General features: G+C 38.4%; 2 protein-coding genes across 2 annotated transcripts in view; both read left to right on the top strand.

Moving 5' to 3' along the window:
• Positions 1-44,114, top strand: part of POLR3B (RNA polymerase III subunit B) — a 66,471-nt gene extending 22,357 nt beyond the window's left edge. Inside the window, exons 16-28 of the mRNA XM_083366411.1 lie at positions 1,253-1,406; positions 3,904-3,978; positions 5,681-5,779; positions 6,246-6,373; positions 9,980-10,189; positions 12,583-12,741; positions 13,126-13,243; positions 14,275-14,417; positions 26,580-26,683; positions 27,515-27,681; positions 29,211-29,324; positions 32,709-32,882; positions 43,502-44,114. Of these exons, the coding sequence (XP_083222537.1) occupies positions 1,253-1,406; positions 3,904-3,978; positions 5,681-5,779; positions 6,246-6,373; positions 9,980-10,189; positions 12,583-12,741; positions 13,126-13,243; positions 14,275-14,417; positions 26,580-26,683; positions 27,515-27,681; positions 29,211-29,324; positions 32,709-32,882; positions 43,502-43,631 (1,775 nt within the window). The 3' untranslated portion in view covers positions 43,632-44,114. The remainder of the gene's footprint in view (positions 1-1,252; positions 1,407-3,903; positions 3,979-5,680; positions 5,780-6,245; positions 6,374-9,979; positions 10,190-12,582; positions 12,742-13,125; positions 13,244-14,274; positions 14,418-26,579; positions 26,684-27,514; positions 27,682-29,210; positions 29,325-32,708; positions 32,883-43,501) is intronic.
• Positions 44,115-52,308: 8,194 nt separating this feature from the next.
• On the top strand, positions 52,309-140,469 carry RFX4 (regulatory factor X4; the record flags this gene model as incomplete). Its single annotated transcript, XM_083365628.1, has 18 exons — positions 52,309-52,351; positions 84,671-84,757; positions 93,371-93,431; positions 100,133-100,256; positions 102,960-103,021; positions 105,194-105,407; positions 106,222-106,299; positions 108,586-108,749; positions 110,323-110,423; positions 114,913-114,971; positions 116,347-116,491; positions 121,818-121,916; positions 124,087-124,200; positions 127,235-127,354; positions 128,992-129,153; positions 132,782-132,944; positions 133,320-133,458; positions 140,197-140,469. 18 exons carry the CDS (start codon positions 52,309-52,311, stop codon positions 140,467-140,469), a joined length of 2,208 nt encoding a protein of 735 aa, XP_083221754.1.
• Positions 140,470-144,179: the final 3,710 nt, after the last annotated feature.

Here is a 144,179-nt window from a genome sequence, read left to right as displayed (position 1 = left end):
GAAACAGGATACTAGAAGATTAAACATTAGTATAAATGATGTGTCTTTCTCTAATAATCAAGGCTTTTTCAGAAAATGAGATTTTTAATGTGTGATTGTGTATGTTAACAGTGCAATTAAAGATTCCTAAACTGTGTCATTTCAGTTAGAATTCCAGTAATTTTTTCACAGCCCTGCTAAGCCAAAACTGAACTATTTCAAGATGGTAATTCTTGTGGTGTCTGACCAATGTTGAATATCATTGTTTCCCTTGAAAATGTAAAATATCCCATGGTACCTTTGTGAGTACACTGTGCGTTGTACAAAGTTTGGGAACTGCAGGGAATGTATGTAACAAGTAAAATGCTTCCTGCATTCCTTTTTTTGATGGTTCATCCCATGGCATAAATGCAACATTTAAAGTTACATATAAATGTTGATTGGGGAAGCCAATTGTTATAAATCTATAATATATTACAGAGATATGATTTTCATACAGTGGGCATTATTCTAAACCTTTTGTGTTAGTTATGACATGAGGCAAAGCTTTAGAAAACCCACTTCCACGTTTAAAACATACCTAAATGCAGTTTTGGCAAGAAATAGCCCCTCAACACTGTTGACAAATCAGGAGCTAGATGTGAGATAGTAAAAGGTGCATTTAATACAGTGTGAAATTATTTTAACAAAAATACATACATGATTGGGGATGTTGATAATTACTGTTGTTCACATCTGGAAAATACCATTTGGGGGGAAATGGTGTAGAAATAGTAGAAAGGTAAAATAAAGCTTTTTCTCTCCATCTGCTATAACTATGAAAGTTCCAACCCAGCAAGTTTTTACCAGGAAACATAATTTTTAATTTTTAAGAAAGACCATATCGAAGTTCTTAGAAGTAATAGTACAACAAAAGGATAATAAAATTGTTTTTGTTGGAATATGAAAATTGTTCTCCGTTTTAGGTTTGCATCACTGTATTTCAGTGCTTTAAATGTTGCTACTATTTCATTTCTAGGGATGACTGATCCTAATCCGGATTATAGCAGAAATCTAGTTGAATTACCTATTATAATTTCTTTAAAAATGCATTGCCTTTGCTATTAATTGTTGCATGTTTATGTCCCAGGAAAGAAAAGAAATTGATCAAACATTTTATAACTATGCTGATAACAACTTGGATTGTTATTCCACAGAAAGCCAACATTTGCCCAATCTATCCATTGAAAGGATGGTAACATTTACAGAATCATTTAATTGTTTGCTTGAACAGGTAACATCCTTGGTGTCATTCGAGATCATCAGAAACTGGTCTACACATTCCGGCTGATGCGTAGAGCAGGCTATATAAATGAATTTGTTTCAATCTCCACAAATCTTGCAGACAGATGTGTCTATATTTCTAGTGATGGTGGAAGGCTATGTAGGTAAGAATTTTGAATATGCTTTTCCTGGGCACCAGAATATTCTATTCCAAGTATATTATCAAGATGTTCAGTTCATTCACAAAAATCAGTTTTAGACACATGTGTACTCCACAGGTTGATTGGCAAGCAGTTTGCATTTACCATCAAGCCAGTCATATAAATTGGAACTCAAGAACTGCACATATCAGCAGTTAAAAAGTATTCATCATTGGAACTTACGTTGTATGATTAGTGCTACTTAATTTTTCAATTTTGCTGTGGTTTTCTTCTTTTGCCTATTATAGCTCAGATCCATTTCACCCTTGAAATCAGGAATTAGCTCTTAAACTGGTTATTTGAACTGGAATATTGTAATTATTCACTTCACACTGGAAATTATGTGCAAGTAGCAACAATCCTTGATGTCCAACAGAGCATGCCATTCTTGTAACTTTGCTTATATAATGTTTATAGCAAAAACCTAGGTTGCTGACTGAGAGCATGCATTCAATTTTTTCCCCCATCAGGAGTGATGTAGGGTCCCATCAATCATCTTGACAGAATAATGCAATAATTTAGTGAAATATTACTTGTCATTTTTTCCAAAGCTACCTTTTTAGCTTTGAAAACTGCAGAATTTATTTTGGTTCTCTGGAATGATAGATGTAATATTGTTACCTTGTAAGCAATTGGTATGAATTAACTGAACGTACCAATCAATTAACATTTTAATGAATAGCTTAGCAAAATCAAATCAAGTTGTAATCTCAAATTAAAAATTGCTCCCTGTTTAAAAAAAAGTCCAAACATTTGGACCTGAATTCATGAGGGGCTTATCAATAGATCAGGTAAATCATAAATGAGAGTTCAGTTCTGGGTTTTCTGGAACCAATTTTGAATAAGTGATTTTTTCTTTCACATTTGTTTGGAATCAGTATATAATACAGAGTGTCTTACCCAAAGACAAACCAATAGCTTTGCTAAGACAGGATTTATTAATACTTAAATATGTAGCTGCGCAAGTTTAAAGCAGGCTCTTTCGGAGTATTATATGGAACTGGTGGGGATACAAAATGATTGATTTCCATGTGCTCTGTTCTGAACTATGTCCCGTAAAGTGCTCTATATTATATTACCCTTTTTTAAAAAAACACTGCTCTTTCCTTCAAGAGACATTCACTCACATTTAATTTAATTTTTATTTTTAAAGTTTATAAAGTTAGATAATTTATTAAATATTAAATATAGAAATAAATGATAATTATTCAATAAATGAGTTATAGCTATTGACATAGCCCTCTTTAAAATATATATTTTTTCTACTTAATGTTAAAAATTGTTGCAGTCATTGATAAAGAAGGCTAAATGGAGACCTGTAATGCATTCCCTACAGCTGTTATGCTAGCCCAGAGGTAGGCAAATGTGGCTCTTTTATGACTCGTGGACTTCAACTCCTAGAATTCCTGAGCCAGCCATGCTGAGGGGACAGGGAGTTTCCAAGCTGAGCCATGCTGGCTCAGGAATTCTGGGAGTTGAAGTCCACAAGTCATAAAAGAGGCAAGGTTGCCTACCCCTGTGCTAGCCGTATATATTAGAAAATAAACGCAAAGCACTGTCAGAATGGTATACAGTATATAGTCCACCTGCTGTTAAATTGTCAGCAGAGCAGAGTGATACAGATGTTACATTATGTCATGCCCTCGTGACTTACACACACCAGAGGGTGAGAAAGGACAAGCTTGTTCTCCAAGCTTGTTTCGTTTCTGAATGTTTCATCACCAGGCTAGGTAACAACAGAAAACTGAAACAAGACACTTCAACCAAAGTTCCACTGATGATGTTACCTAGTCTGGTGATGAAACATTCAGAAACTAAACAGCAAGCTCACCACCATCTACCAGCCAAGATAAAAATATTTTCTAGTGTTTTTCCTATATTATGTTTTTAGTTATGCTTATCACCAGATGCCTCCTGGTGATCGCTGTAACTGAAAATAAATGCCAGTAACTGAGTTGCAGGTACATTCTTCTAAGTTCATCTGTCTTTAAAACTTTATAGCCTAATATGAACCACTGTATGGATAAATACAATTCCTGCCTGAGATTTCCTGTTTTATCTTGGGAATATCTTTAAAAGTGCAATAGAAACAACAGAGCTGTTCCCACCCTACAATGAAAGCTGTGGTGTATATGCCAGCTGGAAGCCCTTTATTCCTTCAATATGTCATTTTCCTGTATATTATAAGTCTTTCTTCTTTTCTCTCCTGATCTTATAATTTGCACATTGTATTTACAAGAGCAGTATATCTTTTTTTAAAGGCATAGTGTATACAGTCGGCTAAGACTGAGTATATGGGCTCTAAGTCTTTAGGATCCATTCTGCTTCAGTCCACTCTAATTATAATTCCCTATTATATTGCTCATGATGATAACTTCTGCTGTTAACAAGATCTTCATTTCATCTCTGAAATGAATACAATACAATACATAATGTGTTAACTCTCTTTCTTACGATCTAGACCCTATATTATTGTGAAGAAGCAAAAAACTGCTGTAACAGAAAAACATATGGAGGAACTTGCACAAGGTTATAGGTAAACAACTCAACAAATTATCCTGGCTTTTCCAGGATCCATCTGTTCATAAAAATAAGAATAAACAGCATTTTCTATGTTTGCAATACAGTATTTAAACATAGATACTTCTACACTCTTCAACAACAAGCTGCCACTCAGTTTCTGGGCCTCCAGATTAAAACATGAAATGATGTTAGTTGGAGCCACTAAATTTTCCTCCCCATGAAATTATTTTAATATATATCATTAATTAAAAATAAATAAACGAGAAGCAGGGTTGATGTAAAAGTTTGTAATGCATTCAGCTGCAGTGGATCTCTGCACAGAGCTAATGATCTGAGAATGAGAAAACAAAGAGGTGCCTGACTACTTTGTCCCTCCCCTGAGCACATGCTTTGTGTTTGCCTTAGTTTGGGGGGGACTGGAGTGGCAGGTCCCCCCATAAGCTAACAGCATTTCATGTTAGCCAATATATAGACTGAGCCAGTAGGGTTTTCAATCAAGCCATATATGTACTGGTTAATGCAGCTCCATGTTAGCCAACAGGTAGATTAGACTCAAGGGATTTTCAGCAGGGGTTGGTCCACACATTGGCTAATCATGCTCTTAGCAAAAATGTTGGTCTGATTGACAAGATTTTTGTGTATGCTATTTGCTCATTAGCTAGTGCAGCTGTGTGTGCTAGCTAATAGGTTGGTGGTGCCCAAAATTTTATTTTATGCAGAGGGACTGTTTCCTGTAATGAACACTTTTCTCTTTCTTCTCCTGCATCTCCTTGCTGTAAGAAATAGTATGGTGGGTGGTTGCAGTCCAATACATTGTTTGCCATTCAGTATATGGGTCCCTTATGATTACCATACTCAGTACTCCATTACCGTGTGTTCCCGAAAATAAGACCCACCCCCAAAATAAGTCCTAGACTGATTTTTTGGGGTGGGCCTGATATAAGCCCTATCCCAGAAATAATCCCAGGAGGTGGGAGTGGCCAGCACAAGCAGCGGCAAGTGCGCGAGGACCAACGGTATCCAGCAGCAGCCACAACCCACTGGTCCCTTGGTGCAGAGCAGGCAAGTCCATGTGCAGAAGCACCCAAACACTTTCTCCCTGAACAGAGTTCTGACGGAGACTGGGAGCTTTGTCTGCTTGCGAATGGGCCGCTTTGAAACAGAGCAATTAGCTCCATCTCCAAGTGCCCCATTCATAAGCAGACGAAGCTTCTGATCTCCATCACATCCCTATTCAGGGGGAAAGTTTGGGTGCCTATGGGGTGTTTGGGGCAGCACCTCTCTCTCCCACACTTGCCTCACCTCATGGTGTTGGCATGGCATGGCAGGCCACATGACCTGCCGTGAGCGGCCACAAGCGGCCGCAGAAGTGAGCCAACAGCCATGCAGCCTTCTGCTGGACAGGGCTGTCGGTGCCATTGTCATGAGGTGAGGCAAGTGTCAGGGAAAAAGTAAGACATCACCCGAAAATAAGACCTATTGCCTCTTTTGGAGGCCAAAAAAATAAAAGATCGGGTCTACTCAGAGTCTTTAGTTAAATGGGTCAGTTACTCTGGACTCTTAAGATAGAAATCTGTGTAAGGAAATTCATTTATATAAAAATCCTGCTTTCACTTGGCTTTCATATTAGTTCTGTTGTTTATCTTTTATACATATTTGATGTGGAATTATGTGAGAATATACATTGTTTTGAAAAATAAATATTTTATATTCAGGAATTTTGAAGACTTTTTACATGAAAGCCTTGTTGAATATTTGGATGTGAATGAAGAAAACGATTGCAACATTGCACTCTATGAACATACAATCAATAAGTAAGTATTCTGGCATCATTAGAACCTAATTTTTGTATTGTAACATTGGAATTGGGACAATGTCGGGAACGTATTCTAAGAAAGAAAAAAGATGAAATTTTGCATGCATATATATATGTGTGTGTGTGTGTGTGTGTGTGTGTGTGATATAAAAAGTTTCTTTTCAGTTATTAAAATTGTCTTCAAGAACATTTGTGTTACTCAGTAACATAATTAAAATAGTGAAATCCAAAATCAGATTTCTTCATTTGATACTACAATTAACAAACTCATTGTTTGTTTGGTTTGGTACCATTGGATCTAACTAATCTCCAAAGATCTTTCAGAACAGTTGGGTTTTCACCTACTTCCAAAAAGCCATGAGAGTGGGGGCCATTCTTACTTCACCAGTCCAGCTTTTCAGTATATAACCATGTGGTTTTAACTTTAAGAAATCTAGCTATATATATTTTTTCCCCTTTATTAGAGAGACAACACACTTGGAGATTGAACCTTTTACTCTTCTTGGAGTCTGTGCTGGTCTCATTCCATATCCCCACCATAACCAGTCTCCAAGAAACACTTACCAGTGTGCTATGGGAAAGCAAGCTATGGGTAAGACTTTTGTGTTTTCAGATCAGAATAGTTGTTTCATTCACTCCGGATTCAATTTCCCTCACCTTTTTAAATATTTCTGATAACCTGCCTTGAAAACATTTGCCTTCTCTCTATATCCCTAATTTTAGCACAATTTTCTATATGCTTTCCTATTTAAAAACAAAATTAGAAACATACTCGGAGGCTAAGATAAAAAAAATTGATGAGCGGTATTTTATGATACATGGTTTTCATTTATCAGCATTTAAATTATCAAGATTACTTTTAGGGTAATGTAGTTATAACTCCCTTTTCAGAAAACAGGAAATCTCTAATTCATCAACTATTATTTCTTAACAGAGATTATTAAGTCTTATTATTATGGCTGGATTCCAGAATTCATGAATAAGAAATAAATTTGCATCAACAGCTCTGTTGTACTCCCTGCAAATAAATAAATAAATAAATACACACACACACACACACACATACACACACACACACACTATAATTTGTGTAGTGGTTCATCCTTTTCCTAATATGTACTTATTAATCTAGATTAATAGATTGGACTCATAATTTGCATAATAGGGAAAACTGTGTGTATTATGTGTAAAATGTATAAGTGAACACACAAATAACGTTGTATATTGTGATGATTTTGATTGTTTTGCTTGATTTTGTTTCACTTCAGCAATATTTCCCTGCTCTTTGCTACTTTTAAATAAGAATAGAGAGGATCACTTGTATAAATATATCTATACAGCTGGACCCTATGGCCCACATACATTGCAACTAATATGTAGTCTCTGTTAATACACTTGCTAATTTACATTAAGACTGTGTAAAGCATTTGAATAGGTGCTTTGTAAACTATGAGATGTGTTTGAATATTAGCTCAGGTTGGTAGTTGGGCTGTTGGTTTGAGCTGTTGGTTTGTAAACTATTTTGCCAAAAACAAAGCATCTCCCTTTGAAGTTTTGAGGACACCACCCCCATCTCCCGGAATGATCATGCAGGGCTTCGAAGTCTTTTCCCATGAATCTTTTGTCTCTACGCACATGTGGGCATATAACTGCTTCACATTCCCAGCAGAAACATTGGCTGGACATGGGACTGCACAGGGCTTTTGGGGAATGTAGCAGTCTCAGAATCAGATGATGAGTGCTTTATTTGTTTGAGTTTGTGTGGCTCAAATGATTTGCACAACATTTATTTATACATCGCACATGTGTGTAACACGTGTATTTCCAGTTCTTTACCAAGGCAAGCAAATTGTCACATACAATCTATTATTTGCAAATTACATGTTGCTGTGTAGCTTTAACCTGGCTTGTTTTCCATCTCCCTAAATAAGTGTCCCTTTATGAAGACATTTCACTGATCCTTAAATAACACCTGCAGGATGTTTCTCTGCAGCAACTGCAACCAATGGTAGAGAACCTTCTCACCACCATCCATTCATTTCAATGAGGCTTTTCTCAGTGAACCTAAGTTGGCATTACTCTTTGCTTAAGATGTTAACTGTGAAATTTAGTGAGGGTGTCATTCCTGGTGGTCACATAAATTCAGTAAGTATATTATATAGCCAAATCATGCTGCTTCTCAGTTGATGGGGGGAGGGGGAATAAAAATATGTAATCTTTGTTACATAGGCAAAACCCCAGTGTAATAAATTTTCATTCCCCTTCAGCACATTATGAACATTTAAAAATATTTTACACACCATCCCTTTCTTTTAATTGCATCCTGTTTCTTTGTTATGCTTTCTTTTTCCAGGAGAATCTATTTTAGGACTATTAGCCTCAGAAGGTTTGGTTACTTACCACACACAGTTAAGCAGGATCAGTGTGTACAGAAAGCCAATTCAGTATCTGTAGAGTTCTTTTGTACTTTTCTGTGTGAAGGTCTTTTTTTCTCATTTTGTTTTCAGTGTCATTTGCAATTCATTGTCTGTGTTTTCTGAGGTTGGTGTATTCAGCTGCTTTGACCCGGGGTCTTGCACATTTAGCTCCTTGGATACAATCCTCTGACGTTGCTGCTGACGATGGGAATACAAAAGCTGCTGAATATCTTTAGTAATTATTGTTAAAGGCTTTGTTTCTGTGTGCTACTGCAAGCACCTGAGGAATGAGCAAGGAGATAAAAGTACAATTCTAAAGCTGAGATGTAATAGACTATTTTTTTTAAAAAAACATACAAACATTAAAACATCTAAGTTGCGTGCTGAATATTTGCTAATAGCGGCTAGACTATTTTTCCCTTCTGAACATCTTCCCTTCTGTGTCCTGTAGATGTGTGGGACTGCAGTTCCTACAATCACCAGCTGGCTATGGTAAAAGAAGTTATAATCCAAGACACCAGATTAGAAAAAAATACAGACATAGACATAGTGCCTGTAAGAAGCTCAATTGGTATAATCCTAGATTTGCTACAAATTAACTTCAGGCACATCTGCACAGTTTCCATTTGGTCTGTAACTTATGAGTTGGCTATTTTGAATCTGTCTGGACAGTGATTCATCACATCAAAATACCTTTGTTCTTTAAAAGTGTCAGCCCTCCCTTATGGTTGTCTCTGCCTGTCCCTTCCCACCCGCTGCCACTAACAGTCTTTGTATTGTCCTCTGGGAGATACATGTTCAAGTCCATTTAGTCACTTCCTGGGCTGTCAAGAATTTGGGATTATTGAGATAGTCTTTTGGTTCCCTGCTGAGAAGAAAGGACTTGTTACTCAGCATTGCCCGTTTCTGATTATTTGAATACTTCCATTGCCTGAGAAATGCCTTCCTTGAGGCTTAGCAAAAATTAGGTGGATCGGTGGATCTTAAATAACACAGAGAGTACCAGCTGAACTGAACTTCTGGTGATATATGTTGGAAGGTATACAATGGGTATAAATAGAACTAAAATCATATTTGTAGATGGTATTTTGAGAGGTTGGAAGATCACTTAAGTATTTTTTTATTAGATTACATTTTTCTTTCAACAAGTCTATGGGTAAGCTTATCTGAGTAATCAGTTAGTACTAATGAGGCTGAGATATTACTAGTCATATCCAGATACACAGGAATTATTGCCTGTTTAGTACTTCTTGTTTATCAATTTATGGAGCCTCAAGAATTACCCTCTGCTCAAGGCTATAAGAAGGAATCTTAACCTTGTGGTCATTATATTTTGTATCTTGACTGGTACACTGAAACAATGGTTGTATTTATAACTAGATTACTTCAGATCTACTCCTCAAAAGTATCTAATAAAAAACCTATGATGGCTGCTGCAATCTAACTATAGAATAATTCAAAGACGAATTGATTTTTGAAATAAAACTTGTAGAGGCTTAAAACTGCTCGAAGCCTAAGAGATACAGCCACACTGACAACTTTCTGCTATAATTTATACTTGATGTAAAAGTGGGTGGGAAAGGTTGGGCATTGCACATTTTCACTTAATTAGCTATCAGCTAAAATGAACACTAAGTAAATAGATGGCATAAAATACTTGCTGCTTTTTCTGTCGATTTCTGTTGATTCCTCCACGTGTTGTAGTGTTGTAAATAGCATTAGAACAATAGAATCAAGCATCCACCAAGTTTGCTTAAGAAGATTTTTTTTTTAACTTGCAGGTACCATTGGCTACAATCAGAGGAACAGGATTGATACCCTTATGTATCTATTAGCATATCCACAAAGACCAATGGTTAAGACAAAAACAATAGAACTGATTGAATTTGAAAAACTGCCGGCTGGACAGAATGCCACTGTTGCTGTGATGAGTTACAGTGGTTATGACATCGAGGATGCGCTGGTTTTAAACAAGTCTTCTTTAGACAGAGGTAGGAAGTCTCTACTTAATAGGATAGTTATGTTTCTTGCTTCAGCTCAATATAAACAGTTTATATCTATGAATAAAGAAAAAGAATCACAATTTTAATGTTTAAATTGACAAAACATGATTTATTTTCAGATGTATTTGCATACTACAGTATGTAAAGAACTATGATTTGGTGTGATATCTACATTGATAAATTACACTTGTGATATTTGAAATTATAGATCACATTTGCTGGCATACCGCATCACAAAAAAAGAACACTGAACTGATGGTAAAGCAGGTAGCTCAAAATCTTCAAGCCTTGTACTTTTGTGGGCTCACTTTATGAAAGAATTTGAAAAAAAAAATTAAACATAATAATGAATTATAATTACATCTCAACTGAACTCTTGGACAACAACTTTTCAAGAAATAGAGTGAATGAGAAATTACTGCTGAAAATGCATCTTAAGGGGAGCTCCATATTTATTATTGTAACTGAAATAAACTAATCATCTGACTTTTAAACATTTACATTTGGCTTAATTGTGCCTTACAAAATACTGCTTTTTCATTAATAATGACATCCAGTAACATTTGAACTCTAGACATGTTAGTAGAGATGAATATGGGTAGTTCTCGACTTACAACCACAATTGAGCCCAAAATTTCTGTTGCTAAGTGAGTTTTGCCCCATTTTCTTGCCACAGTTAAGTGTATCATTGCAGTTAAGTTAGAAGTGAATCTGGCTTCCCCACTGACTGCTTGTTAGGAGGTCACAAAATCACAAATATGAGTCAGTCGCCAAGCATCTGAATTTTGATCATGTGACCACGAGGATGCCACAACAGTCATCAGTGCGAAAAATGGTCGTAAGTCAACTTTTTTCAGTGCCTTTGTAACTTTGAACGGTCCCTAAATGAACTGTTGTAAGTCAAGGACTACCTGTATTCCTTGAATACCATCAGGAATTACTATGATACATGGAGAAAAAAATAATAACAAACAAAAGTTGGAAACCCACCCCACCCCCCAAATTTTTTTTATTAGTGTTAAATTGCCTAGCAAATAAATGTGGTTAATAGTAAATTTGTTTCCTGTTTTTAAGAAAGCAAAAATCTTTGTGTTTATCATTAGGCTGCAACGGCAATCACGCACCTTCTCCAAAAGGCATATTAAATCTTTTCCAGGAAAGGCATATTCAGTGCTTTTCAAAGAGTATTCCTTGCTTTCACTTCAAATAAACCTGTCTGGATGTTACGCTTTTTAGTGTTGCCTCATCAATCATATTTAAAACACAGTTCCTCTGCTTGAGGCTTAATATCATGGGTGCCTGAGTTTACTTTGTGTGGTCAGACTGCTTGCGTACTGCAGTACATTCTACTACATTCGCCCATCCTTAAGAGCCCTTTTGCCAGTTGCCAGGCAGCACTAGTAGTATTGCTGGACATGTATCTTTGGCATTAATGTCTGCACACTTAATTTATTCTTTTTTGCCTAAAACAATAGCAGACATGATTTAAAGCAAAATGTTTTCTTTCTGGTAGACTAGTAACATTAGGGGGGAAAATCAACTACTCTCCAGAATTACGTCGTTACAGCCAAATGATACAGATATACTATGCATAACTTCAACTGAAGAGCACTTTTAAAAAGTAAAGTTTATGAAGAAGCATTCTTCCAAATTTAGGAATTATTAAGCCAATGAGGGCCAGTGAAAGAACTGCAGGATTTTTCTATGTTTTTGGAATCTTGTAGCCCAAAATTATTAAGGGTAATTAATGTTTTGGTTTAATATTTTTACAAAATAGTTTAGATCATTGTTTAGTTAAATTATGGTCTTTTTAAACAAATCTAGGAATTAGATATCAGCTACATTTTATTCTTTAAACATGTAAAATTACATAAGTGGTTTGTTCTGAAAGGCAGGTGTTTTATTCTAAAAATGCAGTGTTCTTTCAGAAATATAAATGTTATTTAATTCTCCAACTATAACAAATTCTTGTTTTTAGCTCTCTTGAAATGTAGCTGTAATGACGTTTTGACCCCTTTAAAGTTACAGTTCTAATGAAAGATTATAAATGTCTTGTGACACTTTAAAGTTGCTATTATGACATAATATTTCATTGTCATAAGCCACTGCATTTCTAACAGAATGCATTTTGGTTCATGCCCTATTAAAATTATTATGAAATTATAATTTAATAGCTTGAAAAGGGTCCATTGGACTGCAGCCATAGTCTCTGAATTGCCCTCAAATTCGGCATATTAAGGGCATTGTTTCATAAATAACTATCCAAGCAACTGTTTTCTCTACTATGGATTTGTACAGTATATTTAAAACATAATCATGAATGTCTGATTATTATTTTAGATAACCCTTATAGTAGTTTTGATATGTTTATTTTCTTTGAGGCTTCGGAAGGTGCCTTGTGTACAAAAATGCTAAGTCTACTCTGAAACGTTACACAAACCAAACATTTGACAAAGTAATGGGGCCCATGCTGGATGCAGGAACACGCAAACCAATTTGGCGGCATGAAATTTTAGATGCTGATGGTATTTGCTCTCCAGGTATACAGACATTGTTTTCTTTTCTTATAAGAATTATTAGCTCGAACTCTTATTTTTGTTTGTGTGCTGTTGTCAGACTGAACTCCAAATCTGCAGCCTTTGTGTTATAACATAGGGAGAACTAGTGACCTGATTCAATCGAAGGCTTTTTTGTTGTTGTTGTTTAATTATGAACATGCATGGATTATACTGGATGGTTTAGCAACCTCTCAAAAGTCAGACCCCCGTTTTTCAGTGTTTTGCTGCCAAAGTTTGGTGATACGATCTTGGTTTACCCCAAGGAGCATAAATAAGGCTATAGCACAGCCTCCGCTTTTACCATTTAAGGACAATGAAAATAATTCAAACAGGTAGCAAATATGTTATTTCCTCATATACTTACAGGTGAAAAAGTAGAAAACAAGCAAGTACTTGTGAATAAGTCGATGCCCACGGTGACCCAAACCCCTCTGGAAGGGAGCAGCGCATCTCAGCAATCACAGTATAAAGATGTGCCAGTAATGTATGACATGCTACCTTATTTTATTTTTAAAAAGCAACAGAAAAGAAGGAGGTGGTAGAAAAGGCTTAGTTCTGAAAAAGAAAATAGAAATTGGCCATGTCGGACATTGTTGTTGTTGTTAGCTGCGAAGTCGTGTCCGACCCATCGCGACCCTATGGACAACGTTCCTCCAGGCCTTCCTGTCCTCTACCATCTTCTGGAGTCCATTTAAGCTCACGCCTACTGCTTCAGTGACTCCATCCAGCCACCTCATTCTCTGTCATTCCCTTCTAATCTTGCCCTCAACCTTTCCAAGCATTAGGCTCTTCTCCAGTGAGTCCTTCCTTCTCATTAGGTGGCCAAAGTATTTGAGTTTTAGCTTCAGGATCTGGCCTTCTAAAGAGCAGTCAGGGTTGATCTCCCTCTAGGACTGACCGGTTTGATCGCCTTGCAGTCCAATGTTGGACATAGCGGTAACTAAAAGGGTTCAAGTGTCTAGTTTTCTTGGTAATGTCACAAGCCGTGGTGGCACAGCAGTTAGAATGGAGTTTTGCCACCTGCCAGCAGTTCGATTCTCACTTGTTCAAGGTTGGCTCAGCCTTCCATCCTTCCGAAGTTGATAAAATGAGGAGCCAGATTGTTGGGGGCAATATGCTGACTCAGTAAACCGCTTAGACAGGGCTGTAAAGCACTATGAAACAGTAAATAAGTGAGAGCATGCGTATAAGTGAGATTGCTATTGCTATATATATTATAAACAAACTGGATTTCAACTTGTTTCAGTCTTTTGTAATATCCAAATTCCTAATGGGTTCTTTTTGTTCTTTTTTAAGCTAGATGGGTAAAGATACTTTTCTTCATCTGCCATTTTGAGTTACTGAGTTCCTATAACTCTTTTGCAGCTGCTTTCAGTATTGAAACTTTGCATGAGGAAGTAAAATTGTCGCTTGAAATTAAAATTTGTAAACTGTTGCTTTGCAGATATCTAGTATTAATTAAACTCAGCTGGGTTTTTTTCTTGAATTAAACTATGTACGTTTTCTGTTCATCAGTTACAAAGGTGCAACTGATTCGTACATTGAAAAGGTCATGATATCTTCCAATGCAGAAGATGCTTTTTTAATCAAAATATTGCTAAGGCAAACTAGGCGCCCAGAAATTGGAGACAAGTTTAGCAGTCGTCATGGACAAAAAGGTACATTTTACTACATTTTAATGGTTTCAATATAATCAAAATATATTTCCAGTTGTTCTTGGTATAACAGCAGAGCAGGTAAGTAAAATAATATAATTGTTATTAGTTCCTGGATTGGATTTAACTAGAATTTTAACCTCCTGCCTCTGGAAAGAGACATAAATGTTGTTCTGTTGCTTTAGTATAATAATAATAATGATAACAAGAACAACAACAACCATCAGTGCCAGTCAATTTGAATGTTCAGTTAACTGAGGTTCATGTTTAATGAATAAAAGATGATGATGATGATGATGATAGTTGGAAGGGACCTTGGAGGTCATCTAGCCCAACCCCCTGCTTAGGCAGGAAACCCTATGCCATTTCAGACAAAAGGCTGTCCAGTCTCTTCTTAAAACTTACAGTATTGGAACATTCACAGCTTCTGGAGGCATGTTGTTTAAAACTGAATGGCTATTGCTGTCATGAAAAAAAAATGTAATACAATGAAAGTTGTTATATTTTGAAATTCATGGGTAATACTGTGAATAAATTAACATGCAGTCATTAAAAATACTTGTGTCTTTTTCCTCTTCAGTAATACATGATGTTAATTAGATGTATTTGAAAAAAATGTGAAAAATGATCCAATTTTTAATTACCTGAAATTTCTTTTTAAAAATTCATTGCAGCTTCTTTGAGCTGTCTTGTCTGTCTGTCTGTCTGTCTATCTATCTATCTATCTATCTATCTATCTATCTATCTATCTATCTATTCCTGTTCTTTGCAAGTAGGAAAATTCTAAAGTAGAAAGAACTCACTATCCATACACATCTGGCCAGAATTATACTGTTAAGTTTTTATGGTTGATGCATACTCAGTTGAGATGGATAGTGTTGTTTGATTACTTTAACTAGATAGTCATCCTTGTCCCCAGATATTTTGGGCAATAGTTTCCACAATATAATTCTGCTATTATCAACTCATAACAATTGACAGCACCGTATTGCTAACCCTGCCTTAAAGAGTTATTGGAGTTATTAACTCAACTTAATGCTTCCCTGTACTTCAATACTTCCACTGAAAGGTAAGCAGCAAATGTTATGAACTCAGTAACTTTATTCAGGATCAGTCATCTCTCAGTCTAGCTTAATGTAATAAAATAATAATAATAAAATCAGAATAGGGGCATAGATAGTGAAAGATAGGCAGATGGAGAAATTTGACAGGCTTCCAAGTGCATGAATTTTGATCATGTGACCACGGGGTGTGATGCAATAACCATAATTTCAGGCAGAAGTTGTAAGTTATTTTTTCCAGCACCATCCTAATTTCAACTGGTCAGAAATAAATTGTCATAAGTGAAGAACTTCCTATAAAGACCACTACTGAACAAGGATTGGATTTTTTAAATTTTTCCCGTTGCTTGTAGATATCGGGCAGATAGGTGCAAATAGTTGAAGGCAGATTGAGCAGTGATCCTCAACGTGCCTTATGAACTTCCATTTGTGCATAAACATATTCATGTACAATGAAACTTCCATATACAATGAAACGTGCAGCCAGAAGTGGAGAAGTCTTCAGTGCTTTTCATAAAGGGATCTGGGGTTTGAAATGGTTTCCAGGTACTTTCAGGGTCCTCAGTGTGCACATATTATGTTCAGTGCAATTGAAATTGTATACATGGATAGAGTGGTGGGATTCAAATATGTGAACAACTGGTTCTCTGTATGGATGTTGCTTCCGGAGGTCCATTCTGGGCCTGGGCAACAAAAAATTAGCTACCAGTTCTCACAAACTGGTGCGAACTGGCTAAATCCCACCACTGCTTGGATATCTTAAACATAGAACCATGGAAATAACATTAATAAGATATATCACTAGGTTTATGACTCATAGCTCTTGAGCAATACATTTCCACAGCTCATCCCTTCAGTTTTCTCTTTTGGGTTCTTCTAACTTGGATATATCAAAGTTGTTGACAAAGAATGTGGCAAGGTAAAGACTGCTTCCTATTTACTTAGGCTTAGGCTTCAACTGGTGCAGAATGCGGCCGCGCGAGTTGTAATGGGGGTTTCCCGATACTCCCATGTAACACCTTTACTCCGCGAGCTGCATTGGCTTCCGGTTGCCCTCCGGGTGAAATTCAAGGTGCTGGTTATTACCTATAAAGCCCTACATGGCCTGGGTCCGGGGTATTTGAGGGAACACCTGCTGCCGGCATCAAACGCCCTTCGCCCAGTGCGCTCCCACAGGGAGGGTCTGCTCAGGGTTCCGCCGGTAAGAGATTGCCGGCGGGTGACACCCAGGGATAGGGCCTTCTCGGAGCGCCTGCCCTCTGGAACCAGCTGCCGGTGGAGTTGAGGACTGCCCCCGACCTCCGATCATTCCGCCGGGGCCTGAAGACCTGGCTCTTTGAGCTCTCGGGCCCAGGCTGAGGAGAAAATTATTTTAATTGGGGTTTTTAATAATACAGGGTTGATTTAATATTTTTTAAATTGGTTTTTAACTTTTGTATACTTGATTTTTAACTCCCTGTAAACTCCCTGTCCTCAGGGAAAGGGCGGTATATAAATGCAATAAAATAAATAAATAAATAAATTGTATAACAAGCCTGACCTCACAATTAAGGAAGGTGAACTAAATTTGTTAAACATTTATTGAAATTTGCTACCACTAAAGTTGCAGTTGACTATGCTAAAGCCTTTGATTGTGTGGATCATAACAAACTGTGGCAAGTTCTTAAAGAGATGGGCATACCAGACCATCTTATTTGTCTTTTGAGAAACCTATATGTGGCACAAGAAGCAGCAGTGAGAACTGGACACGGAAGCACTGATTGGTTCAAAATTGGGAAAGGAATCCGGCAAGGCTGTATACTGTCACCCTGCCTATTTAACTTATATGCAGAGCACATCATGAGAAAGGCAGGGCTAGATGAATCAAAAGTTGGAATTAAGATTGCCGGAAGAAATATCAACAACCTAAGATATGCAGATGATACCACTCTAATGGCAAAAAGTGAAGAAGAACTAAAGATCCTCTTGTTGCGGGTGAAGAAGGAGAGTGCAAAACGTGGGTTGAAACTTAACATTAAGAAAACCAAGATCATGACATCCGGCCCTCTCAATTCCTGGCAAATAGATGGGGAAGAAATGGAGGTAGTGACAGATTTTATTTTCCTGGACTCCAAGATCACTGCAGATGGGGACTGTAGCCAAAAAATTAAAAGATGGTTGCTCTTGGGGAGGAAAGCCATGGCAAATCTAGACAACACACTAAAAAGCAGAGACATCACCCTGCCAAGAAAAGTGTGTATAGTCAAGGCTATGGTCTTCCCAGTTGCAATGTATGGCTGTGAAAGTTGGACCATAAGAAAGGCTGAGCGCCAAAGAATTGAGGCCTTTGAACTATGGTGCTGGAGAAGACTCCTGCGAGTCCCTTGGACTGCAAGGCGATCAAACAGGTCAGTCCTAGAGGAGATCAACCCTGACTGCTCTTTAGAAGGCCAGATCCTGAAATTGAAACTCAAATACTTTGGCCACCTAATGAGAAGGAAGGACTCACTGGAGAAGAGCCTAATGCTGGGAAAGATTGAGGGCAATAGAAGAAGGGGACGACAGAGAATGAGGTGGCTGGATGGAGTCACTGAAGCAGTAGGCGTGAGCTTAAATGGACTCCAGCAGATGGTAGAGGACAGGAAGGCCTGGAGGAATGTTGTCCATAGGGTCGAGATGGGTTGGACAAGACCTCGCAGCTAACAACAACAACAAAGTTGCAGAATGATCTGCACTGCTTGTCTGTTTTTAATTTAATAAAATTTAAAATGTTGGTACTGGCCTATAAAGCCTTAAATACAGTAGCTTAGCATTTAACTCTCTAAGGGACAACATCTCCCATTAAAACTGACAGTATCTGGTTGCTTTTGAAAATGCCTCTGTTTTCAGAAGATCCCCTTTCTGACACATAGGAGAGGGTCTTCTCCCGTGTTGCTCCCAAACTGTGGAACATGCCTCAGGCTTCCATTTTGTCCTCCACTCTTTGGGTAAATGTCTATGGTAAATGTTTCACTCCTCATCCAAGAAGTTTCTTCAGTTCTCCAGTTCTTGGATGAGAAGCGAAACGTTTTCAAAGGGGGAAAAAACCCCAAGAAAGTCCAGTTGCCTTTTGAAAAGCACTTTTGGGTAACCATGACCTGAATGATTGACAATCTCCAAGGACATCTGAGACACAGACACTTCTGAGAACAAATCAGTTGTCCTCAGAAAATAACTAATCTTTTTTTCCCCTATTAGGACTTAAAGGTTCTTTTAAATTCTTCCTTCCTGTGCTTTTTAAGCTGAATTTTTGTTTTTGTGTATTGATAACAATCCCCACAATTTAGGAAGTGCTATACGTGAACTGGACACATGTTGAAATGTACCTCTAAATGGAAACAGCAACTAAATTTCTGAGTACAATTGATAGTGTGCTTTGGGAAATGTGTTCCCTAGAGTTAGAAAGTTGGAGCAATTTTACACTTGATAAGTCAAAATGTGTAAATTCGAAACTTTGGAATTTAAGACTTAACGCAATCTTTGACATTTCACAAAGTCACCCTATTAGTGTAATAAGTATTTTTAGTGACTATTAATGTTCAGATTTATAAGTGGCTTGATTGACTTAAATTTTCATTAGTGTTACCCAGATAATTCAGTGAGAGCAGAAAGTAGCCTTTCCCAAGCTGTCACCTTTCAGATCTGTTGACCATTGTTTCTCAACCTTGGCAATTTTAATATGTGTGGACTTTAGCTTTCAGAATTCCCTAGCCACACACATCTTAAAATTACTAAGATTGAGAAACGCTGTAGATCCCAGATTTGTCAGATGATTTTGGACTGCAACTCCCAGAAATCCCAGACAGCATATCTAAAGGAGTTAACAACCCAACACGTTCTGGAAAAATATTAGCATAGGAGAATAATTTGGTGGACATCGTACTTATTTTTTTTCAGTTCACCCAAATTTCAATCATGCTTAGTTCCAGAGAAGACTGAAAGATAATTTCAGGCTTTCATATTTCTTGCTGTATATTTCCAGACTTTCTTTTCCTTCCTTCCTTCCCAGTGAAAGAAAAGTTAGAGTCCTTTGATGTGAAAAAGCAATCTATCACTTCTCTGAAAGACCGGTCTCAGTCTCTCATGTGAAAAAGGATTAACACTACTGACAAAGGTCGTGCAAATCACAGAACTAAACAGTAGTGCTGAGCAGTATTCTTCAAGTGGAAGAACTGTATTTAAGCAATGAGGATAGGAATGGCAAACAGAAGCTGTTTTAATAGCTAAAGATCCCAGATAAAGGCTTAAACCTTTCTTGAGTATCCACAATAAAAATACTTCTAGAAAACAATGAAATGTTTGTACATTCATTGATATTATATTTATGAAAACATTCTGATGTGTTTCTCTTGGAGCAGAATATACTTTATTTGCAAAACTGATTATCTCTGACTATTAATAAATAATGTAAAAACACAGACATTTTTCTTAAATCTATATAGCTTTTCTTCCTTGAATTGGACACATCTGAATACCTCTAGGTATTTGTCTTGAATGTTTTTTTTATATTCTCCTTTTCAACCAACAGAATCCCAAAACAATTTAAATAAAATAAGCCAATTAACACAATCCTACAAATATCAGAATAAGCTTCATTTATGTTAATGCTTTACTAAGTTTCTCCTAGGTAAATGCAAAAGAATGTGTCCTAAAAAACAAGAAAATTGGACTTCAAATGCCATTAGAAGCATACATCAAGTGATAGACAAAATCAAGCACCAGCTGAATTAGTAAAAATCATACTGGTTAATTAATATCATAATAAATGCAGTTTTCTATACACAGAATCAGAAAGCACAATGGCTGGCATTTAATAGCCAGCCACTGCTATTCTATAACTTCTTGATTTCATCTAATATGGACCCTTTATCCTTGTTTTATGTTTATGTTTTATGTTTTATTTAATTTATATACCGCCCTTCTCCCTGGGGACTCAGGGCGGTTCACAGGGCATATAAATAAAAATACAATACTATACAAAAGTTAAAACAAAGATTAAATCAGTGCCCAATTAAAAAACAACAATACAATCTAAAATGACAATTTAAAACCCAACTCCCCCATCAGGCCAGACCGGCCAATTCAAACAAATGGGTCTTCAGACCACGACGGAAAGTTCGGAGGTCCGATGCCATCCGGAGCTCCACCGGCAGTTGGTTCCACAAAGCCGGGGCACCCACAGAGAAGGCTCTCCCCCTGGGGGCCGCCAGTCGGCATTCCCTGACCGGAGGCACCCTGAGGAGGCCCTCTCTGTGGGAACGCACAGGGCGGAGGGGAGTTGAAGCCGGCAGCAGGTGGTCCCCGAGGTACCCCGGACCCATGCCATGTAGGGACTTAAAGATCATAACTAAGACCTTGAACCTCACCCGGAAGACAACTGGTAACCAATGCAGCTCGCGGAGCAAAGGTGTAACATGGGAGTACCGGGAAACTCCCAAGACAACTCTCACGGCCGCATTCTGTACCAGTTGGAGCCTCCGAGTGGTCTTCAAGGGAAGCCCCATGTAGAGAGCATTACAGTAGTCAAGGCGAGAGGTCACGAGCGCATGAGTGACCGTGCACAGGGCATCCCGGTCCAGATAGGGCCGCAACTGGCGCACCAGGCGAACCTGGGCAAAAGCCCCCCTAGTCACGGCCACTACATGATCTTCTAGGGTAAGCCGTGAATCTAGGAGGACTCCCAAGTTGCGAGCCCTATCCACGGGGGGTAAGAGCTCACCCCCCATAGAAAGAGATGGAACATTTTGAATGTCCCGGGATGCCGGAATGCACAGCCACTCAGTCTTGTCAGGGTTGAGCTGAAGTCTGTTCCTCCCCATCCAGACCCGAACCGCCTCCAGGCAACGGGACAGTGTGTGGGTTTCTTGTTTAAATGATTGAAATCATACTTCATAAATAAAATACTAAAAAGAATAATGTTGGATTAAATCAATCTTTATAAGCTAGTAGCCTGTTTTCAAAATAATTGGGGGGAAGAGAGGCATAAGTATTTACTATACACTATATTACCCATACTGTCTCTGACATTAAAGTTAACATATAATAATAATAATAATAATAAGTTGGAAGGGACATATACTAAACATATACTAAACATAATAAGAAGCCACTGATAGCTTTATCTTCCCTGATTTACTTTATACTGGTAGACATAATTACATCTTTCACAGATAAAATATTTCACTGTTTAACAATGCATGCAAGTAAGGAAATGGTGGACAAATAGTTTTGACTACATTCACAGAAAGATGCAATTCTGTTTTCTCTACCCAACTCATTCCAGGATCTTGAATCAGGTCACATTTCATAAAGACCTCACAAAGTCATACTGAATTAATATGCAACCAAATATTATTCATTCTTTTTAATTTACTCTTTGCCAATTTAAAGCAAGTCCATGTTTTTTTTAAAAAAAGCACCCAAACCTTCAAGCTTTTTGTCATATTTTCTTCAACAAGGTATTTAACTTACTATTCTAACATCAAATGAGCATTTTGACTAAAGAAGCAAACCGGTAACCTTCTGACCCTTTTCAGTAATTTCCTCCCCCCCCACCTTTATTTTTCCCCTTCCTACAATATATTTTAGGATAAAAAGCTCCTAATTTTGCTTAAATTTTGAAACCATTTTTTTGAAGCTCATGATTAAGTTCCCTATATATATTTTTCAAAGTACCTCTGGGTGTTTTACAGTTACTGCTTCTAGGAGCATTGTAAAATTTTAAGTTAACCAGTTCTTTTTGTCCTTCGGACTATGCAAATTTATCACATCAGGCCATTCAGCAGCTCATGGGAAGCCAAACTATAAGCAGCATTGTCTTTTAGCGCCTCCTCCAACTTAGAATGGTTTTAATAAAGAGACTAATCAAGTTGCTTATGTATTATCTATTGGCTAAATTTTGTTTTGTTTTATCTAAAATTTGCCCAATGAGATGACAAAACTGTCAGTTATTTACTATTGGAAAATTAATTGTTCCGTGTTAGGGGAATTTGTCCATATTGGCAAAAAGTTTCCACTAACTGGAAGACCATTGGTTTCTGGGGGGGTTTTCCCACCCAAGTACAGCAATAACTGGATTCCATAAATGCATCTGTACTGTTCTAAATGGATGGAAATAAAAAAGAGAGTAGATATGAAGATTATTATGAACTCTTAATACCAATTGGAATTAATAAATTACTAAGAAATATGTTTTAAAACACATGAAGTATATTTTAAAATATTTTAAAATATATTTCATATGTTTTATAAGAATATATTAAGTTAATAGCATTTCAGGATCTCATGCTGCAGAATTTTAAGAAGAACAGAATAGTGGGACATGCAGTGTTTCATTAGATACATTATTTTATGAAATGAAAGCTCTTCTGTTGAGCATGGTACATAAAGTTTTAAAATTACACTAAATATCCAGAAGATACTGTCGTAATGGCAAGTTCTATTTTTAATCTTTTCAGTAGAAACTGATAATACTACAGCTGTGGCTTCTGATCTTTTAATTGTGGCCTGGCTTACATTCTTATACTGTGGGGCTTAATCGGGGTTTAAATGTCATAGGATTATTTGTCTTTTTGAATTTTAAGTGCTTTACTACTTAGTTCCATGTGGTATCGGTTTGTTCTTGCTGCCTTTTGCATGGTTACAGAATAGTACAGATTTTTATAGTTAAAAAAGACACATTATAAATATTAACTAATTTTGGATTTTGTACATGAGATTTTGCAGAACATCAGAATATTTAGGCTTGAAAACCAGAACTTCACATACACTATCCCAAACCGGACTTTGAATTAACAACTCTGCATGAGTAGTGATGTGCAGCTTTTTGATGCAGAACAGAGAAAATACTTTGGAGAATGGGGTGATTTTTGCTGCACCTTTCTTAAAGAAGATCTACTTTTCCCCAATAACCACATAATTCCAGTAAAGTGTACCTTTGAGATATGGAGGGGCTGTCAGAGTATGACAAGATCATGGCACCTTAGTGCCATCTCTTGAAATTTACACACATATTCCTACATTATAGTGTGGTTACTACGTGAGACCAAGGAAAAGAGATGGTTTCCTTAAGCTACATCACCTTTGAAACATCTCCTCTGCATTGGATCTGAAGAGTAGCACATTTAAATATAGGAGATTGTTTAATGTAGCCATTATCGTAGCCACAGGCATATTCCAACAATGTCAGTTCAGAAGTTCCAAGATTAATGATTGTCCTTGATTTAAGTAACCTTGCCCTATGAGTCAAGGTAATGTTTCATATCTCTGTGAGTTACTATTTAAGTGCATAAAATCATCTATCCTTGTGAGCAATAAAAAGAACAAATGAAGAACCCTCTTCATAAAAAATGTTGTCAAAATATTTTTAATTTAAAATTGTGGGTCAGATTTTGCTTTTTTGTGTTAATAGTCAAATAACCAGTTTTCTTTTTCATCAATTCTCCTGTGTTGAAGTAGTTGGAACGGGGGCAGATATTGATAAGGTTTGTTATACAAAGATTTGTCAAAACCTAGGTCTTAATTCTGTGCTCCTAGAAAAAGGTGGGTACATTCATCAGAAATCATGGACAGGCAAGGTACATAGATTCTAATAATATAGTACCTCTAGTTCATAATGAGCATTATATTGAAATAGAAATCTGGGGTACCTTTATATAAATCTGGATTTCTTTTTAAAATATAATTGACAGTATGCATGTGTGCTCAAAATTACATGCCATTGGTTTTGAAAAGAATTTACTTCCAAAACACCGAAAGGGAGTTTTGCAATCTAAAACCTTTATTTTTTTAAACATAATGGTGGTCCCCTTTAGCTATTTTTGTACATATTCAAAGATCTGTGAATTTGCATATATATATTTAGGTAGTAGAATAATTCTTTAAACATTCATATGCAGAGTAGTTTTTGTGTTTCAGCAACTTTTAATTTTGTTGTATAGTTTGAAAAGGACTTATCATTTTGCTGTATTAGAAAGCCTTTTGTATAAAGTAAAAGGTAAACCCTGTAGTTTAAAATAACATTTTAACTTAATAATGAAGCAAATATATTCTTAGATTGGAAAAAAATGTTAGCATTCTAGAGACAAAAAGCAGAAGTGCTATTGCTCAATTCTTTATAAATGTGTAGGTTTTGTTATGTTTCAGTTGATCAGCTTTTTAGAGTTTGATTAGAATTAAGAATTTCAACTTACTTCTGAAAACAAGAACTTTTAAAGATGTCTTGTAAAAGTAGTGGTTTCTTTTCCCTGCGAGTCTTTCTAAATATTTTGTTTTAACACCTAATCTCATTATGCTTTCTTTGTGTTTAACTTGTATTAAAATCTGTCAGCTATGACTGGTCTCATAAGCACAGTCAGCGGACCAGAATAAGTTAATTATTTACTTGTGTCACTAGTGCTCTTCATCTAATGAAATGCACAGCTGTGTTAGATCTGCAGTTGGACGTCTCGATTCCATTGTTATACAAGTCAGCAAAGGGTAGAAGCTGCTATGATGGAGAGGCCTCTGTTCTTTCTGCTGTTCTGCCTTTCTGTGTCGATTTCATGGATCTTTTATCATTCACTTTCACACAAAACAAACAACACAGTGGCTGTCTGCTATGGGAACCGTCTTGGCATATAAAAGGGTTTCAGTGCCTGAAGTAATTTTAAGTTAGCCCAGATTTAATTTTTCCCTTATAGGTGCCCTTTCAGCGTAATAACACCAAGCAAGGTCCTAGTGAAGGGAAACATGTAAATTTGACCAAAGCTGCCCAATCTGTGTGTAAAAACATAAAATATAGTTGGTATGTGAAGCAGGTGTTGAATACTTGATGTACATAAGAACCAATTATCATGGTAAACATTTCCCTTGTATCTGTATTTATATTTGTGTGTGTGTGTGTGTGTGTGTGTGTGTGTGTAAACATATTTTATTTATATACGTGATACTTGATTTGTTTGCTAGGAAATAGCCAGTTTCCTATCATGGACTATATGCATTTTCCCCATGGCCAGTCATTTTTATACATTAACCATTTATCTATTTGTATTTATTAAATCTCAAGGTAGCTCAGTTGCTCACTTTGAAATGGGGTTTCAACTGTTTTTGACAATTTGATCTTACTGAATGAAAGTGTAAATCATTATTTAATATGAATTAAATTTGATAGACTGCATAGACAGGTTAAGGCAGGGGTGTCAAACTCATTTTCATTGAGGGCTGCATCAGCATTGCGGTTGCCCTCAGGGGGCCGAGTGGGTATGGCCTGGATGGGCGTGGCCTACTGGGTGGGCGTGGCTAGAGTGCATATGGCCTACTGGGTGGGCGTGGCCAGCTCTACATCGTTCGCATCAAGGGTGCCTATGGGGGCCTGGGCAGGAGTGGGACAGATCTGAGGGTCTCTGGCAGAAGGAGGGTCTCTGGGCCAGGGCCAAGGCAGTGGGGGCCGTTCCCTCACTGTTTCCAGGATGGCTTTGCGGGCCGCATGAAACCACTTCGCGGGCCGGATCTGGCCCCCGGGCCTTGTGTTTGACATGTCTGGGTTAAGGTATTAGAGAAGGACTGGATGGCCTTGGTTCCAAGTTCACTCTTAAGCATGGAAGCTCACTTGATTTCCAAGACCAATCTCTGGTCTCAAATCTACCTCCCAAGGTGTCCTGTTGGGAGGTTAAAAATGAAGAGAAATAACCATGTAAACTGCCTTAAGGAAGAAAGACTATCTAATCACTGAATAAAATCTTTAAAAATCTTGTTTCATTATATCTTCCCTACACCCTGTGAGCTTAGTTCCTTGGTTAGTGTTCTGATCAAGCTCAGGATCACTGTACTATCCTTCCTTTCCTTTCAAAAGTAAGGCAATTGGTTGACTAAATTATTTTTATTCAGCTCATTATGACTACTACGTTTTCTCTAGGTTAAGACTTCATGCACGTAGGAATATTTTTGTAGGAAACGTCTTAAAACTATTTTCTAACCTAAAACTTAACATTTGTCTAGTAATCATTCAGGAGAGGAATTGGACTACATTAAAAACATAAAATATGGTATTGATCTGATGTATAGTACGGATTCATTGCTTTTCTTTGAAAGATACACTTTGTTGTAGGAGTCTGTGGACTGATTGTACCTCAGGAAGACATGCCATTTTGTGATTCAGGAATCTGCCCTGATATCATTATGAATCCCCATGGCTTCCCATCACGTATGACGGTATGTAGTGGCATGCATTTATAACTGCATTTCATTTTAATGGACTTTTGTAATGCTAAAATTTTATCTCTTTTTATAGATTTCTCGATTAACAATGTCAATTCCCATATTCTACTTTATTCGTCATAGGGTAGAACAAAGATACAGTCTATTACATGTTTTGAAAGCTTGCGCTTTTCTACATTCTGGAAAAACTGGTTTGCCCAATAATATTTTCCAGGTTTATGCTTATCTGTTGGGGCCCTTATATTCACAAAACAGTAGGCAGATGCTTTAGTGGAAGAATCTGGTAAAAATGAGTCTGTGTCTCTTTTAGTTATTGTCAGCATGAACAAATAGAAATGGACTTGACGCTATATTAAGTAGCCTTTGTTAATTGTCTTCTACCTGATTCAGTTTGTTGCTTATAAAACATTGGTTAAATGTTAGAGGGGACTTGATTGGTCAACCCCGGTTTATAGTTTTGCTTTAGTTCACTGATTCTATGCTTCTTTAAAAAAAATGTTAAAGAGATGTAGCTAATTGTACATCATCATCATAAACTTGAAGAAATACTGTAGCAAGCTCAGTTAGAAAAGAGATTTTCTTGGTTGCATTGCTCAAGGAGAATGGCTAAAGCTGTATGGAAATAGAATAAAAGAATGCAAGATGACTGTTGTTAAATAGGTCAGTTTGGTCTGCCAGTTTGGTCAGACAGAGATTCTGTCTGCATTCACAAAAGGTACACCAAGATCTATTAAGTACAGCACTTCTGTTCTTTGAATAACAAATCTTCCTTTCCATATCACAGATTGCTTGTGGTGAAACACTGTCTCATCTTGTGTTGCACAGGTGGGAAAACTCATTGAACTTCTGGCAGGTAAAGCTGGAGTCTTAGATGGCAGATTTCATTATGGAACAGCATTCGGTGGCAGTAAAGTTAAAGATGTATGCGAAGATCTTGTTCGTTATGGCTATAACTATTTGGGGAAGGATTATGTAACATCTGGCATCACAGGGTAAGAATATCCTAAAAGGGTACTGGGAAATACAGCATCTCCAGTTTTTAATGCAGCTTCATGTGTAGAAGATACATGTAATGATAATGTGTACTAAATTTTATATGAATTATTTCAAAAGAGTTTTTTAACCCATCTCCATATAATCCTGTAAAACAAAACAAAAATCAACTTTTCCTTGTTGGGAAGTCTTATTTGCTAATAATATTTTTCTAATGATGTGTTCAAGGCCCTTGGCAGATGTTTTGTGTGCTCTTAATAGTTTAGTAGCCTTCAATTGTATAAAGTCATATAAAATATAGTATTGGAGGCAGGTGTTAATCAACTGGGGGTTTTTTCCTCTGGAGCTTTTGTCAATTACTGAATCAGTCTGGCAGAGCTGACTGATCTCTGAGATTCCTGCTGTGTTGATTAAACTATCTTCGGAGATGTGGTCTTCAAAGGAATATGAGATGACTTAAGAACAGGACAGAGCCATGTTTATTTATCTTAATTCTGATTTTCAATTTCTTATTCCCTCCTGTTCCAAAACCAAGATACCATTGACGGTAACTTATTCCAGTAACTTATTTAAGATTTTTTTATCTTAAATCAAATTTGGTTTAAAGAAAATAAACTCTTTTTATTTTTTAAAAAGCTGACATGATTTTCCAGATCCAGTGCATCAGGATGTTAAATCTTACTTCAACATACTTAATGAATGTCTGTAATTTGTCTTCATTTGTTAAAAACTGCTTGTTCTCCCTCTTAGCGATTTTCAGTCCCCAGCAACAGGTGGCTTCCTTTTAGTTTAAACAAAATTCTGTTTTAAGGTCTTAAGCTACATTTTTGTGGGATTCCTACCATAGAACTGTGTCACTGATTTGCAGCAATATTGATCAGGAGTTTGAACACTAGATGCTTCCTTCTGAGTTCAGGTTGTCCACCCTGTGTTATACTTCTGTTTACAAATCAGTAAAACAAATCTTTTTTTTTTAAAAAAATAAATTTTATAAGAAAATAGAAGAGTTGATAATCTCAAAAAGGGAAGGATGGAATTTGTACCGCCTCACACAGTCGTGAGGAGAAGGAGGAGGGGCAATTGAATTTGCCCCCATTGCTGCTTCTGCTGTTCCTCTTAGCACTGTTTGCCATTACCCCTGCTATATTTCTCCACTTCTTTTTACTTCTTGTGGCTCCATTTTCAGGGCCTCCACCTTGGTAGGTATGCTAAAAGTCCTTTTCAGGAATTTTCTTCATGTAAAAAAAAAAAAGAACCGAACTAGGGTTTTTTTTCAGATAACAATACAGTATTCACCTTTTACCAGATACTTGCTTTTTCTCTCAATTGAGTGACGGTTATAATTTTGGCTTCTGTGAGGATGGGACTTGGCTAGGATGTAATGAAGGAAAAAAAACAAGTTGCCTGCTATGCAAGATTATTCTGGATGCTGGTTACATGAAAGTTGTGTATTTTTATAAAATTTTGCAATTTTGATATGTATATTTGTACAGTTCATTTCTCTGCTTTTATTTAATCTCCTTCTCAGGGAACCCTTAGAAGCCTATATCTATTTTGGCCCTGTATATTATCAGAAACTGAAGCACATGGTGCTGGATAAGATGCATGCAAGAGCCAGAGGACCCAGAGCAGTTCTTACCAGGTATGAAGGAAACAAGGACACAAATGTACAAAATGAATCACATTTAATGATGGAAAGAAAGCCACTGAATTGAGATTGCTACTATGTTTTAGCTGTTCATACCAGTCCACATTTTTTGCATACGTTCCAAATTGTTTTCAGTGATATTTTACATTGGCGGTGGTTACTATTATTTGTTAGATTCATATCTTCCACTTAAGCTTAATTCCAGTTTTCCCCAGAGAAAAAGAAGGTCTCAGAGTGAGTGTAACTGACCAAGCGCCATCCAGAGAGCTTCAGACTGAGGTTGGACTTGAAGTTGGTTCTCCCCACTTTTAAAAAACTAAACATTACACTGTAGTCTGTTGTTGTTAGTTGCGAAGTCATGTCCGACCCATTGCGACCCCATGGACAATGTTCCTTCAGGCCTTCCTGTGTTCTACCATTTTCTGGAGTCCATTTAAGGCTCACGCCTACTGCTTCAGTGACTCCATCCAGCCACCTCATTCTCTGTCGTCCTCTTCTTCTATTGCCCTCAACCTTTCCCAGCATTAGGCTCTTCTCCAGTGAGTCCTTCCTTCTCATTAGGTGGCCAAAGTATTTGAGTTTCAACTTCAGGATCTGGCCTTCTAAAGAGCAGGGTTGATCTCCTGTAGGACTGACCGGTTTGATCACCTTGCAGTCCAAGGGACTTGCAGGAGTATTCTTCAGCACCATAGTTCAAAGGCTTCAATTCTTTGGCGCTCAGCCTTTCTTATGGTCCAACTTTCACAGCCATACATTGCAACTGGGAAGACCATAGCCTGGCAGGATAATGTCTCTGCTTTTTAGTGTGCTATCTAGATTTGCCATGGTTTTCTTCCCCATGAGCAAGCGTCTTTTCATTTCTTGGCTGCAGTCCCCATCTGTGGTGATCTTGGAGCCCAGGAAAATAAAATCTGTCACTACCTCCATTTCTTCCCCATCTACTTGTCAGGAATTGAGAGGGCCGGATGTCATGATCTTGGTTTTCTTAATGTTTAATTTCAAGCCAACTTTTGCACTCTCCTTCTTCACTCGCAACAAGAGGCTCTTTAGCTCCTCTTCACTTTCTGCCATCAGAGTGGTATCATCTGCATATCTTAGGTTGTTGATATTTCTCCTGGCAATGTAGTCTAGTTCCCTTTAAATAATATATATGCTGAATGAATATTTCCAATAAATAATGCAGAAGAAAGTATTCTGTTTTCCATTATATAGAGGAGATCAGGTGCTGCTTCTATTTCTACTGCTGGATCCTTAGCTAATTGAAGGAAAGACACAATTTATACAGGTAGTCCTCAACTTATGACCACAATTGAGCTCAAAATTTCTCTGGCTAACTGAGGTTTGTTCCATTTTATAATCTCTTTGCCGCTTTTCTTAAGCAAATCACTGCAGTTGTTAAATGAATAATGTGGCCATTAAGCAAATCTGGCTTCCCTTATTGACTTTGCTTGTCAGAAGCCAGCTGAGAGAGAGAGAGAGAGAGACCTTTATTGTCAGTTTTTACTGTGAGCACAATGGCACACATTAAAATTTAGTTGTTCATAGTATACACATACATAACACACATTTAAAACATACTATGTATAGACCTACACCCTTACATATAAGTAACATATAAATATTAATCACTGTCCATATTGAATACATAACAGAAAGAGGAAGCTTTAGACTTCACAAGGTTAATACTGTATGGAATGAAATTGTGACTGAATCTGGATGTTCTGCTTCGGATACCATGGAGCCTCCTTCCAGAAGGTAACAAGAACAGGTCGTGAAGAGGATGAGTAGTGTCCCAGATAATCTTACAGACTTTGCTCAAACAACACTTCTGTGCTATGTCCTGGATGCAAGGGAGGGAACTGCCAATGATCTTTTCAGCCATCCTCACCACTCTCTGCACCGCCTTCCTGTCTGAAGCAGTGATGCTTCTAAACTAGACTATGATGCTGTATGACAGGATGCTCTCGATCGTCCCTCTGTAGAAAGTGGTAAGGATAGAGGAAGGAAAATGTGCTTTTCTCTTGCAACACAGAAAATGCAGGTGCTACTGTGCCCGCTTCACCAGTGTGAAGCCAGCCTACTTGTTAACTGCACACTCAGGAATTTGATGCTGGTAACCATCTCCACAGGTGAATCATTAATGCACAGAGAAGTGTGGCTGTGCCTGCCTTTTCTGAAATTGACAATGATCTCTTTGATTTTTCCAGTATTTAAAACTAGGCTATTTTCCTTACACCAATTCACCAAACCTCAACCTCCTTGCGGTAAGCACCCTCATTGTCCTCATGAATAAGGCCCACTACTGTTGTATCATCTGCGAACTTCACAGTATGGTTGGTGGCAAACCTAGCAAAACAGTCATGGGTCAACAGGGTGAACAGCAGCGGACTTAGGATGCAGCCCTGAAGAGAACCTGTGCTCAAGAAAATGGTGTTAGAAATATTTGTTCCAGCTTGCACATATTGGGGCCTGTTAGTAAGAAAATCAAGAATCCAGTTGCACAAAGGAGTGTTTAAGCCTAAAAGGCCCAGTTTGTCTACTAGGTGCTGGGGAATGATTGTGTTAAATGCCGAACTGAAGTCGACAAACAACAAACGCACATGAGTATTTCTTTCCTCTAAGTGCTTCAAGCTAAGATGGGAGAACAGAAGAAATAACATCCTCCATAGACCGATTTGGTCGGTAAGCAAACTGAAGCGGGTCATATGCTGGCAGGAGACTAGATACAATAATGTCCTTTATCAGCTTCTCCAAGCATTTCATAATGATGGATGTCAGTGCAACCGGACAGTAATCATTGAGGCCTGTAATTGTGGACTTTTTTGGCACTGGCAAGATGATGGCCATCTTAAAACATGATGGGACCACTGCCTGCTGCAGTGAGAGATTGAAAATGTCTGTGAGAACACAAGCCAGTTCATCTGTGCATTGCCTAAGGACATGTCCAGGGATGTTATCTGGGCCTGCTGCTTTCCGAATGTTAACTTTCTGCAGTATTTTCCAGACAGAGGTGACATCAAAGCTAAGCACTTGCTCGTCTATTTGATGCCTCAAATCTTCCAAACAATGTCCTTGCATCCCGATGGAGCCACCTTATAATCCCTAATTGGAAGGTTACAAATTGTGAGCACATGAACCCAGGATAGTGCGTGCGACTGTCATAACTGCATGCCAGTTGCCAAGCACCCGAATTCTGATCACGTGACCATGGGCCATAAGTGTGAAAACCAGTCATAAGTGACTTTTTTCCCACTGCTGTTGTAACTTCAAACGGTCGCTAAAAATGGTTGTAAGTCAAGCATTACCTGCATACGCTATTGCTGATTCATAACTGCATATGCAAGTAGAAATAATAATTACAAACTTCTTAATTTAAAGGCAGCCCACTGAAGGCCGATCCCGTGATGGGGGACTGCGTCTGGGAGAAATGGAAAGAGACTGCTTGATAGGTTATGGAGCCAGCATGCTCTTATTGGAGAGGCTTATGATTTCAAGTGACGCATTTGAAGTAGATGTATGCGGTCAGTGTGGATTACTGGGGTACTCTGGCTGGTAAGTAGAAGTTTGATAGTGTATTTTCTTGTTCCTCATTCATAGCGTGTGGGTGCATGTCTTTAGGATGCACATAACATCATCATAATTTGATATTTGGTTCAGGAAGTAGTTGGGAACTGGAGTTTTCCAAGGCAGGAATGCTGAAAATATAAACAACCACTTACAATGGAAGTCCCAGAAGACCCTGCAGAAGCTGCTATCACAACAGCAATGGCATCAAGCATTAGCCTTTCTGCCTGAAAAATATGAGGACTGTTAAGCATATTTCTAACCTTAGAGACTAAATATTTGTCCCATCGCTGAGCCAGGGTGGGTTTCTTTATAAGCTTTGTGATTAAGGGATAAGCAAATGGATAGTTTAACACACCCAGGCTGATCCTTACTTGGATAACTGCTAAATTCATGGCTCATCAGAAAGTTAATTTGGAGGATGCTGTCTTCCAAGTGACTCCCATGAGATCCATCAGCTCTGGCACGGCAAGCATTCACTGCAGTAATACACTGCAGGGTTCCAAGTACTGGTACAAAGTAAGATTAAGGTTCTGGGTACTGGATGGAATGAGAGTAGTTTAAAGAATGGGTGCAGTGAGTTACGAATTATGTGACCAGAACAGCTGAAGTCTGCCTAGAAACCTAAGGAGTTATGGCCTTAGGCAGATGAAAAGACATCACTATTCACTCCTTACTCCTGGTGGCTGGCTGAACTCCATTCTTTGTACATGAAGCACAATTACACGTTGAGCATTTGCTTACTATGAAGAGTTTGGTATTTAACAGAAGTACTCAGATAAGACAGTCTCCTCCCAAGACCAAAATTGTGGGGCAGTTAGCCAGCAAATGCCCTGACTCCTCCTGAGCAAAATCCATGCCAGGAAATGGTGGTTATTCTCATCAAGAGCTCTCACGGAGAGATGACAAGAAATGAAGCAGAGTGTAACTCACCAATATTTAGGCATTCTGATGGTGCTGAAAATCCAAACTGGTTTCAGAATCCTGATACAGACTGGATATTTCTAAAGTCCAGTCATTGAGTGCATAGAACCAGTGACATTCCCTCCAGGCCAAATGAAACTTGTTTTTGTCAGTAGTCCTAGGTATGGCGTTAGTTTCAAGCTCACAACCCACATATTTATGGGAACATCACAGCGATCACTTTTGTCTCCCTTGGCTATATCCTCTGCCAGACAGCGCAAAACAAAATGCCAGGCAATTACAGGTTTGAAAGGCTTTACTACCATGTTATAAACTTCCTGATAACAGCTGGTAATTGAGTGATTTGCCAGAGGCCAATGTCTTGCCTTCAAATTTGGGTTGTCAGCAGGACAAAGGCAGAGGTTGAAATACAAATGTTGTCTTTTACAGTCCAGGGTATGAACACCAGAGAATTCAACCAGCCAATTGAAATGTCAAGCCAAGGATTTAAATGCACGGCAAGGAACAAGACTAGCAGGAACCCAGGACTGAAGTCAGAAAGTTATTTCAACAGAGGAGCATGACCTGGAGGTGTTGATTAGCTTAATTAGAGGTGTTGCTACTCACCTCAGGTGGTGTGTTGATCTCTGTGTCTCAGCCTTCAGTGCTGCTGCTAGGTTCTTGGACTAGTCTAGTGTCCTGCCAAAATCTAGCTCCTCATTTTGTAAGTTTGATTTCACCTGCTTAGACTCAGTGACTACAGGTGTCTGATTGACTGCTGACACTTCAGGCTGCCACTCTGTCAGGTCTGACTCTTCCACCTCTGATTTAAGGATTCGGTTGGAGATCATAACAGGGGTGGGCAGTTAATTTTCCAAGGGGCTATATGATAAGCCGGGACTGTTGCGGAGGCCTGAAAGAATAGGGCTGTGAAGGCATACATACATAAATGGGGTGGGGGAAATAGCCACCTTCAAAATAAAAACAATGCAGTTGTATTGTGTTCACGACCACACTTATTTATTTTTTATTTCTAATTTCTGATTTACCTCCTTTGGGCCAGACAAGGATAGCCAAAAGGCCAGTTGTGGCCCAAGGGCCTTAAAATGCCCAGGTCTGCCATAGCAGGATGCAAGAGCTATAGAATCACAACTTCATTCTTCATCACTCTTACCTTCATGTCTTTAGAATATCTACTGTAGATGTATTTTGGAAATACATCTGATTCTCTGGACATCTTCCAATACTTAAAGAAAAGGCCTAAACTTGACAGAGATAAAAGAGTCCATTAGTTTAATGTAGGATTTATACTATAAAGTGATTACTGGTATTGCCTGTGCTACAAATAGATTTTTTTTTCCCTGGAAAAGATAGGAGAAGTTAGATCAATGTTCTTTTCTATCTAAAATTTTATTTATTTATTTAAAGATCAGCGTAACTACTCTTCTTGCATATCATAACCCTGAGTAGTTTACAAAACATAAAAAAGCAATAAAAAGCAACAAATCAACATTAAAAACTCCCAGTGTTCTCATATGCAATAGACAACTTTCTTGGCTTCCAGCCACATGCTCTCTCAATTTTTGTGGGAAAAACCGGATCTTCAAGGCTTTTGGGAAGGGTTAGGGTTTCTGCCTGATCTTGAGCAAGAATGTTCCAAACTGCCAGGAAGGCAAGCTGTCTAAGTGTCAAGGTTCCGACAGACAGAGATGAATAAAGCAGAACTCCGAGGCTTCCACTTAAGGCAGACATGTCAAACACAAGGCCCGGAGGCTGGATCCGGCCTGCGAAGTGCTTTCATGTGGCCCATGAAGCCATCCTGGAAACAGGGAACAGCCCCCACTGCCTTGGCCCTGGCCCAGAGACCCTCCTTCTGTCAGAGACCCTAAGATCTGTCCCACTCCTGCCCAGGCCCCATAGGCACCCTTGATGCGAATGATGTAGAGATGGTCACGCCCACCCAGTAGGCCATACGCACTCTAGCCATGCCCATGCAGTAGGCCACGCCTAGCCTGGCCATACCCACCCGGCCCCCTGAGGGCAATTGCAATGCTGATGCGGCCCTCAATAAAATTGAGTTTGACACCCCTGACTTAAGGGAAAATTCAGATTAGATCTCATGAAGAAGGTTGGTTTAATACAAATATATCTTTTGATTGGAGGAGGAGGAAGGTGATGGATGTAAAATGTTGGATGTAGAGGAAAACTTTTTCCCCCCCAAGCAAAGTGTGGAATCAATTCTTCCTTACTGTTTCCATGATTCTCTTTTCACCTGCTTTTTACCAATAGATAGAAAGGGACTTTAAGGACAATCCTTTGCAGCAGGAAAGGACAATGTCTATGAAAAAAAAGTGCTAAGAAGAGAAGCATCTGTAGCAAAATTTTGAAGAATAGAGAATTCCTAGGCTCTTCATCTGAAAAGATATAATAGTTAGCTTGCGGAAAATTAAGAACAGAGATATTATATTCTTTTCATCCAATTCCATCAGGCTTCCTGAAAATAATACAAATAGTATACTTTATTATTTCATGTTGTTTCAAGGGAATTGAATAGAGAAGCACTGAGCCGTTATACAGCCCTCTAAGGCTGAAGCTTCAAGTGATACCATACTTCGGCTCCTCTTGCAGCTATACCCATAAAGATACTGAATTTGGGATAGGAGAATCAGAAGCAGCTCTCTGGCCAGGGAAGCTGACAGGAGCTCTGCTTGTAGGAGAAAAATAAATTCTTCCCTTCTAAACACGTCATTTCTAAACAGATCTTGTCAATTGGATTAAACTTTGGCCTGAGCCACGAAGATGCTCTCTTTCAATTTCTTCACCCTGTTTTTAGGACTGATGCCTGCCTGCTTCTACTGTCCCATTTCCTTAGGCCCTTTTTAAAATTAACTGTGTCCCATCGGTTGGTTCCACTGTCCCTCACTTAGCTATTACAGTGATATCTTGATACTCATCGTTAATTGGTTCAAGGAGGTGCAATGAGTAGCAAAAATGATGAGTACCAAACAAATTTTTCCCATAAGAAATATATTCTGAGTCACAAGGCAGCTGACACCATCGAGTTCCATGAGTATCAAACAAATGAAGAGGACTGGGACAAAATTTTCACATCAAAATGCGTTGAGTACCAAATTCAATGACATCCAAAGCAATTGAGTATCAAGGTACCACTGTATAGTGCCTTGTTCTCAGTTGCAAAAAATGAAGTCGGAGGGAAAGTCTTGTAATGAAATGAATCTCCTACTATAGGCAGTTGCCAAACCAGACTGAGTAATGGATGGCATGGCTGCTGAGAGGCTTATTTTCTGCTTGGTTAGAAACTCATCTATTTATTTTGAGCCTGTTCATAATGGACATAAAATATTCAGGCTTGTGGGAAACTGAAGATGGCAAAGAAACTATTATATAAGCTTTTACATAGTTCTATCCCATTAGTACCAATCTGAACAACCCACATTGTCCTATACAAGCATATTTAAATATTTTAAAAGGACAATCACCTTCAAGTCAAACTTGACTCCTGGTGACTTCTTAGGCATATTAATGCAATTTTCTTGGCAATTGTATAGACGTGGTTTCCCTTTGCTTATTCCATGATATTTTGAAATATTAGTATAGTCTGAAGATCAGGTGGTTTGGGGAAATCTAGATTTAGCTTCTAGCTAGGTTCAAACCTGCTTATCTTTTGGAAATCATGCAACTAAAATAAAAAAAGTTAACTGAACAGATTAAGTGTGCTTATCTTATGTAAAAGAAAACTGATGAATTATTGAAAGAGTTATGAGACATCATCAAATGAAAATTCAAGGGGCAAACATATATTCAGAGCCAGGTATTATCGTGACAAAGAAATACCCAACGTAAAAACCTTGGGCAACAAGAAAGATATGTATTAATGCAGACTGCAAGAAACAAGGAAAAATGATCTCAGTCAAAAATATTAACAAATGGAGGAACATTAGAAAAAAATAAAAATAGGTAATGTTTGAAGAACTTTAGAGAAATCCTAGGAAATTTAATCATATAAGGGGGAGGTATACTCAACAGTAATCTTGTTTGTGAGAGATAATAGAAGCAAACAAGATTAAACAATTGTGGAAATACCAGACAAAAATCAGTCAATTATCCCTGGACCAACTAAATAGGTAGTAGAAACTCATGGGCTTTGGATATGCGACGGAAGAAGATCATGGATTTTTTGAGGGAAGTTTTAGGGAAGGAGGAGGCAACAGATTGGATTGATGGATGAAATCAAAGGAGTTACAGGAAAATGATGCAAAAAAAACTACAGATTAGAGCCAAGTCAAGATGGTGAATGTTCATCCCTGTGATCAATTGGACCTAGTCCTACCTGTTGGCACTAATTAGCTCTTTTATAAAGCCTAAGATCATCAGTTCTGATTCTAGATTTTATTTGTGATTGTGAGAAATAATTACTACAATGAGAAGTTGCATTGAATTAGGGAATAACAGTAAACATTGCATATGATGTGTGTGTGTGTGTGTGTGTGTGTGTGTGTATGTGTAGAGTGTTGTTGTTTTTTTTGATGCACCCTGTCGACCCAAATATGTGATTATGGTGAAAGAGATGAGTAGTAGAACTAAGGTAAAAAGAAGGTAATTGAAAGCCATAAAGGAGATGCTACATACAAATGCAGAAAAACTGCCCACAGCTATGGTAATTTATTGCATGAAAGGATTGCATTTCAAACAGGAAAAACTAAAAAAAAATAATATCTTGGCATTCATTTTGTAGAACATTTAGAAAAGTTGTGAGTTACACTACGTAAATGTGGAAAACATGTTCAAAGGAAGTAATTCTGGTCTTACGCTATTTGATGGCGATCATAACCTATAATTGGGTTTGTTATCTAGTTATTAGGTGATTATGTGCTCTGTCTGTCAATAGTAGAAGCCAAGCAGCTCTTTAATGAGCAACACAATAGAAGCTAGGCAATTATAGCAACTCCAGACCTCTAAAAAGGCCTTTGCCAATAAGTCCAGCTTTAGTGAGGAGTTGCTGTATAAATTAGCATGCCTTGGGAAAACAGTAGGGAAGACAGAAAAGGAAAATATTGGATGGAGGGGTACAGCCTGGAATTAGGAATCAGAAAAGTGTTTCAAGCAAACTTGGTGCTTGGTGCTTCCAGTAGTACTTGGATTGAATGGCCTTCCGATTGAAACTGTTAAACAAATGGCAACACAATATTGAAAATTCAGCAAATGTTAAAATAGCTAGATTTAATTTTATTGCTAAATTATAAAAGAGAAGTTATTTCTAGTGTTGAACTGCTTTTTCAATATATGTTGTTTATTCAGAGAATGCTTCTTTAAAGATACAGCAACCCATAGATAAACTCTTTATGCATGGAGATTCTGAATGCATTAGTTATTTGGAAAATTACAACATAAGAGATTTATTTATTTATTTATTTATTTATTTATTTATTTATTTATTTATTTATTTATTTATTTATTTATTTATTTATTTATTTATTTATTTATTGGGCTTGTATGCCGCCCTATCTCCCGAAGGACTCAGGGCGGCTAACAACAATAAAAACAGCAATACAAAAGTTAAAAGAGATTAAATAAACAGCCCCAAAATAAATTAACTAAACAATTAAAAATTAAAACATTTTAAAAACCCATCATCAATCCAGGTCAGCCTGATGAAAAAGGAAAGTTTTGAGGTCGCGGCGAAAGGACCGGAGATCCTTAAAACTGTATGCTCAGTCTAGAGCAGGGGTAGAGAACCTTGGCTCTTTTATGACTTGTGGACTTCAACTCTCAGAATTCCTGAGCCAGCCATAGGAGTTGAAGTCCACAAGACATAAAAGAGCCAAGGTTCCCCACCCCTAGTCTAGAGCTTATCAGTTGTTTGCATGTATCATGGCAGTAAAAGCAATAGAATTGTAATGTGTTAAGTGGCGTTCCAGTATTTCACTTACAGCGAATCTTTAAACATTACATTACACAAATTGGGGTAGTGTCTTTTCAGATGTTGGGTTCTTGTGTCATTTGAGCTAGGTTGTTTTTCTGTGGACATTTCACTATCATCATTAACAATGGACTAAGAACCCAACAACTCCTGAAATTCCCAGTAAATCAATTCAGTGCTGACTAAAGACTACGTGCTATAGTCCATTCATGCAGAAGAGAGCAGGTTGAGGAAAGTTGTTTTATGGCAACCAAGCTTAATAATGTATGCTAAATAAACATTCTTCCTTTGCTTGTTCCACTATCATTTCCTTCTTTCCTTGGCATATGCAAAACTTATATTTGGAACTCTTTGTGTTTGTGTTAAAGTGTAAAATATAAAAAACATGCATATTTTATAAAACTTCAGAAACACATTTTATACTTTTTTATACTGCTTTACAGTTAAGTATAGAATAAAAATATGATTTTAGATGAACAATAGGTGTCAAGGGAATATCTCAGCCCTTTGTAGTCATCCAATATGCAAAATTTATCAGTAAGAATAATATATAGAAAGATCATCTTAGAATCTGTCCTACCATGAGCAAAAAACACATAGTTTTGGGTCTCTTCATTTTCCAGAAAAGCAACAAAATGAGTGCTTGTGGTAAAGGTGGTTCACATTTTTTTTAAAAAGCTTCAGTTTATATTTGTTCTTGACAAGTATACTGGCAACATGTAAGTTAAGATTAAGCCATCTTATGTTGCAAGGCCTCGTGTGGTCCCCAGCCCTTTGGGAGAAGGATAAACTGCCACTATCTCTTATTGCCAAAGATTAATCACATAATTTCGGTTCATTTTGAAGTAGGAAAAAATTAAAAATTGTGGCTAGGTTATAACATGGGCTTAATGTAGTTTTAAGAAAGGACAAAAGAAAAGAAAAAAATAAGAAAAAAATCCAGAAAATCTGGTTCTGTACATTTTTCATCGCCCCACCTACAAAATATTACACAGGACCTCTGGTTATCAAGAGGGTAGTCATTCCTGTTCTACACAGAGTCGAAGTATTTGTACAACATCTCTTCACCAGCTCTTAATTGTTGGTTAATTTTGGTCTTGATTTTAAATTAAGTGTTTTTTATATTGTGTTTTGTATTTTAGTAATTGTTAGCTGTATTGAAACATAGCTATGTCATACCTCTAGGCAGTGCTCTCTGAGATTATTTTTTAGATTGTCACTTTCAGGCATGCCTTCTTATTTTGTCACCCAAAGAGTAATTTTAATCTCGTTGTACACATTGGTGAATAACATTCAATAAATCTTCCTTCTCCCCTTAAAACTTTGTTTTGAAACTGTCCCTAAAAATGATGAGTGAAACCCTGGTGGCTGAATTAGTGAGCTTTTTAGATAGGCATTATCGGGGGGGGGGGGGGGTATTGTTATTGTTGATGGGCTTCAGAGTATTGTTCTTTCCTCTCTGCTCTAGCAAATACAGTTTGGGCCATTCATTGGTGCACAAATTAAGATTGAAGGGAAATCTCATTCTTCACCCCTAAATTGGAATACTATAATTAACATTTCTGTGCCACTGACTGAGAGTTTCCTTGGTAATGGAGAACTGCAGCTGAGGCTCTCACATCACTTAAAGGACGCCACCAATATGTTAGCACATCCGTGTCCATTAAATGTTACCATAGGTCGATTAACAGTAGTTGTGAAGGGGGAGAAGTGAGTTCAACATTCAAAGTGATCCATCCTAAAAGTTAGAATTGGCTAATTTCAACTAATGTGTATTTAAATGTATAAAAATTGTAGTATCCTAAAAGGAATACCTTCAAAAAGATTTATTGCATCATAGACAGCATGATCTGATCACAAATTCCCAATATACAGGAGAACTACCTCAACTATATACAGTAACATGCAAGAGAACTATTTCAACACCTGAGATTATCAGATTCTTTTTTTCCAAGCCACATAATGTCATAATGTCCATTAGTGCAATATCCCTTTGGTCCATCAAGTCTTAAATCTCTTGCCTAAATTTTCTGAATGTCTTGGAATGTAATAGCATCTCTTCAAATTTTGGCGAAATTTAAAATGGCGGAGTTACTGGAATGCGACCACTATAGTTTATGATGACCTCAGAGTACAAAGGTGCCCACAATCAATCTAAAAGTTAATCAGCCTTGACAGTAAATCAATATCTAGCTTCTATTGTCTACTAATATTGTTTATTTATAGATGAACCTTCCTTTGTTTTTTTAAACTTCTCATGGTTTAAAATAATATAAAAACCTAAGTTTTGAATGAATCTCAGTAATTGCCCCAAGACTGCTTTTTCCAAAAGGCAACTGGGCTTTTTTTTTGGGGGGGGGGGGTTTCTCTGAAAACATTTTGCTTCTCATCCAAGAATCATCTTCAGTTCTTGGATGAGAAGTAAAACATTTTCAAAGCAAAAACCAAGAAAGTCCAGTTGTCTTTTGGAAAAGGCACCTTTAGGACAACCATGACCTGGATGATTAAGAATCTCCATAGATGTTTCACTAATAGCTGATTTTGTGTAATGTATTTATACAGATTGTGCATCATTATATCCAATTCTTACATTAACAGGATGTAGAATTTAATCTCACCTGCTATATATTTCAGCTTAGTTGCTGTGGCATCAGAGAATATCTTAATGTTCCATTTGTTTTTGGGGATGGGGGAAAGTAGCTAGAATGTTTCACTTTGAAGAATGTGGGTGGCAGCATTTGGGGTGGAAAGCTTGAACTTCATATATTAAGTTGAACTAGTCCAATAAATAAGTATCTAGTTAACACAAATTGACATACTCCTTTGTCTCTAATAATGGGTTTTAAGAGTGGAAGACTGCAAGGGCCAGGCAACTTTACTATGGCTAGCAACTGCCACCCTTTTTTCCAGCACTTGAGAACCACTGTAAGATCAAATAATTCATGATAGTATATTTGAGGATTATGACTTTTGATGTGGGATTTTTGAGCAGGGATAAGAATTAATTTCATTTTTTAAGCCTAGAACTTAAAGCATAGGACATTAAAGTAATCCTTTAGGCAGCAGGAAATTATAATATTGAATTGGGGAGATGATTCTGCAGGGACATCTTGGGGAGTTTAGACACCATTTTATCTTTTTTTAGAACCATAGAGTTGGAAGGGACTTTGGAGATTTTCTAGTACAACCCTTACCCAGGGCAGGACTTCTTATTCTGTCTCTGACAAATGGTTGTCCAATCTTTTCTTGAAAACCTCCAGCAATGGAGCACCCACATCTTTGGGAGGCAAACTGTTCCACTGACTAATTGTTCACACAGTTGTAATATTCCATAGATAGTCTGTCCTCTGTGGCATGTAATATACATACAAACTTTAGCTCTGCTACTAAATTGTCTGTCCTGCAAAATATTTACATAATTGTAGTTTTTTTAATGTAAATTCTAAGAGATTCTTATTATTATTTAACAAGAGAGCCAGTTTGGAAAGCCAAGAATGAAAAGAGCTCTTTTATGGAATGGAGCCATAAAACCAAATTTCATTTGTTTAAACTTTTGTGGAAAATTCCTTTACTTGTTGATTTATGGGTACATTTATTAAGGCCATTGTTCCCCATGTAACTTGCCTTTTATTGCTATTGTGCTGGGAATCACGTGACATAAAAAGAAAGTAATTTTAAGGAAATGTCAAATGGCTGTGGTGCTTGTGATGTGTTTGTATGATGTGTGAGGAAAAAAACACCTGATTTTTTTCCTGTCTTTTAGGTGCCATTACTGCAAATCTTCATGCCATGTCTCCTCTCTGCGTATACCATATGCATGTAAGCTTCTCTTCCAAGAGCTTCAATCTATGAACATTATACCCAGATTAAAATTGGCCAAGTACAATGAATAAACAAATGACAAGCAAAGAAAGAAGAAGCAGGCGGAAGTGTAATCCGAACAGGTTTAAGTGGAAGTGCTAAACCACATAGGCCACAAGTTCCCTTTGGTTTTCTTTTCCCTCTTTGGCTGGGAAACAGTCCTCAAGAGAATGTTAGAAGCTGTGTTCATCCTTGACAAACAGCTAGAGGTTTTGTATAGAAGATGGAAAAGGGAATAGATGCAGCATCGTGGTATCCTTTGAACTGTGTGGAAGCACTACAGATCAACCATTTGTAGCAGAACAAGCAACATAAATACAAACGTATATAAATAAACATTTGGAATAGCAATACACTGTTAAAAATGAAGTTTAAAGGACCAACTTTTGATATTTTGGTCACTGAAACATAGTTTGTAATAAGTGGAAGTTATTTTCCCATACCAAGTATAGTGTTTTTTTTAATGTTATTCACTGAGATTGTAAATTAATAAAAACTTAAAAGATATTACCTAATTTTGATTTTGGTGGCCAACTGTCTTATGTGTCTGTGGCATAACAATATTACTAATAATAGTAAACTGGATTGAGGCAGCCACCTGTTGTAAAATAGGTTGCCCTTTCTTGTCTGTGGTCTCTAGAATACATATTCGGAGATTCAGAAATATATAGTTGTAGAATTTTAATCCTAAAGGAATCCTAAGATAGCCTGAATCAGAGGGTGCTTCCAATTGCACTCGCAATTTTGGGAGGCTGGGGATAGAAGAATTCCAAATAAGCATGAGCTATAATGTGTTCAGCCACTGTAACAAACACTTGTCTTGGAAGACAGCATTGAACACACCTACTGGGAAATAGTCCTGGAGAAACATGTTATTTTCTGTTTTCTGATTTAGAGTCAAGAAGATGTGGCTATGCAAAATTAAAACTGCAAATAATGTACACTTCCAGACACTTAAACAGTTCATTCTTTTTTTAAATGGCATCTGTTGTTAGGACTTCTAACTATCCATCTTTAAAATTTCCTTTTTACGAACCTGTAGCTCCTATTTGGGGTAAAGTCAGGATAACTGGATGGAACTGAGCATTTACTGGCTGGATACCCTTCCTGACACCTTCACACAGTTCACAGCAGATTTTTTTTTCTTTGCACCTAGGAGAAAAGCATCTGCTGCTATCTAGGATTGAACTCCCAACCTCTAGTGGGAGGTGTGTGTCTTCACCACTAAGCCACCACATCACTCTATTAATATAATGTTATATTAATTCTAAGGAATACTCTGCTTTCCTGGCACAAAAATGACAATTTGTTGAGAACAAAATACTTTCCCTTTTTGAGATAGTACATTTGCAGTTCTGAGCTCAGTTTGGATTGTGATTCCTTAAAGTAGTGGTATCAGAAATACTTCTCACCTTCTCAGGTTGCTAATAATGTCAGGAGCAAGATGTTACAGTCTTGAGGTGTAGTGCAGCTATGCCAAAAGATGGGGGTTTTTATACTACAGTACAGTGTTTCTCATCCTTGGCAGCTTAAAAATGTGTGGACTGGATGTGGATCTCAGTTCAGTAATTTTATCTTTGATAAAGCTATAATGGTCTGAAGAATACATCATACTGTTGCACCATTCATATAAATGAAGTATGGTATGCAAAAGTGACTACAGGAATTTGTTATTCTCTCTTCAGCTTATCATCTTCCATTGTAAGCAAGAGCATCATCTGATATGCTCTTCAAGTGAAGGCAGTGCTAGTCCAACTGCAATGCTAAATATATTTCATACCTACTCTATTCAAGATTCAATGTGTTGTTAGAAGTGATGCCTACCATCACTTAAAGGGTCATTTAAAATTCAGAAGTATCCTAAAATATCATATCCATTTTATAATGGAAAGAAGTTATATAAAACGTGTCAATGGATTCTATGAGCCTACCTTGTAAGTAATATCAATGTTCTTTGCTAAAAGGAAGGTAGAAAAACAAACTTCTGAATGCCAAGGAAGATGTAGTAATAGAAGTAAAGTTCCTCTAAAAGGAGCAGAATATAGAATCATAGGGCTGGAAGGGATTCTGAAGGTCTGCTCGGGACAGGAGACCTTATACTATCTTGGTCCAATGGTTGTTCGGTCTATTTATAAGAACCTCCAGTGATGGAGCACTCATAACTCAGAGGCAAGCTGTTCCTTTGATTAATAGTTCTCATTATCAGAAAATTTCTTCTGTATTGGATCTCTCTAACAATCTTCCAACCATTACTTCTTGTCCTGCACCCTGGTGCTTTGGAAAATGTATCAATTTCCTTTTCTCTCTCCTCAAGCACTAGAAGACAGTTATCATGTCCCCCTTAATCCTTCTCTTCAATAGGCTAGACATAGCTAGCTCCCTCAACAGTTCGTCATAAAATGCATAAAAAGCAGCATAAAAGCACGTCCAATATTTCAACTGTTCCCAATTCATCATTTGGGCAAAGTCAACTTCTGAAGCTATCAAGCTGGCTGTAGTATTGATTTTAATAAACTTAGAGCAATGTTAAGAAGATGAAAAAGCTAATGAGAAGTGAACCCCTCAGTGGGTGAATTTTCCTAAAAAAAAAAAAGAGGTGATCTTGCAAGTATAAGTGCAAACAATTCTCATGAGGAAAGAATCCAGAAAAGAAGAGGCCAAAGTAACTACTACGTACACTAAGCACTTAGTGACGCTTTGAAAATAAGAGATGGAAAAGGCTTAGGGTTAGGGCAAGACATGAAGAAGGAATCATAAAGAAAACTGGAATGGTAGCAATGATATCAGGACAATTTAAGCTTGGAAAGAGCTGAAGTGGACAATGGATGTTAAGAACGAGTTAGGGATATCATGCAGAGTATGGCTTCTGGAATTCTTCCTGATCCCTTAATAGCTCTGCACTGACCAAGAGCGTAGACCAAGGGGGCCTAAGCTGTCAGTCTTTTGAGCCACTGCTTATTTCTCCCTTACGGATGGCTTTGGGTTGTTTTTTTACTGGATTTATTTCTTCACAACCCCCAGCTGAATCTGGCCCATTTTCAAACTCAGTGCTACTTTTTTGGTAACACCAATTTTGGCTTTGTTATGTTTTCTTCTATGAAGACAGCTAACATGTGAATAAGCAAGGAGGAAAAGAAACTGTTACTCAACTCTACAGTGACTAGAGGAGGACAAATGTCCCTGTCTTTAAAAGAATGAGGATTCTGAAGATTGTACATTTGCCAGTTTGTAGGATTATTCTGGAGAACATCAACAAGACATATAAGTACCTTAAAAACACAATTCAATAATTATAACAATTGAATCAAACAATAATTCAATAATCCAGAATGGATTTGCCAAGCCAAAGTCTTGCAGATTGGACTTTTTTTTTTAAAAAAGTAAATATTCTCCATACAGATCATGGGAATTCTACAGGTGTAACATATATTGATTTCAGCAAAGTATTTGTCATAGTACCTATGACATTTTGATCACCGTGCCAGTTAAGTGTGAGCTACACAGTATGACAAATAAATGAACACATAGTTGCCTTGAAAATCATCTTGGAAGGCTTCATTTCTACTTGGAAACCACTTTTGGACTTTTTGCTTGTAAAAGTTCGGGATTCTAGACTGTGCAACATTTGTGTTTTGTTGCTTGAATGAGGAAGTGGAGGGAATGATTATGAACATTGTAGATGACAGAAAAATGGGTAGAGTACCTAATAATCTGTATATCCTGCCAATCTTGGCAATTTACAGGTGTGTGGACTTTTAATTAAACTTCTTAGCAATACAGTAGTCATGCTAGCTGGAGAATTCCGAGAATTGAAATCCACAAATCCAGAAGTTGCTAGGGCTAGAAATTGCCCTAGAAAATAGAAATGAGAAAAATGGCTAAAAATTACAGAATGAAATTTAATACAGAGAAATGGAGAGTTACGTACTTAGGAAACAAGAATAAAACATGGGTATACCATAGGAGAAACTTGATTTGACAATCTTTATGGGAAAAGATCTTAAAATAGTAGCTGACTATAAAATGAATCAGGAGGATGTAACAATTAAAGTTTGAACTAGGAGTGATGACATTTTCGTTCAAATCTACTCCCAGATCTGGGTGACAGGGCCAGTCACACAATCCTCAGTTCAGCATACCTCATAAAGTTGCTGTGGGTGGGGGGGAAATGGTGTGCTTTGGTTTGAGCAAATGAACAAAAGATGGTACATAGAACCAATAAATAAATAAAGCATACATAGAAAACGTGTGACATGACTGAAAAAAGGGAAATGTAAGTTTAGACTGCCTCAACAGAAGTAGAGTTTCCAAAGAGCCTTGGTGGAGCAGTGGGCTAATGCCTCCTTAAGTAACACCAGCTGCCTGCAATTAGTGCAGGTTCGCATCCCACCAGGCTCAAGGTTGACTCAGCCTTCCATCCTTCCGAGGTAGGTAAAATGAGGACCCAGATTGTTGGGGACAATAAACTGACTTTGTAATAATGCCGCTTGGGGTGTGTGTGAAAGCCCTAATAAGCAGGCATATACATAGAATGAAGGCTATTGCTAAGCACATTGATTTGTGCTTAGATTGTAAGCCGCCCTGAGTCTTCGGAGAAGGGCGGGATGTAAATGGGATTAAAAAAAACTGGAATGTGATTGTACTTTACTGTGCTTTATTCAGAAGCCATTTTGATTGTTGTGTCCAGTTTTAAGAAGGATTCAGAGAAGCTGGAATAGTTTCACAGACGGATAAAGGGGAGGACCAAGGGACTAGGACCTTAATCCTTTGAGGAACCAAGAGTATTTAGCCTTGGGAAAACTGAAGGAGAAGATACCACTCTTCAAAAATGGAGGTGGGAGTGGGGAATGACTCACGGACCATCTTCTTCATTATTCCAGAGTGCAGAAATAGGAATGCTCCTAACAGAAAGAGCAGCGGGATACCAGAATCAATTCCCCAGGGAGATGGCAGCTCCATTTTATTGGGTGTATTCAGGCAGAAGGGAGACCTCCATCTCTTTACAGTGCTTCCAGTTTGGATTCCACACTGAGCAGGGGGTTGAATTCAATGGGTTAAATGATAGCCTATCTGGGAAACCCCCTCCCCATTCTTTTTCTCTTACAGAATTATAATGCTGGAAGGAACCTCACTGAAGTTTAATCCATACCCCTCCCAAAGTGAAGAACTGGCTCCTGAATCGACACAACTGGAGCACTTTTCCAGCCATGAAAACAGTGCTTCTTGGAGCCATATTTTCCACTGCCCAAAGGGATCCCCTCTAAGGTTTTAGCTGCAGCTTCCACAAGCAAAGGAGCTTGTGGAGTAGATTTTTAATATAATATTTTTAAAATAATCTTTTTGAAAGCTGCAGTTCTCTGCCTAATTATTTAACCTGAAGCATCCCTGGACACAAATGAAGTTTCTTTCCAGCAAACATAAATTTGACTGTACTGTATTATATAACTATTTCATTACATTTCTGATTGCTTAAATTTCTTGCCTTCATTATTGGGTGCTCTGTATGAAATAATATTTGGAGGCAGAAGAAGAACAATAAATTACTAAAAATAAAAATAAATTTGAAAAAAGAATAGCATCTAAAAAGATGAGAATAGGAACTACCAAGCAAAACAATATTAAAAAAAGGCTCTAACCCGTTTACTTTGATGTGAAATATCTTCATGATTCAGTTATAATTCTCTTAATATATAGGTTCTATTTCACAGATTTTGAACTAAAGCTCTGATTGCGAGTTTTTATTTAGTATGCCACAGGGGAAAAAATTCCCCACTTTTCCATGTGAGTTTTGTTGCTGTCTGTTCCAAGATTTACTCACTTTGGGTCCTGTTGATCAAGCAGCATCATTTAAGAGACCCAAGAAATGAACCTTCTCCCTGGAGATGTGTATGGATTCAACTTACCAGCCCTTAAGTGAGCATTAACACTAGATAGATTATAGATAGATAGATAGATAGATAGATAGATAGATAGATAGATAGATAGATAGATAGATAGATAGATAGATAGATGATAGATAGATATAGATAGATGATAGATAGATAGATGATAGATTAGATAGATAGATAGATAGATAGATAGATAGATAGATAGATAGATAGATAGATAGATAGATAGATAGATAGATGATAGACAGACAGACAGACAGACAGACAGACAGACAGACAGACAGACAGAGTCCCAAAGCTGTTGCCACCTTCAGCTGTCTATGAGATTTTGGGTTGTTTGAGAAAATTTGAGAAAACCTTTTGCCCTTAATTCCACCTTGATTGGGGTACTGTGTATCTCCTCCCTGCGGTGTGAGTTTCTGAAGGGCAGCTTCATACCCCTCTCCCCCACCGCCTTTAACTGCTAGGTACCTTGGGATTTATTAGTCAGACTTCCCTTCCAACACTTTCTCCTAGCTTCAGCTTTCCAACTTAACTTGGTCCCAGGGCTTTGATCTGCAAATTTTCTTGGGCCCAAATTCATCCCTGCTCTCCACTCCCTTAAGTTGAAAGGAAAAACAAAACGAAACGTTGGGCATACGAAATTACAGAGAAGTTGGATGTTTGGTTAACGTACTGTAAGTTTTCCGCCAACGTTTCTGGCTTCCTCTGAGTATTTTCTTATCTGAAGGCTGGGCGGGGAAGTTGGGGGTGGGGGGAGAACGCTTGCTACTTGTTTGTCTACCTTAAGGGAAACGGGGGGGGGGGACGGGAGGCGGCAGGAGGAGAGAGCCAGCGAGCCAGAGACTGCAGGGAGAGAGGTCTTTTTTTGAAAGCACTTTGGCTCTGTCCATGGTCAAAGTAATTCAGCCGTAATCCCCCTTTCTCTTCCTCTCCTGGAGCTCTATTCATATTCTAATCACAGCTTTTCCTGCTCTAAACCAGCCACTTTATCGGAGCCCCAGCTTTGCTCGGCTCCTCCGTTCCCTGCGTGGCTCTCAGAAGCGCCTTCCAAAGAGACGCCCCACTTTCGCACGGCTCGGCTGGGTTCTTTTTCGCGCGTCCGACCCCCACCCACCCACCCCCCACGAGACCCTCCCGGCGCCCACGGCTTGGCGGTGGGCATCCCTTGGGCGCCCTGTCTCCTCTGCCCACGCCGTCCGCCAGGATCCTTTCTTGAACTACTTGTGGCACACACACACAAACACACACACACACTTATATATACGTGTGTGTGTGTGTGTGTGTGTGTGTGTGTATACATATGTGTATGTGTGTATGCATATGTGTATCTATATATGTGTATCTATACATGTATATGTGTGTATACATATGTGTATCTATATATATATATATGTCTGTGTGTACATATATTGTATAAATATATATACATACATACATACCATACACACACACACACACACATATATATACACACACACACACACACGTATAGTCTGTATACTATATACACACATGCCACACAAATAGGTATGTGTATATGTGTGTGTATGTAAGTGTGTGTGCGTGCATATATGTATGTGTATGTATGTATGTGTGTATATATATATATGTATATGTATATATATACATTTTATATATATATATATATATATATATATATATATATATATATATGTGTGTGTGTGTGTGTGTGTGTGTGTGTGTGTGTGTGTGTGTGTGTATCTATATGTATATGTATATGTATATGTATATGTATATGTATATATTTGCATGTACATATACACACATGTATGTGTGTATGTGTATATATGTGTGCATACACATATATACATACCCAGATACATACATACACCTGTGTATAGACCCATCTCTGCGTCCTGCCTATCTCCAAAGCGCCCAGGACAGGAGGCCACCGCCCAAGCCCGGCTCTATTCACTTTTGGGGGGTGGGGGAGAGAGGTTAGTGAACGTTGGGGCCACCTTTGAATATTCTGCCGGGCGTATTTTCGGCAAGTGCCAAGCCACGTCGGGGGAAGACGGAGAGGGCCCGGCGTAGGAAGCCCCCGGAACACCCAGCGAGAGGCGGGGGGGGGGGCAGGGGCTCTTTTCTTCAGAGCAAACGCTCTGGGGGAGGGGCGGGGGCAGCCGGGCCGGAGAAGGAGGGCGAAGTCCGGGTCGATCTCAGCCTGTCCTGAGCCAAACGTGGGCGGTGGGGGGGGCAGGGAAATGGGGCGAAGGGAGTCCGGCTGAGCGGGGAACTTTCACCAAGACCAGCCTTCCCGAAGGGCGAGCGGGGAGGGGGAAGCTGCCGAAAGAAGTGTGGGCTCACTCGCCGAAGAGCTCCGAAGTCTCTCCCCCCCCCTTTGCCGGAGGAGCTCTTTTCTTATTCAAAACAGTGGCACAATGGGGTTCACATTGAGCCTTGCCACATCCCCATCTGACTAGCAGCCATTCATCAGGCTGGCCGGCCTATCAATGACATTTCTCCCATCAGGGCTCCTATAAAATCACGCTTTTTCCCATGAAACATCCGCAAACATTTTGACGGCTCCGACGTTGCCCTGCTGGATTTACTGAGGGTCTTTCTCTCAATCTCTCTCTCTCTCTCTCTTTCTCTCTCTCCCCCCCACCCCTCCCTTCTGGCCTCCCCCATTTCTCTCTCTTCTCTCTCTCTCCAACACACACACACACTCACACACACTCACTCACATACAGACCCCCCTTCCTCCCCCTCGCTCTCGCATGTCCCTCTGAGCCTAGGGGAACTCCCCAAAACGCACCTCGGACGTTGGGGCTCCTGTACTGTCCATGGGATCAGCATGCATTGTGGGTTGCTGCAGGAACCTGACATGGATTCCACAGGTCAGTCCAAGCCGTCGGGGCGGCCCACAACATCCCATGCTCTCGGGAAGGAAGTAGCCGGGAGCAGAGAGGAAATTTGGTGGGGATCCGACCTGTCAGCCTTCTTTTCCTTGGATCCAGGCGGCTCGTGGGGTCCCAAAGCCCGGGCCTCACTCTCCAAGGCTGGGTGGGAAGGATTGGGGGCCACCTTCAACTCTCTTTGCAGGCTTCTAACAGCCCAGGTCGTTTTAAGGGGGAATCTTCTAGGGTGGAGTTTACTTTGAGGTGTCACCAGAATGGAAGTAGTTACAAGGAGAGACGAAACTTTGGGGAAGGGTGGATAACCCGTCTGAGATTCCCTTGCAATTCAAAGGTGATGAAGAGAGAATCTGGAGGCTTTTATTCTCAGGACCAATAACCTCTGCCTGGCTTAGTAGTTGAGGGGCCCAGGTGGGGAACGGGGTGGGGGGGGAGAGGAGGAAGCCATAGGAATGCTTAAGATTATGGGGCTGGAAACCTTGGCCATCACCTTTGCCAGGTTTTGATGCTCCTGTTCTGGAGGAGGAGGAGGAGGAGGAGGAGGAGGAGGAGGAGGAGGAGGAGGAGGAGGAGGAGGAGGGCTAGTTAATTCTTAAGACAAATCTTTACTTCAGATCGTAGGCCTTTGTTGGGATACTGGACCGCTATGAAGCAACTTTCATCAACTTTCATCCAACAAAATTCTGTATTGGAATTAATCTTATTAATTGCTATGGCTCTTAACTAAGTTTAGAATATCAGCTTTATCTCTCTCTTTTTTTTTCATTCGTGTATTTATGATCCCCATCAGCGCAGCCCTTCTTTGACTCCTATTGGATTCTCTGCGCATTCCAGATCTGTTGCTTTAATCTCACCCTGGCTACTCAGTGGCAACTGATCCAGTTCTCAAATCTGGAGCCTTCTCTGGTTGGAGGCACCAGTGAAGCAGCAAGAAGTGACTGTTGCTTTGTTCCCACAGGGACACCCCAAATGAGGTCTGGGTGGGCGGTTAGCTTGCACGAGGCGCTGGATAGGACTCTAGGCGCAGAAGCTGTAAAATCTCAGCAGGTGCTGAGCAAAGGCAAAAGGGGCGGGTGGAGGGAGCTTATCTCTGGAGATGGAGCCAGGGCAACTTTTCTCTCTATTTATTTTAGAACCGTCCTTTCAGGATGTAATTTCTTGGTTTGTCGACTTCTCGAGGCTATCCCATGAAAATCAGTGGAGAAGTTCTACAAGAAGGGATTTGGGGGAAATACAGCATCTCAGTTGCACTGAAATTTGGAAGTTAGATCTAAACGGGCCTTTTGAGAAACCTATAAGGCGGGGGGTGGGGGGTGGGGAAGACCTTGCAATAGTTGAATAGCTATCTGGAAACGTGCCTGGAAATCCATAGGAAGCCAAAGGAAGGGAGATCAAGTGATCCGGTTTGAAGGATCAGACCCCGGCCCTTAACCTCAAAGTCTTCAGAAGTTTCTCCCTACTCTCCACTTCGATATTTTAGAGTGGAAGTTTTAACTCTGTTTGCTCTCGCTCTCCGTTTTGGCGGAACTCTCCCCCCTCAACAAAAAAGCGTGGGGGGAAAGTGCCTTTTTTTTTTGTTTTTTTTAAAAAAAGAGAGCTGAAGGGCGCCCTGGACATCTCGATGAAGAAAATTTACAAGAAAAATATTTCAGGGTGGGGCTGACTGGGAAATGATAAGAGCACCAACCGGCCTGTTGCCGTTAGGATCTGGCCAAAGGAAAAGAATGCCAAAATAATGAAAATCCAAAATCCAAACAAATAAAAATGCCACGAACGAGGGAATCCGAAACTCCAACGTGGTCAGATATGTTACCTATCAGAATTTGAATTTTGAAAACGAAGCGGGGGGGGGGAAGGGGACAGGGGCGGCTGTTGGACTCTTCCCCCCCCCCTTTTAAAAACTGAAACTTTCGCGAAGGCTCTTTCGCTGTGACAAACAGCGCGATGTTCAGGAAAAGGGGCGGTGGGAACGGGGTAAAACCTAGCCCAGGGGTCGGCAACCTTGGCTCTTTTATGACTCGCGGACTTCAACTCCCAGAATTCCCGAGCCAGCTATGCTGGCTCGGGAATTCTGGGAGTTGAAGTCCGCGAGTCATAAAAGAGCCAAGGTTGCCGACCCCTGACCTAGCCAGAGGTGGATAGTGACGGGGGTCGTAGGTCGGCACCTCCGCAGCAGAAGGACCGGGATGCCTCCACCCCCAGCCGGACCGCCGGGCTTTTTGCTGTAAACCCCCAAAGTGGAACAAACCCCAACGCCTTAGAAGGTGATCCATAGCGGTGCAAGTCTGGAGATCCTGAGCCATCATCCCGTCCCTGGGCGATTCCTCCCACGCCGGGGAGCCCACGCCTCGCCACCCTCCAGCCTCTTCCCGACCGGATAACGGGACGCCTCGTTCGCCGGGCCAGGGCGCCACGTCCCCGGCTAGCTGGCAGCGGGATTGATTAAGATAATATTAATCAGGAATCACTTTCCCGACCTTGCTCAACAGATGGCATGGAAAGTGGAGCTTTTGGCTTTGCCCCATTCAGGAACTTTCGCCTCCTTTTCAGAGGACTTAATCCAATTAGGCTTTCTTCAGTTGTTATGTAAAGAATCCTTTTGCATTGGCGGAGAAATATGGCTTCATCGGGGGAGGGGGACGGGGGTGGGAAGGCAGCTCGCTTTAATTTTCTTTCCGGCCGTTCACATCTCTTCTCCAACCTATCCGTGCCTTTAAAACGCTCTTTGGGGAAATCAGTTGGAATCTGAAGGCTTAGTTGCAGTTTGCTGATATCTAGTTTGTATCAAATACTAGGGCGTCTCTAGAGCACTTATAACGCCAGCAAGTAATAGTTAAATTAATTACACATCTGTATAATTAACAAGAACAATTGTTGTTAAGCCATTTTGAGCTAACTCTAACCTCGTTCTGATTTCAATATACATTTCAAACAAGGTTGACTCAGCCAAACGTGGCTAAATCAGTTTAAACCCATGCAACAAGTTGATCTATAAAACGTATTTGCCCAGTTCCGTTAGAGCACAAATTTCCTTTGGTATATGATATATTGGGACACTAAAATCTAAATGTAAATTAAATCGAGAATGTATCACATTAATAGTGTTTAATTTGTAACGGGGTGTGTATCTATGTTTTTATTTTATTTTATAAATAGGAACTGTTGGCAGGCAGGAAACTTAACTCTGATAGTTAGGCAGATCCCTAAATTCAATGTCTACCAAAAAAATTGTGAAAGAAAAAGAAAGTCCTTTCTGTTAAACAGTGATAAGATTAATTAATGGATTAATTGAAGTGGCCAAATTGATAGAAGCAGCCAAACTGGAGGTCCTGACCTGGGATCATTCCAAAGTTTATTTTTAGAATCCAGAAGCCCAGGAAAAGTGATAGAACTTTACTTTTCTCTGTACCTCCCCACTTCAAGACATTGATTTGTTAGAAACAATTTTTTTTAATACACTGCTCAAGAATGTCTGGTGTAGAAGTCAAGGCAAATATCTTAATGCATGTAGGTGATCAAATGCAGTGTCTAAACATCTGCTATTAGGATATACAATAGGAATTCTAGGTATAGAATTAGGCAATGTTCGAAACTGAAATTATTCTTATAACCACCCCTCAATGCTTTAGATATAGATAGTTTACTAACTATATAAACTGTCAGGCCAGCTGACTTTTGGAGACCTCCTGTTAATTTTCTTTTGCAGAGGTCAGCAGGTGTCTATCCCTAAATCCTGTCCAAGTGGCACTTTAGTTTCAGGAAGGGTTCTTGAGTCTCGGGATGAAATTTTTAAAACCACTACCTATTGCTGTACCTTATAATACACACTGGATTAGACTTTGGTGAACCAAGGTTAGCCATTTTATTGTTATTAGCTGCTGACCCCTTTTCTTTTCCTTGTCCTCTCCCAAGCCCCCCACTGCTCTTGCTAAGGAAAAATGTTTGCAGAACCCAGCTAGTTTGGCAGTGATGGTTATTGACTGTCTTTTTCAATGAGAATGAAATGAAGGCATTACCACACAATTTGGAAAAAAACATCCCTTGGATCCTCTTTGTTGTAATTGGATAATGAGAGAAATGGAAAGTGAGCAGTATGTGAGAGGGTTATTTATAATCCAAAATTTGTGAGCTGAATCCCTAAAGACAGAGGAATACCCATTACAAAAGGTCTTAACTGGCTCCTCAGCCCAATATGGTCAGTCAAAGGCTGTTTTCTCACATTCTAATCTAGACCTACGGTATTTTCATTTTAGACCTACCTTTCATGTTTCACTTATGCTTATTGGAGGTTCTATCTTTTTTTAAAAAAATAAAATAAATAAAGACCATAACTTCATTTTTTAAAAAATTGTGGTTAATTTCTGCATTCACTCTTTTAGGAAAGTCTGTGAATTTATTGATATTTGTGGGATTCTTTCCCATTAAGCATTGCAGAGGCTGTTTTACAATGATTGAAGGAAAAGGAAATGCTGGGTGCCTGGTAGAGAGAAAACCAGAAATTCCAGAACTGTTTAACAGTTCTCTACTTAGTGAATGAAACAGAGGATTTGAGAAACCTGTATGACTTTCCAACATAGGAAGATACTTCATAACCTATCCAGTACACATTTTATTCACCAGTCATGATGTCTTGCAATTTATAAATGTGTCTTGGCAACTACAAAAGTTTAGGCTTCAGATAAGCAAGAATGGGCAACTCAAAAGGGTTTTATTTAAATGTCTGCAAGCTGGGCAACAAAAGCTATGTTTGTATAACTTTTTCTTAATCGTATCCATGAAGAACATATTTGGGCGTATCTTTTTCATATTGTGATACTTTTCCCCCACCCCCACCCCCACACCGCCATAGTCTGTGAAGGCAAGGTTATCCAAACTTTTTAAAATCACCATTTCTTATTTGCTCTTTCCTCACTGAACAACAATAAGTTTTCCAATTTCATCTGAGAAAAAAATGAACATTTCTAATCTGTGAGATGTTTGAATCATTCAATAAGATGATAGCATAGATAATGTTTCTCCATCATCCTCTATTCTGAAGGATATCAGTTGTATGTGAAATATATATTTGGCTGTTGAATTCTGTTTACAGAATGCTGAATTTACAGACATGTGTGCAAAATTGGTTCTGTGTCTTCTGATTTCAGATGTAGTAAAGAAAGAAATCAGTGTATTGTTAAAGTTTAACAAGCTTAAGATCCATTATAAGGGAAGGCATGTGATTAAAGAAGTTGCAGTTAAATATATATATAACAACACCATGAGAGGCAATATTGATCACAAATTCTGTTTTGGCTCAAACAACGTTTGGCATTATGCAATTACATTTGGGTATCATAAAGTTCCTGCATACAGAAGGGAGAATGAAGCAATGGATAAAGTGTATTTAGTAAATCATATAAGCTTTACTGTTTGCTTGAAGACAGCATGGTGGTTTTTCACCAATCTTACTAAAGAGAAGGTCTTATTTGTACGAGTCCTCCTAAATCACACTGAAAGCTTCCCATTCATTTTCCTACCTTGAAATAACCTCAGTAGGACTCCAGGACTATGTGTTGGGGAAGGAGGGATATAAATTCTTGTCTATGTTTAGAGAAGTATTATCAAAAGAAGTGGGAGGGAGGAAAGGGACCACAATGTTCTTTGCTTTCTTTCACTCTGAAGCATTTACTCTGTGTGTGTGTCTGTGTCTCTCTGTGTGTGAAGTTATTACTTGCCTTGGACAGATTTAACTGCATGGGTACCAAAGAGCAGAGGGAGAAGCAAACAAGATATAATTGAGAGAAGCATCTGACTCATAAATTGTGAGCGATCCTGATCCCTTTTCACAACAGGCAATAGAGATTCTGTTCCTCACAGAGTTTTTTCATCTTCGGTTGGGTGGAATGAAGCACTGGCCTCCAGCAACTGACTTTGAGTGTAGGAAATAGCAATATGTTGTTAGTTTATAGGTACCCCTTGACTTGCAACCAGTTTCTTAATGAGTATTCAAAGTTCCACTGGTTTCTGGCATTTATTTTTGGTTTTCAGTAAAAAACAAAAAACAAACACCTATTGGGGAAAAGGGATTCAGTTAATGGCTGCTATAAAAACTGTCAAAAAAATCAGATCTGATTATGTGATGCTTTGACTTATGACCATAATTCCAGGCTCAATTACAGTTATATGTTGAAGACTATCTGTAATTGTTCATGGCTGCATTTTTACAAGGAAGCATAGACAGAAGTGGGATATTTAGATTTAAGCATATGCAGTGTGGCTGGGTATGAGTGTTTTATGACTTCACTTGGGTCATGGATATTTTTGCTGTCAATGCTAGGGTGAAAAAGCCAACATTTTTGTTGTTGTTGTCCTAGGCAGAACTGAAATGAAGACTGACTTAATAGTCTGGTTCAGTTAAAACAGCTTCCTAATAACTATAGTGGTATTTAGAATCAATTTAATTGTGATATCATAATGAATTTATTTATTTATTTATTTTATTTATTTTAATTCCATTTATATCCCGCCCTTCTCCGAAGACTCAGGGTGGCTTACAAGCTTAGCAGTAGCCTTCATTCTATGTATATGCCTGCTTATTAGGGCTTTCATACACCCCCCAAGCGGCATTATTACAAAGTCAGCTTAATTGCCCCCAACAATCTGGGTCCTCATTTTACCTACCTCAGAAGGATGGAAGGCTGAGTCAACCTTGAGCCTGGTGGGAATGAAAGTGTAAACTATATAATTCATTTTAGCTGGGGCAGAATCTGGCTTACCAAGCAGAATCAAACCTGGTTAATATTGGGTTTGACTGGGTTTGACTGAGAAATTAAAAGGATCTTGGAAAAATGCAATGGCATGCATCATTTCACCTTGATATTAAAAAAATAAGAGAGTCAACTGAAACCAATCTCAGCTTGAGAATGTTGCTACCTTTACATAATTAAGTTATAAATACTATAAATAGCTTGCAAAGTTTATAATTAATTTATAATTGATATATGTCTATATTAAAATCCTTGTAATAAAATTAATTTATAATTAACTTTGTCTTGGGGACACAGTTAAACAATTTAAATAACTTATTGTATGCAATGGTGTTACTATTGTATTATATACAAAAATACAGTAAAATAACAAGAAAATAAAACATTATTTTGAACAAACTATTTAACACATCTTGTAGAATAAGGTGGGATTTTGAGTTGGTAGAATTTGAGCCATAACACTATAGTAGGTATAGGTATGATAGCGATAATTTCAAAGTCCTTGCATATGAACAATTTTTTTGACATGTAATAAATCATATGCAAAAAATGTAGCCTATTTTGTGTAATTAACTGCTATATTGGGGAAAGGATGTAACATAATCTTCTCATTAATGTAGTATTCCAGGGTGCTTTTTAGGTGTCAAAATCATTTGTTTAATGCTGCTTGAAGAGATACCTTTAAAGTTCTATCAACTCATTCTACTATATAATATACAGAGGGATGGCAAATAGAGTTTGTGTGATGTTTTGGATCTGGTCCAAAGAAATGTTTCAGAGTGTATATGGGCACCAATGTACCCATCTGTACTTCTTTAAAGTGGCTATGTTTTTCTCCTGAGGATCACATAGTTGCTGCAGATTGCTAATTGCCAATCAAAGGCCTGGTAAAGATGCAATTGCTTTAAATAATTGCTCTGAAGAACTTTTTTTTCCTAAATTTCTTCCCAAGTACTGCATAGTCTCAGTGTAAAAATGCCTTGTTAATTTTTGTTGCCATTAATTTTAGATATGAATTGCTTTTCACTTCTTTAAAAACAGAGCTAATGTTTGCTTGAGTGGCTTCACCTGCCTCACTTTTTAATACATAATATGCATCTTTACTTTAGTGCAATGTTTCTCAATCTCAGCAATTTTAAAATGTGTGGACTTCAGATCCCAGAATTCCTCAGCCAGCATCTTCAAATTGCCAAGGTTGAAAATATTTTACTAGCAAAAAGAAAGAGTTTTATGCTCTTTGTGTTGTTGCCTGGCTATGAAAAGGTCCTTAATACTGAAAGAAAGGAGGGTGAAGGTAAGTAACATCTTCAGCGGAGTTTATAACACAACACTGACACTGGCACCCCCTAAACTCCACTGAAGATGTTACCTAGCCTGGTAACGAAACATTTGAAAACCAACCCACCCTCATCTTACACCTGAGCTACAGTTATTTGCCACTATTGCAGGCTGAAAGAAATATTATCTGTGGTAGTAAATATATGATTAAAATTTGGTTTAGTTTAGTTTAAAATGTAATTTTTCATTTGCATTCTCATTCCTATTAACAGTCTGGCATTTTAGATTCTGTGTTGAAACTAATGGGTTGATACTAAACTTAGCACGTAATGACCTACTGTAGCAACGTTGTGGCCCATCATCAGTGCTAGATTTGATTGAAACAAGAATCTTGTTTATACGGGATTGTTTGGAGAGAGATTCAACTGATATTGGTATTCATAGTACATTCCTTGAGTGTTTTTAACTTGCTTTGGTCTTTGACTGTAAGAAACATTGACTTGACTTGATATTGGCATTTGTGGATTTGTATATGAGACAGGAGTGGGTGGCCATACACCAAGTTACTACTACAAGTGCTCTTTAACATCAACTTATTGAATTCCATACAACAAATGTAAAGAATAAAGTCACAGAAAAAAAAATAAAATGTCATATAAATAATTTTGAATTAGTAAAGGATCTACAATTCTGGACTGAAAGAATGTGTCACAATGACTGGGTTGACACAAGGCTGTAGATATCCCAGACCTACAAAAGACCTTTTTTATTGGCGAAGTTGTAGCATTGTTTGGTTAGTTTTAAAACTGTATACATTCAGTTACTGGAGATGGGAAAGCATGTTTTTGGTTTAACTCAGTGAGTGAGTCAATGTATCTTAGTGCACAAAATATTACTAAAACAATGACTTTGTACAAGTACTACAACCAAGCAATATTTATAGTATTTGACTTTGCCAGAAATAAAGTTTGATATTTTAAAATCTAAGTGGCCGTGGTACTGAATCTCTCTTTCTCTTTCCACCCATTATCTGTCTGTCTGTCTGTCTGTCTGTCTGTCTGTCTGTCTGTCTGTCTGTCTGTCTGTCTGTCTGTCTATCTATCTATCTATCTATCTATCTATCTATCTATCTATCTATCTATCTATCTATCTATCTCCCTTCCCCCCCTCTCACACACAAACATGCACAAACATACACACCTTCCAATCACCTTTCACTCCTGGTGATGTCACTCAGGTGGTTTCATGTGGTGCTAGAACTATTAGCAAGATGCCATAACCACTACACAAAAGTGGCTCTCATATGCATCGATATATAAATATATGCATATGTACAGTGTATATGTGCATATATACATATAAATTTCCAAAACCCTTCTACACAAATCAAAATATTATCTCTAAATCTTACACACATCCGGTAGTCCTTGTGTTTACTGCTCCTTCACATTCCCTCACATACAGAGAAAACTTTACAAGGAAGAGTAAGTACTAGCAGGTTTCCATAGCCACAGCCTTGCTCCTACTAGTGACATCTCCATGGTGATTGCCGAATTTGGGGAGGGGGTGGTATTGTAGAGGGAAACAGTTGCTTGTAATTATGGGAGGGAAGAAGGCAAAATATTATGAGTTTGCAGTTCTGCTTTAAACAGGGATTGGAAGCAGGGGGCACCCGAAGAGTGACTGTGAACATACAACAAAGGAGGAAGGAGGGAACCAAAGGAGCAAAGATCCAATGGAGAGCACGCTTCCCTCCCTCCTCAGACAATACAGAAGGCCCCACTATTGACTGTGAAATGAAACTGTCCAAAAGAGAAGAGAAGAAACCCTGCTGAAGCAGTGCTCAACAAACAATTCTTAATCACTCATTAAGAATGCTGTCCAAACAAGCTTCGGAGAAAGCAGTCTCCATCTTTCTCTTAGCCATTTCAAAGAACGGGATTCGCTTCTGCCAAATTGTAACTGGGGAAGCTCGCTCCTTCCTTCCTTCCTTCCTTCCTTCCTTCCTTCCTTCCTTCCTTCCTTCCTTCCTTCCTTCCTTCCTTCCTTCCCATGGCTCCAGTGGTGGGATTCAAATATGTGAACAACCAGTTCTCTGTGTGGTTGCTGCTTCCAGAAGTCCATTCTGGGCTTGGGCAACAAAAAATTAGCTACCAGTTCTGCCTAAGTGGTGCGAATTGGCTGAATCTCACCACTGCATGGCTCACAGTTGATGTTTTGAAACTCCTTTGATGGAGGTATCTTGATTTCTTGCAATGCTTGCTGTGAGTTTGCTGGGTAACTGAAAAATCTTGAAAAGGACAGGGTGATATAGGGCAAAATAGACACTCAGGTTATAGTCCTGTAGAATTTACCTGATAATTTGATCAAACATTTTGTTTTCTAAATATTAATCTGCTGTGTGCTTTTCTTTGTCAGAGTTGTGTGGCATGCCTCTGATGTCATAACTGCTAATGCACTATGTTCTATTTATTGGTTCTTCCCATGTATCTGTCTAGCTAATGTGGAAATATAATGTTGTACTAGATTGGCTTGGGGATTGTGCTTAAGAGAAGCCTTCAGATAAAAGGGCAATCAACCTGTATTAAATATGAAAATGGTGCTGTTGCTGTTGTACTGAGTTAAGTTCATTTCCAGTTGATCTTCACAGGACGAGTGTAAGTTAGGGTCCATTCATTTATCATGGACAGATCATGCTATATGTTGCAAATATATATGGGTTTACAGCTAATTCAGAATTTAGGACGCAACTTCAGAATTGAAAGAAAACTTCTGGAATGTTAAAAGTATTGTGCTTAGCAATTAAGGAATTTCTAAGACTTGATTCCTTAAGGGTATTAGGCATTGTTCATATTGAACAAGGATGGCAATCCATAATCATGTGCACAGAAATTTCAGAGTTGTATGTTCATGAAATCATACACCAAATTACTTCATATATTCACTTGTTTGGTTTTGGCTTAATGTTCAGCTACTGTTGTTTGTAAACAAAGGCTTGTGCTTTTGCATGCATTGATTTAATTAACCATGCTCACACAAAATATGATTTAGTGGAATGTGTGAACCTGATCATATTCCTTTAGCTTTCCCAACTGTAAAAATTGGAGAAACCAGTACAGATTCAGTGTTAGTGAAACCACGTATTGTTCAGCACTTGTGCACCTATCCTTGGTGCACTGTGTATGTGTGTGTGTGAAACTATCTTTACACCAATTAGCAAGTGCTGCTTGTTGCTGGTTTTTCCGGGCACCTCCGCATGGTCACATTATCAAAATTCAGATGCTTGACAACTGACTCATATTGATGATGGTGGCAAGAAAGGTTGTAAAATGGGGAAAAACTCACTTAACAATTTCATATTTAACAACAGAAATTTTTGGGCTCAATTGTAGTAAATCTAGGAATACCTTATACTGGTTATTTGGTCCTGTTTTATAGGGTATTTAATCAATATTATCTGCTCAGATTTGTTCCAGCAGCATGGGCAGCTATATACATCTAACAAAATACAAAATCTTTCACTATTTCATTTTTATAAGCATCAAAGAATGAACACAATCTGATAAAAAAAATTCTGTTAATAAAATATATGTATTTTGTTAACATCAGTAATTCCTTTTACTTAAGAATTTAGCAAATGTTTATTCCTGGTGCTGTTTTTAATATGATATACCATAACTTTGTTTTATAGATAAAGTTCCCATTATCAGAAGCAACATTTGCAAAGGCAACGAAGAGTTAGCTTGTGACTGATGGTTTTGTGTGACTCATAGTCACAAACTGTCATTTGTTTGGCTCTGCTGACGCTTGTTGAGGTTCATATATAACAGGGGTGTCAAACTCAATTTCATTGAGGGCCACATCAGCATTGCGGTTGCCCTCAGGGGGCCGGGTGAGTATGGCCAGGGTGGGCATGGCCTACTGGGTGGGCATGGCTAGAGTGCGTATGGCCTACTGGGTGGGCATGGCCAGCTCTACATCGTTCGCATCAAGGGTGCCTATGGGGGCCTGGGCAGGAGTGGGACAGATCTGAGGGTCTCTGGCAGAAGGAGGGTCTCTGAGCTGGGGCCAAGGCAGTGGGGGCCGTTCCCTCACTGTTTCCAGGATGGCTTTGCGGGCCACATGAAACCACTTTGCTGGCTGGATGCGGCCTTGTGATTGACATGTCTGATATATAACCTTAAGACTTATTTAGTATTGTCTGAATGCCATTGTGGCTTATACATAGCAGAAGGTATAAATCCAGGGAACTGGTTTTGTCACCAGATCATGGCTTAGTGTACTATTTGAACTTGGCTGCAGACACCTCTAGTTGGCACCTTGGCAGTTAAAGGGCTAGTCTGTCCAGACTTGTGATAAATATTTTAATATGTTTTTAGAGGATTTAAAAATGATTTGGCCCCTGATAATCTATTTAACAAAAACATCATCATCAATAAATTGGGCTTTGTTCCCTCAACTCCATTCTATTTTATCAGCAAGTTGCTGGCAATGGGAATATAACTTGAAATATTGTGGAATAGGACTTAATAGAGTATTAGGACAATTACCTTGAAACCTGACAATATCATATGGATGTCTGCCTCGTATAAACTGATGACTAGGGAGATTACTTATCTTGACCTGAAAAATAGCAAAATAGAAACAGAATTTCATTTCTGGAATAAGATCAGCAGCGTCTATAGAAAAGACATAGCCCAGCCCAGCCCCCGCTTCCCCAAGGGGGGCACCTGGCCACACTTACCTCCTCCTTGAGGCTGCTGCTGTTGTGCTCACTCTCCTTGGGGGACGGCAAAACTGCTCTGGTGGATGATGCTTTGGGGCTTGCCCTGATCTCATCTTCCTCCACTGGAGACTACTGGATTCCTCCTCTCAACGTTGCCTGGCCCCCCACAGGCATCCCTAGACCTGAGCAACATTGAGTTGGCCACTTCAAGCTGGCCACGCCCACCCAGTCACACCCACCAGGACCTTTGAGGGAAACTATAATGCTGATATGACCCTCAATGAAATTGAATTTGATACCCCTGGCCTAGCACATCAGTTTCCTTTTTTTCATTCTGATCACTGATCATGACATTTTTCCGTTTTTTAAATGTTCATTAGAGTTTTGTGCTGTTACAAAGTGAAACATTATTAACATTTTGAGTTTTTCATTTCCCCCACCTTTTAAAAGAAATCATTTCAGGAAAAATGTATTACACCAGTTGAGTACGTTCTCAGTTAAGAGCACCGTTTTTCAAATTCAACAACTTTAAGATAAGTGGACTTTAACTTCTAGAATTCTCCAACTTCTATCAGCTTCTTAAGGCTACAATAAACAGCTGCTTGGAAGTAAGCCTTCCATTGCTTGGAAATCAATGACCCTTCTTTTAAGTAAGCTCCTTCATAAGGTTGCAATGTAAGTGTTTTATTCATGTTAGAAATGTTGAGATTGGACAAAGAGGTGAAACTTCATTTTCATAAATCAAAATTCTTACCAAATTATAGGCATTGCATATACAGCATTATAGATGAAGCCAACTTTATTGGAGCCTAATGTATTGTGGGAACAAATCTCATGTAGCTAATTTATGGTCAGTGTGATAGAAACCCAGAAAATACAATTACCTGAAGAAACAATTGCAAATGTACATCACAGAATGCTTCTTATTTCTTTCAAAAAATGGAGAAAAGCACTATAAAAGCACTATTTCTACAGTATGTTCTCCAACCTGATGAGCCCAGATGTGCTGGAATTTAAATTTCCACAATTCCTGTAGATCATGTTGATTGAGTATATAGTCTTTTCTTACAATCTAGGGTACACTGAGTTGTGAAATAATAAGAATAATTGCAGTTTATTTAAAAGGACTCTTTAATGTTATGTTCTGATTTTCCTGAAATTTTCCAAGTAAGAGCTAGTCCTGAGGAGGGAAGGATATAGGTAGTCCTCAACTTACAACAGTTAATTTAATAAACATTCAAAGTTACAATGGCCCTGAAAAAAGTGACTTATGACCATATTTCACACTTACCACCATAGGTCACCCCAAAGGTTATATGATCAAAATGCAGATGCTTGGCAACTGGTTCATATTTATGACAGTTGCAGTGCCCTGAGATCATGTGATCACCTTTTGTGACCTTCTGACAAGCAAAGTCAGTGGAGAGGCCAGATTCACTTAATAACTGTGTTTCTAGCTTAACTGCAGTGATTCACCTAACAAATGTGTCAAAAAAGGCCATAAAATGGGGCAAAATTCACTTAACAACTGTCACACTTAGCAACAGAAATTTTGGGCTCAATTGTGGCCGTAAGTTGAGACTACTTGTACTGAAAAGAAATTGTGATCCAGTAGTGCAGCATGTGTGTTGTGTGTAGAAGATCTTGGGTTCAATCAATAGCAGCTTCATTCTGTGCTGTGTGTTTGTATATAGACTGAGGGAGTTGAATATTTGCCTAAGGCCATTGAGTTGGTGGTTGAGACAAATAATCCATACTTCTTTAGTTTATACATTTGCACCATTATAGTTATAACTTGGACTTATACCAAATAGACTTGCTTATTCAACACACTTAATACTGAACTCAGTTTGACAATTACATTTATATTCATATAAGGTGTTATTCCCACAAAAGATAACAACGCCTTTAAATTTACCTCAACTCCGGATTACTTCACAGACATCAGCAATAATAATTTTTCCTCTGTGACTTTTTCAAGCATGCTTAAAATAAACATTCTTAGCCTAGCAAATGATCATGGTATTTCCCATAGTCTTTATTCATATACAAATCAAGTCCAATTCTACCTAATTTTTTTCCAGCACGCCCAAGATGGTACTGCAACTTGAATTGAACAAATTATTGTATGATTTAATTCATGGTCTGGTTCATGCAATATACTTATTTATTTATTTATTTAATTTAATTTGTATACCGCCCTTCTCCCGAAGGACTCAGGGCGGTGAACAGGGCAATAAATACTAAAATATAAAGATACAAAAATTAAGAAAAGATTAAACATAATGCCTTATGCAATACAACAATAAATTACAATACATTAAAAACAATAATAAAACCCAAACCCATCAAACCAGGCCGGCTTGTTCAAACAAATAGGTCTTTAGATCACGTCGGAAGGAGTGAAGGTCGGGAGCCATCCGGAGCTCAACCAGTAAACAGTTCCACAAATCTGGCACACCCACAGAGAAGGCCCTCCCCCTGGGGGGTCACCAGTCGGCATTCTCTGACCGGTGGCACCCTGAGGAGGCCCTCTCTGTGGGAGCGCACTGGGCGGAGGGAAGTTGATGCCGGCCGCAGGTGCTCCCTAAGGTACTCCGGACCCATGCCATGTAGGGCTTTAAAGGTCATTACCAGCACCTTGAATCTCACCCGGAAGACAACTGGGAGCCAATGCAGCTCACGGAGCAAAGGTGTAACACGGGAGTATCGGGAGACTCCCAACATGACTCTCGCAGCTGCATTCTGCACCAGTTGGAGCCTCCAAGTGGTCCTCAAGGGCAGCCCCATGTAGAGAGCGTTGCAGTAGTCTAACTGAGAGGTCATGAGCACATGAGTGACCATACGCAGGGCATCCTGGCCTAGATAGGGCCGCAACTGGCGCACCAGGCGAACCTGGGCGAAGGCCCCCCTAGTCACATTTACTATATGATCTACTAAAGAAAGCTGTGAGTCTAGGAGGACTCCCAAGTTGCGGGCCCTATCTATGGGGGGTAATGACTCACCCCCCCATAGAAAGAGATGGAATACTATGAGTTTCCCAAGATGCCGGTACGCACAGCCACTCAGTCTTGTCAGGGTTGAGCCGAAGCCTGTTCCTCCCCATCCAGACCCGAACCGCCTCCAGGCAACGGGACATCATGTCGAGGGCATCACTTGGGTGGTTTGGGGTTGAAATAAAAAGCTGGGTATCATCAGCATACTGATGATACCCAACTCCAAAACCACGAATGATCTCACCCAGCGGCTTCATATAGATGTTGAACAGGAGAGGCGAGAGGACCGACCCCTGAGGAACTCCGCAAACGAGAGGCCTCGAGGCCGATCTCTGCCCCCCTGCAACACCGACTGCGAGCGTCCCAGGAGATAGGAGGAGAACCACTGAAGAACCATGCCTCCCACTCCCAATCCCCTGAGACGCCACAGCAGGATACCAAGGTCGATGGTATCAAAAGCCGCTGAGAGGTCTAATAGGACTAGGACAGAGGAATATCCCCTGTCCCGAGCCCTCCAGAAATCATTCACCAGAGCGACCAATGCCGTCTCCGTGCTGTACCCGGGCCTGAAACCCGATTGGTACGGGTCTAGATAATCAGCTTCATCCAGGACCAGAGGGAGCTGATGCGCCACCACGCTCTCAACAACTTTCACAAGAAAGCGAAGGTTGGAGACCAGACGAAAGTTGTTTAACACAGCTGGGTCCAAGGCAGGCTTCTTGAGGAGAGGTCTCACCACTGCCTCCTTCAAGATGGTGGGGAAACTACCCTCACTCAAAGATGCAGATATCACTGCCTGGAGCCAGCCTCGTGTCCCCTCCCAAGCCGCATAAACCAGCCAGGAAGGGCACGGGTCCAATAAACACGTGGTGGAGCTTAGGCAATGGCTAGATTCCCTAACAATCTGAACTACAGGCTATGCAGCACATTTTAACTTAAAATGTTATATAAACTTGGCCACCTTTCTTTCAACTCTTGTTTGACATTCAGCAATATACTACTTTTTATTGTATTACTTTCAACCATCCAAAAGCTTGAAGAGAAAATTCCCCAATGTGGTGCCATCAAGCATATTAATACTACTATGCTCAAAGAGTTTGAGACGGTTGTGGCTGAGACATCTCTAAAGCATACCATGACTGTGAAGATTGATCTATTCTATAATAATCTCAGTTTGAGTGTCATATCCTATGTAGCCAAAAGTTCAGCATCCAAAAGCAAAAGATAGACAACAGTAAGCTGAGGAAAACCTGAAAAAAAATTCTAAGGAAAATACATAGAAGGAGATACATTGCTCTTCCTTCAATATAGCTCCATGAAAACTGAACACTTCGGAAGTTCTGGTGTGACTATGAAGACAAAAAAAATGAAATGGGAATATCACAAACAGGAGCACTCTAACTCCAATATTTTATTGCAGAACCGTTTCCTGTTTTCATCCTGTTGTACAAGAGCATTTAATTGCAAATAACATTTCCACACACACACACACACACCACCATCCCTCCATATGTCTGGATGGAAAAATGGCTCCAACACAATATTTTGGCTGACTTGTCTAGCAATTCAAGTTCCACATTTAGGCGATCCAGATACCAAGGACATGAACTTTTTGTTCATAATTCTCTTCCATGAAGCCAAACCCGGTCACAAAGCTATTGCAATACTTCTTTAAGAGACTCACTTATGGGCTATTATTGAATGAATGCATGAATAAGACTGTTGCTTAATGCAATATACTGCATTTATTTTAACAAAAAAACGCCTCATATTCGTATGAACAACAAAGTTTTGTTCATTGTCTGACTATTTCCGCTTGTCTTTCCATTTGCCTGTATTTAACTGTAACTGAAATAGACTACACCATTGCATTTGACCGTAAAATTTAGAGCAGCTGAGTAAACTGTCTATTGGGCTGAAAGCTGGTATAATGGATGTTTTGTGGTTGAACGGAAAGATAAGGGCAAATGCAGTATAACTGGGATAAGTGCAACAATTGAGGATGGCAATCAGTTTTTCAATATTTGGGAGGATCTGTGGGTGTGCAAGGGCATTATATTTTGTTTGATAAAAATTGCTGTAGTGAGAATCTCTTTGTTATATCAGTACCTTCAGCTTACTTCTCTTCCAAATTGGACAATATAATGGATGATGTTATGTATTCCCAGAATGCATTGTCAGCACAGCGGCTAAAACAAAATAGTTTTGTACATTATATAAATAATCTTTAAAAGGGGTGGTGGAAAATGATAGTATTTTGTTACAAGAAGTATTTTTAACAAATATTTAATGAATCTATATTATGTAAGATGTAATCTATATTACATAGGCACAAGGCTAGAAGTCAAGGTAAGTTCAAGTCCCACCTTAGCCAAGAAAGTCAGCTGGGTGACTATGGGCCAGTCACTCTCTCTCAGCCAACCCACCTCACAGGGTTGTTGTGGGGAAAATAGAAGGAGGAAGGTGTGCTGGATATATTTTACTATTTGTAAAAATAGTAAAGGTTGTTGTTGTTAGCTGAGAGTCGTGTCTGACCCATCATGACCCCATGGACAACATTCCTCCAGGCCTTTTAGTCCTCTACCATCTTCTGGAGTCCATTTAAGCTCACGCCTACTGCTTCAGTGACTCCATCCAGCCACCTCATTCTCTGTCATCCCCTTCTTCTCTTGCCCTCAACCTTTCCCAGCATTAGGCTCTTCTCCAGTGAGTCCTTCCTTCTCATTAGGTGGCCAAAGTATTTGAGTTTTAGCTTCAAGATCTGGCCTTCTAAAGAGCAGTCAGGGTTGATCTCCTCTAGGACTGACCAGTTTGATCGCCTTGCAGTCCAAGGGACTCGCAGGAGTCTTCTTCAGCACCACAGTTCAAAGGCTGTAAAGGTAGGAAATAATAAATAAATAAATAAATAAATAAATAAATAAATAAATAAATAAATAAATAAATAAATAAATAAATGATCTAATCTTGTTTTTCTGAAAGTACTATTTTGCTGAAGACAGAAGAAAAAATTAAGAGGATGTAATCACACCTCTCCCTAAAAAGTTGGGTTTTTTTCTGTTTAGCCATTAAACTGTTTAAAATAGGCCACTAAGTAAGGGCATCCAGGATTTTAAAAAAAAAGTTGCTGGGGAAAGTGAATGAGTGAAGCCCTCACTATTTTTACACGCATCTCCTTGTGGAGCCCACTCCCAGTTCAGCTTTCTTAAAATAAATGCCCACCTCTTCTTCCCAGTCCCGAGTCAGTATTTTGCAGGGCAGAAAATAAGATTTGGAATTTTGTGGGCTTCCTTTTGGACGAAATTTAATTTCTGTTTAGGATTATGAATTCAATTGTATTTATTTAACTTTGTATACCTCTTCATCTGGAAAGGCAGAAAGTGGCCAACCACAATAAAAAGTAAAACCAAAATTACCAGCACACCTTAATAATCACACAATTTAAAATAGATAAAATTATATATATAGTAAATCCATTAAATCTATAAGAGTGCTGCTTTAACACATAATCAGTAGTTCAAAGTTAAGCTATGATTCCAAAACTTACATTTCATGCTATAGCCAATGTGTGCACTTGGAACGGTTCAATTTATGGCCCTTTCATATAGTCACTTGCTGTGTCTTTCTTATCTTCTGCAGCTTTACAGTGCTGGGTAAGTGTCCCTATTTTTCACCTCCTTCTTCCCATATTCTGTGCAATAATTCCTTTAACTAGCCAAAGAGGGGAACAAAAGACAAAATAAATCTAGTTACTTCCAAGTACTTTTCATCTGTAACAAAAATAAATAAATCCTGAGCACTTGCTGGGTAAGAGAAACAACAAACTGTACTCTGACTGTACTTGGTGCAATTGTGAAAATGCTAAGTAGAAGAGAATATTAGGAAGTGGGAATGACTACATATCCTACAGTTCCAGAAGTAAAACTGCCCAAGTGTCTTAGCAGTGTTTAATTCTGGAAAAGGATCTGAACGCCATTGCTGTGTGAGAACATAAGGAGACAACTGGGTCTGGGTTGAAACAGGCCTAGTTTACTATCCTGGGAGCAATAATAAAAGTTGAAACATTCACTATAGTGCAGACAACTAAGGTGTTGCTGGAGGAGACAAGAAAAATGAACACTCACTGGCACTGATAATGTTACCTAGTCAGGTAATGTAACGACTAGGCTCAGAGAGCGCCAAGGACTCCACTGTTCAACCTTGAGCTAGAGATATTCTTTTTTTAAAAAAACAGTTCTTCCTTTGATACATTACCATCACAGAAAGAGAGGTTTCCACCAGAAGAGATTCTGGGAAGTCAATTCTATAATTTCCGTTTGTTCGCTGTACTTGATTCAATGTTATACCTGGTTCAAACCATTTTAAAAATTCAAAGGGAGGGTAGTTTTGTTTGAAATTTGCTCTTACAACAATTTTCCACAGCTGCTAGTTTTATTAAGTTTTATCAAGAACCAGCTACATACATCTAAACATTAGTAATTGCTATGATTTTTCTCCAAAAGCAATAAGAATAGGTCCATGTACTTGACCAGATTATGTTATTTCATTATTTTCATCAAGATGCCTATATCTGGATGGGCAGTGTCCTTCAGAATGGTCCATTCAAAATTGCTCTAAAAACCCAACAACAATAAATGGTTTTGAATAACAAAAGAGAAGTGGGGGTTCCATTAATGGCAAAGTTTTGGCTGACAGTTGTGTGTCCAGGCTCTGCAAACACTGACTCTTACTTATCTTCCATGCAGCCAAAATCATACATAGGCCTCTCATAATCTGAATTTTAAAATAAAAATGGTAGGGCATAAAAGCAGCAAAATTCTTTTGGTGCTGGGTGGCAATTTAGGGAGCTGAATTTTAATCAGATGAGTGGCACAGTCTGGTCACCTCTCAAGCGCTCTCTCTTTGTTGGATCATTTCCACCCTGAGCTCAGTACACAAACCATCTATTGAGCAACTTGCATTCAGTGGCAAGGATTATTCAAGACTAGATGCTTGTTTTGTTAAGTCTAAGGCAAAAGCGTAAGAAGATTCTCTTCTTTCCTTTTTTCTGTTTTCTAGGCTGTCTTGCACTTCCCTCGGAGAAAAAACGAGCCCCATAGTTAAAGAAATGTTAGCACAGGATCTTTCCAAAGGACACTGAATGTTGGAGGGGAGAATTTGAACAAAAGATGGGTAGTTTGCACTTTAATTCTTTATATATAGACATATATACATATACGTATACGTATACGTATATGTATATGTATATGTATATGTATATGTATATGTATATGTATATGTATATGTATATGTATATGTATATGTATATGTATATGTATATGTATATGTATAAAAGATGGAGAAACTGTAGGTTTCCTAGAAAAGATGGAACATATCCAGATGACAGATGCTTTGTGTGATAAGCCATTGTGTAGCTATACAACACCAATAGCAATGCATTTTTATTGAGTAACAGATGCGGAAAATACAGTGATGTCTCAAGGCCCCAGTCAACCCAGGTACTTGAAATAGAAATTCCTATAAGTATTTTTTTAAATTTTATTTTAATCCCATTTATATCCCGCCCTTCTATTTGTTGTCCTTTTGTGACAAAATTTGCTGTCTGGCACAACCATCCCTCTGAGCCTAGAGACAAGCACAAGAATAGGTTTGTTGCTGTGCTGAATACAAGTTGGGCTAAACTGCCTTCTTTTCTGCTTATTGCATAGAGGCAGATAGGATGGTGGGTCACCTCTACAAAGAAGAAAAGGGGGCAGCTCATTTACGGTGCCACAGAAGGGCAGAGCAAAGGTTTCCTTCGTTATTCCTATATTTTTTTAATTCTTCTAGTCATTGTTTTTTTAGGCTTGCAGTTGATTTTAAAAGTTTCTCACCATCTTGCATACATCATTTTGTGTATGCTTCTGATATACCCAGGCTGTATGCATTTTTTTCCCATATAAGCAAATTTCTCTGTCATGTGTTTTTCCATGCATTTCTTTCATGAATACAGGTAGTCCTCAACTTACAACAGTTCATTTAGTGACCATTCAAACTTGCAACAGCAGTTAAAAAAAGTGACTTATGACCATTTTTCGCACGGCCATTGCAGCATCCCCATGATGATGTCATCAAAATTCAGATGCTTGGTAACTGGTTCAGATTTTTGACAGTTGCAGTGTCCTGGGATCATGTGATCCGCTTTTGTGATCTTCTGATAAGCAAAGTCAATGGGGAAGCCAGGTTCGCTTTACAGCCATGCTACTAACTTAATAACTACAATAATTCATTTAACAACTGTGGCAAGAAAAGTCATAAATTGGGGCAAAACTCAGTTAAGAAATGTTTCACTTAGGCTCACCTATGGATTACCTGTATATAGATTTTTGTGAGTCCTTCTTTAATATAAACACATATTTCACAACTTTTGATTGCAAAATTAAGAAACATTCAATGAAAACATCACCATATATTAGTTTACATATTTCAAATCAGAGAAGCGTGCATTAAAGTATGAATTGAGTTATCTTCCTCCACATTCTTCCCATGAAGACTTGCCAATTACCCACTTGGACTCACTACTATTTTCTACTATTCATGCAATAATTGTCATCAGGATTTGTTATTAGACTGAGAAACAAACCAATAGTAGTAGCAATCACCTAACCATTTGCTTTCTTTACTGAACTGAGACTTATTACTAGGATATTTCAATTTTCATGTCCCCAGGATAAAGATCTGGAGTGAGTTACCTTGTGAAGATAAAATCAATGAAACTGTTTAAGCAGCTTTCCCTATTAAGGATGGATAAGCAGAACAATCTTTCTTTAGCCTCTGTGATATCTTTGCAAAAAAAAATTGTTTGAACAAAAATTAGTCATTTTTTTCTGATTTAGTTTCCAGATTGTCAGGGCATGTAGGGTAACTAGAACAACATTTTGCAGAATGAATTGGGGATTCTTCTAATGTTGCTGATATTGTGAGCTCTGATGATTTGGATTGAAGGCTGAAGTCATGTTCCATCTGGCTTCCTTGAGTGGCTAAGGAAGAATTGTAAAGCTTGCAAGTGGTAAGCCTTCTTTGAAGAAGGAAGTTGTATCCCCAGCTTTGAAGGATGTATTGATGCACCTTTGAAGAAGCCATCACTCTGTCCATCTTCTTGTTTATCTTGGGGGGAAGGCACTGAAATTATAAAGGATCTTAGATGAAGCAAGTTATCTAGATTAGTTTCAATCAGATTTCAGATCTTGGCATGGAACTGAAACTGCTTTGGTTGCTCTTGTGGATGGCTGCCATCTGCACCTGGATAGGCAGAATTCGTTCTTCTGGGTGGATTTCTTGGTAGTGTTCAAAGTCATTGTCTGGGATTGCTTTCTGTCTGCCTTCAAACATTAAAAGTCTGGATCGTAATTTTGTAGTAGTTCTGCATCCACATGGTGATGGTTGAAAGTTATTTCAACGATGTTACACCCATACTGACTTCCAGGAAGAAATGGCAGACTGAAGATGGCTCTACAAAAAGTGGAGTCAATAACTGCAATAGAATGAAGAGTTGGCAAGTAGATCATTGTTTCCAGACAAGGAGAGGACTTCAGATAGCCCACAAGTGCTTCAAGTGGACAGTAGAGGAAACTAGAAGGAACCAAAAATTATAATTAAAAGAGAAGAACATTGAAATTCAGCTTACTAATACAGAATAAAGCAAAATATTTCCTTGTTGGATATGTAAGCTGTTCAAAATAAAGCTGCCTTTTGCAATTGACTGATGGTAATTTTGTCAGTGCTGATGCCATTTATATTCCAGTTGTTCTGGGCTTGCACCTAAGGCACCAATTACTACTGGTACTATCTTTGCTTTCTTTTGCCACAGTTGTTCTATTTCTATTTGCAGGTCTTTGTATTTTATCTTCTCCATTTCTTTCTCTTCTATCCTGCTGTCTCCAGGTACTGCCACGTCCACTATCCAGAGGTTTTTTGTCTTTCTTATTGACAATTGTTAAGTCTGGGGTGTTATGTGATAGGGGTATTTGTCAGTTTGAATTCTAAAATACCAGAGCACTTTAGTGTCTCCATTTTCTATGACATTCTCTATTTTATGGTCTCACTAGTTTTTGCTTGCAGGAAAATGGTATTTCTTGTAGATGTTCCAATGCACCATTGTTACTTGGTCATGCGGTGTTGTAGTCAGTCTGTGTGATCTTCTTGCAGCAGTTAACCAGGTGATCCGTTGTTTCTTCAGCTTCTTTTCAGAGACAGCACATGCTAGCTGGTCTGGCCTGACGGGGGAGTTGGGTTTTAAATTGTTGTTTTAGAATAGTATTATTGTTTTTAATTGGGCACTGATTTAATCTTTGTTTTAACTTTTGTATTGTATTGTATTGTTATTTATATGCCCTGTGAACCGCCCTGAGTCCCTAGGGAGAAGGGCGGTATATAAATTAAATAAAACGTAAACGTAAACGTATCTGTTGTTGCTTCTCAATTTTGGTTTTGCATGTACTTGTTCTAAGCCGCATGATATTGTGCAGTCAAAATTAGCCCTCTGCCTCTTTTTTCAAATTTCCTCCTCTTAGCCATTGTCAGCTCTTGTCATTATCTATTTTCCCTTCTGTTTTTAATAAAATTATATATTTTTAAAAAGTTACATCTTTTTGGCAGATGCTGCACTGCTTGCCCACATGTTTTCAAGTACAATTCAAACTGCTGGTTTTGACCTATGTGGCTTGAATCCATGTTATCCATGGGAATGTCTTCTTCAAACAGGGCTCACCTGCTCTGTTTGATCTAACCATGGAACAATTGTTCAGATCTCTTTCCTTGAAATGTTAGAGAAGATGAGAATTCAAAATGATATTTCATTCTCCAATAGTCTGTCACTCAAGGTCTAGATGGCCCACTCATTTTTTTATTATTTTATTTATTTATTTATTAAATTTATATGCTGCCCATCTCACTGTCAAGTGATTCTTTTAGAACTGAGAAGAGCAATCAAGATGTTGTTTCATTGAGTTTGGGGCTAGAAGTGCCTAGCATAATGCTATTTCATTAGATCATTTAAACTTATTATTTTATTATCTTTATATGACCTACCGTACCCAAACCTTTGGGAAATTGGATGAGCTCTAAATTAAGTAACATACATCAATTCATTTTTAACCACAAAATGAACTTCGTATTCTTTTATTTTTAATTTTTAAACATGATCAGTATTTTTTTTGTTCATTTACTTGATCTAATTGAAGATTGTTTTTTACTTATTTTTGTTGTTGTTGAACAGTACCAAATAGAAGCGTGTAGAGCTTGGATACAAAATGAGAAATGGTGCTTTGGAGCTTGGTGTGGACAAAATGGTATGTGAGAATGACCTTGGGAGATAGAAGGGAGAGCTGCAGACTAGGGAACGATCAGATAAGAGGCAGCTGAGACCACAGAAGAAATGGGGATATGGCAAACATCACAGAAGGGACCCTCCCCCAGTTTCTTGGAGTAGGAGGGAGAGAGAGGTAGTTTCAGACTTGCAAGATTCTGGTAATATAACCTTACCGTAAAGCTGAAGCTAGTACTCCTGGATGTGCTTTTTTTTGGACCTTACAAGGTTGACCACCACATATTTCAGCAGCTCTCTGAAGGAATTTTATATTTCCCTGAATTTTTACAGTAGCTCAGGGAAACATGTATTTGAGTCGAGGTGGTCTGATAGAGGAAGTGACAAGTTGCGACCATGTGCTGCTATCCTGTTGTCATATTCTTAACAATTCATCTCTTAGCTAAAATGCATACTTTCCTTATGCATTTAATTTCTGTCTTTCAATTAACTAAAAGTCGCAATATCCTGCAGGCTCTGATACATTCATAAAAATAAGGAAAAATATACCATTGTCAGGATGCAAGCTCCATACTTTTTATTCATGTGTGCACCATGTTTATACATGTACAAAAGAATCAGAGCTTGAATATTGGATGGCACAATGCTGCTTTCATCATTCCCTATTTGAACATCATTGCAGACATCTGTTGAGAAACAGCAAATATTTAGGGACAATAAAGACAAATGGATAGCATTACTAGACAGTATGGCAAAGAAAGACATAGAAGCTTGCTCGGTTTCATATAAAGCTTTGCCTTCCAAACTGGCTGTATTTCTAGCAAGCAGACAAGTTAATAACAACCTGTTTGCATACATTAAAACAGACATGTCAAACACAAGGCCCGGGGGCCGGATCCGGCCCGTGAAGTGGTTTCATGAGGCCCGCGAAGCCATCCTGGAAACAGTGAGGGAATGGCCTCCACTGCCTTGGCCCTGGCCCAGAGACCCTCCTTCTGCCAGAGACCCTCAGCTCTGTCCCACTCCTGCCCAGGCCCCCATAGGCACCCTGGATGCGAACAATATAGAGCTGGCCACACCCACCCAGTAGGCTATACACACTCTAGCCACACCCACCCAGTAGGCCACGCCCACCCTGGCCATACCCACCCGGCCCCCTGAGGGCAACCGCAATGCTGATGCGGCCCTCAATGAAATTGAGTTTGACACCCCTGTTTTAGGGAGAAAATTAAATAAAGTAGGAATTGAGAAGCCCTGCCCTCTCCTCATCATCTGTTATTTACCACCTGGTCCTAGAAGCAGACCAGCCTTTCCTTCTTCTTCTTTTTTGCTACTAACTCAACCATCCTTTTATGCTGCTTTTGGTTTCCCTTGCAAGCCTGTTGTAAGCCCCTTTTGCACTTTAGCCTGTCTTTCTGAAGAAATCAGCTTCTTGCCGGTACACCTCTTCCACTTCCCATACACATCCCTTTTAAAACTCTTACTTCAATAGAAAGCTCCCTAAACATCTACTACAACTTCCTAAGCTTCTCCCAGATGAAGATTCTAAGAAAACATGTGGAGAACATGTTTTCTTCTAGTTCTGTACATGTGGAGCTCTAAGATCAGGAACCCTTACAATTCTTAAATTAATAGGTATTTCCCTCCCATAACAACCTGCAAAGTATGAAGGTTGTATTTAAGAAGATTGGGAAATTCTCCAGTTCTGCCATAGCCAACAGCTCCAGAATAAGCTACAGTTTCCACTATTCCAAGCAATCTCTCTATAAACTGTAATTCATCTGGCAGATCTCACCTATCACTCTAATAAAATTCCAAAGAAGCAGCTGCATCCATCCTCCAGATTGCCTCCTGACACTGGCTCACATTTGGGGACATAAAAGTGCTTGCTGTAGCCATTGAGTCTAAAACTGAGTTCATTGTCAGTCTTCATGTATCCTTTCAAATGCCCACCCCCTTCATTTCATAAGCTTAGATTTAAGGTCATCTTGATGGTACTCAGAGCCCCTGCTGGAACGTTTTCCAAGTGTTGTAAGATCTGACCCTAACCCAGCCCTTCAGGAGTCATTGGTTCCAATGACAGATTCCCCAACCATCCATACGTAAAAAGGACTATGGGAATTAGTCTCTGAAAAAGAGAGAATACAAATCTTAGAGAATATCAAAAGGAAAATTAGGATTGTTATCCATTCCCCCACATATCTATGTAATGGGAGGGTGTCATATATTTCCAGAATAGAGTAGGTTGTTTTAAAAAGCAGATATTATTTCCTCATGAGACTCCATGCATATCTTTCTGTATCTTTCTCTCAGGGAAGCAGCAGCAATGGCAGTTAGTGCTTTTTCCTCTCCTGCCTCAGTGTGCTACATAAGGCAAGCTGTCATATTTAATGTCAATTCTATAGGGCTTCTCATTAAAATCTCAAAATTGTGTCTTCCTTCCTTCCTTCCTTCCTTCATTCCTTCCTTCCTTCCTTCCTTCCTTCCTTCCTTCCTTCCTTCCTTCCTTCCTTCCTTCCTTCCTTTTGGAAATCTGAACTTGTATGCTTGTATGTGTTATAAAAAATGCTTTGCTTGAGAATGGTTTCACTATGCAAGTATAATGGCACCTTGTTTTACAGGGAATTAATTTCAACCAGTTGTTATTCATTCTTTCTTTTTTAAATCCTAGCCCTGCTCATTTTTTCTCTTTTCCCTGTGGCTTCTGTCAATGTTATATATGTATGAAAAACATGGGAAAACCCCCCCACACACACACACACAGTGACATGGAAAGTATCTAGGATTAATTTCAAATAGATTTGAAATATAGACTGATAAATTGGGGAAACTGGACTGGGGATAGGATTTGTGGGTGTGGCTTCATACTTCGGGGAAGAGGGATCATCTTAAATTCAGGATTATCTTCCTTTGGGGGAAAAAAAGGTAAATTCTTGATTCTAAGTATGCTAGCCATAACTAGTTTCACAGTGAGCTGTCCAGAGTCCTAAGTATCTATGACAGGGGTGTCAAACTCAATTTCATTGAGGGCCGCATTAGCATTGCGGTTGCCCTCAGGGGACCGGGTGGGTCTGGCCAGGGTGGGCGTGGCCTACTGGGTGGGCGTGGCTAGAGTGCATATGGCCTACTGGGTGGGCGTGGCCAGCTCTACATCGTTCGCATCAAGGGTGCCTATGGGGGCCTGGGCAGGAGTGGGACAGATCTGAGGGTCTCTGGCAGAAGGAGGGTCTCTGGGCCAGGGCCAAGGCAGTGGGGGCCGTTCCCTCACTGTTTCCAGGATGGCTTCACAGGCCACATGAAACCACTTCGCGGGCCAGATCCGGCCCCCGGGCCTTGTGTTTGACATGTCTGCCCTAAAAGAAACTGCTCAAACAAATCTAAGCAGAACAATAAATAAAAGCAAATAATGACAAGCCAAGATACGTAGAGGTGGTTAGGGAAAGAGTTAGGTTAGGACTTAGTTAGGTTTCTTGTAAGTCCTCTGAAAACTAAATATGAAAGTTTTGCATTTTCATCAGCTATAAGTTTTTTTTTAATCTGATTCTTTTTACAGTGCAGGTTTTGTCGGGTGCAGGGATGTTGCTTGACTATTTGTCTATATATGAACAGCTGTTGACTGAAGCCTAAAAGTATTTACAGTACATTTTGAGAAAGATGGATAAATAAAGCATGTGCTCTACAAGCATAAAGACACATATGTTTGCTTTTTTTTTCTTTGTACCCCTTACCACCCCATTAAAGCCTGATTGAATTGTTGGATTGGAAAATGGAATTCCCGCTGCCCAAACTTTTAGCCCATGCAGAGTATAGACCAGTGTTTTTCAACCTTGGGAAATCTAAAATGTGTTTGAATTTCAACATAGCTGGCTGGAGAATTCTGGGAGTTGAAGTCCACACATCTTAAAGTTCCCAAGATTGAAAAACACTGGCATAGATCCTTCTCTTAGCTGGAAGATTTTATTCTATTGTGAGGTAAACAATGGATATTTTCTCTCTCTCTCTCTTTCTCTCTCTCTCTCTCTCTCTCTCTCTCTCTCTCTCTCTCTCTCTCTCTCTCTCTTTAAAAAAAGGATGTTTTCTCTCTCATTTGCATCTTTTCACGATTCAGATAGCAAACTTTCAAAGGGGGAGGACTAATTTTCCTCTATTTGTGGAGTCTCCTCAGTGATTTAGAACTCTGCATGCAACAGAGCAGCCTTTTTCAACCTGCCCTTCATTATTATTAGACTGCAACTTATAGTAGTTTTCTTTTTCTGTTTTTAAATATACAGGACTTGTCTTTTCCTAGTCCAATCTAATTCTCTAAACCAGTGGTCTTCAGTTTGGAGGGTGACAGGTTGAGGAAGGTTCGCTTAGAACATTAGACTAGGACAGATACTGGATTGACTATAAGATTGATGGCCACCCTCCTAAGTAGGATGGGTCAGAAAACAACCATTGCAGAGATTTCAGAAATGCCTTTTATTGTAATAAAGCAGAAAAACAGGAGCTTGGGTGTTCAGGTTTCTGTCTGTCTGCTCTAAACAAAATCAACTCAGGGCTATTCTGAGTTTCTTTCTTACCCTTTCCTCTTTCTCAGGGCTGAGTTACCTTTTTAAAAATTCTTCTCAGGGTGGCCAAGTGGCTGATCAGTTAAGATGTTGGGCTTGTCGGCTGGAAAGCCAGCAGCCTAGATTCAAGGCCCGAGTGCCACCTGATGGGGTGAGCTCCCGTCCTTGCCCCAGCTCCTGCCTGTTGTGATTCAGGGTCAGCCTGTGGGTTCGGCAGTTGGGTCGGACGACTCAGAGGAGGAGGAGGGGGGTGTTGAAGAGCTTGCTGAGAATAATATTGAGGCTCCACAGAGCCCTCAGCCAGGCCCCTCCCACCTGGTCATGACGCAGACCCAGCTGTGTGAGCCTGAGAGCGTGGATGAAGATGACCCACAGCTGGCCCTGTTCAAGAACGCCCGACGCAGGAGGCAGTCAATCAGGAATAAACAGAGGAAGGCAATGGGGCACCTCAGAAGGAGGCAGAGAGAAGCCACGCCCTGAACTGTATAAAAGGGGAATGCGTGGGAGGGCTGGTTTGCTGAAGGCAACCACTTGAATAGCTCCTGTTTCATGGTTCGTGTCTTGTTCTGTTTGCTTTTGTATCCATAAATTTGGCAGGCTTAGTTCCAGACTCTTGCCTTCTTGTAAAAGGGGTTGTCCCTGCCTTTTCTGCAGGGCCGGTAGCAGGCTGGTACAGAACACTGCCAACCTAGCAGTTTGAAAGCATGCAAATGTGAGTAGATAAATAGGTACCACTTTGGTGGGAAGGTAATAATGCTCTGTGATGTTTTTCTGGCCACATGACTGCGGAAATGTCTTTGGACAGTGGTAGCTCAGTGGCCTTGAAATGGAGATGAGCACCGCCCGCTGTAGTCGGCAATGACTAATGGAGTAAAATCTGCAGGGATTCCTTTACCTTTTACTTAATAGCTTCCTCATTCCTTTCCTATGCCCAAGATAAGCTCAGTGTTGCTTAAAGTATTGGATTAGGAATGGGGAGAGCCAAGTTCTTGTTTATCTCAGCAGGGGAAGCTGTCTTTGTGACTTTGGGCCAATCACTCACAGCTAATCCGACCCCATATAGTTGCTTTGTGGGACAAAAAGAGAGGAAGAAGCATTATGCATTATTTCTAATGCTCCTAGATAAAAGTCAGGGTAGAAATCTGACATATTTGAAATGGCAGCAGGAAAACCATTCACTCCCTTGAGCTTGTTAGAGGAATGGTAGCATGCAAGAATAATAAGTAAATGGTATCAAACAACATCCGCAGAGTTAAAAATTGCTCAAAGTTCTGATTTCAGAAGTTTGGTTTCCAGCGTGTGAAGATATGCAAATGAATGGATGTTATACAAGAGATGTTATCATGTGATCAAAAGAACACTTGAAAAATTTTGTGCCTTATGCTTTGAATTAAATGCCATTTACATGGTACTCCATTCTTCTATCAAATTATAGACAGAAGTACAAATATGTTACTGAGTAACTATGGAATTTGTATATGAATGCCAAATCTTATAGCTAGTCCTAACATTTGGACAACTCAGTAGCAACTAGATTAGAACAGAACAGAACAGAACAGAACAGAACAGAACAGAACAGAATAGAATAACAGAGTTGGAAGGGACCTTATAGATCTTCTAGTCCAACCCCCTGCCATTTCAGACAAATGGTTGTCCAATCTCTTCTTAAAAACTTTTACTGTTGGAGCATTCACAACTTCTGGAGGCAAGTTGTTTCATTGATTAATTTTTCTGTCATGAAATTTCTTCTTAGTTCTAGGTTGCTTCTCTCCTTGATTAGTTTCCATCCCTTGCTTCTTGTCCTGCCCTCAGGTACTTTGGAGAATAGCTTGATTCCTTCTTTATGAAAACCCCTAAGATATTGGAACACTGCTATCATGTCACCCCTAGTCCTTCTCTTCATTAAACTAGACATACCCAATTCCAGCAACCATTCTTTATATGTTTTAGCCTCCAGTCCCCTAATCATCTTTGTTGCTCTTCTCTGTACTCTTTCTAGAGTCTCAACATCTTTTTTACATCATGGTGACCAAAACTGGATGCAGTATTCCAAGTGTGGCCTTACCAAGGCTTTGTAAAGTGGTATTAACACTTCACGAGATCTTGAGTCTATCCCTCTGTTAATGCAGCCTAGCACTGTGTTGGCTTTTTTGGCAGCTGCAGCACACTGCTGGCTCATAATAACAGCCTTAGATAGCTGGTAATGAGGATTAGTAAAGAGTTACATATTGTTATGTGTTTTTATTTTTTACTGTAAAGGCTAGAAGAAAAGAAGTTATGCTTTTTCTTTTTTGCCTCAGTTGAATACAAGAACTTTGTCTTGGAGAGTGGGAAACAGCGTTACAAAGATGGCTCTGCTATCATACTTTAGAAAACTAGATAAATATGATACAGAGGCAGTCGAGTTGTATTTTACATTGATCTTAGAATGCCTTGGCTCATAGTATCTTTTAGTGTAAGGCACATATATTCTATTTTTTTCCAGAATGGAAAAATATTTGATATGGTTTTATCTGACATCTTTAAATGAACATCACATGTTTGTGATGTTCTTAGTCTTATTCCTAATTTGTACTAAAAGAAGCTGTGGCTCAGAAGAAAAAAATTAGCTTAAGTAGAGTGCAATCTGAATCCATTTTTTCTCTGAATTTTTACACAGAAATGCAAAATACAGATTAATTACTTTAAAAAAATTGTTTTGCAGAGAGTTGGATTGAAAGATGCCTCAGTGAAAGTGAAAACAAACGTTATTCCAGCCACACATCTCCGGCAAATGTTTCTAATGATGAAAGTAAGTATGCTTTATTTTCTATAGAAATATATAGATTCCCATTTGTTACAAAAGATTTGAAGTTTATAGTTTCTATATGGATCTGGAAAGCCACATCTTCAAGCAGGGAAAAAATTAAGAGTTAAATGACAAATGTATCAGCCAGAAAAACAGCATTTTGTATTTGTATTGGACAGCTGAGTACATATGGGCAGAGGGACATACATTAAAGATAAGCCATTAAGATACTAGCTTTGTAGATGAAGCCTAAATCTCCCTTCTGGGACCAAAACAATGCCCATTGGAATACTTGAATGAAAGTTCTTCACTGGCAGCCCAAAGGAAATTAATTGCCAAGGGAATTGTTCATCTTCCTGCGAAGGATTGCTATGAAGAGAATTCCCTGCTGAGTGTTCTTATCATCTATACAACTCAACAGCTGATTCTCAATTCACCACCTTCCACAACCATTCCAATGCTGGCTCCAGTTCAGATTTTAAATGATTTCATTGTTTTCTTGAAACTCTTTGCTAATGACCAACATAAAGGCTGGCTGCTTAAGAGGAGATTCCTTGTGGGGTCTCCTTCCATATGGAATACCCTGACAGGTGTGGTATCAAACAACCTGGCCAGGGTAGGTAAGTTAGAAGCCTGTGAGGGAGTGTGATGGAAGAGGCAGGGTGACATTTTAGAGCTCTACCAGAATACCATGCCTCTATATCTCTTTTGCATGGAGAACAAGGACAGTCTGATAGTTATGACTCTGCTAACAACTTTGTTTTGGAGACTGCAAAACATATTGATCTACTTGTGCATGCAGTGGGTATGATTATGGCAAAGTTGAACATTTCCTTAAGAAGAATAATGCTTCAGGAATGATTGAGGAATGATTGGTTTATATTGTCACTTGCCTTTCAGAGGTATCATTGGAATGGGAAGGAGAGTATTAGAGCAATATGGCCAAAGAAAGAGTGCTCATATATGGCAGACATAGGAGATAAGCATGCTCTTCTGTCTTTCCTTATTTACCTGTGTAGGGTGGGGCCCGTGCTGGTACTCTTTACTATTGGAATGGAATAGAGCCTATTCATCAAAAGTATAGAAGTAGGGCTGGTTAGATGCTTAAACTCCATCACAGGCTCAGATAACAATCTTTATGGGGGGAAAAACCTTTAAAGAGCCCTTTTCCTTCTTTCCTACAGTTAAATGGCTAATATGGTCTAAAGGGCTGTAGAATGAGTTCAGAGAGCAATAACCCTTTGTTTCATGTATTCTGGCATCTGAGTTTTGGCATCCTTGATTTGGGACTGTAGTCGACCCACAACTTACACCTGACTCCTCAAAGCAATTTTTATCTAGGACGTTCTGCTCAAGATTCTATGCATCTTCAGGTGGCATCTGGGATTCTTTCTGTACAATGGGTTTCCATCAAAGAGGTCCATCAGCCTATATAATTCCAGCTCGGGATTACACCTTGAGATATTAATGAACATTTTCCTGTTCTGAAAAAAACCTATTGAATTATAGTGCAAGACTGTAATAATTATCTCACTGTATAATTTATTTTCTTAGTTATTTTGCTACTACATTAAGTATGACATTTTTACTGGGCAGAATATAAATGTTAAAAAACCTTAACCAGCTTGACTAGGATTTTAAAATATGAAGTTGTAGTAATAACACAACAAAGTCCTATTTTAGCTTCTTCAGTATAATGATATGAATTTCCCAAGCAGCAATATGCAATGAAGAACAAGTTTGCTTTCATTTGGGGATTTGTTCAGTGTCAATACTGTGCATGTTTACTGAGAACCAAATCCAACTGAGTTCATCTAGTCAGATGCCCTCCGCCAAGCTGTATATGTAGAACTGTAGCCTTATAGATGTGGAATTTAGGCTAAACTACAGGACAAAATGTAACTAACCAGGACAGAATTTCTCAAGAGCTAGTCATTTCATTATTCACTACTGAATAGGTATACTCATAAAAATTATATTTTAGGTGATTTGAAAGTGATAAGTTTTGTTGCATTTCCTTTATAGTGACTCATTTATATAAAAGACAGTAAGTATGGCTTGTATACATTATTTTTCCCATGCAGAAAAGCTATGCTGGGGCTTAAAAATGTAGGCATTGAAATATAATAATACTAGTAGTATAGTAACTTGAATTTCTTTTTTTAAAAAAGTATGTTTTATTAACTTTTTAACATAATCACTTTAATATATGGTAAACAATGTGTTGTCTGTGTTTACAGTTCTTGTTTACATTTGTTTTCCCCACAATGTTCAAAACATTCTTACTGGTTAAGATTTTCTCAAAGTTAATTACATTTAAATATTGAAGTCTATTTTTTCTCATGTAAGGCAACCCAATACTTTTACCTTTCTTAAGGAATAAATAGAAGGGACGCGGTGGCTCAGTGGGTTAAGACGCTGAGCTTGTCGATCGGAAGGTCGGCAGTTTGGTGGGTCAAATCCCGAGTGCCACGTAACAGAGTGAGCGCCTGTTACTCGTCCCAGCTTCTGCCAACCTAGCAGTTCGAAAGCACGTAAAAAATGCAAGTAGAAAAATAGGGACCACTACGGTGGGAAGGTAACAGCGTTCCGTGCACCTTTGGCGTCTAGTCATGCCGGCCACATGACCACGGAGACGTCCTTGGACAAGCGCTGGCTCTTTGGCTTTGAAACGGAGATGAGCACCGGCCCCTAGAGTCGGAAACGACTAGCACGCACGTGCGGGGGAACCTTTACCTTTACCTTTACCTTTACCTAAGGAATTAATAAGACTACAAAAAGAAAAAAGAATAAGAATAATAAAAAAATATAGTATGCTACTTAAAATCCCTATTTCCTATGAGCTAATACATATTTATTTCCATTTTTTTGTTCTTTTTTATCATAATTTAAAAATATATTTAATCTTTAAATATTCCATTTAATTAATCTAGTCCTCTAGTCTTTTAATTCTTATTCAAAACATTTTTTAATCCATTGTAATTTTCTTAAAGTCAATCACCTTTAAATATCTAAAACATTTCCTTTATATAAGCCATTCCAACTCTTTTATATTACTCATATCAAGAAATAAAATAAAAAGAAAGAAGAAAAAGAAAGTACTATGTTACCTGAGGGGCTCGAACAGATGTTTCTTTTTAAAATATTCTCTGTGATAGGCCCCATCGTCTATTTTCTTAATTTTCACTTTAGCCTTTTTCTTTAGCCTTTTTCTTTTGTTTCTTAATCAATATATTCTGCTGAAACAAAGAATCTTTCCATATTCTTGTGGGTGTTACTGTAGATATAAAAGGTAAGTCAAGTACAATATCTTGGTGAGAGGTATTTGCCCATTCATTTTTGTTGAAAATCATTTTCTTTCTTTTTGTCTCTGCTTCTCTTATCATTTTTTGTCTCTCAAGTTCTAGTGTTTTTCCTGGCATCTCTGCAATCCATTTTGTCCAATCTTTTTTCTTATCCTCAAATTTGTTTTGTGGTGTTAAAGTATAAGTTGTCTTTTCCAAATCGAGTATTTCTTGTAAATTTTTTCCATTTGGGTTAAAGCATACTTCTTTGTTTTGTTAGGTTCCATCTTTAAGTCTCTATCCTCAAATTTGTATTCAGTTGTCTGTTTTATCTGTTCCTTCTTTGTTGTTGTTTCCTGGGATTTTTTTGTTGTAAAGTTAAATTGGAGATGAATTTGGTTGATATTTTCAAAGTTATTTTGAATTTCTTTGAGGTTTGAAATTATTGTTATTTGAATTAGTTGTAACATATCATATGTCTCCTCTTGAAAAGTATTTATTCTTTCTTTATAGGTTCTTTCTATAAATCTCTGATTTTCCATGATGACCAAGAATCCAAATTTTCTTTTCTCTGCAAATAGCTTTGGGGTCAGAGTTAAATAGATACTTGTAATTGAGAAAGTTCAAACAAGTTTTTTTTGTTCCCTGAAGTTTGTAAGTCTTACTTTGTCTGTAGCCCAGATTGTTGTCTTTTTTGTCACAGCTGTTCTCTATTGTTAGAGCTTTGAAGATCACAAGTAGAGATTAGTTTTTTCAGATTTTGCCAAGTCCTGCATGAAAGCCATAGCTGTCATAGTCTTCATCCACCACTAGATGTCAGGGCTGGTTTATTTTTAAAATTTTCAAAATGAACAAATTGCTTTTTAAATGAGAATCTTAACCATTCAGTAATTTCAAACTTATCCTAATTTAGGTTTTATAATCATTTCATTTCATTTCAATACATTTTGGTCCTCCATAAAAGGTTTAATTCACCACTTCCATTAGTAAAAGGGTGGGGCAAAAATCCCCCTTCTTCACTTCTGGAGGTTTTTTGCTTCTTGGGATTTTTTTTTCTTCAGGAAAGTTGATGAATAGGATAGAGAAAATTGATGTTGTTACCCAGATTCAAATGCACTGTTTACAATGAGCTTAAAATAGTGCTTTTGACTTCAGTTGCTTGCAGCTTGGGCTAGACTCTGAAGTTAGGCTAGCCTTTTTCCTGTTGGTTTCTGGAAGGCTTCTCCCACAGAATATGATAATAGCCAAAAGCTTAAATGAATGTATAATTAGACAGATTCAGCTGTCAAGCTTATTTTCTCATGATTTGTTTGGTTGTTTCAGTGATTTATCAGGCACACTGATCATAAATAGCCAATAGACTCAGTTTACTGGCTAACCTAGGTGACATCAAAACTACCAAGGAGATAGTTTTCAGTTTTGCACAGTAGCGCAAGTAGCCAAGGGATCATGGGGTTCCACACCCTACGGCCGATTCTTTTCTGTTTGGGGACCCTATATGGGCCTAAAGTCACCCCGGAGAGGTGACAAACAAGGAAGGAAGCCCTGCCGACCATGGAGAGATGGATGTCGATCTGGTCATTCAGGGAAAGCCCTCCAGAAACCAGTAAAAGAAAGGCTAGCTTCACTCCAGAGTCTAGCCCAAGCTACAAGCAGCCAAAGCCAAAAAGCACTAATTTAAGCTTGTTCATAAACAACGTGTTTGGAACTGGGTAAGAATATCATTTTTTTTTCTTTTCTACTTGATATTTGATGTCCTGGAAAAAAGAAAAAAACCCAAGAAGCAAAAATCCTCCGAAAGTGAGAAGGAGGGGTATTCTTGCTCCACACTCCCACAGAAGGAAGCGGTGAATTAAACTTTTATGGGGGATAGAAATATATTGAAATGAAATGAATAGAAGATTTAAATCTGGATAAGTTTGAAATTGGTGGAATTTGATAAGATTTTCTTTCCAAAAGATTATTGATGAAAACAGAAGAAAGTAATTGTTTGTTTAGAAAAATGAAAAAATGAATGGGTGCTGACATCTAGTGGTGGATGAAAATATACAACTGTAGTTGCTCTAATACAGGAATTGATAGAAAGCCCAGTAAAAAATAACTTGTTTTTGTGACCTTCAATGTCTTAACTAAACAGAGAACAGCTGCAACAAAAAGAAAACATTTTGGGCTATTTACACGGCAGGAACTATAAACTTTAGGAAAATTTGACCTTCCTAGATTATAAATATTTATTGAATTGTGACTTTAAAGCTGTTTGCAGAGAAAGAAAAATTTTGATTTTTGGCTATCATGGAACCTCAGAGACCTGCAGAAAGAACATATAAGAAAAACAAATACTTTCTAAGAGGTAGTGTATGCTATGTTGCAACTAACTCAAATGACAATGATTTCAAACCACAAGGAAATTAAAAACAACTTTGAAAATTTAAATGAACACATCCTCAATTTAACCCTACAACAAAAACCTCTCAGAAAATAAAAATAGAGAGCAATCAGATAAAGCAGACAATTGAACATAAACCAGAGGAAAGAAATTTAAAGAAGGAACCCAACAATAGAAGGAATTATAACTTAACCCAGGTGGAGAAAACCTTGCAGGAAATATCGGACATGGAAAAAATAACTACACTTCAAGATTGCAAAATAAGTCTGAGAACAAGAAAAAGGATTAGACAAAATGGATTATAGAGCTGTCAGGAGAATTACAAGAACATGAGAGACAAAAAATTATAAGACATATTAAGACAGAAAGAAAAAAAGGATTTTCAATGAATACAAAGGGGTGAAAGCCTCCCAAAAAAACATTTTACTGGATTTGTCTCCTGTACCTAGAACAACATCCACAAGACTATGGGAAGACTTTTTGGTCCAGTGGAGCATACTGATTAGGAAAGATGTTTGGTGAAAAAAAAGGCTAAAGTTAGAATTAAGAAATTAGATGATGGGCCCTATCAGATGGAATATTTAAAGACTAAACATTTGTTTGAATATGGTTAAAAAATGTAAAAATTCTAGATATAAATGTATTTTACTTGAGGGATAGGCCCCTCAAGTAACATAGTATTCTTTTTAAAAAATGTGTTTGTTTTATTTTTACTATATGAAAAATATAAAAATATTGGAATGGTTTATATGAGGGAAATGTTTTAGATATTTAAGTGTAATTGATCTTGAGAAAATCTCAATTGATAAGAATGCTCTGAACAGACTCAAAAGATTAGATGATTGGGTTTATTAGATGGAATATTTAAAGATTAAACATTTGTTTGAATATGGTTAAAAAGAATATAATTTTTTTGGATATAAATGTATTTTAGCTTAAGAGGGATATTTTTTAAAGTAGTATATTATTTCCTTCTTTCTTCTTCTTTTTTTCTTTTTTTTAAAGATATGAGAAATGTAAAACTGTTCGGATGGCTTATATGAGGAAAAAGATGTAATACTTAAGTGTAATTAACTGAGAAAATCTTAACTGGTAAGAATGTTTTGAACATTGTGGGGAAAAATCTAAATAAGAACTTTGAAAACAGGATTTATGATGAGGTAATTAAGATGATCACTTAGAAAAGAAGCTTTATATTGATGTGGTTGTTAAATATTAGAAAAATGTTTACATTCAATTCTTATCTATCAAAAGACATGTACTAATTTAAGGTTGGTTAAAGAGAATATTACTGGAAGAAGAGAAAATCAAAGAAAGCTACTATGTGGATTATGGAATTGTTATGGATTATTTTTAAATGTAAACCCAGTCAACATGCTGTTTACCAAATATTAAGGTGACTATGTTAAAAAAATCAGTAAAATATATTTTTAAAAAAACTACCGAGGAAATAGTTCAGTGCACTTTAACTCATATCTATTGACCTGATGTCAATCTCCTAGCCTTTGTGATATCACTGGTTTCATAGCAATCCTAGCTCACAGACTCAAGTTGCAGGCATTGGCCTCTGTAAAAAATTGAGCCTGGATAGTTCCCATTTAAAAGGGATTAATGCAAAAGCCTCAACCAGTTGTGACTACTCTTGTCTCCTCAATGTCTGTGAATGGGAAAGAAAAACCGTCCATGAGGGAAAGGAATCAGATACATCAATCAGTACCAGGTAACAGCATTGTTCTACTTCAGTGCCATGTCTCTCATCATAGAATTGCCCCGAGGAAGGACTACTTATTGTTCATCAAGATGCATCCTTAGAATTGGTAAGTCTCAGGAGGAGGACAAATACTTCCCCAAACCAGCCCACCTGATCCACATGGCATTTGCCAGCAAGGGTTGCTCACCTCACTCTTTATCTTCTAAAAAAAGGGTTGATCCCACAGACTCAGGCTATTGGTCTGTCATTCAGCCTCCACTTGATCATATTCCTCATTGTCCAACTGTTTATATGCTAGTCCAATAGTAGACAATAATAGACAATAATAAAACTTGAAAACATTGTCATAAATATGTTTTCTTCCTGGGCAAAAAACCCCTGATAAATATTCCTTGTTCCCAAGAATAGCATCATTGCAACTGCTTTGAAAAATGAATTGGAACAGTGCTGTCCTGCATTTGCCCTCCACAATGACACCCTTAACAGAAAAGGACTTTTCTGGCTTAATAGATCAAGTTTTAATGGGAACCTCAACACTGAATATATGAATGGCTGCCCATTCTTAAGAACAAAGATATGTTCAGAAATATTCTTCAAAAGGAGCAAGTTTTCTTCCACAATTTCTTCCATTGCTTTTAACAACATTTCTTATTGACAACATTAAAATCCCAAACATTGTTGGGATTTGTTCTGGTGCAGCAAGAGAAGAGAAGGAAGGTGAAAGGAAATGTCTATTGTAATTACTGATCTGTTGTATAATAGAACCTTCAAACTCTAATGAGACTTTCAGCCAGTATTTGGGTTTAAATAGTCACAACTGCAATAAAGAATGAAAAAGAGATGCTACATCTCTGTGGAGCTTGTAAGGTCCATTTTCCTATATATATATATAAAGTCCTGCCATAACTTTTCTCCAGCTTCAAGTCTCTAAGCAGGAAGGGTAGCTTAATGACACAAGATGGTGAAAGGATGTAGAAGGGTCGATGTGATGTAAACATTTATTTCTTTTAAGTCCCAAAGAAGGTATTCATGGGATCACTGGTGCCCACAGGCATCAGATTGTACAGCCTGGCATTTAGTTAAACAATCATTCTGATTCTCATAATCTTCAAGTATATTTGCATATTAAAGGTTTCTTCTGGGGAATTTGAGAATATTCCTAACAGTGGAATTTTCTCATGCCTCAGCATCTCAGCTGAAAGAATGTCCCTTGATAGAGTTTTTTTTCTTAACAGATGAGGAGAAAGAGAATAATAGAGCATCCAAACCGCACTCTACCCCAGCAACTCTGCAATGGTAAGATCTGTTTCTTGAAAAAAACACATTTACTCGCAAGCAACTATTTTCAGGCATTCAAGAGTATGATAAATACGTAGAAATGATTTTGACACTGTTGCATTGTTCTGGATTACTGACTACATCAACATTCTAGTTTATGTTCATTAAGTGTTCTGTGCTCAGAATTCAGGGTCTGAGGAATAATTTCTTTAAAAAAATATTTAAAGGATCTGTGCTTTGCTAGAATTGCAGAAGACAAATAGCTCTAGCAAAAACTAGCTAAACACTATAAAATATCAATAAGTGTATGCACATAAAAGTATTCAGTTACAGTATATCTCTTTTAGATACCCATCTAATCACTGGAGACATAGGAACATAGAGAAGGGTCTCTGGAAACTGATTAGTTGAACATATTCATGTTCTTTTCTGAACTCATGCTCTCCTAAACTGTGTTAGCAAATGGTTATTCTTTCCCAAATATTTAAACAGCAATTCATTTCTTGCTATTCTTGTTCTTTTCCGGCAACTAATACTTCAAGCCTCCTCAGAAGGCAATTGCTTAGTCTTTCCTATAATTTGATGGACTTGTTTCAGCCAAATTGCCAAAGCTAATTATCTCATAAAGCTCTTCCCCCAGGAGAAAGCAAGCCAATAATGGTAGCATCCTTAATCATCCCAAAACTCCCAGGATATTCAGCTTGTTGGAATGTAGCCATTATTTGCTACCATGTTCCAATTGCCCAAGAGAGGCAATAAGCCATTTTCTATCATTCAGGCCACCATCTTTAGCAGCATAGCTGCCCTTGCGGCTTGTTTGTCCTTGCACTTTTATCTGCCCTAGTTGTGCTTGTCTGGGCTCATTGCAAAACAACTTCATGTTCTCCAGAGTACAATAACCATCACCCCTTTTGTTTATCTGCATTTGATTCTAAGCTGCTGTATGCAGATAAACTATACATGTTTTATCATAACTTCAGCCTGTAAGGCCTTACATTTCAATGATTGTGAACTAGAGGCACATCATTCTGCCTCCTAATAAGCCAGCAGCACTTTACCTCTTCCTCTTTTAAGCAATGTGACAATTGCAATTAGTTTGGTCAGGGGGAGTCTGGAGTGGCATGAACAGCATTTGAAAAGGGATAAAGAGGAGACAAAGTAGCTATGGCAGTGTGCCAGTTGGTCTAAACTATGTTTGGGCTAGCGAACCTAATTTGATTTGGTCCAAATGTCATGCTTATTCATATATTATGGATTGCTTGTCTGAGCTTAGTGTGATGTGTGAATTCAGCCTATTGTGGCTTATCTGGCAAAAGATTTTTTTTAGCAAACTACAGCATAGCATGGTGTATTAACCTAGCTGATGTTAGCTCTAGCTTCATCTCTGGCCAAGACTTTGGAAGACCAATGAATTGTGGTGGCAGCAACCTGAGTGAGCTACATCCTCTGCATCTCATTTCAGGTTGTTTGGCCCATGCAATCAAGGCTGAGCAGAGATGATGGAGCCCAACCTAACCAGCTGAGTGAGAATGGAAGCTGCAGGGGATGAGTATGTGTTGGTGGGGAGAAGATAGCAAATAGAGAGGAGAGTTTAGAGAAAACAAAGGAGAAAGAAGAGAGGAGATGGCTGTGAGCATGGGAAAGTACATTTCTGTGCATCTGGTTTTTTACTTCACAAATTAATTAGTTATATATGAGTTTTGAATTGGCTACCATGAACTTGATGCATTATGTTCTCTGAAATCATCTGCCTTTTGGCCATGGATTCATTGATTATTCCATAGCAAGTGAGTCAGGCACTTTTAGTGCTCTGTATCTGACATGGAACCTGGAATTTCTTAAGTTGATCTGTGTTGGCTTGAAACCAGTTATGTAGGGATTAATATTGAGAATCTTGTAGGTTCATTGTAATATTAAATATTGTCATAGGCATCTGATACACTATAAGGACATATATATGTGCATATATACATATATTTTATAGGCTGCGTGACTCCCAACAACACTGGGCAGCTTATAATTAAGGTGTTGTTGTTTTTTTTTAAAAAAAGCATAAAACACCCACAGAGAGATTCATGATGGTCCCAAAAACTTAAAAAAAGTTCATTAATAATTTCCTGAACATCATCAGGGTGGGGGACAAAGAGATCTCTGGGAGGATATTATTATGCAGGGCACGGGCTACAGCAGTCATACTTCCTAGGTCCCATAAGATGACATTGCTGAAGTGATGAGAGCTGGAGCACACCTGTTCTGCCTGATTGTACCAGATGAACAGAAAAAACTGAAAACAAGCAGTCCTTCAAATAATCCAAGCCTTTTTGCCTCTATAGATGATAAATAGCACTTTGAATTGCACCTGGAACTTAATTACTGCAGCTGTGGAACAATGGGGGGTCATCAACAAAGCATACCTGACATTATCCATATCACTGCATTCTGGAACAGCTGTAGTTTCTGAATAGTTTTCAAGGGTAGCACCACGTGCAGCACATTGTTGTAATCCATTTATGAGGCTATGAGTGAATGTCTGATGGGGCCCTGGTCCAAGAAAGAGTGCACCTGGCACACTAAATGTACTTAAGCAAGTTCCTCTTGGCCATAGCTAGTACCTGCTCTTCCAATAGAAGCTGTGTATCCAAGATGACCCTCTAGTTGTGCACCAATCTTGAATAGGAAAATGTAACACCACCCAAAACCAGATTGAAGATCACCAGAGCCTGAGGCTACCCATGAATTTTGGAAGTACTTTAACAGAATAACAAAGTTGGAAGAGACCTTGGAGGTCTTCTAGTCCAACCCCCTGCTCAGGCAAGAAACCCTATACCATTTCAGACAAATGGCTGTCCAGTCTCTTCTTAAAAACTTCCACTGTTGGAGCATTCACAACTTCTGGAGGCAGGTTGCTCCACTGATTAATTGTTCTAACTGTCAGGAAATGTCTCCTTAGTTCTAGGTTGTTTCTCTCCTTGATTAGTTTACATGTATTGCTTCTTATCCTGTCCTCAGGTGCTTTGGAGAATAGGTTGACTCCCTCTTCTTTGTGGCAACCCTTGAGGTATTGGAACACTGCTATCATGTCATCCCTAGTCCTTTTTTTCATTAAATTAGACATACCCAATTCCAGAAACTGTTCTTTACATGTTTTAGCCTCCAATCCCCTAATCATCTTTGTTGCTCTTCTCTGCACTCTTTCTAGAGTCTCAACATTTTTTTTATATCGTGGTGACCAAAACTGTATGCAGTATTCCAAGTATGGTTTTACCAAAGCATTATAAAGTGGTATTAACACTTCACGTGATCTTGAGTCTATCCCTCTCTTAATGCAGCCTAGAACTGTGTTGGCTTTTTTGGCAACTGCAGTACACTGCTGGCTCTTATTTAAGTGATTGTCCACTAGCACTTCAAGATCCCTCTCACAGTTGCTACTGTTGAGCCAGGTACCACCTATACCAGGGGTAGGCAACCTCGGCTCTTTTATGACTCATGGAATTCTGGGAGTTGAAGTCCATGAGTCATAAAAGAGCCGAGGTTGTCTACCCCTGACCTATACTATACTTGTGCATTTGGGTTTTCTTGCCTAAATGTAGAACCTTACTTTTTTCACCACTGAATTTCATTTTGTTAGATAGATAAATACTTCCAAGACTATATAGTACTTCTTTTAGATATTACAGCTCTTTATGGAACTGGGATAATACTGAACTAGAATGAGATGTATAGTTGCTGAATGCATTCTTTAGTCAGATACATTCCTTTTTATTCCAGTTCAGGTTGTCAGAGCATTCATTAAATTCTACAGCTCTCTGTATTTGTGCCCTCTGAATGATAGATGGGTATTTTATCATAATAGTAATGAAAATTGAAACAACATGTGGTTATGGAGAATTATATCTGATTACTTAACATAGTTCATTTAACTACAAATTATTTAATAAACTATAATTGGGTGATCTTTTTCAATATGCTAAGCCATAAATCAAAGATTATGAACCATAATCAGTGGTGGGATTCAGCCGGTTTGCACCATTTTGGCAGAACCTGTAGCTAATTTTTTTGTTGTCCAGGCCCAGAATGGACTTCCAGAAGCAGCATCCACAAAGAGAACTGGTTGTTCACGTATTTGAATCCCACCACTGACCATAATTATTGTAACCACACAACCTACTAAGTAAATTTCAAGCAAAGCAAATTATGAGTGACTTTGATGCAGGAATCCAGCCTTCATTCTAATGAAATGCCAATTTTATAACCCTGATTTGCTTGGACTTTTAAGAATATATAATAGAATGCAAATGAATTTGTTTAGCAAATAAAATATACTGAAATGTTGCACATAATTTTAAAGATAGTGTTTTAAGGACATTGCTGATAAAATAAATAACCCCAAGTTCATTATAACACTATAGGCTAGTCCAGAGTTCAAAATATGAACTCCTGAAATGACAAAAATATGTAAAACTAAACAATGATGAAAATGGTTTTTGGTCATTAAAGAAAAGTTCAGACATAACAGAAAATTGTTTAGCACAGACTAATGATTCACCAAGAAAGAATGGAGAGAAAAGAGGAAAATCATTAGATATTATGAAGAGAAATAATTGAGAGTCTTTCTTCCTATCCTGTCTTGGTCAGAGAAATTGATGTGCCAATTAGCACCTATGGCATACAAACAGTCTGTGTCCCTTGAAAAGAGGTTTTGTTCAGAGTCTGTGTATTTGAGGGCAAATGCAGCAATGATATTGTAGTAGACAGAAAACACGAATAGATGCTGCCTTTAGAAACCAATTCTATTCAACCACTCTTATATCTTAATGAATTTTTTGTAGGAAGAAAAAAAATCATGTTAAGGCTAATGAAGTATTGGGGAGGAGAATCTCCAGACAATACAACAAGACATATAAATCAGTTTTTCTAAGAAAGGTCTCCGCTAATTGGCTCACACGTTACTTTAAGTTATTATTTTCAAATCCATATTTCTCTGAATTAGTGTTGATTGAAGCTTATTTTTATGCCACAGTTTAATAAGGTATTATACATAACAGTACAGCAGGGTATAAAGCTTAATTCAACCTATTAGATACCTAATATTCTTCCTAGATCGTGTCTCCACTAAATAGTTTGGTCTTCACTGACCCAAGTATGCGTCTTCCATAATTAATCCTTCCAATGTTATTGGACATTACCAATGTTATTCCTAACAGTGTTAACAGCAGAAAGAAGGTTTAAGGGAGCATTTAACTGTAGAAGCACAGATGCACAGATGTTTCTGAAGTGCCCGTCCTTCTAGTAATACTTCAGAGGCTCCATTTACTTCCAAAAATAGATACAAGAAGAGCTCTGAGTACTGCAGGACATAATCAGAGTTGCTACTTTTAGCTTATGCCCAATGGGTAACAATCCATATTGTAGCAACCTAGGTAAGAATCAAGACTGCCTAGAACTGTTTTTACCAAGGATGTTGTTGGGCTCTCCTTAGCTAAATGTATTCAGGCAGAGGCTGTACAGCCATCTGCTGGCGGTTTTAATCTGGATTCCTACATTGAACAGGAGACTGGACTCAGTGGACTAAATTAGTTTTCTAATTCTATGATTCTGTCTTGGCTGGAATTACTACAGAATGAAGGATGGATGCTATGGATGGAATACAGTGAGAATGGGGAGGGAGGAGAAAGGATAACAGAAGGTTAGGCTAAAGACATAAGTAAGTGAGCTGATGTGAATAGCATGGGAATGTTACTGTGACTCCATAGGTAAATGGATCTTAAGATAGTTCCATCCTTAGGTGTTTGGTCCTCAGGTCAAAGGTAGTTTTAAACTCTGGATTGAGGCAAGAGATACACTATCAAGGCTTACCTTTGTTATCTGCTTAGGTAGCGGGGTGGTTTAGATGAATTATACTACAAATGAAGTGCATATTTTCTTTTTCCTTTAAACTTTGAAAGAGAAGACTGGAAACGAATTCCAAAGTGCTAACTAGGTATGCAACTTTGGCTGTAACAGGCTGTCATCCTCTAGCTGGCACCTTGAAATGCAAGCAGAATTATTATGGGGTAAATTTTACAGAAAGGGTGAATAAGGAGCATATTGGAACAAGCACTGATACATGACTGTCTTGGAAAGCCTTTGATAATATGGCAGGTCCCCTATGCGCAGTACACAACTTTTGATGCCAGGATTGTTGTGCTAGGAAATGGAGCAAATTGGTTTGGAGGAGGTTGATGACTTCTTTTCTTTCAGTTCTTTGTACTTTAGTAACATAAATGATATTACAGAATTCTTTTGGAATTGAGTTACATATAACTGCAAAAATAAATAGATAATGCATCTCAAATTGCATTTCTTTTTACTCATTGTTTGGATTCATACTCTGACCAACATCATAAATGATAATGTGAAAATAGGGTAAATAGGTTCATACCTTACAAAAATTTTAAAAATTACATTATGATTAAATGTGCAGATTATAAGAAAAGAGCAAACAGCTAAGAATGTGTATTTTCATGAATCTGTTTAAACATGTGCAAATTGTTCATCAGATGCCAATCTACTACTTGCTGTTCATTTCTGAGTAGACATGTAAACATATGTTTGCTCTTTTCAGTGAAAGAGTGAAAGCTGAAATATAGTATTGTAGTATCCTGGGGTTTATTTTCATCTATGAAAGCATTGTAAAAAAAAAGTATATTTGTTTTCTTTGTTTTGTCCTTATTTTTAAGGCTGGAGGAGAATTATGAGATTGCCGAAGGTGTCTGCATCCCTCGAAGCGCTCTCTACATGCACTATTTGGATTTCTGTGAGAAAAATGATACCCAGCCTGTTAATGCAGCTAGTTTTGGAAAGGTGAGTATAATAAAACTTTCCAGCAACTAACTTCAGGGATTTAAAAGATAATGACTATGGGATATAATAATAATTTATTAAACTGTATATCCCCTAACTCCCAACAATTCTGAGCAGCTCACAACAATCAAACAAAGAAATTACAACAGAATCTATTAAAAAATAAAAACACAGGAAAGAATGGTAGGATAGATGAAATGAAGCAAGGTGTCTAACTCTCCCTCACCAAGGCTGGGGTGAAAAGCCAGTTCTTCCCTGCTCTTCTGAAGAACAGGAGAATTGGAACAACTCAGATCTTGGGGGAATCTCATTCCAGGGACCTATACTTTCCCTATACATATTATCGTTATTCAAAGAAAAAATAAACTGTTGACAGAACATTGTGCAGTTGAAGATTTCTTTAGAAGTTCCAGGGAGAGGAAAGTTTTTGCTGGATGAATTTCACAAATTCCTTTGGTAAGATTAATTTTTTTAAGCAACCCAGGTAGCTTTGTCTGACAGTTGATTAATGTCAGACTAAGAAATATCTTCAGATGTCATTGCAGACTACATAATGGGTGGTGAAAAGTATAATGGCTGCAGCCGATGGCGAAAGGGTTGTATGCAACCCACTAAAATGCTACTTGCCTTCTCCAGTCCTTTAATGTCTAAACCTACTGATCACAAGCCCTGACCCATGCCTCTTTTATCTGGGCTACCACTGAAAGTCCCATTTCCTATCTCACCATACAATTTGGTAGAATCAAGAAAGCTGTTCCTAAAGAAGTCTTGTTTGGGGGTTAGGGGTGTCCCTTTTTCTATTCAAAGACTAGTAGTTCTTAGAAGATTGATCTCTCCTTTCCTGTCTAAAAATAAAATCCCACCCCCATTCACCCACGTTACAATATAAGTTTCCCATCCATTGCAAGGAGACAGTGAGGCTTTGGATCACAGCTAGTATAAGACTATAAGGGGATTCGGGCTTTATCCTCAGTCCCCAGTGTGATGCACCGATAAGTTTTGATTTTTAATATACCATTGACAGGGGCTCCAGACCTTTATTTCTTAAAGGGTAAACAGAACTATATTGCTTTGCAAGTTTCAAGAGAAAATAATAGTAAACCAATAGAAATGTTTTATTTGTCTTTGGGGTAGTTGAAGAAAAATCCTATTTGAGGAGTACTTGTCATACTTTCTAAATGATAACAGGCACCCTGCTCCCCTCTGAAAATTCAGAAAAATGCCTCCTTCCCTCCATAGTGCCCGGGTGCCCCCATCTCTGTCTGCCCAAACTGAAAGAGAGAGGGGTGGGATTAATGTGTAATTAAAGAGAATTTGGAAGCCTGAGATGTTGCGGAATGTTAGATCAGTAGCTGGAACAGCATGTGGTGTTCTTTAGGTAGGCTTCATTGAATTAGCACAAAAAGAGAGAGTCAGAGAAAGAGGCTGCCTGCCTGTCTGCTCATTTATCAAATAGCTAGGCTGAACTTTCACAGCTCCACAAAAGTGTTTTTCTGTTTGCTGATTTTCCCCCACCCTTCAGAATTAAATCTGTACAACATTTTCCCCTGTTCTAAGGCTTATAAAATAAGTCATTTTGATTTCTCATTACTTAATAAATAAATAAGCAAATGTGGTAAAAATGGAAGATAAATAATCATGGCATGTCAGGTACTTGCATGATACTTTGACCCAGTTTCTTTTACAGGCCTTTTTGACATTCCTTTAGACTGTGTGGATGATTCCATATATAACTAGAAGTAAAAAAAAAAGGGATGTGTATGGAAAGGATGCACAAGATTAATTTAATCAGCTAAATCTTGGTGCGATTCCAGCTGAGGTGTTCTGCAGTGAACATTAAAAATGAAGCAGGCATATTTGTAGTTATAAATTCAGTTTTTCCAGTTTGAAACAGAGAACACTCTTATTTCAAACTTGGCCCTTCTTATTAAAATAAGTCTCTTTTTTACTAATAAAGGAGAATATTTGTAGCTCAGGGTTGAAATGAGCTTGGTTGTTTTCTTGCAGATGTTTCATTACCCAAACTAAGTAACATCATCAGTGCTAGAGCATTAGATGCCAAGATCCCTCACCTCTTCTTTTTTCTTAGTATTTCCTTTGATGTTTCTGTATGTAGTTTTATTTAAGTATATAGTATTAAGAATATGGAAGAACTTAATTGACAAGCAATTAAGTTAACGGCTTCTGTACATAAAGAGTACATTCTGCCAATAATCTCCTCCAGCTATTTTATTTATAGATGGTTATTTATTGAATGTATGGAAAATTCAAAATATATAAACTAGCATAGCTACAGACAAAAGAACAACCATATAATAGTGCAATTTGATCAATTCTTTTCCATGTGTACATATTTTTGCAAGCAATTTTATCTCATATAATATGTTTTATGTATATATTTCTTTAATATATACATTTGGAACAATTTTTGAATTATAACTGTAAGTTCTTGAAAATGGCATCTATCTATCTATCTATCTATCTATCTATCTATCTATCTATCTATCTATCTATCTATCTATCTATCTATTCCTTAATATGTTCCAGTGATATAAAATAAGTGATTCTAAAACAGCTTATTTTGTTTCCAGTCAATTTTAATTCTTTTCTTACTTTCTTCTCAAATAAGCCATTGCTAAATATACATGATTGAAATAGGATCTTATGTTTCTTAACATAAAATTATTAAATTATAATTTACAGATAATAAGACAACAGTTTCCACAGTTAACGACCCGAAGATTAGGAACCAGAGGCCAGTCAAAGTAAGCAATAATGTGTGTTTCATAATCACAGAGAGGCCAAATGTGTTATAGAAATGTGATTGTCGAAGATATTTATGCAATGTGTCTATCGCAAACACTTATGTGTGGTGAGAGAAAATCCCATCGCTAAGCAAAGCTGGTTCAGTAAATGGTGTTGCTTCTTATGCTCTACCTCTTCTGTTTGATAGAATCTACAGCCATCCTAGACTCTGATATAACATGGTCAGTTGTAATGGAGGACTGGGCTCCCATACCGCTAATAGTTGCATAGAAGAGGTTGCTTCAGCAAGTGCCGACATCTTCTTTTCCTCAGAGCTATTCAAGGTACAGAAGCATGGTCTTCTGTTGAATCCAGGTCACTTTGGACTCTGATGTGTATGCCGCTGCTTTACCAGTGGCTTTTCCAGAGCTTAAGAAAAGTGGCAGTGGCCATTCCATATACCAAGAGCAGTGGCCATGTTATCAATTGGTACATGGGTGTGTATACTATAAACTGGAATTATATTTTCTGCTTGGTCCTATGCCCCATCTTCTCTTACCTGATCTTTATCTCTCCTGGAATTTCGATAGTTATAGCCTGCAGGAGGGAGGATAGTTATATTTCAGACTGGAGGAATAACAGACTGGATAATCTGTGATTCCCAGTTTTTTTAAAAATAAGACCAAATGCAAATATACAAATATGCTGATGAATTATAAAATACAGGGTGCTGTTATTACAAATGTTTATAAAAATTTGACAGGTAAGATTTGCTTCCTCCCTTAGCCAGGTGGGGATATGTGTTGGTTGTTTGCCTTAGCTGTGTCTGCCAGTTTCATTTGTGTGATGCAGTATTTTGTATTCTCCAACAGTGGTGCTCTTGGACTTGATATAGAAGTATATTGTCATCATGTCAATTTATCTTTTCTGTAATGTATACTTGTGACATGACATATAAAGGCCCCATGTTCCTAACCTTTTATCACCAGACCATTTTAGTGCATCAGAGCAGTTTCATAGAGCATGGCAATCTACACTTGCTATTATAGATGTACTGTGCAATAGAATAGCAGCCAATCACAGCTTTCTAAGGAAGGTAATACCTTTTATGTCAAGTTCAGTGCTTGAGTTAAGGGGTGTGGGCAGAATGAATGTGAGAACTCAGTGCCATTTAGTCAGATATGGATGCACTGGACAACTACTATTTCAGCACTGTTGGCTAAATAGATAGCAACATCTCTTGTGGATGCTGATGTCATGTACCAGGCCAGCCAGTGCTTTATGTTTAGCAGTCATGCACCTGCCCATGCTGAGGGACCAATACCACAGCTTCTCTTATCTTTTCCCAACATTTCTTGAAAGCGATTGAATCACCAGTCCCCAGGCACATATGTGTTTATATTGAAGGCTACTCTGTAGAAGAAAAAAAAAGAAGAAAACAGGGTTGTGACAGAAACGAGGTGACATCACAGAGGGATTGAAACTAAATTTTCAGCCCTTTGAAAGATTTGTGGAGGTTATGCAAAACATGCCGGAAAAATTACTTGAGGCTTAAATATACTTATTTTATGGATTACTTTGTTTAAGAAATGGTATTATTAAAAGTCTGTTAACATACCAACAAGTATTGCAGCATGACTCTATTGGCATACCAAAATATGTCTGGGAGGCTACAAATTAGGTTGTAATTTATCCAATCCTCCCAACACCATCATACTTAGCAATAGAAACAGCTAAAAGTTCTGCCAGCAAACTTCTAAAGGAAGTTGCAAACTTCTAAAGGAAGCTACTAGTGCACAATAACTCTGTAGCTGTCCTTAAAAGGGGCACGTATAGAGAGCTTAAGAAAAAATATTAATTGCCATTTAACAAATTATATACTATTTTTACCCACAGAAGAAAAGAAGGTATAGGATTATCCTTAGTTTGCTTCTACCAAATATATCTGGCTAGAGCTGAGGCAAAAACACCAGGCTCTGCCAATTTGTATCTTTCTTGGGTGCTCCTGTGGATGGAAAATGCAGCTTGTTAAGCACTTGAATCATCAGCCTTATGTTCTGATGGTGAATTTGCACTCATGCATTAACTTGCAAATTGGCATGAAGTCTGTTTTGTTAGCAATTTTCCTTTTTAACCATACTTGAGTGAACAAGTTCTCTCTCTTTAAAAAAAGTGTGTATTCAACATTTCAGGTACCATTACTATGGCATTGCAGTGAAAGAAAGCTCCCAGTATTATGACGTGATGTATTCTAAGAAAGGAGCAGCCTGGGTCAATGAAACAGGAAAAAAAGAAGTAATCAAACAGACAGTGGCATATTCACCACGATCCAAACTTGGGACGTTGCTGCCAGAATTTCCAAATGTCAAAGATCTAAATCTGCCAGCCAGCTTGCCAGAAGAGAAGGTGACGCTAGTAAAATATTCATTGGCTTGCTTTGGTCTCTGCTTTTTCTCTGTTGAGGAAAGGCTAACTTAAGTATGAAAAAGTGCCTCTTCAAAAGATTGAGTTTAAGAAGACTGTGACTTGATTTATGAAGGACTTGATTGCTCACTGTACTTGAAACAAATAATTTCTCCCTGATTTATGATATTTATCCAGTAATCTATAGATGAAAGAGACTGTACCTTCTGTATTGGTTCAAAGTAGACAATACATCAAAGATCCATGATTGAATTTTCCAATATTTCTTTAGTAAAAAAACTCCCCACCAACTTAAGGAAAGTAGATTAGTGCAAAAAGGCAGAGGATCAATTTTTTTTTCCTGGCATTATATCCCTAACTTAATTACAATCCAAAGCTGCAACTAGCTACTCTCAGTTAATATGTGGTGGTGGTGGCAAAATAATTTAATTTGGGCAAATGGCTCAAGCCCACCCCCAAGTACTATGCTCCCAAACTTTCCTTCTCCTTGGTGCTAAGCGGGCTTTCTGGAACATAATGCTCTGAGGCAAAGATGACACCCTTTTAGCAGCTTGCTCTGGAAACCACAACACGTAGGTATTAGGTTAGGCTCTATCTGGATTAAGGTTTATAATTACAATTTATGAGACCTGAGATGGATACTAGTGTTTTTGCTGCCTTGAGGTTTTAATCTTCTTCATCTAAATCTTCATTGTTAAGAATTTGTTAGGAGTTGGAGGTCATGATAGATTATACAAGAAATGTTGTTTTAAATATGATATGCTTAATAAGAATTCCTCTTTTTTTATCCTTCTAGGTATCTACTTTTATAATGATGTACAGAACACACTGTCAAAGGATACTTGATACTGTAATAAGAGCCAACTTTGATGAGGTTTGTAACTAAGTAAAAAGGTTTTCATGGGATAGTTTATATTCAGTTATATTTATTGATGGTAGTGAAAACATTTATATTGACTGGCTACATTGCTCCAAGGTTCAAAGTGTTTTCCACTGAGAATCGGAACTGTTGGAGATAATAGCATGTGTTAGTACTGTTGGGTGAAAAGATTCTGAGAATAAAGGAAGCTAATGAACAGGATGCCTCAATTCAAGGAAGCTGAAAAAATGGTGCGATCGGGCAATATACTGAAAAATAAATTGGGAAGAACAGCAGTATAAGAAAAAGGCTTATATAAAAGGATGGAGGAGGTGAGCAATTGAGATCAGAAGTATTAATGAGATAGAAGACTATAAAAAGCCCTCTATATTACTCAAGATAACATAGATAATACATATGGAAATAGAATAAATATGTTTTTCGCTGTAGAGCGGAGAGGGGTTATCCAGATTCTAGTACACCCTTAGTCATGGAAGCTTACTGAATGACTTTGGGCCAGTTTTTCTTTCTCAGTTCATGCTCCTCACAGAGTTGGGGAAAATAGGAAGAAGTGCTTTGTACATTGCCTTGAGCTCCTGAATTAAAGGGAGGATGTAAATTTATTAAGTACCTACACATATAGTAGAACCTTGGTGGAGCAGTGGACTAATGCCTCCTTAAGTAACACCAGCTCCCTGCAATTAGTGCAGGTTCGCATCCCACCAGGCTCAAGGTTGACTCAGCCTTCCATCCTTCCGAGGTAGGTAAAATGAGGACCCAGACTGTTGGGGGCAATAAGCTGACTTTGTAATAATGCCGCTTGGGGGGGGGGTGTCCGAAAGCCCTAATAAGCAGGCATATACATAGAATGAAGGCTATTGCTAAGCACATTGGTTTGTGCTTAAATTGTGAGCCGCCCTGAGTCTTCGGAGAAGGGCGGGATATAAATGGGATTAAAGAAAAAAATTCATATCTATTATATACACACATCTATAGTTATATATAAATTTATACACATACAGTATACTTATGATTCATAAAGCTGAAAATATCTATGGCTCAATTTTATATGCAATAATATTTGAAAGAAATCTTAGTTCTGCAATATTAGTTTGGTGAATATGTCTTATGGAAAATGGATGCCATTTTTTTTAACACTAGTGCAGAAAATTGATTTCCGAAGTTCCTGCTAACATGATCTATTAAACCCCAACTTTAAAAATATCCTAGAGTTCTCTGCTTTTTGTTTCTCTTTCAATTCTCATTCATATGATATTTTTTTCATGTAGTCAGTCCAGATAACCAATGCCTGTATAATGGCACAAATCTAAGGCTTTGTTTGTTTGTTTGCTGCCCATCTCACCAAAAGGCGACATTAATTTAGATTTATATCTTAAATATATTTGCAATGAATCCCAAAGGTGCATTTTCAAGAGGCAACTGGACTTTCTTGGTTTTCTTTGAAGACATTTTGCCTCAGCTTCTTGGATAAGAAGCGAAACGTCTTCAAAGAAAACGAGAAAGTACAATTTTCTCTTGAAAAAAGCACCTTTGGGACAACCAGGACCTAGATGACTGAGAATCTCCATAAACATTTGCAATGAATGATAGTTAGTTACAGTCTATATAGGATGATTTAACTGCTTCCTACCCCTCAGTATAATGCCTCTTTCCTGATTTTGACTGCTTTTATATTTGATATGAAATCTCTTTCATTAGCATGAATGGGGACCAAGTTGCTGTCAACAGTCATGTATTTTCAGAGGAAATTTGTTAGGGCTCCTTCTTAGTGTAATGGTATGTGGGAATGGCCTTGGGAGATGGGGGAGGAGCTGCATGCAGGAGAACAAGAGAACATAAGAAGCAGCTGAGCCTGCAGATGGGAAGGGGGAATGGCAAACATCTCACAAGTTACCCTCCTTAGTTTGTTGGGCTGTAAATACAAGAGGGGGAGAAATGTACTTTCAGACTTGCAAGATTTTGTTAATGTAACCTCACAACAATGTATAAAGAGTTCATCTAGGCATGCTTCTTACCTGGACTATCTTGCAAGGCTGATAAGCAGAATCAAACCCAGTGGTACACGGACATGAAAGAGAGAAGGCAGAATCCACCCTTTATTTGCAACTCCTTTTTTTTCCTTTTTCATCAGCAAACTGCCATGGGTGAAACATATCATTTGATGGTGTTTTCAAAAAAAGAAAATCAGAAGTGTATTTCTGCCACTCTAGAAGATAGACAAATAATAATTTTTAAAAATTACAAATTCCATTTATTTCTTCTGTTTGGGCGCATTTCTAGGTTCAAAGTTTTCTTCTGCACTTTTGGCAAGGGATGCCACCTCACATGCTTCCTGTACTGGGTTCTTCCACTGTAGTAAATATAGTTGGAGTTTGTGATTCGATATTGTATAAAGCTATTTCTGGAGTTTTGATGCCAACAGTCTTGCAAGCATTACCTGATAGGTGAGTATATTTTATAGACTGACATTTGTGTGAAGGTATATGTGTGAGTTTGCTTGCAACATATGCCCTTTATACAGTTTAAATCAGGGGTCTTCAAACTTGGCCCTTTTATGACTTGTGGACTTCAACTCCCAGAATTCCTCAGCCAGCTGGCTGAGGAATTCTGGAAATTGAAGTTCACAAGTCATAAAAGGACCAAGTTTGAAGACCTCTGGTTTAAATTAAAAAAATTTCTCACACAAGACCAAGTTACATTTATGAATAATAAAACCAAATGGGTTTGACAGAACACTGCAGATTGAGTTCAAACGCTGAAGGAATGGTAGATTTTTTCCATTTAGGAATGAAGAACAAATAAGTGGGCAATATATTTAAAATATTCTATACTTGCATGCTTCAGTTTTGTTCCCTTCCCTACATTCTAAAAATTTTAGCATTTTGGCAGTCTTTTTAATACACGTGCAGTCAATGACATTTTTTATTTATCAGGTTTTCTTCCTTCAGATTCCATCTTGAATAATGCTTTTTTGTGAGCGTTACAGATCTTCATTCCTACATTGTTTTCTATTCCAGCCTTCCCTAAATTAGTAGTCTTTTGATGAGTTCAATATCTACTTCATATTTCCCAACCAGAATACCTTAAGGACTAAATCTTCCTGTACATACTTTCTTGAACCCTGAGACCTCTAGATGGCTTTGTGGTCTGAGAACAGTCTTTATAATTGCTGATTCTCCCTATTCTGAAATGCCTTCAGCAATACAGTATGTCTTGTCCCTGTTTTAGTACCATTTGAGGGGCTGGCAAGATACAGTATACTTTTGTCCTCAGTTCTTAAACATGAAATACCCTAGATCAGACATGTCAAACTCGCGATGTCATGTGACATCGCGTAATGTATCGGGACTGTTTTGCCATGCCGACAATGGGGTGGGCATGGCTTCCGCATGACGCATCTGGCCTGCAGGCCGGCAGTTTGACACTCCTGCCCTAGATAGTAATGGAATCATTTAATTCAATCTGTTTCAGTTATTCCTGCTAACTAAAGTAGATAACCGTGGTTACTTTAGTAGTAGTAGTAGCAGCAGCAGCAGCAGTAGTAGCAATAACATTTATTATTCTAAGTTTTAAACATTAAGCACCTCTGCAAATTAATGTTATATAGCAATTATGGATTATAATTTTGAAAAGTGGCATAGTTCTGAAGAATGGAATATATCTATTTATTTTCTTAAGATATGGGAGGAACATCAGATGCAAGCATTTGTACTTATTCATTTCAGAACTCTATAGTTTACTTTTTCTGTATACTTTGGTGTACTTTTCACATTCCTTATTATTAGGTAGCTGTAACATAATACATATTCTCAGTACAATCCTATGCATGTAAACTGGGAATTAGGTCTCACAAAGTTGTGAACTAATGCTAAATACAGTACATCAGGTTATGAAAATTTTCCAATTTTGAACTATAGGACTAAAAATTGGGGAGTTGCACAGCTAATATTTTCCTGCTTTTCTTCTGCAAAGAAAGACTCTTAATATATATTCCTGAAGTGGTACTTTTCTTTTCAGCTTAACACAGGTGATCCGCAAGTTTGCCAAACAGCTGGATGAATGGCTAAAGGTAGCTCTTCATGACTTGCCTGAAAACCTACGAAATATCAAGTTTGAATGTACGTGTTACATACTTTCTTAATACAAGCAGAAAAATTGTTTGTGATACCGTAACATTAAAATTAAAGATATTAATCAAAAGATGGTATGCTGGTACCGGTAGAACTTTAAAAAAATGCAAATGATTTTAAAAAAATGAAAGAAACAGGTCAGATAAAGAATTCAGTTCCCATCACTACATATGTGGTATGGCAATATTCTTAATCAGATCAATCCACTCTATGTCCTATGAGTAATTAAATAAAAAAACTGAAAGGGCAGCTATAGAACACATATATTCTATGTTGTGATTAAGTTCTTATTTACCTACCTCAATAACACGTGGAAGGTAGGGTAGTACATATGAATAGATTTAAGGGTGCATTAGGCCCACTCCTATTTTTTTAATCTACAACAATTAAATTTATTCTTCCAAAATCATGATGCTGAAATGAAGAAAGCTTGGAATACTGTAACTACTAAATTTTATGTTAAAAAGCTATTCAGATATCAAAAACAAATGCTTAGAATAAACTTGAAGGCATCCTTTAATTTAATGAAAGGAGTAGGCAACACAGTGTCTTTTGATGTCAAAATAATATATAATAATCCAAGAAAGCATTGGCAATCTTCCAAAATGTAAAAATTCCCCAAATCTCACATGATCTTAGGCATGATATTGCCGAAAATGTTTAGGACTTTTAGGAGACATTTTGATAACTTTTAAAAAGTCTCAGTATGCAAAATTACATACATGCTTGAAAAGGTGCTCTGTGTCTTATGATCCTAACATGGTTTAAAAGAACAATAAGCATTGCATCTCTAATTTATCAATCACTAATCATCTCTAATTAATTTTGTCAATTCTTTCAGTTATATGTGTGTATATCACTGACTGGTCATAGTGATGAAGCCATATTAGTTACAATTAATTGATAAGTCTCCTGTCTTTGTGGAACATTCTCTCAAGGGATGGACTGCAAATGCAAGCAATCAAGCACCTCTTCAGACTACAGTCCGAGGCCTTTTCCTCAAGTGTCAAAGTTTAAAAAATGAAGACAATCAAATTATCCCATCTCCGCAAGAAAGGCACTACACTCTTTCTCTGTAGATGCCTGCCTTGCACATTATATCATGAGAAAGTCTGCTTTATTTCATCAATCCTGCTCCTTTTATACGGCTAATTTCCACATCACAAGTTTTTTTGAAGAGAGAGAATGTGGGTGAAGTTGAAAAGGGGAGGGAAAAATTCATTTAGGAGACGGATTAACCATTGATCAACATGAATTATTAAAACCACCTTTGCTGAGGAGGCTCAGAAAATGACCGATTCAACAACATGATTTTGTAATTTAATAATTTATTCAAATAATCCAAGGCATGTTCCTTTCCTCAAAATGAATATGTTTAATTATATGTTTTGGAATTGATCTTAGTAAAGCAGAGTTGCAGCCAGAGAGATCAGTGTCATTGATTTCAGCATATTTTTATTTACCTGTGGTAAAAAGATTAATACTGTATAGTATTAGGATTTACCCAAGGAAATATGGATATAAAGGTCACATTATTGATCAGTAGATAAAGAGATAGATAGCATTGCGTAGTGGGCTTCAGTAGGCAAGGAGCAGACCAACATAGTTACAACATCATTTATTGACTCAAACTACAGTAGAACTGGACAACTGCAGGCAATTTCCTGTAATTTATACTCTTGGAAAGCCCGCCCAAATATAAATGTTCAAAGTTTCCCTCCAAAACAGTTGGAGTTAAGTTAGTTTCACTTTACAAGGCTTAACACAACTTTATATATTTCAATACATTACACCCCTCCCCCTTAGGATAGTTATCATCCTCAGCCTGTTCAATATTCATAATCTTTGAGATAGACTGGGGCCCCACGAATCATGGTGGACCACCGTAATGTTATTGGAGAGTCCTGTCCAAGTGGAGTATTATCCCTCTCCAGTTGAACAGTCGTGATGGCCGTTTTGGTCACCCGAGAATGGCGGCGGCTCTACATCCCTTTGTACCTCTGTTTCCCTGGAGGAGGCCACAGGTGGTGTAGGCAAACTCAGAGGAAAACAGTTCTCTTGTGTGTCTGATAAAACCTCGGGATCCTCACCTGGGATTGGCCCAGCCTGCCAATGCTTCAACTGATCAATGTGGTGTCTGAACATACGATCATTTCCCAGAATAACCTCATATGACAAGGACCCCATTAAGTTAGTTACCCTAGCTGCCACCCAAGGTGTCCCACTTCCATAGTTCCTGGCCCAGTCCAATTCACCCAGCTGTAAGTTCTTGGGGGGCTTTGGCTGAGCCGTCTCTGCCACTACTCTGTCTGGGTAAAGTCAGTCACGCTTTGTGGTGAGCTGGTGGCTCCTCAGCTCCGCTGGACTGTGACCTGTTGCTGTACTGGGAGTTGTGTGTTGACACAGGAGGAAGTTTGCCAGGCAGTGGTTCCAGTCCCCAGTCGTCATCCGCTTGAGCGCCTCCTTTGTGGTCTTGACCATTCATTCGGCCTGACCTTTGGTCGTGGGGTGGAATGGAGCGGATGTTACATGCTGAATCATATTGGCATTGAGGAAAGATTGAAACTCTCCTGCCGTGAATTGGGCCCCGTTGTCGGACACTATTACATCTGGCAGACCATGTGTGGTGAACAGCCAGCGCAACTCAAGGATGACCCTGGTTGTTGTCATTGATGAGACCGGTGCCACTTATAACCACTTGGAATAACTGTCTACTACAATTAGGAACACCCGCCCTTGGAAGGGGTCTGCAAAGTCAATGTGCATGTGAGACCATGGGGCATGCATGGTCTCCCAGTGGTGCACTGGAGCTTGTGGCATCTCCAGCCGGGTTTCTTGGCAGGCCTGGCAATGCCTTACTTGATTCTCAATGTCCTTGTCCATGCCTGGCCACCACAAGTAACTTCTCGCTAGAGCCTTCATTCAAACAATTCTTGGGTGCCCCTTATGTAAGGAATCCAGCACCCTGGAGTGAAGACTGGGTGGAATGATGAACCTGCTGCCCCACAGCACACATCCCTTGTGGGCCGACAGTTCATTTTTCCGAAAAGCGTAGTGATGGAACTCAGGGCCTGGCTGGGTCTCTGGCCATCCCCTTAACACCCAGTTGAGAATGCGGCTAAGTGTTTTGTCCGTGGTGGTTTCAGCTGCAACGTCCCATGCATGTAGGGGTGCTTCAGGCAGGTCCTGGATCAGGCCATCGTCTGTGATCTGGTTAGCCCAGAGATAGTTGTCTACTAGGGAGACGTATGAACTCCACTGTTCCAGATGAGTAATATCGAACTCATTGAGCCTCCCCAGGTTAGCCATTTTGTCTGTACTGCTGCGATTGGAGCTGTGCTGAACTTAGGAGTCCCGGGGACAGAGCCCTCAGGTATGTCTGTGCCTCCAGTGTGTCTTACTGGCAGGCAGGGCAGGGAGCGTGGTCCCACCAGCACTCTTACCTGGTCTCACATCCAGTGATTTTAGTCTCTTGTTTAGCAACAGATCTCTCCTCTGCAGCTATCCCACCTTCGTCGCCACTATTGTGTAGTGGGCTTCAGGAGGCAAGGAGCAGACCAACACAGTTACAACATTATTTATTGACTCAAACTAGAACTGGAGAACTGCAGGCAATTTCCTGTAATTTATATTCTGAGCCCCCAGGGCCTTAACCTATCACAATACTTGGAAAGCCCGCCCAAACATAAATGTTCAAAGTTTCCCTCCAAAACAGTTGGAGTTAAGCTAGTTAAGCTAGTTTCACTTTACAGGGCTTAACAGAACTTTATATATTTCAATACATAACAGAGAGCATGGATTTTATTCTGTGCATGGCCTTGCCAATATGTTTACATAACATACATTTAATCCTCATTTGTGTACTGCAGTCACTAATCATAAACCAGAGAATCTTAGTTCACTTGCTATCAACTACACAGTCCTAGCAACAAGAGGAACACTTTCTATGGTAAATGACCTACTTCTTCAATTTTTGTTGGAATGGAAAGCAGAATTACTAATCCAGTTTCATCCAGTCGGAGTCTGTAGATCTAGGCTATAATTGTGTCGAAAGTGAGGCAGCTTTGGATATTATGAATCTAAAACTACTTTTGACACTTCAGGAGAATAGCCCTATTGGAGACTTTCTGGTCATGGGAACCAGCAAATCAGCACACAAGAACTTTCTGCAGGAACATAGAATTAAGGATCATCAATAGTTAACTTTCAATGGGATTTAAGGTCATTGATTTTATTGGGTAATGATTTCTATCCCAAACATGCTTTTTAAAAAATGCCTAAAATATGTATATTCACATAATGTCTGTGTGTGTGTGTGTGTGTGTGTGTGTGTGTGTGTGTGTGTGTGTAGTTCTTACAAAGCAAAATCAGTTAAAGATAGTTGCTGTTAGCAGAGTTAAAAGAAGATATGCTATATATTGGTTGGTGCTAAATAACCCTTCAAGCTAACAACATAAATGATCTCCTTCATTGTCAGTATCCAGAAGATTTTCTCAGATTCTTCGGAGGCAAACATCATTAAACCATCTATGCCAGGTATTTTATCTTTTTTTGGTTATGTTTATTTTATTCCTCAGCAAGTACACATATGTTAGTTCTCAGATAAATGATTTGCATGCATCTGAAAAATCAAAACATTTACACTGGATTTGTACACTGATTTGAAAAGGCATTCAGAGTTAAATGAAGCAGAAAAGCCATGGCTGCTTGCTATGTTGTTGGCTTAAATTATTTTCTATATTCTGGGAAGATAGACCTATCAATGATGAGTAATGTCTGTATGCAGCTTCTAGAACCCCAGAGAGCAGGTCTCAAATAATAGCTGCTAGGAAGCAAATGTAAAAGAGGACTAATACCCTCATTTCCATTCATTGGATCATAAGAATTATCTGTCTGGCCTCTGTGAGACCCAGAATGCTGAACTAAATAGAATTTTGACTAGATCTGTAATATTGCTTCTTATATTTTCCCATTTTATACACTTCTTCCCTTGCTGTTATCTAATTAGGGAGTTACAGCAACTGTAAAGGAAACATGTTGAAAATAATATTTGCATTGATTTTATCTTGCTGTCTCAGTTTTCCCCCATCTTATCTATCCTTTATCTTCACTTTATGACCAAATAGAGATGAAAAGAGTTTATAAGCGCTTTGAGCAAAATTGTCTTACTCCAATATGTTAAATGGTCTCTAGTATACGAACCACAATGAAATCTTTAGTAGCAGCAGTAAAAGCAATGCAGATAGTTGCAATGAAGTTCCCCTCAGTCTTCCTATCTTAAAATCCCAAATAGTATCTGAATAAATACAGACTGTTCTATTGAGTAGTCTGTCCACTGTTATGCATGAAGGTCCCACCCTCAGACTTAAGCTATAAGCAGTCTCTGATGTTCCACAGCCCTTTCTAGGTACACAACACCAGAAGTTTGTTCAGTTTTATTAGTATTTGACATGTTCTGAGATAGGGCCTAGTTCCAATATTGAAAACATGCTTCAGTTACTTTACTTACTTTAGACGTGTGGGGATTTCAAATAATTGTTTCAATTATTTTGAAGTTGTGACTGAATGTACTATTTAAATCATTATGATCATTTCAAAAGTAAAGGTCTAGATACAAATAATCTGAATTTAAGGGAGACAATGAAGCATGAAGAATGAAGAAAATGCCTTTCCCCCAAATGAAGCAGAAGTATAGTATTACTTTAAATTTAGAACTTCCACATGAAATCTGTAATTTGAGAGGACTGGGTAAAGTTGTATTCAAATTAGCTACTGCACTCCATGCTTTTTCCAGAACCTAAGGAGAAAAATCACCTTAGCAGAATCCTATCACAAAACCATATGAAGGGATAATGGGATATTATCTAAGGTAATAACTCTGAGCTAATGAGTTGTTTGAATTGGATTATAGGCATCAAGAACTGTGATCCACAGTGCAGATATTACATTCCAAATGCTGGAAGACTGGAGGAATGTGGATCTTAATAGTATCACTAAACAAACACTGTACACCATGGAAGATTCACAAGAGGAGCACAGGAAACTTATAATACAATGTAAGATTATAAGACTTTCAACTAAGAGAAATTAGCTCCAAATGTTAACAAAACAGAATGTGCTAGCATTGTTGCTTCCAAAATCAGCTCAGATGAAAAAAGATTCCAATTCCCTCCCCCCGCCTCCTCTAAATGTGATGGTAACACAGATGACATGGGAGAAATATTGGTTGCCTAACACTTTTTCCGCTTTCTGTTAAATTTCTCTTTGCTCTTCAACAACTTATCTATCACAATGGAAAGTAGAGTAGGGCAGGACACTTCCATACAAGGGTTTTACTATGCAATCTTGGGTATGTTTACAAACAGCAAATCCTACAATATTTAATTGTTAAAGGTAAGCATACATAAAGTTGTAATCTGAATTCCCTGTAGCATTTCTTAAATGCAGTTGTAAAACTTAATGCTACCTAGATTCATAATTCCATAATACCCCAGGAGAGTGGCTCATATGCACTTTAGCACTTCTTATTTTTTGTTGTTGTTAGCTGTGAAGTCGTGTCCGACCCATTGCGACCCTATGGACAACGTTCCTCCAGGCCTTCCTGTCCTCTACTTCTTATTTATAACATCTCAAAACCTGTTTCCCTCCGATTACCACTTTACAATTCTTTTTAAGAAAACATGTTTTTTGTGACTACACTCTACTGCACTTTAAGAAATGGTTTCATCTTTCAAATATTCTTTCAAGGAAGAATGTATTTGAATGTACGGCCAATTAAAAGCAGTGCAAATTAGATACATTCCAAGTACTCCAAAGACTTGGACTGGAGGTTCCTTGTATGGGTAATAATTTCTATGAAGAAGATGATTGCAAAGCTGCACATTTTCCTGAATGGTTCAGGATGCTTCTGTTTCATGGAAGAAAACTTAATGAATACTATTTTAGCTCAGTTTTCAGAGGGAAGAAACATCTAATGAATATTTAACTAGTAAGGAGTTAGTATAGGACTGTAGTTGCGATGTGTGAATATTTCACCAATTTGCAATAGAGTAAAGAATTACTTTCAGAAATCTTACAAGATTTTTTTTATATTAAATATGAACATCTTCTAGAATAATATCTTGAGAAACTATTAAAGGAATATATCATCAAGATCAATGAGACATCTGGCAATAAGGTTTCTGATATTTAGGGGGGGGAAATACAAATCACAAATCCCACTAAGTATATGTTGAGTAAATTAGGCTAATATTAAATAAGATGTTCTTTCAGATGATGTAACATAAAGAAGATGGGTTTGGGTTTGTTTGTTTTTTAAAGTAACATAGAATCCCCTTATGTTCCACCAATGTGTCCTGTATTTATAAGTAACTCTAAATAATTTAGGCAAAATTAACTTGCTTTTATAAGCTTTAACTTCTTTTAACAGTGCCACCTCTGGTCATCTTCAGATGTGTACCTCTGAGGAGTACCAGGTTAGAAAAGACTGACTTAACACAATTGGTTCTATATATAATAAAGGATAAAACTGAAATCTCAAGATTCCTTAAACTCTTTGTTAGACAATCATTCATTTCCCAAATACAAAATAATAATGTAATGATTTAACTTGGACTGCCTGGAGACTAAAAGTATCAGTTAAAATAGAGAATATAGATCATAATTTGCATAAACACAATGGTTTCTGACATCCCTTTTTATAACCTCTACATTCCCTCCCTCATTAAGTACTTTAAAAATAAAAAATAGCCAATTTTTCACTGACCATTTTCAAGCTCTTTCTCACAGCATCCTTCTGTTATGTACATTTCTCTGGCTCATACCTTTCCCCATTTTCCAAACTTAATTACAAAACTTTTTAACTTTCTATTTGATTAAAAATAAAATAAAATAATGTAGGCAGTTCACTATTCCTAGTTAAGCCCATACAATAACTAGCAATATTGATTATTTGAAAAAATTTATATATGTATATAAATTTAATGTTTTGTTTACTAACATATTGTCTGTTTTTAACATGTAGCCTGCTAAGTCTTAAAAATTCCTAATTCTTAAAAATCTAATCCAAAGTAGTTTCATTATACTAAATTTGATTTTGCATGCTACAAAATATAGTAACAAAAAACAGCAAATTCAAAACCAACAACTATTTTTGCTTCCCTCCCTTTTTAAAAGATATTTTTAAAAAAACAAATAGTGAAGACCCTGCACTGAACTCAGAGATTCAAAAAGATCTTTGAAATGCTTTTCATTATTCTTAAAAATAATTTAATTAATTTTGGTTTTTTAAAGGTTAATTTATTATCAATGATATACTGGTCGCTTATTGTTCAACTTCTTTGCAACTTCATCTATTTATCGATATTATGTATTTGCATCATTTTTCTCTTTTTCTTGGTTTTTCTTGGTTTTTCTTTTATTTTCTCTTAGAAAACTTCTAAAAACATTTTTTAAAATACAAAAACAATATTTAAAAAACAGCTGACATAACATGATAATAAAAAGCAAACCCAAACCATTTCTTTAGACGTACAAATTAAAGCAAGCTGCTCAGAATAAAAATATCTTCTTTCCACTGCTTCATAATTTTTGTAAAACCTTTATGTATGTATGTATGTATGTATGTAGGTATGGAGAGAGAGAGAGAGAGAGAGAGAGAGAGAGAGAGAGAGAGAGAGAGAGAGAGAGAGAGAGAGAGAGAGAGAGAGAGAGAGAGAGAGAGAGAGAGAGAAAGAGAGAAAGATATATATTTTTTAGCTTAATGCTTATTTTGTTATGGAATTCACTTTGACCAGATGTTGCGATACTACCACTTTAGATTATTTTGAAGGACTAGAAAAATCCATGGTGGTAAGAATATATTTGTTTGTTTCAAACATTCATGTAGCCATTCATGAAGGAGCTGGCGTCATGGCTAAGCTTGCATGCATCTCACAACAAGTAGTAATAGCAATAGCATCCCCAACAATCTGGGTCCTCATTTTACCGACTTTGGAAGGATAGAAGGCTGTGTCAACTTGAGCCTGTCAGGACTGAACTTCTGACAGTGGGCAGAGTTAGTCTGCAATACTGTATTCTATCCACTGGCTCTTTCATAATCTCACTCAATCCCAGTGCATAGGGTAGAAATCAGATCTTAAGTGGTTTTTGGAAGATAAAAGGGTGGGGGCCTGCCCAAACTCAAAAGGAAAGGTCTTCCAAACAGCAGGGACTGCTGTGAGAAGGCACAATTCCTAGGTCCTATAGGTTAGCAACATTTAAGGGAGGAGAGGAGACTAGAAATGTGCCCACTTATCCAATTTAGTAGGACAGGTTAGGTTGGGGGTGTCAAACTGTCAGCCCACGGGCTGGACGCATCATCTGGAAGCTGCACCCACCCCATTGCTAGCAATGGCAAAACCGTCCCGATACATTGCACGATGTCATGTGACATCATGAGTTTGACATGTCTGGGTTATGTGTTCTTAGGGAGAGGTGGTTCTGCAAATAAACTGGTCATTGAATGACCAATGACTATAATACTTCATAAGAGCATAACTTTAGTAGCAAGTACAATTGGCAGAAAGCAAGTGTGGAAGAGAGAACCTGATGTTCTAATTATGAGCTTTCAGGATGTATCTCAATAGCCATTGCAGTCTACATAGAATGTATAATCTATATAAAACTTTGACCTGACCCAACCAGACTCTCATGGTCCCATGATTTTTAATGTATTTCTAAGGCTGCATGATAGTTACAAAACACACTAGTCATGTTTATCTAGAAGTCAGTCAGCTTTTGACCAGCCTTCACTAGAATTTCATTTATGCATAATTCCAAATATCTACATTTGTCTATTGAAAGAATGTTTGGAGTTGCAACTTAATAATGCTATATTTTGAAAAGGATGCCATTCATGTGTATTATAAGATCATTTGGACAGTTGCAAAATAAAATATTTATAAAAGTAAAGATACAATAAAACATGCTTAGTACTTATTTTCCTGATGTATCCCTATGGACAATCCTGTGCCGAATTATCTCTAAACATCTCATAGCATTCTTGAAATCACAGAAAAGTGTATTTTAGATATTACAAATAACTGTTGCTTCTTTTCTACAGAATGTTTCTTGATGAGAAGGTGTTGCCTGTCCTGCATTTAAATAGCATCTTGATGCATTTCTAAATGAATTTCATGCATGACCTTTTCTATTCTAAAGGGTCAGAGTCTTGGAAGAATGACTCTCAGAATGGAGTCTGACTTTTCCTTACAGATAAACAATACTGGAAAACATAGCAAAAAATCATGCAAAACTACTGATTATAGGCAATGTGACTAGGAAGGACTGTATAAAAGATGTTGAGACTTTAGAAAAAGTACAAAGCAACTAAGATGATTAAAAGCCTGGAGACTAAAACATATGAAGAATGGTTGCAGGATTTATGAATGGCCATTCTAGAGAAAAGGACTATGGGGAACATGATAGTAGTATTCCAGTATTTGAGAAGCTGCCACAAAGAGAGGGGAGGGTCAATTTATTTTCCAAAGCACGTGAGATAGGATAAGAAACAATGGATGGAAACTAATCAAGGAGAGAAGCAACCTGGAATTAAGGAGAAACTTCCTAACAGTGAGGACAATTAACTAGTGGAACAGCTTGCCTTCAGATTTTGTGGGTGCTTCATCAATGGAGGTTTTTAAGAAGAGACTGGACAGTCACTTGTCTGAAATGGTATAGGGCAGTGGTGGTGAACCTATGGCACGGGTGCCAGAGGCGGCACTCAGAGCCCTCTCTGTGGGCACACACGCCATTGCCCCAGACCCGCCTCCCCCCATGGCCCCCTCCTCACCAGCAGCCCCCCTGGAGAGTCGCCCCTGAGCGCAGCCCACGTGGAGCAGCACAGCCAAGGACATGGCAGCCAAGCAGAGGGGACAAGATTTTGCCTTCGTACCCATCGCACGCAGTTGATGCTGCAGGGCGCGGGCAGAGGGCGTGGCTGCCATGGCACTGCTGGGCCGCATGGGTGATCTGTGGTGGGCTGTGGAGGCAGTGGGTGGCTCCACAGGCAGGGTGGGGGGCAGTTTTTAGGTTCGCTATCACTGGTATAGGGTCTCCTCCTTGAGCAGGGGGCTGGACTAGAAGACCTGCAAGGTCCCTTTCCAGCTCTATTCTGATTCTGATTCTGTTTATAAGCAGGGCAACTATATAAATATTTTAAATAAATAAATAAATAGGAATAGTCATGACAAGCAATTTAACTTTTCTCTTCTTAAGTATAGCATTAATTTTCTGTTATTTAATTTAGCTAAGGAATTTGTATAACTGTTCATTTGCTTTCATTTGTCATCTAAGAGACAACAACAATTAATGATTTGGATTCCTGGGGTTTTATTTTGCCAGTATATCAGGAATTTGATCACCTTTTGGAAGAGCAGTCACCCATTGAATCATACATCGAATGGCTGGATTCCATGGTGGATAGATGTGTTGTGAAGGTCAGTAAAAAAAGCAAAGGATGAAAGAAACTAATCCCATGGTGTACAAACCCTCATAAAGCCTCCACATGTGTAGTTCTAAATCAAGTACTGGTTAATTTCTACTTAATAACTGGAGCTGAAGGCAACTTCTTGAAGCAACTTCCAAACTTAAGGATTTTTCCCCCTTCATTTCAGGAGACAATGTTTTGGTGATATCAAGAGCATATTAGCCAAAGTGGTAATGCAGGTATATAGGAAGCTTAACATATGAGTCAGATCACTGATTCAATGACCCCATTATTGTCTGACAGGTAGCACCTGTTCAGTCTTTCAAACAGAGATCTTTCTCAGTCAGTCAGGAAATGATGGGGACCTTTTGCATGCAAATCATGGTTTCTACCAATAAACTACAGCCATCTCTGGTCAGAACAGGAAAGGAACAGTAGTTCAGAGTCAGCTGGTAGCTGGAACAGGGGTGAGGAGTTTGGAGTAAACTCTTTTTTATTTGAAATATCAATATTGGCATGTGTTATGTTTCTTTCTGAAACCCTTTGTGACTTGGAAAGCTTTCATATAATACATGATATGAGAACTGCAACTGTTCTTCAACGATAAAAACAAGTTTATAGTCATATTTCCATAACTCCTGCTCTAACATTAATTTTTTGATAATAAATTTATCAGAAAATGGTATTTTTTTTAATATTATGGATTGAAAGGCACGACACACATATTATTTAATCAACCAATTTCAGCAATTTCTTAGCAAACCAAAACATTAAGCAATATTTTATTTTTATTTTAATTCCATTTATATCCCGCCCTTCTCCGAAGACTCAGGGCGGCTTACAAGCTTAGCAGTAGCCTTCATTCTATGTATATGCCTGCTTATTAGGGCTTTCATACACACCCCCGAGCGGCATTATTACAAAGTCAGCTTAATTGCCCCCAACAATCTGGGTCCTCATTTTACCTACCTCGGAAGGATGGAAGGCTGAGTCAACCTTGAGCCTGGTGGGACTCGAACCTGCACTAATTGCAGGCAGCTGGTGTTACTTAAGGAGGCATTAGCCCACTGCTCCACCAAGGCTCCACCAATATGTTTTTATAAGCAAATGGGTTTTGTTTGCTTTCAGTGCTTGCTGTTTTTGATTTCAAGATTTTCTGCACCAGATCTATTTGCTGTGGGTCACAGCAATTATAGTAAACTTTTTGCAAGTGAGTTGTAAGTGATGAATTGCTTGAGAATATAAGGGGACAGAAAAAGAGCATACTAAGTCAGCAAATGATTTGGAAGCTTCAGTGTGACCTACCTTGACTAGATATATTTATTTACCTGGAGCTTATCTGGATTCATGGGTTTTGTCCGAATTATCTGACGCCACATGAGGTTCCTGGAGTACTTCACTGTATTTCATTGTACAAATCTATCGGGGAATCCCAAAATAGAAAACAAAAACAAAAAAAATAATAAGAATGGGGGAAAAACTTTGTTGATTTGAACAATGACAATAAAATTGAAATATGAAATAAAAAAATTATTCTTTCCATTGCATTTGCAAAGTTATAAATAATGTTAAATGGGGAGTATTCACTTTCTGAAGATGTTAGTTGAGACAGTTTGGAGGCCCTGGTACCGAAATTTTCAGAAGTACTTTGTATTCCATAAGATCATTTTCACGCCCCTGTATCTCACCCTTTCCCTTAGTTTCACAAAAACATTACTGTATTTCTTTCTCCCTTTTCAAGTCTAAATTCATTTTCTTTACCATTTACCTCTCTCACACAGTTGCAATCTTCCATATGCCATCACCATCATCTTCAGATTGACTGGTACATATTGACCTCTGTTATTTATCATGTTTTATCAACTGAGACATTCATATGACAAAGAAGATATAGACTAAATTATCAGCCTTATACTGTTGTCCATATGCAACATTGCCTACTAATATTAATGAAAGTGCCAATCAGATTTGACACATTTTGGCAACAATTGCAATTTTAGCTAAATAGGCTCATGCTGTTCTCTGTTAACAAAGATCTCTAATCTAAAGGCTACCTTGCAACCCAACGTACTACAGCCGGCAACTCTTCTATAAGAATGCAGCATAGGCAAAATATTGACATATACTTGGGATGATACCTTGTAAGCACACTCGGATCTCTTGTTTCTTTTTATTGACAGGTAGCTGCAAAAAGACCAGGTTACTTGAAGAAAGTGGCTCCGCAGTTCCTCTTGATGTGGTCCTGTTTTGGTACAAGAGTAATTCGGGATATGACTTTGCATAGTGCACCTAGCTTCGGTACTTTTTTTTTTCCTGGGATTTGAGGAAGAGCAATTTTGCATCATAATAGAAAAAAAGTGGGGATGGAGAAGTTTCATATCTTTCCATATATACAGGGTTGGGGAGTGGCTGTTTTCAAGGAGAAAATGGGGTCCAGTGGAGTTGAAGGTAGTTATAATGGTGATGATTTTGAGAAAAAATGTTCTGGGTTTTTTTTCTACAACCCTAACCGTCTACCCAAATAACCCGTTTCTATTGTGGCAGGTAGTTCTTATGACCACAACTGAGCCCAAAATTTCTGTTGCTAAGCAAGACAGTTATTACATGAATTTTGCCTCATTTTACGACTTTTCTTGTCACAGTTGTTAAGTGAATCACTGTAGCTGTTAAGTTAGTAACATGGTTGTTAAGTGAATCTGGCTTCCTCGTGGACTTTGCTTGTCAAAAGATCGCAAAAGAGGATCACATGACCCCGGGACACTGCAACCATCATAAATATGAGTCAGTTGCCAAATGTCTGAATTTTGATCATGTGATCCTGGGCATGCTGCAATGGTCGCTACTGTGAAAAACGGTCATGTCACTTTTTTCAGTGCCCTTGTAACTTTGAATGGTCACTAAATGAATTGTTGTAAGTCAAGGATTACCTGTATAAAAAGATAATTGTTGAAATTAACAATAAGAGGAGTTTGATGGTAGAATTTCTTATCCGGAGAATTTCCCCTTTACTGGATATATTCAGTTAGAGGCTAGACAGCCATATTTCAAGGATCCTTTAATTCCATAGGACAAGAAGTGAACCCATCCATTTTTGATGTGGACATGGAGGGAGGCAGGAAGCAGTATCAGAATAATATACTTTTTCACATTTTAAAAAAATGATAACCCTAATGTAGGCAACAGAGAAGCTCAAGTAGCCCAACTAATATAAAATAAGCAAATACATTGAATATTATTAAATAATAAACATGGATAAAATCACCATGCAAACAATAATTTAATGTACTTTCATATTATCTTAACATAAGTTGATATGGCTATTTTTGCATCTTAACACTGAATTTCTCCCTACATATTACATAGTTATTTGATAAGAGAGATAAATATTAATGTGTAAGGAGAGTTTAGAAAGACACAAAAGAAAAATCTTGGCTTGACTGAAAGGCAATCAGACTAGAATATTGTCCTCAAGAAGGTCCAGGTTTTGACCAAGTTTAGGTTTGCTTCAAATCTTTGGGAGCTGATATATAACAGAAAGTCTAGATTATCAAATTATCAAATCAGATTGAAAACATACAGACATTAACTCTGCCTGAAATTGATAATTATTATAAAGGTCATTCTAGACACGGCAATTTTCTAGCCCCCCCAGGGGGTGCTCTATTTCCTCTGATGCAATCTTCCATAACCTGGTGTTTTGTATATCTGATAAATTTCAACTGATGATTAGAAAGGCCAAATCCAATATATCTGGAACCAGGCTTTTATAATTAGTATCTGACTTAAAAACCAAACGTCATCCATCCTCCATTCCACATGTAGAACCAGTATGCCATACTGCTGAGAGAGCCCGCACGATGCCAGAGCGAAGGTGTCGTACGTACACCAGGAAGATGCATCAGCTGTAAAAGCTCCCCGGGTGACTTTGGGCCAGAGTCTCTCTCCAAAGTCATTCTTTTAGGGCAAAACATAACTGCTGCCTACATCACCCTGAGCTCTTGGGTGGCTGGTAGGATAGTCATCTAGCAAAAAAAATAAATAAAATTTTGAAGCTGACCAGCTTGCCAGCTGATTCTACCACTTTACCAGTTTGAGGAAGCAGGACACATGCACTCATTTTCTTCATGTTAGGTTGCTATTAATTTCTTTTGCATTTTGGTCTTTAAAGGTGCCATTGTTCCAATCTGCTCTCAGTTGTCAGATTCAGCAGTGTGCAAATGCAATAAATAAATTTGTTTCATCCACTAGAAGGCAATTGATGAGAAGCTGGGGAAGAACAATTGGGAGATCTGTTTCACACTGCCCAGTGACAGAACTGAACCAGCACTATGGAAAGCACCAAACTGATATTACGCAAAGCAGAGTTTCCTTATCATATTTACTGTAAAGCAAATTCCTTGATTGTACTAGATTTGCTGTTTATTCAGAAGTGTAGCCAGTGTGATTGACAACCACAACAGGTTTTTTAATAATGTTTCCTTCTATTGCTAACCACTAGCTTAGTGTGGAAGGGACGCGGTGGCTCAGTGGGTTAGGACGCTGAGCTTGTCGATCAGAAGGTCGGCAGTTTGGTGGGTCGAATCCCGAGTGCCGCGTAGCAGAGTGAGCGCCTGCTACTCGTCCTAGCTTCTGCCAACCTAGCAGTTCGAAAGCATGTAAAAATGCAAGTAGAAAAATAGGGACCACTACGGTGGGAAGGTAACAGCGTTCCGTGCACCTTTGGCGTCTAGTCATGCCGGCCACATGACCACAGAGACATCCTCGGATGAGCGCTGGCTCTTTGGCTTTGAAACGGAGATGAGCACCGGCCCCTAGAGTTGGAAACGACTAGCACACATGTGCGGGGGAACCTTTACCTTTACCTTTTTAGCTTAGTGTAGTGGTTAAAACATGAGGCAAGGAATCAAGAAACTCTTGGTTCCAATGTTACCCTAACCCGCTAAATAAACTTGGCCCTGTCACTTCTTTTAGCCCTAGAAATATTGAGCTGGTGAGCCACTTTCAAAAAAAGCTGCCAAGAGAACTGCAGAGAACAGTTGCCAGAAGTCAAAAGTGACTCAAAGGCACAGCACTTTTGTCTATCAAGAAACTGATTGGTGGGCAGGCAGGAGCAATGCAACTCCGTACCCATGGCCAGCCTCTTTGTGTCTTTGGTAGCATCTCTCACATTGCCTGCAACCAGAGCGGATCACTCCAACTGCCCCCCTTGGGTACCATAGTTTCTTTCTTTCACTTGGGGCTCACAATTAAGTGATTAATAGCAGGACTTTAAATGCCAATGAGTTTCATGCAAATGGCATTCACTTTTTTCCTCACATTATTTTGTCACCAGGATCTTTTCACCTTATTCACCTGATGTTTGATGACTATGTGTTGTACTTGTTAGAATCACTCCACTGCCAGGAGAGAGCCAATGAACTGATGAGGGCGATGAAAGGTGGCACTGGAATAGGTAAGGTGGTTCTCTTGAAGTTACATCAATCTACCAGAAATGGTCCCATGTTTGTCTATGTTTGTTATTATTAGAATGGTAGGAAAAATGTGGCAATGGAACATCTGCTTTTGTGTGTGGTATTAAGGACAAAAAATTGATTAGGCCTGACTGTGCTTACACATTATAGTAAGTCATAGTGAAATGACTGGCTTTGACTTATTTTTTTATATGATTCCCCATCATTTGGATTTCTATACCCTGGGTTCTGGGTTAATGCTCAATGGTTACAAAGATGCTTTGCAGGGTGGGGGGGGGGAAACTACTATATCTTTGTTAGAGACTGGGGAGCTGGGCTAGAAGTACCTGTGGACATTGTGGGCTAGATGAAAGTTTTATAAATCAAAAAGCTATATGGTATGAGCTTACCCTTTAGCATGTATCTTGTCTAAATCAGGGCAAACACTTCAGTTTGCAGGCTTGAAGCCTTAGAACCTATTAAATTGATTTCATAGAAAGGTCAGAAAGCTTTAATTCCCAAGTAGAAGACTGTGGCACCTTCCATATGTAATCTCTGTAGAGCAGGAAGGACTCCCGTTTTGCATCTGCAACCTTCTTTCAGGCCTGGATTAACCATTCAGCAAAATAAGCATGTGTTTAGGGCACCAAGGTAGAGGGGTACCATTGAGTTTTTTCCGCTAATTATCAACTTAATTCTTTTACTGCCATACTTAATTTTCAATAATTTTTTATATTTGCATTTTCCCTTTTGCAAAAGGCACTAAAGGCTTATTTGCTGGTGCATTACACCGAAGAGGAACTCTTATCAACAGTGCCAACCAAAGTGTTTTAAAGACTGCTTTATACAAAGTTCTCTCTCCTACTTTAGCAAAATAGGAGCAATATCCTTTCCTGCAGGATTAGAAAGGCACATTAAAATCGCAGTTGCTTCCAAATTACTCTCAAATGTAGCTGCTATTATGCAGTAGCATTCCCAGAAGATCACAATTCCCACCAGTTTTCTCCAATTTGATGCCTTGCGGATGTGTTACATGTAAACTCCTGTTATATCCAGATAGTTTGGCTGGTTAACTTCAGCTCTCTAAACCCAGATTTCTCATTCTAGAGATTCTCAATGCACCAAGGCTGGTTCCACTATATTATCTACTTACTTTTTAAAAACTAGGCATTCTGCTAAATTAACTTAATTCATTTGATTTAGGTTGATTTATTTTACTTACATTTATTAATAAATATCAACAGTAATTAACATTCATTTATTACCAATTTATTTACTTTATATCAATTTATTTACTTTATATCCTGCCTTTATTATTTTTACAAATAACTCAACACAGCAAGCATACCTAATACTCCTTCCTCCTCCTTCCCCCTACCCCCAACAACAGTGGGTTGGCCAGAAAGAACAGCTGACCCACCAGAAAAGCTTCTCTTAAGGCATGACAGATGTTTGTACTAAAGTGCCTTGCGATAAAGTAAAGTCTGCTTTGGGAGCTTGCAATATTCACTTAGAATTTTATTGAAGATATGCATCCTAAAACAAACAAACAAACAAACAAACAATAAATACAGAAAAAGGAATGCTGGGATATAATTCTCATGTTTATATTTTCTACTCCTTTTTCTCCTGGCTGCAGTTGAAGTACGAGAAGAGATGACAGTGGCAGAACCTGTCCCATCAAGTCCGTCCCCCGTGGCTTTTTCTCCAGCGAAATCTGCCACCTCAGTGGATGTTCCATCCGTTCCCTCTCCTATAACCAGCCAGTCCCCAGAGTATGCTGGCTTAGCAACCTCCACAGGTTGGTAAGGCTAAGGAGAACTGTAGACTTTTGAACGGATAATGTTGACCTAAAACTGCAAGGGAGGAAGTTTTAATTACACTCCAAATTTATGCAGAATGAGAAATACAGTAATTTCTTTAAGACTATCTGATCATCAGTAGCATTGGTGAATTATTAGGTGCAGAGTTGCAAAATTTATCTGTCTTTTTAACATCATATCACATCCTTTGGATAAAACTGGAGGCAAATCAGGGATGGGATTTGCTGATTTTACTTATTAGCAAAATTTAGATTCTACCCAACTCTAAGCAACTCTGTGTGGCTTATGTTATAATAATAATAATAATAATAATAATAATAATAATAATAATAATAATAATAATAATAATAATAAGAAACCAATAGAAAATCCCATGCTTTTGGCAGAACATTCCCTCAGACAGAAAACATCACCAATAAGGCTCCAAAGATATTCTAGCCCAAGCCCTGGAAGAACAGCTAATTTTTAGAACATTTGGAACATCATTAGGGTGAGAATTCTGGGATGGTTATATCCTTCCAGAGGCCAGTGCTGCAACAGAAAATGTACATTACCTGGGTTACAGTAGGTGCTGTTGATTGATTGAAGGGACTCAAAACTCACTGAATCTATCCAATCTTACCAGATGGGCAAAAACCATGGGAGACAGCACTGTCCCTCAAATAACCAGACCCTATGCCAAGAATAAGGTGGCTCAGTGTGTTAGGACGCTGAGCTTGTTGATCAGAAGGTCGGCAGTTTGGCGGGTCGAATCCCGAGTACTGCGTAACAGAGTGAGCGCCTGTTACTCGTCCCAGCTTCTGCCAACCTAGCAGTTCGAAAGCATGTAAAAAATGCAAATAGAAAAATAGGGACCACTGCGGTGGGAAGGTAACAGCGTTCCGTGCGCCTTTGGCATCTAGTCATGCCGGCCACATGAACACGGAGACATCCTCGGACAAGCGCTGGCTCTTCGGCTTTGAAACGGAGATGAGCACTGGCCCCTAGAGTCGGAAACGACTAGCACGCATGTGCGAGGGAACCTTTACCTTTATCTTTTTATGCCAAGAAGGGCTTTATAGATCATAACCATCCTAAATTGCATGAGAAGCTAACCAGCAACCAGTGCTGCTCTCAGAGGAGCATTGTCACATAAACATACCAAGGCTTACTATGTTGCTACATACAGGACCAGCTACAGCACCTGAATGGTCTTCAAGGATAGTTCCATGTAAAGCACAGTACTGTAGTCTATCTGTGAGGGGATTAGGGTACGAGTGATCATTTGGAGACCCTCCTGATCAAGAAATGGGCACAAGTGGCAAGCCAGATGTAACTAGGCAAAGAGCTATTTTGACTACAGTAGCCACATATTCTTTGAATTATTGAGCTAATATGACCCCCAAAATTGTGCACTAGTCATCCAGGACTAAAGAGCAAAAATCCTGGAGGAGACAAAAATTCATAGCCACTCAGGCTAGGATTGAGTCTGAATCTCTTCCTCCCCATTCAGATTCACCCAGCCTCCAGACACCAGGACAGGACATTGACAGCGTCACTTGGCAGACCTAGATAGATTACAGCTGAATGTAATCAGCATATTGATGATCATTGGATTCTGATCAGTGGATGGCTGCTCCCAGAGATTTCATGTAAATGTTAAACAGGAGGCGAGAATGTATCAATCCCTTAAGCACCTCATAAATGAGGGTCAAGAAAAACATTGTCACATTGTCAGTGCCTCACACTCTTACTCCTGCAACCTGTTCAAAAGATACCATGATCAAAAGGCTGCTGAAAGATCAAGAAACACATGGATGAACACACTCCTCACATCCCAGCTTTGAATTTTTGCAGCCCAAGTACCATAACTTAACCCTTAAATAATATACTGATGTTTTTGCACAGACTCATAATCACTTAATATCTGGACCTTCACAAAAGATAGGAAAACTGGACTTACATACGAAGAGAAAGATTTGTGATTTTAATGAATGAGAATGGCCCAGCCTGCTTTCCACACAGTACTTCTCTTCCATTCAGTTTTTACAAAAAAATTATTTCCAAGAATCTTAAAAGAAAACCAAATGTATTTCTGAGATAAGCACAGAAAAAGATATATTTGGAATGGAAGGAAACAAGATGGAAACAAATTTCCATCACTGGTATTCTGTTGTTCTAGCCCCATCCCCATCCTTGGTCATTTTGGTTAGTCTTTTCTACAGATTTTCCAGGCTACAATATCCTTTTTATTTATTATTTATTAAATTTATTGGCCACCCATCTTACCACATGGTAAGATGCAATTTTTGAGTTGCAGCAATCAGAATTTCCTTCCATAAGATGATGAAAATGGCCTTAGAGAGAAAGTGAAAACCACATGCAAACGCCTATAATAAATTCCTGATTACCAAAAAGGTTTGGAAAGATTGTTTGGAATGGGCATATTAATGTGAGGAAGGTGGAAAGGTAAGGCCTTTGCCATTTTTCTACTTCTGTGCTACCATGCCTATTCAGTCATCTTCTGGGAACAATTTGCAAGTGTAAACCTCTCTGGAATTTGATAGGAGAGAAAATTAACTATTGCAAGGGAGAGATACATTTACAATCATCTCTTCCTCAGTCTGACCCCAGTTGCGCTCTTAATAATGAATCCTTTAAAGCAGGGGTGCCCAATCTTGGCAATTTAAGACTTGTGGATTTCAATTTCCATGCTGACTGGGAAATTCTGGAAGTTGAAGTCCACAAGTCTTAACGTTGCCAAGGTTGGACACCCCAGTTTAAAGGGTTGTGTGCTTTGTGGAAATGGTCCATTTGTCAATGACGCAGCATGGCACAATATACAGGGTACATGCATAAAGTCTCAGGATTTTGAGTATCATATTCGAAAAGGTTTCTTCTCTTGCATTGTCACTTTTCCATTTTTTCAGCCTGACATATTTCTGCAACAGTTTGCCTCAAGAAACAAACAAAGCTATCCTGCTATAGATGCCCTGGATAAGCAGGACTGGAATTTGCTGGTCCTTGGATGGGAAAGGAAAATAAGGACCAACACTTTCTATATTATCACTTCATGGACATAGATATAACATCATCAAGACTTTATATCTGTGCCTTCAACAGAAGCTCTTCTGCAGCATTTACTAACTGATGTAGTCTTACATGTTCTGTGTGGTTTTCCTATATAGAATCTGCCTTCACAGATATGGCTCCTTACTATGCAACATTAATGTGAAGAAGAGCATATTCTGAACAATCGAGAGGATCTTTCCTTTGCCATTTTAACCCCTTTCAAATATAATACATGAAAATATTTTTTCTGCATGTTATTAGATCATGATTTCCTGTAATTAACCATTTTTGTTCTCTTAGTAGGGAAATGTAATGTGTACAGTTCCAAGCAGCTTACTTTATGAAATCAACCAGTGGTTATCTTCTGTACACAAAGCTTTCTCAACCCTTCTCTCAAAACTTGTAGAGCTACCTAGGATTCTAGCATTTACTATCAGGTCCCCCTCCCCACTCCGCTGTTAGGAATCTACAAGATCTATAGAGTATCCTTGCATTTGATTTTAATAGAGATTATAAACTATTTCGGAGCTAACTGACTCTTTCTGTTTTATGTAGGGGCCATGCAGTCCTATACATGGTCTCTCACCTACACTGTAACTACAGCTGCTGGATCACCTGCTGAAAACTCTCAACAGCTGCCTTGCATGAGAAGTCCTCATGTTCCTCATTCATCTGTGACACACAGGATACCTGTTTATCACCACAGGGAAGAGCATGGGTAGGCTAATACTTTTTTTTTGCAGAGGAAAGGAGTAAACAAGCATACAACATCCTTCCTTAGCCTTGTGCCTTCAAAATATTATTTTGTTTTTTTATATCCCACCATTATTTTTTTTTCAAATAACTCAAGACGGTATCTCCAATACACCTTCCTCCTCCTATTTTCCCCAACCCTGTTGGGGTTAGAGAGAGTGAATGGCCTAAGGTCACCGAACTAGCTTTCATGGTGAAAGTGGGAATTGAACTCACAATATCTGGCTTTCTAGCTTGGTGCCTTAACCAATAGACCAAAATGGCTGCTCCAATTAGCCTCAGTTTGGGGAAGGGATTGTTGTATGAAATATAGTTCCAAGACTCTTCTGTGTTTTTCCAGGTACACAGGAAGTTACAACTATGGTACTTATGGAAACCAGCATTCCCACCCAATGCAGAGCCAGTATCCATCTTTACCACATGACAGCACTATTTCTGCACCGCTCCATTACTCAGCTTATCACCGAAACTCTTCACAGGTCAGTGTCAATCCCTCCACATCAATGTCCTAGCTCATTAGGTTAAATGAAACATCCATCAGGGCAGCCACAAGAAGTGGTTTCAAAAAGCCAGGGTGGTAGCTATGGCCATAAGATCAACCCTGTCCCTTTTCACATTTGGCCCGTCAATGTTTGATTGTTCATTTGCTTTTAAGTTTGTTAGTTGACAAGAAAATTGATACAGTTCTGACAAATGCAGGCTATATACCGTATTTCCCTGAAAGTAAGACTTACCCCGGAAATAAACCCTAGCTTGATTTTGGGGGGAAGCGCACCTAAAAAATCAAGTTAAGGCAGGGGTAGAGCTGCCCCACATAACCCACACCCACTTACTGTTGCAGCCAGGCCTCCCATGAATCGAAACCTGCCTTGCTGGCCCACTCCTTCTGCAGTGCCCCTCAACCTGCATTTCGGCATCAGAGGCCTTCCAGAAAGGCCTCTGCAACCAAGAACAGAGCTACGGATTCAAGCTGTAACTCAGTTCTTGACTGCAGAGGCCTTTCCAGAAGGCCTCTGATGGCAAAATGCAGGCCAGTGCTCCAATCTCAGCTACAGAGGCATTTCCCTTAGCTGCAGAAGAAGTGGGCTGGCTGGACAGGGCTATTGGTGCCACCGCCCCAAGATGAGACCGTGGAAAAGACACCCCCTTAAAATAAGACCTGGTGCCTCTTCTGGAGGCAAAAAAATAAAAAAATAAGACCAGGTCTTATTTTGAGGGAAACACGAGTACTTGCAATATTTATGAATAGTAAACAATTACCGTAAACTTCTAAAGAGGAACTTCCAAGGGCCTCTAGGTTTGATGTGCCTATTTTATTTTACTGCTTTTGAGCAGAATAAAATGCAAAACATGATTTTCTTTCCTTTTAATGGAGCATGAATGGGAGAATTGTCAGTTTCAGGGAACTTGCATCCTTTCCCTTCTTGAAGTTATTTGTATCCCATTGGCTGGTCATATTTCCTTGGGGACAAAAAAATACAACTTTCAACAAAGCATCTCTGAGATTTTACACTAATGTTTGGGTGGCATTAACCCTAAAATTAAAATTGTCTCTGCTTGTTCCCTTTTGGGCAAACCTACTTCACCCAGTGGATTTACCAGACCTGTCTCCATGATTTTACTAGGAGCCTGGTTAAAAATTTAACAGAAAAAAACCCTTTCTTGGGTTGATGATGAGCAATACTCCAACTCTTATTTTCAGTCTGAAAAGCTGAAAAAGATCAAGTGCCGACCATAACAAACGGGGAGGAAAAGATTTAATGAAGCTGACTAAATAACCCATCTGCATTCAACTTGTGAACAAGGAGTTTGTCTTGGGGTCCAGAGATCATGTAAAGCTATACTGAGATTCATTTGGTTTCAGCTTAGACTATTGCATGAACTCAGCTGTAATGACTTATAAACCATGAGTTGTGATATAGGTGGTCAACCTATGGCTCCAGGATTACATTCAGCTCTTGAAATTGTTTATGTGGTCCCTTCTAGTACAGTTATTAAAATTGATAACATTTTATTTATTTAAAACATGTATATGTCCACCTACTTTATAACCAACTCTGAATGGCTCCCAACCATAATTAAAACAGTGTAAAATCCATAATAAAAACATAAAACTAAACAAAATATTAAAAACAAAAAACTGGTGCCAAGCCAAGCTTCTGAGTGCTGTCATCTCATTTTATTCCAGTGCTGGGAGAAAAAGCCAGGTCTCCAAAGCTTTATGGAAGGCTAGGAGAGTAGAGGCCTGCTGAGCTTCAGGGGGAAGTATTCCAGTATATGAGAGGCTGCCACAAAGAAGAGGGGGTGAAATTATTCTCCAAAGCACCAGAGGGCAGGACAAGAAACAATGGTTGGAAACTGATCAAAGAGAGAAGCAACCAGGAATTAAGGAGAAAGTTCCTAACAGTGAGGACAATTAACCAGTGGAACAGCTTGCCTTCAGAAATCATGGGTGCTCCATCACTGGAGATTTTAAAGAAGAGACTGGACAGTCACTTGTCTGAGATGGTATATGTTCTCCTGCTTGAGCTGGGGGCTGGACTAGAAGACCTCCAGGGTCCCTTCCAGCTCTATTCTATTCCACAGGGCAGGGGCTGGCTAACATCTCCTGCTCAAGGAGCAGGTGGCAGCTATAGCTAGAGGGTCTTTGCATAGATTCATCTAGTGTACCAATTGCACCCTTTTCTGGACAGGGAGGCCTTGATTCTTGTGACTCATGTCTTGGTCACCTCCCATTTGGATTACTGCAAAGTGCTCTAAATGAGCTGCACTTAAAGACCACTGGCAAACTTCAACTAGTCTAGGATGCAGCAATGTACAAAATAACGGGGGAGAGGACTAGGTTTGCCCTTGTAATACCTCTGTTGCACAGGCTGCACCGGCTTCCAGGTGCAATTCAAGATGCTGATCATCACCTTTAACCACTTTAAAATACGACCACCTATTCCTAAGGACATCTTTCAAGTCAGATAGGGTAGGCTTGCTCCTTCCCCTAAATGTTGCCATATGATTGGAGCTAGGAGTGTGCCTTTTCTGTCATGGTTTCATACCACCAAGAAGTAGAAAAACACATAAAAATTATTTATTTAGTTTAACACAGTTAAAACAAATAAAAACACTTTTCCTCAGACTGAAACACCCTTTATCTGCCCACTTTGACTTTTGTTCTTCCCTAAGTAGTTAAGTATGATCTTCAGAAGACAAATTTCCCTCTTGTATGGAGCTAGTTCAAGTCTCAGTACAATATTTATATTATTGTGGGGTGGGCCAATCCCAGTGGGATGAAACAGTCCCTCAAGTAGCCTGGACCCATGCCACTAAGGGTTTTAAATGTGATTACCAACTCCTTGAATTGCACCCAGAAGCAAACCGGCACCCAGTGTGGCTTGTGAAATAGTGGTGTTACATGAGCCATTCTTGGGGTCCCGAGAACTGCCCATGCTGTCACACTCTGCACCAGCTATAGCTTCTGAAAGCTCTTCAAAGGTAGCCCCATGTAGACCACAATGCAGTAGTCCAACTGTGAGATGTCTCAGGCCTGAATGACTAAGTGCAAGGACTCCTGATCCAGGAAAGGCCGCAATTGCCACACAACCTGAAGTTGCACAAAGACTCTCCTAGCTGCGACTGCTACCTGCTTTTCGAGTAGGAGTCCCAAATCCAGGAGAACCCCCAATTTGCAGACTGGATACATCTGGGGTAGTGCAACCACACCCAAAATTAAAGATGATAAAGTCCTGGATCTCGGGACCACATGCATCCAATGCCAATCGGTTTTGCCATGGTTCAGTTGAAGCCTGTTGTCCCCCATCCAAGCTCCCACAGCCTCCAGGCACCAAAAGAGGACAGTAACAGAACAGTGGAGCTAGAACTGGGTTTTTTAATCCCGGTATTATTATTATTATTATTATTATTATTATTATTATTATTATTATTATTATTATTATTATAAATAAGGCAGCCATTAGAACTAGGACTAGAACTTACAATCTTCTGCTTTGTAGCCGGGTGCCTTAACCACTAAACCAACATGGCTATCTTCTGGAATCACCAACTGAATTTCAATAATCCCATAATATTGTATATTAAGTGAAAGACAGAGAAACATTTGACATGGAAAGCAAGGGTTGTAATAATATATATAAATCCATCAATTAAAAAAAATGTATCATGTCTTGATTTACAACATACATTTCATACTTCCTAATGTGCATTTTAAAAAGACCAGTGAAATATATTACAACTCTGTAAGGCTAAATATTTGAAAGCAATATTTTGCTTTATATCAGAGATAGAGTAAATTTTCTAAAATATGAACAAAACTCTTATCATGTTAAGAATTGCATTTATAAGGAAAATATTTTTGCTGTTTGAACAGAGATACCTTTCATTCTGTATAATCAACCAGGAAGCTGAAGGATAAGAATAAAAAAGATTATTCTTCAGATTGATCTTCAAGAACTCAACCTTGGTTGGGTGGAGGGGAACTTAAAATAGCATTTCCTAAAATAATAAGGGGAAAGAACTAGAGCTCATTCTAAATTTGAGGGAGAAAAAGCCTTAACAATAATCAGCTCAAAGTCACCCCAACTTAAAGGGGCCAGTGTTTCTTGTCAAGTTTCAACGGCATGGGGATGGCAAGTGAGTTGACCCAGAAAATGGTAATTTCCTGTCAAGAGCTCTCCAACAAATGTCGCCTTTATACTAGGCAAAGATCACTAGGCCCCAGTGTTTTGAGATCAGCGTGCTTAAGCACTCTTCATTAAACCGGATGCAGAGTGTGAAAGGTGATTCAGGCTTCTTGGGCAGGCATCCGCACAGATGGTGAAGCCTTGGACACTCCAACAAGCCTGAATAGATGCTTCACTAGTGGAGTTAATAGGCAGGCAGGGTCCAAGGCGGATTTTAAAAATATTGTTTCTCAATAGTCTCTTCACTGGAAGGAAAAAGAAGTCCCTGACTCATTTGCAATTAGCTGACCTACCCATACAAATCTTTCCATGTGGGGCTTCAGCCATCACAGATTTTATTGTAAAAATACTACATATTTACAATGCCATATTATTTTCCAGCAATTATTCTTTCTTATATTCATGACACATTCATAAACGCAGCTGCATCAACGGCGGGGGGGGGGAGGGGGAGGAGTGACAGGGTTGGCTGCACAGAGAAACAGCTCACTGTGTCCCTGATTCCCTTGTCTTTACAGTTGTTTATTAGCTCTTTCTTTTGGCCTGGGCTTGCTTGCCTGGGAATGTTAACAAAACAGAGAATGGTGGATCATAGTGTATATGACCATGTTTAAAGAGGTTCTTTTCTTGTCTGGCAATCTGCACTGCCAATGAGAAGAAATAGTTTTATCCCACCAAGATTCAGTAAAGCAAACTATATTGTATCTGCCTTCATGTACTAATACTTCAAGTTCACCCTGTTTGTTCCCTAAGCTTTGAGCATTAGTGTCTAGGCATTTGAATCCTTTATGGGTTGGGGGAGGTTTCTTATATCTCCTACTTAGTAATTGGAGTTGCCATCCTGTCCATCACTCTCTACTTTGTTTTGTCTCCTGTTTTTACTTCTTTCTCTTTACTCCCTATTTCCTTATGTGATTGGTTATCTAGTGTTTTTTGCTTGGAATTAGTTTGTGAAGTTTGTGAAGATTGCCCCCCCTCCCACCTCAATTTTAGTTTAAAACCCTTTTGATAAGATGAGCCAGTCATTTTCTGAATATATTATTTCCAGTTCTTGTGAGGTGCAGTCCATCCCTTGCCAGTAGCCCTTCATGTAGATAATGCAGACCATGGTCTAGGACAGGGGTAGGCAACCTTGGCTCTTTTACGACTCGTGCTGGATCAGGAATTCTGGGAGTTGAAGTCCACGAGTCGTAAAAGAGCCAAGGTTGCCTACCCCTGGTCTAGGAAGCCATGGTATTGTCCCAGTATTATGCACTGTGTCGTGCCTCAATGAATGATACAACAACGAATGATTTATTTATTTATTTATTTATATTGAGAATTTTACATACCTTAAAAGCCAAATCGAAAGAAAAAATAGAAAAGAAAAGAAGAAAAAGGGACAGTAAAAAATTAAGGTTGTAAAGCATGTCTTCTGATCTTCTCTTCAACAAACATAATCTTATAATCCTCCCTCCCAGATGTCACAGAAATCCCTTCAAGCCCTCACTTTGTCCACATTTTTTAATTCTCAACCCACGAATTATCATATCCTTTTTACTTTTTTCAGCAAAAAAGTCCATATTAGGTTTCCATCTAGAAATCTCATCAAATATTAATATGTCTGGTTGAAAATGGGTTTTTTTAAAAAAAATTAGGCCTTTTCTCCTGTTTCCAAATAAAGAATATGGTTTTCAAGTGAGGAGATACAGGTTTCGTGAAGGCCTGAAATCTGGAGCAAAAGAGGTCTGGAATAAAGGAGAAAACTGAATGAAAAAACTTCTTTCCCATCAAGGCTTATTCCCATACAATAGAATACACAGCTTCCTCCAATTTGCTTGATTTTTCACCTGACTTTAGTTGTAAGATAAGATTTTCACTTAGGAATTCATTAAAACATTCAATGTAACTAGGTGTGCATACGATTGTACAATATGTGATAGTATATGATATTTTTTATTTTTTTATTTATTTTAATTCCATTTATATCCCGCCCTTCTCCGAAGACTCAGGGCAGCTTACAAGCTTAGCAATAGCCTTCATTCTATGTATATGCCTGCTTATTAGGGCTTTCACACACACCCCAAGCGGCATTATTACAAAGTCAGCTTAATTGCCCCCAACAATCTGGGTCCTCATTTTACCTACCTCGGAAGGATGGAAGGCTGAGTAATGTTAATTTTGTATTAATTTTGTATTAATTTTGTATTCATTTTGTATTTATTTTGTATTAATTAATTAATTTTGTATTAAGAGAAATGTTTATTTTGTATTAATTGCAATAGCAAACCTTTATTATTTATCTTGTGCTTGCTGATTTGATGGAAGGGACAGATTTATTGTATACTATGTTAAAATTCCTAGACCAAGTTTGTTTTCCCTTGCACAATCACCAGTTTTTGTAATTCTGTATTTCCCACCATAAAAAGTTAAGGAGACAACTTTGACAGAATTTGCATTTTATTTACTTCTTTTCTGTGGGGAGGGCGATATAAAATGCAGTTGCACAACTAAATTTTTTTTCACAATATGCTTTTGTGTCTTTAGTACCCTTTCAATAGCCCGTCTTCACGGATGGAGCCCTGCTTGATGAGCAGCACCCCAAGGCTGCATCCCTCTCCAGTTACACCTCGCTGGCCAGAGGTGCCCTCGGCAAACCCTTGCTATACAAGTCCATCCATGCATTCCACAAGATATGGAAATCCCAGTGATATGTACACCCCATTAACCACACGGAGAAATTCTGAATATGAGCACATGCAACACTTTCCTGGCTTTGCCTACATCAATGGGGAAGCAACCACAGGATGGGCAAAATAAACATGAATGGTAATAATATCAATCCTACATATTTAATAAAAATCAGACAAAAAAGTCTATGCCTGTTAGTAAAGTAACAGAAGTCTTATCTGGACATTGGTAATGACTATGAAGATGGGAAATCTCCTCGGCACATGACTATAAGCATGGCATGCTCTAGTCTAGGCCAGTGCAATGGTTCCTCCAAGCAAGCAAGGTTTTAGTGCTGCTATTAGCATTATGTAGGCCAAGATGTGCCTTTTATTTTGTGTTTTTCTCCACTTGCTAGAATCTGTCTTAAGTTGGTTGTCAACTCAGTCATCACTGAATGTTCTCCATCTGCTTTGCTTGTTCATAAACCTACAATTGCAGTAGGCCTTATCTGCATCAGAGAGGCCTATATTCCTCAGAACACCACGGAGGCATAATGGACTTTAAAATCATCCAGTCTGATCATCAAAAAAAAAAAAAAAAATAGAAGTCTTGATTTAATAATCTTCATTACACTAAGCTACCATAAAAAGAATCCTCTCTTTTTCCTGTCTTGAGTCCTTTTTTTTTTGGTTAAAACTGTGTGGAGCTAGCTTCTTGAAATCCTCTTTCAAATGCAGCCATAAATATGGTTAAAAAACATCTAGACCAGGGGTCGGCAACCTCGGCTCTTTTATGACTCGTGGACTTCAACTCCCAGAATTCCTGAGCCAGCATGCTGGCTCAGGAATTCTGGGAGTTGAAGTCCACGAGTCATAAAAGAGCCGAGGTTGCCGACCCCTGATCTAGACCCTTAAGCTAGGTATGGGAGATCTTACAGTGAAGGAGGGCATGCTTTCCTTTTCAGTGCATGGCTTACCATTTTATCATTATCAACCTATACAGTTTAACAGCTAGAAGTGTTGACTGAGAAGCACTCAGTTTGCCTGTGGGCTGGAAATAAGCCTATGGTTAAAATGAGATTGCTTCCATTTCTTCTACTAAAAAAATAGATAAGATTTTCAAGTGCACCACAGGCAGGCAAGAGAAGGGTAGCAGTGCTTTTCCCCCTAAGTAAATACTTATTTATCATTTCATATGCTTATTCCATATGCTTATTTTAACTTCTCAGTGGAAAGTAGGCAGTCCCCATTGAGAAAAGCAGATTTGAGAGGGAGCACAGTCAAAGAAAATGGAACATAACTCCTTCCTGTCCATACTGCTCTTCTTAGCTTCTCCTGCAGCATCAAAGTATCAGATGTCATGCAAGTAATGGCATTATGCAACACAACCTGTAATGCAGTGGTTATAATACTGCCTTACTTATCTGAGATTTGAAAAGGTGTCTGATGTGCAGTTTTTAATCAGCATCCATATTTTCTCACTGAGACTTTGTAAATGATCTTTAAGGATTGGCGTGAGCAAATTTTTACTAAAGGAAAATGAAATAAGGTTTTTGCTTCTCCTTAAAAACCTTCACTTGCTTTTTCTAGAGTTATTACTGTTGTCCTCAGTTTCTAATGATATTTGAGGCTTTCTAAAGCATCACGTTAGTTGTGTTTTGGTGAATTTCAGTTGTACCTTTATATCATGGTGCACTTTCCTATTGATCAAATAAGTGTTACCTTGAAAAAAGATATGTAGCATTGAATGATCACTGCCTTAAATTGCTGTGTTTTGTACTATGTTTTCAGTATTTATATCACTCTATGGTTATTAAAGGTAATTCACCCTTAATTACAAGAGATGCTGCCCCATTTCCGCAGAACATTACTGTGTTTGTGAAAAAGAAGGAGTATATTGTAAAGACCAGGTAGGAAAAAAACATACTCTCCTACTGAGCAGCTCTCAGGTGGATGTGTAACGTCAGCCTTGGTGAAATCCTTCCTTCCATAACTTTACATTGCTTTCCACCTGGCCCCAGGCACAACTCTAAGTCTTCTTTCCCCAGAAGTTACTGGTAAACCAATCTGGTGATCAAGAGCAATGGTATACTATCTGGGGAATTCTGGGAGTTGAAGTCCATACATGTTAAGAGTTGCCAAGGTTGAAAAACACTGATTCAAAGCATAGCTAGTAGTTGGATAGTCCATTGGGATGTGTGGAAGAGCCCTAAATAGTATCTCTTGATGTTGGATATTAAGACTATGGCAATTAGCACAAAAGCATCCAAGAAGAGGGCTATTTGGGCTCCTATGGGACAACCGCTATGGAAAGAACCTTACAAGAGCAAAAAGAAAGTGAGTGCTATGTGTGAGACTTACTATAAAAGATGACAACCAATTTATAAAGCCTGGTTCTGACTCCTTTGCTAAGACAATTCCTTACATTTATACAAATTTCAAAGTTGTGCCTTTTTAAACCTATTCTGTGTTATGTAAGTAAGGAGAAATTGTATTTTTGAGTCTTATTTTTCATTGGTATTTTTGGTGAAATTCATGGTTCTTTGTGAATTTTTTTTGTAGAAGAACTATTAACATAGGGTGTTATGCTTCTGTATTATATAAAAAGCACCTAGTAATTATGGTGGACTTATTACCCTATGGGTAAAATATTACAAGAAAATCTGGCATCAGGCATTTTAATGTTTTGTAAATAAAATATTTGATAGCACTCAACTGTGGTAATAACTGTTTATGGTTAAAATGGAATTATGTTATTTGTACAGTTATCCAATATATATATATATATACTGTACATATATATATAGATATATATATATAAAGACTTTTCACACTTAAATAAAAATGGAACCAATATTATCTTAATTAACTTGAAATATTTTAAGATCTAGACAGGCAACCAAGAATGGTGGTTTTTATATATTACACTTCTAAATGTGTCAGAAAGAATATCTACTGTATACTACATAAAATAAAATAAGTTTGAAACCAAAGTTAAAGAAGAACTTTCCTGCTCTCTGTCCTGCAAAGTATCTCTACAGAGTTGATGGCTTGTACGTAGAAATGGTTCCTGAACCATGTGGGGTGATATAAGAGGAATTTTCTGAGAAAGATAGATTATGTAAGGTCATATGCTCATATTTCCTTTTCAAGACATTTTTTCCCTTCCACAAAAAAAGTTGTTTTCTGATCCTGAATAACATGTGGAGATTTGTAGAGGGTTAGTGAGACTTCCCCCAAATCTCCAGAGTTTTTCAGGAGTTTTTTTCAGATAGCTGCAGGAAGAAGGACAGAGTTAAAAGGCTGCTTATTCTTAACTATAATTACGTGAGCAGTTCCTGCAGCCATAGCCCATCAGAAACCTTCTGTAACTGAACATTTTTTTAAAGGAAGTGGGATTTTCCTATGCTTGTTCCTGACTGCTATTCTCACTGTCCTCCCAGTGTTTTAATAATCACTTAGTAATAAATTAGAGAGCTGGTTTTGTGCATTGGTTAAGGCATCAGGCTTGAAACCAGGAGACTGTGAGATTTAGATCTGCCTCACACATGAAAGCCGGCTGGATGATCTTGGGTTCTCTCTCAGATCTAGAAAGTAAGCAATGGCAAATCACTTCTGAAAATCTTGCCCAGGCAGTCATCATGAGTCAACACTGACCTGAAGAAACTAAAAAAAAAACAGTTAATGATCAATTTAAAGAAAAAAGTTATTGAAGCAGGCTTTTGAACAGCGAACAATGGCGAGCAAATTTGACTCATTCCAATCCATTTGACGAGCAGCATTTTTTTTTAAAAAAATTATCTTTTGTATTACATCCTTTCTGTCATTTGCTTTTGAGCTGAACAGATTTCACTGTCA

This window comes from Vipera ursinii (genome assembly GCF_947247035.1).
Source record: "Vipera ursinii genome assembly, chromosome: 6".
NCBI classification, from domain to species: domain Eukaryota; kingdom Metazoa; phylum Chordata; class Lepidosauria; order Squamata; family Viperidae; genus Vipera; species Vipera ursinii.
This window is presented reverse-complemented; position numbering and strand designations above follow the sequence as displayed.